At 38.0% G+C, this 144179-nt stretch overlaps 3 protein-coding genes and 1 pseudogene across 13 annotated transcripts in view; 3 read left to right on the top strand and 1 right to left on the bottom strand.

Annotated features, from left to right (window-relative positions):
- WDR47 (WD repeat domain 47) overlaps positions 1 to 58651 on the top strand; it is a 70880-nt gene extending 12229 nt beyond the window's left edge. For 2 of the 6 annotated variants that reach the window (XM_030324353.1, XM_032594351.1), the window contains exons 2-15: positions 6985 to 7151; positions 9356 to 9439; positions 14054 to 14159; positions 16850 to 17652; positions 22397 to 22523; positions 30625 to 30803; positions 34461 to 34721; positions 37416 to 37491; positions 39952 to 40109; positions 42409 to 42578; positions 43350 to 43520; positions 44429 to 44560; positions 53789 to 54007; positions 57298 to 58651. In XM_030324353.1, coding sequence (XP_030180213.1) covers positions 6994 to 7151; positions 9356 to 9439; positions 14054 to 14159; positions 16850 to 17652; positions 22397 to 22523; positions 30625 to 30803; positions 34461 to 34721; positions 37416 to 37491; positions 39952 to 40109; positions 42409 to 42578; positions 43350 to 43520; positions 44429 to 44560; positions 53789 to 54007; positions 57298 to 57440 — 2787 coding nt within the window. In that variant the 5' untranslated portion in view covers positions 6985 to 6993 and the 3' untranslated portion in view covers positions 57441 to 58651. The remainder of the gene's footprint in view (positions 1 to 6984; positions 7152 to 9355; positions 9440 to 14053; positions 14160 to 16849; positions 17653 to 22396; positions 22524 to 30624; positions 30804 to 34460; positions 34722 to 37415; positions 37492 to 39951; positions 40110 to 42408; positions 42579 to 43349; positions 43521 to 44428; positions 44561 to 53788; positions 54008 to 57297) is intronic. The other 4 variants (XM_032594353.1, XM_030324357.2, XM_030324358.1 and 1 more) reach the window with 4 other exon arrangements.
- A 1780-nt stretch (positions 58652 to 60431) lies between these two features.
- On the top strand, positions 60432 to 65683 carry LOC115519772 (annotated as a pseudogene).
- A 1-nt stretch (position 65684) lies between these two features.
- Positions 65685 to 93315, top strand: CLCC1 (chloride channel CLIC like 1). Of its 4 annotated transcripts, none has more exons than XM_030324361.2 (11): positions 65685 to 65762; positions 75490 to 75630; positions 76049 to 76150; positions 79180 to 79287; positions 81742 to 81963; positions 82442 to 82582; positions 84178 to 84271; positions 85761 to 85858; positions 86119 to 86265; positions 88526 to 88867; positions 90337 to 93315. In XM_030324361.2, exons 2-11 carry the CDS (start codon positions 75502 to 75504, stop codon positions 90592 to 90594), a joined length of 1641 nt encoding a protein of 546 aa, XP_030180221.1. In that variant the 5' UTR covers positions 65685 to 65762; positions 75490 to 75501; the 3' UTR covers positions 90595 to 93315. The 4 variants fall into 4 exon arrangements, with proteins under 4 accessions (XP_030180221.1, XP_030180222.1, XP_030180223.1 ...); XM_030324362.2 differs by lacking the exon at positions 65685 to 65762 and adding an exon at positions 65866 to 66115; XM_030324363.2 differs by lacking the exon at positions 65685 to 65762 and adding an exon at positions 65866 to 66120 and having other exon boundaries at positions 90337 to 91557.
- Positions 93101 to 141575, bottom strand: GPSM2 (G protein signaling modulator 2). Of its 3 annotated transcripts, none has more exons than XM_032594350.1 (16): positions 141322 to 141462; positions 129279 to 129583; positions 126881 to 126975; positions 120681 to 120902; positions 120173 to 120308; positions 119701 to 119843; positions 119037 to 119160; positions 118808 to 118923; positions 116116 to 116271; positions 114621 to 114729; positions 113305 to 113434; positions 110520 to 110590; positions 106102 to 106278; positions 103372 to 103531; positions 102296 to 102513; positions 93101 to 93948 (listed from the first exon to the last, which is right to left on the bottom strand). In XM_032594350.1, the coding sequence occupies exons 4-16, from the start codon at positions 120899 to 120901 to the stop codon at positions 93721 to 93723; spliced, it is 1989 nt and encodes a 662-aa protein (XP_032450241.1). In that variant the 5' UTR covers position 120902; positions 126881 to 126975; positions 129279 to 129583; positions 141322 to 141462; the 3' UTR covers positions 93101 to 93720. The 3 variants fall into 3 exon arrangements, 2 of the variants coding, with proteins under 2 accessions (XP_032450241.1, XP_032450240.1); XR_003970764.1 differs by lacking the exon at positions 126881 to 126975 and adding an exon at positions 94762 to 94950 and having other exon boundaries at positions 93862 to 93948; positions 141322 to 141575; XM_032594349.1 differs by lacking the exon at positions 126881 to 126975 and having other exon boundaries at positions 141322 to 141463.
- Positions 141576 to 144179: the final 2604 nt, after the last annotated feature.

Here is a 144179-nt window from a genome sequence, read left to right as displayed (position 1 = left end):
ATAAACATTAAAAACATTTTTTTATAGGTAAGAATTTCATGCTGTCAAAGTCTCTTTCAAAAAGTTTGTCCCAATTTACATTTTTAACACAATGTGTGAAAGGGCATTTACCCACACTCTTGCCAAAACTAGGTATTATCAGGTAGGCCAAAATTAGTAGGCCATAAATGGTGTCTTGTTTTAGTATCACTAGTGAGGTTGAACATCTTTTCATAAATTTTTGGTCTCTTTTGTAGTTCTGTGAAGTGTCTGTGTAGTCTTTGCTCATTGTTCAACTGGAATTTGGGGGGGTATTGATTTGAAGATGCTATCTATTTGTTCTCATTGGTAACCATTTAACCGTTTATGTGTGTTGTGTTTATTCCTGATTTGTCCTTTGTCTCTTGTTTATGACAACTTCTATTAAATGGAAGGTTTACAGTTTACATTTTTAGTACCAGATTTGACCATTTTTTCCTTTACATTTTCTGGGTTACAAGACTTAATTATACAGTCTGAGTCAAAACTAGTTTTGCTTATCTTGTAAATTTTTAGTTCTTTAGCAATTAAATATGTTTTTTAAATTTTTGTGAGTTTCAATATGGAAAGAACACACATACTTTAATCTCATAAAGAAAGATTGAAATAATATTTGAATCAGATCTGAGAAGAGGTCTTGTGTTATAAAAAATTTACAAATCATTCTGAAATATTACTTCTTTACATACCTAATGAATATATTATATTCATTTTATTACTAATACCTTTCATTTACTTGCAATTAGAATTTTTAAGTAATCTGCAATTGGAAATTCTTACTTACATTTCATATTATTATTTAAATTTTTTGAATAGGTAATATTTGTACATAGTACAAAATTCAAAAGGTATAAAAAGGTATGTAGTGGAAAGTCTTACCATTTCTATTCTTTAACTATCCAGTTTTCCTTTAAGACCCTTTAAGAACCATTTTTATCAATTTTTTGTGTCTTTTTTCCCCAGAGATATTTTATGCAGATACACAACATATAGTTTATGTTAATTGAATTCTTTTCTTTTTATAGCTATATTAAGCAACACCTGCTTAAAGATAATTTGGTCTTTAAGCCAAAATTATTCACAGTTCCAGAAAGTAAATTAGAATAATTGATGAATAGAAGAACAGCTGTCAACAATAAGAAGGGACACGTGCTGTATCCATGTTATAAACATTAGTTGATTAACAGACATGACAGAGCTTTGCAGTTAGAAGGGCTTTTGTTTGCTTGCTTATATGATTTAAAACAAATCTATTTTATTAAACTGACCTTATATGTTAGAGACCTCTAATTATCCAAGACTTTATATTTCCCCCTAAGAATATATGTATATCAATAACAAGAAGTATATTGAAATGTGACTTAAAGCATATTATAAAACTTAAAGGGAAATCCTAGAAATTGCCCAAACTAACCCTCTTATTCTATTTTTAATATATTTTTTATATTTTTAAAACAATTTTTAATGTTTTACTTTTGAGAGAGAGAGAGTGGGGGAGGGACACAGAGAGAAGAGGACAGAACATCCAAATTGGGCTCTACCCTGAAAGCAGCAAGCTCGATGCCAGGCTTGAACTCACCAACCACGAGAGCCAAAGTTGGCTCTCACCAACTTAAACTCACCAACCTGAGCCAAAGTTGGACACTCAACCGACAGAGCCATCCAGGCGCCCCTATTTTTTTTTTTAATTTTTTTTTTCAACGTTTTTATTTATTTTTGGGACAGAGAGAGACAGAGCATGAACGGGGGAGGGGCAGAGAGAGAGGGAGACACAGAATCGGAAACAGGCTCCAGGCTCTGAGCCATCAGCCCAGAGCCTGACGCGGGGCTCGAACTCATGGACCACGAGATGGTGACCTGGCTGAAGTCGGACGCTTAACCCACTGCGCCACCCAGGCGCCCCGAGGCACCCCTATTTTTAAAGATTATTTATTTTGAGAGAGAGAAGAGAGAGGCAGGGAGAGAGGGAGAGGGAGAGGCAGGGAGAGAGGAAGAGAGAGAACCGCAAGCAGGCTATGCACTGTTAGTGTGGAGCCTGATGAGCAGCTTGAACCCATGAGCTGCGAGATCATGACCTGAGCTGAAGCTGGATGCTTAACTGACTGAGCCACCCAGGTGCCCCTAACCCTCTTATTCTATGTACGAAGAATTGAGGCCCATAGAGGTTAAGTTTATAATTTACTTATAATTATACACATTTATATCACATTTATAATTCTGAAGGACCAGACATTTACAGTTAACTGACCTGGCAGCAACATAAGTTTTTAGAATGCTATTTTATTAAATTTATTGCTCTATTTTTTAAAGGAAAAGGTGCAGTAGTTTTATGTTACAGTTTGGTATTAAAAGGTGTTACAGTTTGGTATTAAAAGGGTTCATGTACTTCATTTTCTTATCTGCATTTTTGTCTGTAAACAGGAATCTTAAGGCAATGTAACTCATTGTTACATGCTCTGTAATACTTGGAAGATTAAAGAGGGTAGTTTTTATTGTGTGGGATGGAGTTGGAGATTAATGGAACTTTTCTTCAGCATTCTTTTCTTGACTATAAAATTTATAATGGCTGTACCTTGATTCCCTCAATCTTGTACTTGTGAGTCATTCTTAGTTTTGTGCATTTTTCTTCCTTCCTAATCTGTATTACAAGTGAGTAAAGAAACATTTCAAATGTTCCTCATTGCAAAGGAACATTTAAATCCTATCTATTTATATTTGATTAGAAAGTTACCACTGATATTTTTTTCATAAAACTTTTTCCATATCCATGTATAGAAATATACATAGAGGTCAATATATTTCTGTTGACATTCTTTTTTTTTCTTGTTAACATTTTATCTTTAATATTAGATTTCTAAAAATAATTTTATTTCTTGCCCCTTAATATAGTCTTCTAATCTTGTTTGACTAAGATAGGAATCAGTATGAGTATAGAGACAGCATCTGGAATTTAGTTTCTGTAGATATTAATTGTATCTAAGTACTAAAATATTAACTACCTTCCTGCTGGTGTCCAGATATACTTATTATTAAAGAAAACATTTCTTTATCTCACCTAGTCCAGGATTGGATATAAGTAAAAAGTTCTTTTTTTTTTTAAGCTTATTTATTTATTTTGAGAGACAGCGCACAAGAGAGGGGCAGAAAGAGAGAATCCAAAGCAGTCTATGCACCAGTAGCATGGAGCCAGATGTGGGGCTCAAACTCACAAACTGTGAGATCATGACCTGAGCCCAAACCAAGAGTTGGACACTTAACTGAGCCACCTAGACTCCCCAAGTAAAAACTTATTTTTTTTAAAAACATAGAGATGTTTTTGTGATTTTTTTTATAGGTAAGTGTGTCATTTATTATGGAAATACAGAAACATTCTGATTTTTTTTTCATTTTGTTTTCAGTTTTCAGCAGAATACACTTTATTGTTGGCTCTACATAAATCCTGCCTGGTGATTAATTGTTCACATGCACCATGAGCTGGCATATCTAACCTACAGTATTGTCAGAGCTGACTTTGGCTTAAATAGGTTAAAGGGCCAGAGTTCTGTCCTTTTGAATGATTTTTAGAATAGTTGCAAACAAAATCATCTACTCCGTACCTTTTAAGAGGCATTTCTTCATTGATTTTTGCACCTTAAGTTAATTCAAGTAAACTTTATTGTACACTTATGTATGTACATCTCATTTAAAAGATAATTTTAGTTGTTTCTTTTTTTTTTTTCAACGTTTATTTATTTTTGGGACAGAGAGAGACAGAGCATGAACGGGGGAGGGGCAGAGAGAGAGGGAGACACAGAATCGGAAGCAGGCTCCAGGCTCTGAGCCATCAGCCCAGAGCCTGACGCGGGGCTCGAACTCACGGAGCGCGAGATCGTGACCTGGCTGAAGTCGGACGCTTAACCGACTGCGCCACCCAGGCGCCCCAATTTTAGTTGTTTCTAAGCTAGTTAACTCTTACTGTTTTATATCTTCCCTGAGAAGGGAGGATGAAACATTTATTATTGAATTCTACTCTTCTGAATTAGAGAAAAATTCTGCTTGGTAGTGATTAATAGCTTAAGGAGATTAAGAATGTGAATTATGTTTTTATGTGTTATCTTTAAAAGTTATATTTATAATAATGTATTTAATTTCTAAATTATATAGCTGGGATTTGGGGAGCCTCTACAAACGTTTCAGTAACACAGAGTGGTTAGAAAAGAATAACGAAGATATAGTCATTAAGCGTGTGCCTATGTTATATATGCTATCTAGCAACAGTGAATCTTATAAGAATTAAAATTCTGGGTTGAGTGGTTAAAATAGTATACTTTTATGCTAGGAATTTCACAGTATAGAATTAAAGCTTGTCTTTTAAAAACCTGAAAAATTCTCCGTTAATTAGTATACATTTTTTGTATTTATTCAAAGTTTAAATGTAAAGTCAGTATAAAAATATGTATTTGTAAGAATTTATTTCTTCTCTTAGACTTTATTAATCAGAAATGATGGTGGCATTGAACTTGTAGTTATGATTTATTTTATTTCTTTAATGTTCATTTATTGATTTTGAGAGAGAGTGCGCGTGAGCACAATTTGGGGAGGAGCAGAGAGAGAGGGAGAGAGAAAATCCCAAGCAGGTTCCGCACTGTCAGCGCAGAGCCCCATGTGGGGCTCAATCTCACCAACTGAGAGATCATGACCTGAGCCAAAATCAAGAGTCAGGTGCTTAACTGACTGAGCTACCCAGGCACCCCATAACGTGAAATTCATAGTAACTCTAGAGTTCTCCCATATTGAGGCTGAATGTAAAATAAATTGAGGCCTATAAAATGTTCAATATCATTGGGTATATTCAACAACAATAGAAAATTGCATCTCAATTCTGTACCAAGTTGTATGGTTGGTACATAGTGATATAAGTGAAGTACCCACTAAAAAATTAAAAGATGGAGGGGGCAATTTTTTTCCTGATAATTAAATTAATAAAAGCCATTCTTTTGCTAGTAAAAATTATATGAAGACCTGGGGAATGCTAAAACCACTAACCCTTGTGCTCTAGGAGTAATCTTAGGCACCTCTGAAATGTAATTAAAATTTAGTGAGCAGAAATATCACTAATTTTACTGTATCCTTTTTTGGACAAAGTCTGTGAACAGGAGGATGGTCAGCGCAAAAGAGAGCAAAGAGAAACCCAAAGCACGCAGACTGGTCAGCTGCCCTTTTGAGACAGAGATTGGTGATCTGTTTGTTTCTTGAGGCAAGCATGTCCTTATTGTGGTGATGGATGTAGGAGATTAGCCTGATGTAGGAGATTAGCTTAATTTGATGTCATTAAATATTTGAGTCATATGATATCTTCCCATGTTCTGTCCCTTGTTTACCCTGCCACCTTCTCTACCTAAAAGAGAAAATCTACTCATCTGATATGAGCATTATAGTCTGCTGGACATTTACACTTCTCATTATAAAGAAAGAAATTGACAAGATAATAAACAAATTGGAAAAAAATTAACACGTTTGCATACACATGTGTGTTTGTTTCTGTGAACTTGGTTAAAGTTAGTTGGTCCTGTGAGCAAGATGTGCTTGCAATAGTCTGCTTCATTGATGATGCGTGATGATGTGTCTTTGCAGCTAGTCCCTTTAGCATGGTAGTCTTTTGTACTGCTGTTAGCCTTAACATTTGAAAATTCCAGCAGCTTAGGCCATTTAACTTGTGTGATCTCATCTGTGAAATGATCTTCAGAATTCCTCCTAGTTCTAAATCTTTATGAATTCATAACCTATGTGCTCAATTGTATCACTGCAAACTTTTAGATAAAAGTTAGAAGAGATTGTAGAGAATTGAAATATCTTTGTTCATGTTTAGGTTGATATGAGTTAAAGTTGTACTTTTTAATCAGCCTTGTTTTGTTTGACTCCAAAGTACAAGATATAATAGTTTGTGTTGCTATAGACTATAAGCTTCTTAAGGACAAGGCCAGTGTCTCCTAAGTAGAACAGTGCCTATCACAGAGAAAAAGCTGCTTATTGAATGAGTGTATGCCTACGGCAAGGTATTTAGGACATGGCTAAACATGGTTATTAATGACTTTTAAAATGTTCTTTTTTATGACAGATTTTAAAAATGTGTAAGAATAGATAGAATAATATTGTCTCAGTCCATTTGGGTTGCTGTAACAGAATACCATAGACAGGGTGGCTTATAAATAGCAGAAATTTATTGCTCACAGCTTTGGAAGCTGGAAATCTAAGATCAGAATGTTCACATGATCAGGTTCTGATGAGGACTCTCTTTCTGGTTGCAGACTACTGACTTCTCAATGTATTCTTACAAGGTAGAAGGGTTGAGCTGTCTTTCTGGGGCCTCTTGAAGGACACTAATCCCGTGAAGGACAGAGCCTTCAAGATCTAATCACCTCTCAAAGGCTCCACCTCCTAATTCTGTCAATATGAAGATTAGGATTTCAACAGATTAATTTTTTTTATATATATATGAAATTTATTGACAAATTGGTTTCCATACAACACCCAGTGCTCATCCCAAAAGGTGCCCTCCTCAATACCCATCACCCACCCTCCTCAACAGATTAATTTTGGGAGGACACAAATGTTCAGACCATAGCAAATATAAGTGAATCTCCCTCCATTTACCCATTACCCCACTTCAATAGTCATTATTCTTGTTTCATCTTTACCTCTTCCAATCCCCTCTTGTATTATTTTGAAACAAGTCACAGACTTTATATCATTTAATTTGTATTATTACAGTGTGTATCTCTCAAAGATAAGGACTTAAAAAAATTATAGCCATAACCTTTATTCCACCTTAAAGAATGACTGGTTTTGATAAATATTAAGTTAATTTCAAAATACCTATACTAAATATTTCCAAGAAACCTATTATGTATAGTTTCCAGACAGTTAATAACACTTAGAAATCAAATAATAGGACTAATTTTTGTTTTTGTTCTGTTTAATATTTAGGCTATCAACATGACGGCTGAAGAAACAGTGAATGTAAAAGAGGTTGAAATTATTAAACTAATTTTAGACTTCTTGAATTCAAAGAAACTTCACATTAGTATGTTAGCCCTCGAGAAGGAAAGTGGAGTCATAAACGGCTTATTTTCAGATGATATGCTTTTTCTGAGGTATGATTTTGTTAGTTTTATAAGGTTTGTAGCTCCTTCAAAGAAGTGTTAAGTATTAATGAAATAATATGTGTATTTCAGGTGGGATATTTATAATCGTGAAAAGGCCATATAATTTGTAAAAATAATGTTTGTTTTTATAATAGAACATTTACAAAGTCATGTTTTCTATAGAATCTTTTCAATAGTAAGATCAAGAAGTCCATTAAAAAAACTAGAGTCACAACTCCATTGTGGTTGTGGCATCATCATGAAAAATTCTTGATTTAAAAAATAAGAGACTCCAGAAGGATAAAAAAAAAATTCTGAAATACCATCTTTTTGGCCATAGAAATGAATATAGATATATTCATTATAGAAAATATAGAAAAGGAAAAGAGAAAAATACCCGTCACCCAGACACACTACATGCTGATGATTTTCTGTGCATATTAAAAAAAAAAAAAAAAAGCAATTCTGTTACATTCTATTAGAAGGATAACTTAGTATCCTTCTTTATCCATTAACATTATAAGGATTCTCTGTGTTACAAATTTATACTTAAAATTTTTTGATTTAATTGATTTCCTAATGGTTCCCCAATTTTAAACAAATTATTTCCAATTTATCTTAAATAAATGCTCTATTGAACATCTTTTATACATAGGACTTTTTCTGTATCTTGAATTATTTCCTTAGAACAAGATTCTTGGAATTGCAGAGCAAAAGAGAATTAACATATTTGCCAAATGGGAAGCTAAATATATCCTAACTTGAATTAGATGGAAAAAGAAAAACCCAGATTTCCAGACAGAAATGCACTCTCTGCTTATGTGATACTGAATATCCTTGACGAAGAGTACAGATTCTTGGACATGTGGCATTTTGTGACTTGGAAAGCTTTAAAAAATGAAGCATTCCTCAGTCACGAAAAAGGAACTTAAAAAAAAAAAACTTCAGTGTATTAAGAGTTTATTTAAACTCCTTGAACTTCCTTGTATTTGGTGTTATGAATGTCATTTAGCCCTGGGGAGCTTAGTCAATATTCTCAGGAACCAATACTGAGGCCGTTCCGGCCCTGTCTTTCAAGCATTGCTACTCCTGGAATTTAGCAGTGGCTCTCAAATATCCCCCCTCCAAGAACCAGCTGGGTTTCTGATGAAGTTTTACTGGTCTGAGGTAAAATGCAAAGAATTGTAGAATAGTTAAGTTTTTCATTAAACTAAATATATTCATCTTAAAGGACTAACCTTTGAAATTCTGCCCTTTCTTTTTAAATATTAAAATGCCTCTTTGTAAAATGATTATGATATATTATGATTGCTTCTTACTAATATTCCTTATTTGCAGGCTTAAAAGTTGGCAATCTTATTTAGATCCTCCTGCCCATCCCTTTTTAAATTATATTGTTCTAAAAATCCAGAAGTAGGGAAATTGCTATTATAAAAGAAGAACAGCAGTAAGAATGCCTTATAACTTTTGGAAATTCCCATAGACCACTAAAGTGGAATGAAACCTTATCTTATTCCTTGCCGTTTTTATTCTCAGAGTATACATTTTAGTGTTATATGCCTGAAAGATGTAGAAATCACAGTTGAGAGCAGGATTTCTCAACCTCAGCAATAGTAACATTTTGGGCCAGATAATTCTTTGTTCTTTGGGGCTGTGGGGGTTTTCCTGTGCATTGTAGGATGTTTAGCAACATCTCTGACCTATACTCAGTTGATGTCAGTAGCACCCCCAAATTGTGACAATCAAAATGTCTCCAAACATTGCCAGATGTCTTGGGGACAAAATCACCCCCAATTAAGAACCTCTGATTTGGTGAGTCTGAAATATAGCCATACATTGGCCCCTAAATAATACAGAAGAGCTTTAAAACTGTAAGATGAGTAGGAAAATGAAGGAACGTTTAGACTTAGCCCAGTGTTTTTATATAGGTGAAAAAAAACCCACATATATATTAGAATGAGAAGTGGATGCAGATTCACAAATTCTTCTCATATAGGATATGTTGTTACAAATAAGTTGTGAAAATTTTATTTTAGTATAGTGGTTGAGGATGTTAACCTCATTACAGACTTCAGACTGAAGTTTTAATGCTTCATTTATTCTGCTTATCATTTATTCTTATCATTTATTCTGCTTTTATTCATTCTTATTTATTCTGCTTTTAATTAGTATAACCCAAATTTGATAACATGCATGTGTTTTTCTTTATATAGGCAGCTAATCCTTGATGGTCAATGGGATGAAGTTCTTCAGTTTATACAGCCTCTAGAATGTATGGAAAAATTCGACAAGAAAAGGTAAGATTTCATCAAAATTTTTTATTGTCTTATCACTGGTATAGGCGTAGCAAAACAAAATAATAAACAAAAATTTAAAAACAAGACTGTTAGCTTTCCTAGAAAATAGTATACTCAATACCATTGAGTTGGAGCACTTCTAGAGGACAAGTTGTATGTACTTCAGTTGGTTGAAAATCTGATTTATAAACCTACCTTTTTTGACAGTGTATACAAAAAGTCACAAGGGCCGTATCTGAGACAGTTGTTTCTTCATAATTTATTTATTTTGAGAAAGAGAGCATGAGCTGGGGAGGGGCAGAGCGAGAGAGGGAGAGGAGACTCCCAAGTAGGCTCCCATATCATAATTGAGAGATCACAACCTGAGCTGATACAAGAGTCCCAACAGAGCTCAAGCAAGTGAGCCACCCATATGCCCCAATAATATGAAGATTTGAAAGATGTCATTCTATTGTCTCCTCGCCTCCATTATTTTCTGATGAACACTTAGCTGTGTTTGTGTCCGGATTCTCTTGTATGGTGGTGGTGGTTGTTGTTGTTTTTGTTTTCTTTTTTAGTTGCCTTCAAGATCTTTTTTTTTATTGAGGTGTATATATATGTGTGTGTGTGTGTATTTTTTTTATGTTCTTTTTTTTTTATTTTTGAGAGAGAGAGAGACAGTGCGTGAGTGGGGGGAGGGGCAGAGAGAGGAGACACAGGATCCAAAGCAGACTCCAGGCTCTGTGCTGATAGCACAAACTCATGAACTGTGAGATCATACCCTGAGCTGAAGTTGGCGCTTAACCAACAGAGCCACCCAGGTGCCCCTGTATATATATTTTTTTCAATGTTCATTTATTTTTGAGAGAGAGAGAGAGACAGAGCATGAGTGGGGGAGGGGCAGAGAGAGAGAGGGAGACACAGAATCTGAAGCAAGCTCCAGGCTCTGAGCTGTCAGCTGAGAGCCATATGTGGGGCTTGAATTCACAGACTGCAATATCATGACCTGAGCCAAATTCGGACACTTAACCGACTGAACCACCCAGGCGCCCCTATTGAGGTATATTTAACATATAAATAACATTATATTAGTTTCAGATGTACAATACAGGGATTGGATATTTGTATATATTGTAAAATTGTGATCACAGTAAGTCTAGTTAACGTTCATCCCCATACATAGTTATAAACACTTTTTTGTGATGACAGTTTTTGTTTTTTTAATTTTTTTTAAACATTTTTATTTTTGAGACAGAGAGAGACAGAGCATGAACGGGGGAGGGTCAGAGAAAGAGGGAGACAGAGGATCTGAAACAGGCTCCAGGCTCTGAGCTGTCAGCACAAAGCCCGACGCGGGGCTCAAACTCACGGACCACAAGATCATGACCTGAGCCGAAGTCGGACGCGTGACCGACTGAGCCACCCAGGTGCCCCTTGTGATGACAAATTTTAAGGTCTCTCTTAGCAATTTTCACATGTGCAAAACAGTATTATTAACTATATAATGTACACCATGCTGTACATTACATTTCCATGACTTACTTTATAACTGGAAATTTATATCTTGGGACCCACTTTACCCAATCTGCCTACCCTTCCAACTCCTGCCTCTGGCAACAAGATTTTATCATTTGCTTTTAGCAGTTTGATTATGATGTGCTTAAGTGTGGTTTCTTTGTATTTTTCCTGCTTCGGGTTTGCTGTACTTTTTGGATCTGTAAGTTTATATTTTTCATCAAATTTGGGAAGTTTTTGGCCATTACTTCTTCAAATATTTTTTTTAGCCCTTTTCTCTTCTCCTTCTGGGACTCTATGCAGTATTAGATAACTGATATTGTCCCACAGGACTGAGGTGCTATTCATTTTTTTAAAACTATTTTTGTGTGTGGATTGTGAGGGAGACACAGAATCTGAAGCAGGCTCCAGGCTCTGAGCTGTCAGCACAGAGCCCGACGCGGAGCTTGAACTCACAGACTTTGAGATCACCACCTGAGCCGAAGTTGGACACTCAACTAAGTGAGACACCCAGGCGCCCTTTTATTTTTTTAAACATATCTAGTCACTTTTAAAATATGGGGCACCTGGGTGGTTCAGTAGGTTGAGTGTCTGACTTCGGCTTAAGTCATGATCTCACAGTTCATGAATTCGAGCCTTGCATTGGGCTTTGTGCTGACAGCTCGGAGCCTGGAGCCTGCTTTGGATGCTGTGTCTCCCTCTTTCTCTGCCCTGTTCCCGCTCGCACTCTGTCTCTCTCTTAAAAATAATAAATAAACATTAAAAAAATTTTTTTAGTGTATTCTGCACATTGTGGATTCATTGCTGAGGCTCTGGATTCTGTTATCTGCCTTTGAAAAGTGTTGACTTTTGTTCATGAGGTAGTTAACTTGGTTACACTCCCACTTAGTGGATGCCAGCTGAGATCTTTGTCAGTTAATTAGCCTTCCATCTGTTGCTTTCCCTGGGCTCCTTGGAGTCTCCCTTGCATCTTCACAGTTTCAGGGACAGCCAAAGATTTTATCTGAGTTTGTACAGTAAATTTTGGTGTATTTTTCATTATGGCTTCCTTTGTGTTTGGATGTCCTCCTGCTTTTCAGCTACTCTTGCAGTACCAAACTTTTTGCTGACTTTTTAAGAAAGTGAAACTGTAGCTTTCTACTTGAGTTTTAGCTCACATTGTGTTGACTGGAGAGTGCCCCCAGCTGGAAGACCTTATACCCTTGAATCTCACTCCAAAGGTTTTTTATCCCCGCCCCCCCACCCCCCACCCCCGCAAACCTCCCCCCCACCCCCGTCGCCAAAGATTGACTTCCCTCTAGTTGTACCAGCTTTTTGTTGTTCTTCATTGCTTTCAAATAGTTACTTTTAAAATTTTATCTACGGTTTATCATTTTATCTGTAGAAAGGTTAGCCAGATAACAAGTGACTCTACCATCAATGGAAGTACAACCTTATATTGTTTTTTGATCATCTGTTCATACCACTGGTGCTATTTGATACCTGTTTGCTTTTGCACATTCTTCATTTATTGGAATAGTATTCCTTTCACCATCTCCTACCTTTATACAGCACACACCTGATCATCTTCTGAGAGTCAGCTCTTATAAAACTTGCCTTATACTTTCCACCCCTTCTGATAGAATTGTTTTCACATTCCTTTGAGACTTTGCTGAAACAGTGTACATATTTCATACAACTTATTAGATGACCCTCTTTTTGAAGGCAAGTATTTTGCTTTATTGGACATACATTTGCTACTGTAACAATGATTGAAAGAATGACTAAAGTTTCATTTTCTTTCAGTCCTTAAAAATAATTTTTCTTTAAGGTGCTTAAAGCATCCAGAATTTTTTATTCTTAGGCAAGTCAAGTAGACCTCTCCCTGAAAAATCTCTGTTAAAAAGCTTTAAAGTTTATGATTATTTTATGACTTCAGAAATGTTCATTTCTTCCTACTCTTTCAGCCTGATTTTTATTAGACTTTTCTCATGTTCGAAAAGAAAAAAGGACATATTTTGAATAAAATGCAAAATAATAAAACAAAACATAATAAAACAAGACATTTTGAATGTAAAGGATTTTGATTTCATATTAGATTATAATTTTCATCTTTCATAAAACTTGGCTTTTGGTTAGAATTAATATTGGAAATAGAAATCCTTCGAGTACTAAATTGTACTTACTGAAATTATTTTAATTGTTGCTCCAATGTGATAAGCTTTTAAGAATTTTAAGAATTTTGGGGCGCCTGGGTGACTCAGTTGTTTAAGCTTCAGCTTAGGTCATCTTGCAGTCTGTGGGTTCGAGTCCCACATTGGGCTCTGTGCTGACAGCTCAGAGCCTGGAGCCTGCTCCAGATTCTGTCTCCCTCTCTCTCTGCCTCTCCCCCACTCATGCTCTGTCTCCATCTCTCAAAAAAATGAACTAATGTTAAAACAAAATTTTAAAAAAATAGTAATTTAAGAATTTTAAGAATTTTTTAAAAGTTTATTTTTGAGAGAGAGAGAGCAGGGGAGGGGCAGAGGGAGAGAGAGAATCCCAAGCAGTCTCCGCACTCTCAGTGCGGAGCCTGACATAGAACTCAGACTCATGAACTGCGAGATCATGACCTAGGCCGAAATCAAGAGTCAGATGCTCCAAGTGCCCCAAATTTTAAGAATTTTTTGAAAGCAGGGCCATCTGGGTGGCTCAGTTCGTTATGCATCCAACTTCGGCTCAGGTCATGATTTGTTAGTTCAAGCCCCACCTTGAGTTCTCTGCTGTCAGCACAGACCCCACTTTGGATCCTCTGTCCTCCTCTCTCTCTGCCCCTCCCCAGCTTGCCTGTGTACATGTGTGTGTGTGTGTTTGTGTGTGTGTGTGTGTGTGTGTACACACACTTGCTCTCTCTCAAAAATAAACATTAAAAAAATAATTTTTTGAAAGCAAAGGTGGTTATAGTAACTTATAAGGGCATTTGATTTATGAGACATTGGAAAATTAATTTTTCTTAAAAATATTTTTTTAGAGGAATAATTAGCCCTTTAAGACAAACTTGGTCTGTTTTGCTCTAAGAACCTGAGTTTCATTTCTAATCTTTGACTTTGTCGTAACTCGGCTTTTTAGTCATTTTAATGTTTTGTATTTTATTTTTCACAGGTTTCGTTATATTATCCTGAAGCAGAAGTTTTTAGAAGCCTTGTGTGTTAATAATGCAATGTCAGCAGAAGATGAGCCCCAGCATGTAAGATTTTTATTCCTGAAGGTTTGCGCTATAGTCTTGTTTCAGTCATAAGTATTTTATTTACTAAAACAAAAGATTAGTATCATGAGTTTTCAAAGTTTTTATGAGCTGGGATGGAATAAGATCTACTCTTTTGCAGCTGGAGTACTTTCAATCTATAATGCTTTTGAACTTGTTCCAAGATTTAGACACAGACGATAAATGAATGGCTGGCTGGTTGGAGAGTGTGTGCTTTTCCTGTTTAAGGTGATTTAGATTACAGTAGATGTTTGACTTGAAGATTCTACATCATTGCTTCTTTTTTTATTCCAGAAGTGGATTATGTTTACTTCCTCGTTTTGTTTTTTCAGTATTTACATTGATCCAGAGGTGTTTTTTTTTTTCCCTCCAAGTTTTTATTTAAATTCCAGTTAGTTAACTTACAGTGTAATATTAGTTTCAGGTATAGAATCCAGTGATTAATCACTTACATACAATACCCCAATGATCAGTACAACAACAGAGGTGGTTTTTGATAAAATATGTTTGTCTTTATGACAATTCAAATTTAAAGATACTAAGGGTTTTTTTGATTAGAGAGTTATTTTATTTTATTTTTTTTATTTTTTTTAATTTTTTTTTTCAACGTTTATTTATTTTTGGGACAGAGAGAGACAGAGCATGAACGGGGGAGGGGCAGAGAGAGAGGGAGACACAGAATCTGAAACAGGCTCCAGGCTCTGAGCCATCAGCCCAGAGCCTGACGCGGGGCTCGAACTCACGGAGCGCGAGATCGTGACCTGGCTGAAGTCGGACGCTTAACCGACTGCGCCACCCAGGCGCCCCTAGAGAGTTATTTTTAAAGTTTTAATTATAGTATTGTTATATCCCAAACCAAGGAAACTTATTAAGTGCCAGTAAGTAAGTGTTCATTGAAATAAACTCAAAAGATATTACAATGAGAACTTTCATATATAGTAAGAGAAATGTTTGCCAGACAGTAATGGTTATTTTATTTATTAATTTTTGAAATTTATTAATGTTTATTTATTTTTGAGAGAGAGTGACAGAACATGAGTGGGGGCGGGGGGAGAGAGAGACACACACACAGAAATCTGAAACAGGCTCCACGCTCTGAGCTGTCAGCACAGAGCCTGATGCAGGGCTCAAACTCCAGCTGTTAGGTCATGACCTGAGCTGAAGTCGGATGCTTAACCCACTGAGTCACCCAGTCGCCCCACAGTGACGCTTAAATTTGAAAAGAACACTGTAAGTCAAAAGACTTAATTTTTACTTTGTCTTTGTCATTAACCAACTGAATTACTTTAGTTAAATCTGCTCCCTAACTTTTCCCATATGTAAGCTAAAGAAAGGTGAATTCCATAAACTCTGAGATTCCTTACATCATTAAAAGCTTATGATTTAAGATAATATTCAGTATACAAATTACTGTAATTTTTCTCTCAGCTAAGCTTTCTTTGTTCTGTCTTCATACTAGGTTTTTTGTTTTGTTTTGTTTTCTTCTGTCTTTGAGAGAGAGAGAGCATGAGTCAGGGAGGGACAAAGGATGGGGGCGGAGAGAGAATATTAAGCAGGCTCCACACCTGTCATGGAGCCCAACGTGGGACTCAATCTCATGACCATGAGATCATGACCTAAGCTAAAATCAAGAGTCAAACATTTAACTGACTGAGTCACCCAGGCACCCCACATACTATTTTTGTAGCAAATGAACTATAAACTGTAGAGCCCCCCCCCCCCCCAGTTTGCTTTCTTTCCCCACACAAATTTCTCCTACAGCAAGTTTAAGAATGACTTTTTTTGATTTTTGGGTAAGCTGGAGTGATAGCAAGCTTCATAAACCATTGAATATTGGCATGCTTCAGTTTTCATTTCTAGAGTGCTCAATTATTCTTGACCTTAAAAAAGTATACATTTGAGAATGATAGTCCAAAGCCTGAACTAGAACAATATTTTAAAAAAATGTTTACTTATTTATTTTGAGAGAGAAAGAGTGCTAGTGGAAGAGGGGCAGAGAGAGAGAGAGAGAGAGAGAGAGAGAGAGAGAGAATCTGCTGACAGCACGGAGCCTGACTCAGGGCTCCATCCCACGAACTGTGAGATCATGACCTGAGCTGAAACCAAGAGTATGTGCTTAACTGACTGAGCCACCCAGCACCCAGGCATCCCTAGAACACTATTTTTTTTATATCTTTTTTTTAATGTTTACTTATTTTTGAGAGAGAGAGAGGGAGCACAAGTGGGGGAAGGGCAGAGAGAGAGAAAGGGAGACACAGAATCTGAAGCAGGCTCCAGGCCTGGGGGACACAGGGTCAAACCCACAAACTGTGAGATCATTACCTGAGTTGAAGTCGGACGCTTAACCGACTGAGCCACCCAGGTGCCCCGAACACTATTCTTATAGTAAGAGTTTAATTTGCTAAGTAACCAAATTATTTCATATTTTTATTTTAATAGTGAAAAAACATTTTAGCTCCTGACTTTAGAGTTGTTACATAGCCTGAAAATTATATGAGTACTCTGTGACACTAGAGTTTATCCTTTTGCAATTAAAGTTTATGAAAGCTTCTAAAATATGTGATTAAATATTTTTAAAACATTTTATAAAATATTTTATAAAACATTTGATTAAATGTATTTGATTAAAATACTCTTGTTTTCATATCTCACAGCATCTTTCTTTGTAGTGATCACTTATATTTTTCTTACAGCTGGAATTTACCATGCAAGAAGCTGTGCAATGTTTGCATGCCCTAGAAGAGTACTGTCCTTCTAAAGATGATTACAGCAAGCTCTGTTTGCTTTTGACTTTGCCTCGTCTGACCAATCATGCTGAATTCAAGGACTGGAATCCAAGCACTGCACGAGTTCACTGTTTTGAAGAGGCTTGTGTCATGGTTGCAGAATTCATCCCTGCTGATAGGAAGCTAAGTGAGGCTGGGTTTAAAGCAAGTAACAATCGTTTATTTCAGCTTGTAATGAAGGGCCTACTTTATGAATGCTGTGTAGAATTTTGTCAAAGTAAAGCAACTGGAGAAGAAATTACAGAAAGTGAAGTACTTCTTGGCATTGACCTTTTATGTGGTAATGGTTGTGATGACTTGGATCTGAGTTTATTGTCATGGCTTCAGAATCTCCCATCTTCTGTCTTCTCTTGTGCTTTTGAACAGAAAATGCTTAATATTCATGTTGACAAACTTCTGAAACCTACAAAAGCTGCATACGCTGATCTTTTGACTCCTCTTATCAGCAAACTTTCTCCCTATCCATCGTCTCCAATGAGAAGGCCTCAATCAGCTGACGCCTATATGACCCGCTCTCTGAATCCTGCTTTAGATGGCCTCACTTGTGGCCTAACCAGTCATGATAAGAGAATCTCAGACCTTGGAAACAAAACGTCTCCAATGTCACACTCCTTTGCTAACTTTCATTATCCAGGGGTACAAAACCTCAGTAGAAGTCTCATGCTTGAGAATACAGAATGTCACAGTATTTATGAAGAATCCCCTGAACGGTAAGTATTTCCTCATAAAAATTAGAAATTATTCAGAGTGTGGGATTGTGTGTGTGTGTTTAATGTTCAAGTCCCTTTAGTTGAAAGTTAGTCCTTAAACTTTATAAAGCATTTCTAAAATAAATTTTGATAATTAAAATTATCAATGAGAATCTTTATTTTTATATCTTGTATTATTATTTTGCTTATTATTAAGGCAATGGATGTGCATTGAAGACATTTTGGAAAATACAGGAGAGTATAAATATGAGAATTAAAATCCCATGTAATCTCACACTTCGATGATGTCTTTTTTCTATGAATACATTTTTAAAGATTGGGAATGTACTATATATATTCACATAATTTGCTTTTTAAAATTTGATCTTGAATACTTTCTCGTATTTTTAAACATTTATTGGGATAAATGATTAATGATGTATGCAGTATTCCACTGTATGACTGTATCATAATTTTACCCAATTCCTCATCATAGGATAGCAGATTATTTACACTTTTTTCTCCTATATGAATAGTACTGAATAGTAAATAGTATTGAATGTGTGTGTGTAAAAATCTCTGATTATTTCCACTCTGATTATTTTTTCTAGTAACTCTTTTTTTTTTTTTTAAGTTTATTTATTTAGTTTGAGAGAGAGCAAATAGGAAGGGACAGAGAGAGAGGGAGAGAGAAAGAATCCCAAGCAGGCTCCACAGTGTTAGTGCAGAGCCCGATGCAGGGCTCAAACTCATGAACTATGAGATATGACCTGAGCCTGAGTCAGATGCTTAACCGACTGAGCCACCCAGGCATCCCTCTAGTAACTCTTAATATACATGAAGGAAATAAGGGTTAAAGCCAGCACTCAGTTTTTCTTTCAAACTTGGCATGAAATAATAATTTCCTGGTTAGCGGTTCTTTATTTCAAGAGTTAGAAAAGTTCTTCCCTCACTTTCTAGGAAAACCACTGGGACATATGGCTGGTTTCCTATACTCAGAGTTGATACTATGAAGTATGATACTATGAGTAGGGAAGAGGCAGAGAGAGAGGAAGAAAGAGAATCTAAAGCAGGCTCTACACTGTCAGCACACAGAGCCTGACACAGGACTCAAACTCATAAACCACGGGATCACGACCTAAGCTGAAATCAAGAGTTGGATGCTTAACTGACTGAGCTACCCAGGCACCCCAGGCATAGGGTGACTTAAGAGTCATCTTATTGCTCTACTTGAAAGATAGAGATGATATCTAGTAATGAAAATGGATGAGTATAACTTAATATCGAAGGATCCTATTATCTAAATCCCATAGGAATAGAGTCTTGAACATTGGTAGAGACTATCTTAAACTTTTCTTGGACTTTCCAATCTCTTTAAAGAAAATTTTCATTGTCTGGTATGTTGGGTTTCAATTCTAAGGGACTGTTGATATTCTTCTGAGGAGAACTGTTGATATTCTTCTGGGTACGTAAGATGATTGGAACTTCTTTGTCAGTATAATGTTTGGACTTGTTCACCAAAGGGATTGTCTTTCTTTTTTTCTTAATTTTTTTTTTTTTAATTTACATCCAAATTAGCATATAGTGCAACAATGATTTCAGGAGTAGATTCCTTAATGCCCCTTATGCATTTAGCCCATCCCCCTTCCCACATCCCCTCCAGTAACCCTCTGTTTGTTCTCCATATTTATGAGTCTCTTATGCTTTGTCCCCCTCCCTGTTTTTATATTATTTTTGTTTCCCTTCCCTTATGTTCATTTGTTTTGTCTCTTAAAGTCCTCATATGAGTAAAGTCATATGATACTTGTCTTTCTCTGACTAATTTCACTTAACATAATACCCTCTAGTTCCATCCACGTAGTTGCAAATGGCAAGATTTCATTCTATTTGATTGCTGAGTAATACTCCATTGTGTGTGTGTGTGTGTGTGTGTGTGTATATATATATATATACACACACACATCTTCTTTATCCATTCATCCATCGATGGACATTTGTGCTCTTTCCATACTTTGGCTATTGTTGATAGTGCTGCTATCAACATGGGGTTGCATGTGTCCCTTCGAAACAGCACAACTGTATCCCTTGGATAAATACCTAGTAGTGCAATTGCTGGGTCGTAGGGCAGTTCTATTTTTAGTTTTTTGAGGAACCTCCATACTGTTTCCCAGAGTGGCTGTACCAGTTTGTGTTCCCACAAAGGGATGGTCTTTCTAAAGAAAAGAGACACAAAAATCTAGCCAGTTCTGACTCTACATGTGCTGTTGCCTATGTATAGGAGTAGTAGAAATTGAGGAATGACTAAAGACAGAAAGAAGTGGAGTATAAGCTACTAGACCATTATAGAATAAGTAGAGAGGTAAAATGTGACATATTAAAATGTGAGTAATACATGTGTTACTAGCTGAGCAGTAGCATAACCAAGAAAATATCTGTCATGCCTGTGAAATTGGAAGACTTAAGAGGCAAAGCAGTGTGGAATAATGAATGGTCTTTGGAGTCAGACTTGGACTTGAGCAAGAGCTTTGCCATTTACTAGTTGTGTGACCTTGGGACCGTTATTACTTAGTCTCTCTGAGCCTAAGTGATCATCTGTATAAAATAGGGTGTTGACTTGCAAAGTGAGATAAAGTTCCTAGCAGAGTGGCAAGCATGTGCATGGTGCTTAGTAAATACAGATTTCTCACCTTCTGAGTGTCATACTCCTGGTAAAGACAATATGTCAAAAGGGCTGCTAATAGCATGCTATAGGTAAGCTACTGTGCTGTGGATAAAGTATAAAAATTTACTTTGAAAAAAGTTAACCTTGTTTTTAAAATTATCTTAGGTGTGGGGTACCTGGGTGGCTCAGTTAAGTGCCCAGCTCTTGATTTTGGGTCAGGTCATGATCTCACGATTTGTGAGTTTGAGCCCTGAATCCGGCTCTGTGCTTATTATAGTGTGGAGCCTGCTTGGGATATTCATTCTCTCTCTCTCTCTCCTTCTCTCTCTCTCTCTCTCTCTCATTCTCTCTCTCTTTCTCTCTCCCCCTCTGCCTCTTTCTCTCTCCCCCTCTGCTTCTTTCTCCCTGTCTGCCTCTCTCTCTCCCCCTCTGCCTCTCTCTGTCTCAAAATAAATAAACTTAAAAATATTTTAGGTGTAATTTAAAAATATTGGTAAGATTATTACACAATTATCTTGAAGATGCCACTTGAGGAAACCTCTTATTTGTGGTGATATACGTTTAAAGTCAGTATTTGTTTAAAAATATTTTGAGTGTCTACTCTGTGCTAGCGTCATGCTGCATTCTGGGAATACAGTGATGGAATTACTATGGTAAACAAGAAGATAAAACACAAAAGAAGGGTTTATAAGGGAGTGTGGGTTTTGTAAAGATAGTTTTTCACTCAAACATAAACAAACTCCAAACAAAAAAGGAAGAAAAATCCGTTGAAAAAAATATAAGCTTTGGCTATTCAGTGTAATGGTCTCAAATTAAATGGCAAACAAACAAACAAACAAACAAAAAAACCCAACCCAAAAACATCTCAGGAATGAATCAGCATTGGATTTGGAACCTGACAATCTAGATTGAAATCCTTTATTTACTGGCTATGCAATTTTAGGAAAATCACTTTATTCATCATCTGTGAAATGAGAGTTACAACCTATTTCACAAGTTACTGTGCAAGTTAAATGAGACAATACATATGGAAATGTATAGATTGCAAAATTAAATGTTACATTATGAAGGTCATTTTATTTTATATATAGTTAATAACTCTTATTAAATCTATCTTGTGGGCATAAAATTGGGCTTCTTATGGGCATTAGCAGGTTACAGCAGAGATTGGTCCTGAAAACTTCTCCAAGTCTTTCTCCTTCCTCTTCTGGGCGCATGTGTATATATGTATGTTGCGGTACTTATCAGTTAGAAAGCTTCTGACCAATGGTGCCTTTATGAAGATGACTAGTTAGCTCTGCTTCCTGACCTCTACAACTGTAATTTGTTATGTATCACATACTCTGCCTGGAGAGGCCATTATGAAGCCCTCTCATAATCAAATTCCTTCAAGGCAGAGGTCATTTTACTTTTGTATATGTTCCCATGGTGCCTTGTGCCAACAGGTTATCTGTGTAAGTGTCTGAGGTATTCATCATTTTTGGATGATGTTAGTTATTAAAAATTTTGAACAGAATAACTACGAAAAGTAGAAATTGCTAGTGTTTAGAAAAATATTAAGAACAACCTGACAGAGATGTTAAGCTCACTAACTAGTATACATTAAAAATATTGGAAACATGTATGTTTAGCTTTTATGTTAAGTGCAAATAAACCAAAGAAAGCCTTTTAATAAACAGTTCTTAAATTTTTGTTGAAACATATTGGAGGGGAAAAATTAATGTTTGGGTAACAGAATCACACATTAAGATTCATAAAGAGAATTTAGGCATTAGGTCATCCAGTTTATTATTCAGTTCAGTTTATAGATGAAGCTGAGCCACAGAGAATGTAAGTGATTTTCCAAAGACCACAAATCTTGTTTTAGACTGGACCCCCTACCCTCCTGGCTTAATAATCCAGTGCTCTTCCATTATAGGCATATTCTATTAAAAAAAAAAAAAACCTTATATATACACTTAAGAAAGGAAAATTAAAAAATCTATTTTTGAACATTTGGTAAACACTTAGACTAAATAGTCATTGTTTTAATTAAAATTTCTCTGAAATATCTTTTCCTTCACTCCCACCTCTTCCTTTTTGTTTTTTGCACTTTTCTGGAAGAAGTGATACACCTGTTGAGGCACAGCGGCCTATAAGCAGTGAAGTCCTGGGCCAGAGTTCAGTTTCAGAAAAAGAACCTGCAAATGGAGCACAGAATCCAGGACCAGCTAAGCAAGAAAAAAATGAGGTATTATTTAATACATCTAGTGTCTTTTAGAGTTGTTCTCTTTGTAAGAAATAATAGTGTTTGCTTGAGTAAATGTAAATGGAATTTTTTAATATTTGAGAGTAGGTGAGAGAATATCTAGACTTATTAAGTCATTTTCTCCCTTAAGGATATATGGTATCTTTAGTTGTCATGTATTTTGGAGAATTTTTAACAGGTGAATTTATTAACAATCTAAAATACCACAGTTTACATTAATCTTACATATTTCAAGACTCAAGTAATTGAACGCACATTAAATGTGGGTAGCTTGGTATGCTCTATATTTTACTAATTAGATGTAATGAACAAGAAATGACTTTTTTTTTTTTAATTTTTTTTTTTCAACGTTTATTTATTTTTGGGACAGAGAGAGACAGAGCATGAACGGGGGAGGGTCAGAGAGAGAGGGAGACACAGAATGGGAAACAGGCTCCAGGCTCTGAGCCATCAGCCCAGAGCCCGACGCGGGGCTCGAACTCACGGACCGCGAAATCGTGACCTGGCTGAAGTCGGACGCTTAACCAACTGCGCCACCCAGGCGCCCCAAGAAATGACATTTTAAAAAATTTTTTTATTTTTTATTTTTTTAAATTTATTTATTTATTTATTTTTTTCAATGTTTATTTATTTTTGAGACAGAGAGAGACAGAGCATGAACGGGGGAGGGGCAGAGAGAGAGGGAGACACAGAATCGGAAACAGGCTCCAGGCTCTGAGCCATCAGCCCAGAGCCTGACGCGGGGCTCGAACTCCCGGACCGCGAGATCGTGACCTGGCTGAAGTTGGATGCTTAACCGACGGCGCCACCTAGGCGCCCCGTTTTATTTTTTATTTTTGAGAGAAGGAGAGACATAGAGTGAGCAGGGGAGGAGCAGAGAGAGAGGGAGACACAGGATCTGAAGCAGCCTCCAGGCTTTGGGCTGTCAGCACAGACCTCTGAGCTGTCAGCACAGAGCCTGACGCGGGGCTCAAACTCATGAACTGTGAAATCATGACCTGAGCCAAAGTCGGATGCTTAACTGACTAAACCACCCAGGCACCTCAGAAATGACATTTGTAATAGAAAATACTTTTATCCAAGTCTTTCTTTTTTAATGTTTATTTATTTTTGAACGAGAGAGACAGAGTTTGAGCAGGGGAGGGGCAGAGAGAGAGGGAGACACAGAATCCGAAGCATGGTCTAGGCTCCGAGCTACCAGCACAGAGCCCAACGTGGGGCTCAACTCATGAACTGTGAGATGATGACCCGAGCTGAAGTCGGATGTTTAACCTACTGAGCCACCCAGGCGCCATTTTTATCCAAGTCTTTACAGTTCTAAATTATTTTTCTGTGGTGTTTTAGAAAGGAAATTGTATTATGAAGGAGATTATAAATTTTATCTTATATATTATGCCACTTAGAAGAAATGAAGAGGTAGTTTTAAAACGTTCAATAAATTTTTTTGTTTTCAACCGAATATTAAGAATGAAGCAGAAAAATTATTGTTAAAAATACATATAAGGGGCACCTGTGTGCCTCAGTGGTTAAGTGTCTAACTCTTGATTTTGGCTCAGGTCATGATCTTACAGTTGGTGGGTTTGGGCCCTGTGTTGGGGTCTGTGCTCACAGTGCAGAGCCTGCTTGGGATTCATTCTCTCTCTCTCTCTCTCTCTCTCTCTCTCTCTCTCTCTCTCTTTCTTTCTCTGCCCCTTTCCTGATTATGCTCTCTCTTTCAAAATAAATAAACTTAAAAATATAGGGGCGCCTGGGTGGCGCAGTCAGTTAAGCATCCAACTTCAGCTCAGGTCATGATCTCATGGTTTGTGAGTTCAAGCCCTGTGTTGGGCCCTGTGCTGATAGCTCGGAGCCTGGAACCTGCTTCAGATTCTGTGTCTCCCTCTCTCTGTCCCTCTCCCTCTCACACACTTTCTCTCAAAAATAAGTAAAGATTAAAAAAAAAAAATTTAAGGGGCGCCTGGGTGGCTCAGTCAGTTAAGTGTCTGACTTCGGCTCAGGTTGTGATCTCACGGTTCATGGGTTCCAGCCCCACATCAGGCTGTGTGCTGACAGCTCAGAGCCTAAAGTCTGCTTTGGATTCTGTGTCTTCCTCTCTCTCTGTCCCTCCCCCACTTGCACTCTGTTTCTCTCTCTCTCTCTCTCTCTCAAAAATAAACATAAAAGTTAAAAAAAATTTTTTTAATATATTTAAAAATATGTATGAATATGCACCAAACAGTAGAACCCCAAAATCTATGAAGCAAACATTGGCAGAGTTGAAGGGAGAAATGATAGTTGGAGACTTCAATGCCCTACCTACTATAATGGATAAAACATCTAAACAGAAGATCCATAAGGATACAAAGTACTTGAACAACACTATAAACCAACTAGACCTAACAGACATCTGTAGAATACTCCAACAATTTTGTTGCTTTGGAGGATGCACCTTTTAAAAAAAAATTTTTTTTTAATGTTTGTTTATTTTTGAGACAGAGACAGAATGTGAGTAGGTTAGGGACAGAGAGAGAGAGAGAGACAGAGAATCCAAAGCAGGCTCCAGGCTCCAAGCTTTCAGCACAGAGCCTGATGCAGGGCTTGAACCCACAAGCTGCGAGATCATGACTTGAGCTGAAGTCGGTCGCTCAACCAACTGAGCCACACAGGTGCCCCAGTGCATCTTTTTTTTTTTTTTTTACCCAGAGGTGCCTGTATCAGTCTTTTTAGAGGAAGTTGTTTTCTTAGGCCCTCAGGTCAGTGATAGTATTCCAAGTGTTTGTAACTTGTTTTGTGAATATGTGAATACTAACAATATCTGAATACAAATATGTAAATAAAGTGATACTAACAAAAAAAAGAACACTTCAACAATAGCAGAATACACATTTTTCAGGATAGACTATATATTAGGACCCAAAACAAATCTCAATAAATTTTAAAAAATTGAAATCACATGAAGTGTCTTCTCTGACCATAATGGGATGAAGCTAGAAATTAATAAGAGGGAAAATTGGAAAATTCACAAATGTGTAGAAATTAACACACTTTTAAATAACCAGTGGGTCAAAGAGGAAATCACAAGGGAAATTAGAAAATACCTAGAAACTAATAAAAATGAACAACATACCAAAGCATACAACATTCCAAATTGATGAGATACAGCAAAAGCAGTGCTCAGGGGAAATTTATGCCTGTAAATGCTTACATTAAAAAAGAAAAGGGGTGCCTGGATGGGTCAGTTGGTTAAGCATCCAACTCTTGATCTTGGCTCAGGTCATGATCTCACAGTCTATGAGATTGGGCCCTGATTTGGGCTCTGTGTTGACAGCATGGAGCCTTCTTGGGATTCTCTCTTTCCTCTCTCTCTGCCCCTCCCCTCTCAAAATAAATAAATTTTTTTTTTTTTAATGTTTTAATGTTTGTTTATTTTTGAGAGAGAGAGTACAAGTGAGGAAGGGGCAGAGAGAAAGGGAGACACAGAATCCAAAGCAGGCTCCAGGCTCTGAGCTGTCAACATAGAGCCCAATGTGAGCTCAAACTCATGGACTGTGAGATCATGACCCGAGCTGAAGTCAGACTGAGCCAACTTAACTGACTGAGCCACCCAGGTGCCCCATAAGTAAATAAAAATTTAAAAGAAGAAGAATAAAGTCCTCAAAGTAATAACCTAACTTTATGCCTTGAGGAACTAGAAAAAAGAAAAACAAATTTTAGCAGAAGGAAGTAATAAAGATTAGAGGGGAGATAAATAAAATAGAGAAAAGGAAAACAATAGAGAATCAATAAAATCAAAAGTTGATTCTTTGAAAAGATTAACAAAATTGACAAGCCCTTAGCTAGACTAACCAAAAAAAAAAAAAAAAAAGACACAAGTAAAATCGGAAATAAAACTGGGGACTTTCCTGTCAACCTTACAATAATAAAATGGATTATAAGAGAATACTATGACCACTGTAAGCCAGCAAGTTAGATAACCTAGTTGAAATGGACAAATTCCTAGAAATCACAAATTACCTAAGCTGACTCAAGAGGAAATAGAAAATCTCAACAAACTTACAATGAGTAGAGATTGAATCAGTAATCAAAAACCTTCCAACAAAGAAAAATCCAGAATCAGGTGGCTTTATGGATGAATTCTACCAAACATTTAAGGTAGGGTTAACATCAGTCCTTCTCAAAATCTTCTAAAAGTGTATAAGAAGAAGGAATACTTCCTAACTCATTCTGTGAGGCTAGCATTACCCTCATACCAAGGCCAGATGAAGACATTACAAGAAAAGAAAATTAAAGCCTGGGTGGCTCAGTCAGTTAAGGTCTGACTCTTTGATTTCAGCTCAGATCATGATCTCATGGTTCATGGATTTGAGCCTTGTGTCAGGCTCTGTGCTGATGGCTGCTTGGGATTCTCTCTCTCCTTCTGTCTCCTCTCCCACTCACACACTGTCTCTCTGTCTCAAAATAAACTTTTATGTGTATTATTTTTGAGAGAATGCAGAAGCCAGGGAGGAGCAGAGAGAGAGGGAGACACAGAATCCAAAGCAGGCTCCAGGCTCTGAGCTATTAGCCCAGAGCCTCACGCAGGGCTTGAACCCACAAACTGTGAGATCATGACCTGAGCTGACATCGGACACTTAACAAACTAAGCCACCCAGGTGCCCCTCATACTAAATAAACTTTAAAAAAAAGAAAGAAAAAGAAAACTACAGACCAATTTCTTTCATGAATAGAAACTAAAACCCTAACAAAATACTAGCAAACTAAATTCATCAGTATATTCAAAGGATTATGTACCCTGACCAAGTGAATTTATCCCAGAGTGCAAGGTTAGTTCAACATTAAATAAATCAATCAATGTAGTATGTCACATTAGTAGGATAATGGACAAAAAAACATCTGACCATGTCAATTGATGCAGAAAAGGCATTTGACAAAATCAGACACTCTTTCATGATAAAAGCTCTCAGAAAACTAACAATAAAATGGAATTTCCTTGGCATGGTAAAGTTCATTTATGAAAAACCCAAGCTAACCTCTTACTCATTGGGGAAAAACTAAAAGCTTTCCCCTAAGATCAGGAACAAAGACAAGGATGCCTATTTTTACCGCTGCTATTCAGCATTTCCTGGAAGTTGTAGCTAGAGAGATTAGACAAGGAAAAGAATCAAAAGCCGACCCAGATTGGAAAGAAAGAAGTAAAACTATCTCTATTTACAGATGACATGATCCTGTTTATAGAAAATCCCAAAGAATTCATAAGAAAGCTACTAGAGCTTACAAACGAGTTTAGCAAAGTTACAGAGTACAAGAGCAACAATAAGAGTTAGTTGTGGTTCTATACTACCAACACTGAACAATCTGAACAGGAAATTAAGAAAGCAGTTCCATTTACAATAGCATATAAAAGGATAAAATACCTGGGAATAAATTAAACCAAAGAGGTGAAAAACTTGTATGCTAAAATCTATAAAACATTGCTGAAAGGAATTTTAAAAGATCTAAATAAATAGATATCCTGTGTTCACACATAGGGAAACTTAATATTGTTGTCAGTACTCTCCAATATGATCTACAGATTTCATGTAATTCCTTTAAAAAAATTCTGCAACCTTTTTTGCAGCAGTGAAAAGCCAGTATTCAAGTTCATATGGAGTTGTAATGTGTCCTGAATAGCCAAAACAATCTTTAAAAAGAACAAAGTTGGAGGACTCACACACAGTTCATGATTGCAAAGCCACAAAGCTACGGTAGCTACAAAAGCTACAGTAATCAAAACTGTTTGGTACTTGCATAAGGACTGAAATATAGACCAATGGACTACATTGAGAGACTAGAAGTAATCCCATATATCTGTGGCTAATTGACTTTTGTCAAGGATGTCAGGTCCATTCAACGGGGAAAGAATAGTCTCTTTAACTGATAATGATGGATCAGCTGGATTTGTACATGGAAAAGAATGAAGTTGGATCTCCACCTCACATAATGTACAAAAATGAACAGATCAACAACTTAATTATAAGAGCTAAAAGTATAAAACTCTTAGAAGAAAACATAAGGGTAGATCTTTGTGATCTTGGATTTTGTAATGTATTCTTAGATATGATACTAAAAGCTTGAGCAACAAACGTAGAAATTGATAAATTGAGCTTCATCAAAATTAAAAGCTTTTGCGCATCAAAGGACATTATCAGAAAAGTGAAAAGACAGCCAGCAGACTGGGAAAAATATTTGCAAATTATATATCTAATAAGGGTTTAATATCTAGCATATATGAAGAACTACAACTCAACAACAAAAAGACAATTCAACTTATGAAAAAGGAGTTGAGGGGCATCTGGGTTGCTCAGTTGGTTCAGCATCTGACTCTTGATCTCAGTTTAGGTCTTGATCTCAGGGTTATGAGTTCAAGCCCCTCATTGGGCTCCATGCTGGGTGTGAAGCCTACTTAAAAAAAAAAAAGTTGAACAAACATTTCTCCAAAGAATATATTCAAATGGCCAATAAGCACATGAAAAGATGCTGAATACTACTAGTCATTAGGGAAATGCGAATCAAAACCCCAATGAAATATAGATTCACAACTACTAGGATGGCTGAACTCAAAGCAGTGGAAAATAAGTGTTGGTGGGGAGTGGAGAAATTTGAACCCTCATATGTCGTTGATTTGAATGTGTAATGGTGCAGTCACTATGGATTGGTGGTACCTTAAATATAGAATTAAATATAGAATATAAATATGTAAATAAAATATAGCTTAAATATAGCTAAATTTAGAATTACCGTATGACCCAGTAATTTCACTCAAAAACATTGAAAGCAAGGACTCAAACAGGTATCTGTACATCCATGTTCATAGAGGCATTATTCACAGTAGCCAAAAGGTAGATACAACCCAAGTGTCCACTCACAGATTAATGGATAAACAAAAGTGGTATATCCATCCAATGGAATATTATTCAGCCACACAAAGGAATGAAATTCTGACATATGCTACAACATGGATGAACTTTGAAAATATCATGCTAAGTGAAATGTCAGATACAAAAGGACAAATATTATATGATTCCACTTATATCAAATATCTAAAATTGACAAAATCATAGAGAAAATAGAATAGAGGTTACCAGGAGCTTGGGGGAGGGAGAGAAATGAGAAGTTACTGCCTCATGGTTACAGAGTTTCTCTTTAGGGTGATGAAGAATTTTGGAAATAGTGGTAATAATTGCACAATGTTGTGAGTATAGTTAATGCCACTGAATTGTACACATGAAAATGGTTAAGATGACAAGTTTTCTATTTTACCAACAATAAAAAATTTAAAAGGACACGTAATTTTTTCTCAGAGTTATTGCTATTAAGTTATGAAATGGAAGAGGATTGTTACTATTTCCTGGAAAAGGGAGACAGTTTTAGCTTAAGTTAGCTGTGTAAGACTCTTGGCTAAGCTTATTGTCACTGTTGGCCAATTTCAAAGATAATTGATTAGTTCCAGGGTAACCCTGGTTCACATGATCTTTGTAATATGACCAGACTCCACCTTGGCAGAGGAATCTTTCTTTGCCAATATTGGAATTTACTGAATATCCAAGTCCTGTAAAGTTTAAGTTTACCATTCATTTATTCTACTTTCTTGTGAAAGGTCATTTGAAACCTGAATTAAGGTACTGTTTTTGAAGGAAATTTTTAAAGTTTCTCTCTAGAGTAACCTATTAAACCATTTACCTGCTTAAATTAAGTGTGTTGGACAAGGTTAATACTGCGTTTATTAAATCCTAATGTCTTCTCTTAGTATTTTTTTCAAGTAATACAGATCTAACCCCCTTGTGACAACTATAATATATATTTTTCTTTTGCATTAGTCAAAGATCCAGGGTAACCATTCATTTTGGTCAGTCTTTTGCTATAGAATAAAGTAAATTAATTGATCTACTTGATTATAAAAACTCATGGATACTATGTTATTTTTCAAAGAGCAATATATTAAGTATTTTCTAATTGTTAAATATAGCTACTTGCACATTTCATCCAGCGTTTATAGAAGTTACTGTTGAGTAGGAACATATATTTAATCATAGTCTGTTAAAATATATTTTCTAATATTTTTAAGCTTCGAGATTCAACAGAACAATTTCAAGAATATTATAGGCAAAGATTACGCTATCAACAGCATTTAGAACAGAAGGAGCAACAGCGGCAGATATACCAACAAATGCTGCTCGAAGGAGGTGTGAATCAGGAGGATGGTCCCGATCAGCAGCAGAATCTTACGGAACAATTTCTTAATAGGTATGTCTTTCAGTCATTTTTTAAAATGTAAGGAATTATTTCAAAGAGACTACAAGCAGGCAATGACTGCTGCTTTCCATGTATAGTTTGTAATTTTAAAGTGTTTGAAGTAATACAGAGTTACAGAATATCTTCTTGTCACAGCATTCTGAGGGTCCATCTAATTTTGTTCTTCTTTCCTTTAAACCTTTTTTCACATCGAAGCAACAAGAGCAGAAGTGTGGTGGTTCAGCTGACAGCTGGAAGCAAATGGCTAGGTGGATCCAGCTCTGTCCCAGGGTAGTTCAGGTCCTAGGAGTCCTAGTTACTTAGCTTCGTTTTGCTTGTTTCCTCATCTGCACAGAACAGCCATGAAGATGAAATGAGTTAATCTATGCAAAGTACTTAGAACAGTATCTGGCATATAGTAAGCACTATGTTAAGTGTTCACTGTTGTTTTTATTGTTATTTTGGGTGCTTGAACTTCCAGGTTCTTTTGAATTCAGTATATTAAAATTATTATTGAATTCAATATATTAAAGTTATTCTTTCTTTCTTTCTTATAATTTCTGCCAAGGTAATATGACCTTACATTGCTTTTAATTATAGGAGGGGTGTGTGTGTGTGTGTGTGTGTGTGTGTGTGTGTGTGTGTGTGTGTGTTTGTATGTATATGGACAGGTAGATAGTAATGTGTCTTTTTAAAAATCAGTAAACTAGAATATATGTCTCTGAGCAAAGCTTGTTGGAAGATTAAATGAGTTAATATATAAAAAATTACTTAGAATAAATCCTGGTGCATATAAGAAGTGTACCATAAATGTTGGTTATTATTGTCATTATGATTAGGCAATTCAGTGGTGACTATCAGTTCTTTATTTGGTTCAATAATATTGGAAGTAATCTGCTTGAAATTCTGAGGGTTGGGCAAGTCAGTGAGCCTGAAATTGATTCTGTCTTCAAACCTTCAGGAATGTTTAGTGGTAGTCTAGAGTCTAAGTAGGCTTTTGAACATTGCATTTGAGGATCATTTTCTTATCTCCTCTGATAAGTCCGTGGTTTATTAGAATTATCCTAATTTGATGAACTGCCATTTCTGGTTCTTGGATGTCTTCTTCATATCCATAAAGGTCATGGTTGCAATTGGATTCTCTGACCATTTTATTTTGCAGTGAAAACAGATAGCTGGCATTAAATCAGAAGATAAAATGTCAAGGTTCTGTGATCCTAACAGTGGTAAAGGATGTACTTCCTCAGGAAAAAACTATTCAGGATGGTTTATCTTTCCTTTAAAGATCATTATAAATAGAATTCAAGTTCTTTCTTGTTATTTAGCTTTTGAAAATTAGTTTCGTATAAATTCTGTTTTTCTCCTGGCCCTCTCTTATCTATTGTTTTCTAACCCTTTAATATTTTATTCAATCCTTTTTTTCATATATCTGAGGCCGTACCAGGACTTTATTTACTTTTTGAAAAATTTTTAAATGTTTATTTACTTTTGAAAGAGAGACAGAGCATAAGCAGGGGAGGGGCAGAAAGAAAGGGAGACGCAGAATCCAAAGCAGGCTCCAGGCTTTGAGCTGTCAGCACAGAGCCCCAATGTGGGACTCAAGCTTATAAGCGGTAAGATCATGACCTGAGCTGAAGTCAGATGCTTAACCAACTGAGCCACTCAGGTGCCCCGCTGTACCGGAACTTTAAAATATCTAATACCATGGACAAATTGAATAGAGATAGAATCTATAAAATAAAATATCCTTTCCCTGAAATGTTAATGTTGTATTTCTTCAAGTCATTCTAGCAATAGAGCATAGTTTCCAGATTTAAATTTTGCATCTTTTTTCCAAGAGGCATAGACAGAGGGAAAGAAATGAGTCATGTTACATAATAGATCTTATTGAAGAAAATAAACTAAAGCATGATAGAATTTTTATTAACCATACTGTGTCACTACTTTATACTTCTTGATATTTTGTTTCTTCTAATACTAATAATCGGCACTGCTGATTTGGCACTTAGAGGCATATTCTGCCACATCCCCATCCTCACCACTTTAGAGAGTCAAAATGATGTTAGCATTTTACTCTTTATACTTAGCACTTTCCAAATTTACTTGACCTCAGATTCATTTTTTATGAGGAGCATTTCACAGGATTAGTGTTTCATAGAACACAATTTGGAAAATGCTGCCTAGTTAAAAATTTTAACATAAAAAATAATGGCTGGCAGTTCCTTTAATAATGTTGAGTTACTTTTTAAAAGTCTTTTCTGGGGCGCCTGGGTGGCTCAGTCGGTTAAGCGTCCGACTTCAGTTCAGGTCACGATCTCACAGTCCGTGAGTTCGAGCCCCGCGTCGGGCTCTGGGCTGATGGCTCAGAGCCTGGAGCCTGCTTCAGATTCTGTGTCTCCCTCTCTCTCTGCCCCTCCCCTGTTCATGCTCTGTCTCTCTCTGTCTCAAAAATAAATAAACGTTAAAAAAAAAATTAAAAAAAAAAGTCTTTTCTAAGCCCTAAACATACACACACACACACACACACACACACACACACACACACGCGCGCGCACCAGTGTTTAATGTAGGAAAACTTTCAAAATACAATAAACCACAGCACCTCTTGGAATTCATACCCCTTGTGACTCCTCTCTCATATTGAATCTAAGCTGTAAAAAGTGATGCTGGGCCAGTTCTGGGTCTCAGTCTTAAGAGAGCTTGTCAGCTTCCTCTTTGTGCTCTTTGGAGCCCTGAGTCCAACAAAAGTCAGTCTATCCTGATGTAGGGAGACTTGTGATGAGGGAAAGACCTTGAGGCTCACTTGCTTTGCTTTCTCTTTTATCCCTCTAGTACCTAGATCAGAGCCTGTCAGAGAGTATGTGTAGATTGAATATGTGAATAATAGGATGCCACTTGACTTCCGTCATGGCCTGCTCTAATCATACATTTCCTACTTGATGTGATATAACTACAGAGATGAAATGAAAATGATTTGTTTTGTTGGTGAGAAATTTTGGTAGTGGTGGTATTTTTGTTGACTATTTGGGGAAATTAAGTTTTAAGTGGAAAATTAAACCAGTTATACTGGAGAAGAAACAGATTTTTTTTCTTGCTGTTATGGTAAAAGGTGCTTTTAGGCATATATCCTTCTACGGTGGCATACTTTAGGAAAATTTGGATCTTCTTTTGGTATCTTGGTTATGTCTTAAGCCAATTTTTTTGTACTAAAAAATTACCATTTATATATTTCATATATATATTACATGTGCATGTATTTCCCTTCTCAAACTTCTAATAATCTATATGTTAAGAATGTGGGGCACCTGGGCGGCTCAGTTGGTTGAGTGTCTTGACTCTTGACAGTTCAGTTCAGGTCATGATCCTCAGGGTCGTGTGATCAAGCCCCATGTTGGGCTCTGTACTGAGCATGGAGCCTGTTTGAGATTCTCTGTCTCTTCCTATGCCCCTCTCCCCCACTCATGCTCTCTCTCTTTCTGAAAAAGAAAAAGAAAAAAAAGGAAAGAATGATTGGGGTGCCTGGCTGGCTCAGTCAGAAGAACATGTGACTCTTGATCTTGGGGTTGTAAGTTTGAGCTCCACATTGGGTGTGGACTTTACTTAATTAAAAAAAAAAGGAATGTGATTAAGTTTTTTTTTTTAATATAATTGCATTGTTTTATTTTATAGGTCCATTCAGAAGCTTGGTGAATTAAATATTGGAATGGATAGCCTTGGTAATGAGGTATCAGTGCTCAACCAGCAATGTAATGGGAGCAAAAGCAATGGATCTAATAATTCTTCTGTAACTAGTTTTGCTACACCTCCCCAAGACTCTAGTCAGAGATTAACACATGATGCTTCAAATATTCATACAAGCACCCCTCGTAATCCTGGATCAACAAATCACATACCTTTTCTTGAGGAGTCACCTTCTAGTGGAAACCAAATGTAAGTACTTTATAAAACCTGGAAATATTAACTTCCTGCTAATGAATGGAAACCTAAAAAGTTGAACTTCTCTTTGGAGCCTTACAAATAAAAGTTTTTGGAGCTCATGGGGCACCTGGTTGGCTCAGTCAGTTAAGTGTCTGACTCTTGGTTTCAGCTCAGGTCATGATCTCATGGTTGTCATCAACCATGTTGAACCCCTTGTTGGGCTTGACACTGATAGCACAGAACCTGCTTGGTAACCACACCCCCCCCACGCCCCCCCCCCCCACCCTCTGGCCTCCTCTCTCTCTCTCTCTCAACAGACAAATTTTTTAAAAGTTTTTAGAGCTCATTACCTACCGAATCTTTTTCTAATCCGTCTTTATGTTTTTCTACTAACTTCTAAATTTCTTAGTAGTCTTTTTTCTCCTGTTTTTATTTTTGCTTTCTCATCACTACCAAGAAAATTCTATCTTTTAATACATTATTTTACTCAAAGATCTTACAGTTTTATCTTCTCCCTGGTTTTCTTTTTTCTTGCCATTGGTACCTTTCAACAAATAATATTTAATTAACAGATGTTGAGAGCACAAGATGTTTCATAACATGTTGGGATGATTGCAGCAAGACACTCTTGGCTGTTCTGGCAGTTACAGCAATTGAAGGCATTTTGCATATTTATGCTTTCACTAATCAGGGAAGAGTTTTATCTTGCTGTCATTAGTAAACAAGTGTTAACTTATGCCATGGGAATAGTTAAGGAGCATTTCCTTCATCTATTCTTTTTTTTTTAATCCCTCCTGAATCCCCTTCACCTATTTATTTCACCAGTCCCCCTACCCACCTCCCCTCTGGTAATCATCAGTTTGTTCTTTATAATTAAGAGTCTGTTTCTTGGTTTGTCTTTTTTTTCTTTTGCCCCCCCCCCCCAATTTTTGCTCATTTGTTTTGTTCTTAAATTCCACATAGGAGTTTCTTCATCTATTCTCAACATTAAACACCTTTTTTTTCTTTTTTTTTTTCAACGTTTATTCATTTTTGGGACAGAGAGAGACAGAGCATGAACGGGGGAGGGGCAGAGAGAGAGGGAGACACAGAATCGGAAGCAGGCTCCAGGCTCTGAGCCATCAGCCCAGAGCCTGACGCGGGGCTCAAACTCACGGACCGCGAGATCGTGACCTGGCTGAAGTCGGACACTTAACCGACTGCGCCACCCAGGCGCCCCAACATTAAACACCTTTGAGAGTGGTTCATTTAAAAATGGATAACTTGCATTTGGCCTTTGGATGCTTATAGGAATTAGATTAGCTTTATAAATTTTGTATCAAGAGTTCTAGTTTTGTTATTATTTATTATTTATTAAATAAATATATATTTATTATTTAGTATTTAGTATTTATATATTATTTATTATATAAATATAGACTGTATAGTCTATATTCATTATTAAATATAAACATTTAAATTTATTATCTATTTTATTATTTATTATAAATAAAAATTATTTATTTATTTTTTTATTATTTTATTTTGAAAAATTCTAGTTTTATATATAAAAGCATAAGTTCATCTAATATTTGCTTCCTTATTAGTTTCAACAACTCTATTTTTGCACTCCCAAAACTAGAACTCAAAGTTTAAAATTGTTGTTTTTTTTTTTTTTTTAATTAAAGTAACCTACATACATGATTTAAAAAGACAAATAGCACGTGAAGGTAATCTTACCCATCTTTATGATTTCAATTTCTGGTAGGCTGCCGTTTTCAACCCAGTTAGCTGGGTTTTTTTGCTATATATTTCCACATTTCCAAATAACATAGTTCTGTTACTATTTTTATTATCCATTGACTTCCTGCTAATTAGATTTAGCTACCATACTCCTCACCCACAATACATTTACTTTGTCTACTCTTTCTTTCCAATATGTATCAATTTTTGTTTAAATCAGTATTCAATGTTGATGGTCACGTAATGTGATACCTGACTTGTGTGATATAATAAATATGATTATGTTTTCTTTTCATATAACTTCTTATTTTTCATGGAGACAGTAATTGCCTCATTTTTGGTGTGCCTTTGTGGGGCTAGAACTCATGAACCACAAGATCATGACCTGAGCTGAAGCTGATGCTTAACCAACTGAGCCACCCAGGCGCCCCTAGTCTCTGACTTTTATATAGTAGACTTTCTTAAACTATCTGGAAACCTTTGACTGTCTATAAAGAGTGCAGCATTAATGGAGAAAAAAAAAAAAAAGCCAATTGGAAGGCTATGGACGTAGATGGAACATGGCTAAAAGTAATTAAGGAGAAACATTGTTTTATTGTAGGACTTGAAACTGTCAGTTTCTGTAGTCTTTTCTCTTGGGCCAGAGAAAATTTTCCTAAAAACAATCTAAGTTCCTGTCTGGGGTAGCATTTAAGCATAGCATTCAGGATTCTAAAACTTAGCAGGAGAAAACTACTTGACATCTCACTATAAAATTTATGGATTTTGACTCAATCTCCTTTCCAGAATGACTTCTCACTTCTCCTTAAAATGGTGTTTGGTGTTATTGAGTCCAGAATCTCTTAATAAATGGCTTCAGAGCGTAACTTTGACTGGGGTCAGTGCAGGTCGTTTGCCAAAAAAAATTTGGAAATTGAAAGGATAAATTAATTCAGTTTGTTTTGATATTCAGAGTAAACTTTATTTGAATTTCTATTCATACAGCTCATCAGAACATTCGGTCATTAAACCACCTCTTGGAGATTCTTCAGGGAATCTATCAAGGTCAAGAGGGGAAGAGGTAATACTTTGGGGAAGGAGGTTTCATCATTATTTTTATATATACTTGCAAATTTTGCTAAGGAATTCTCAATTCATAGAACTATTTTTAGAAATAATCATTATTAATGCTGTTATTTGTCTCAAGGTAATTGAACATTCACTGGGCTAAGTGAAGAGGTTGCCTCAGAAAATACTTGCAAGTATTAATTTTAATGGTCCAGTAGCAATCTGGGCTCCTGAGTTGGGCCTGTGCACTATTCTCTGAACCTTGTGGTTAATTTCTTTAGATATTATTGGTTTTTCCTTTGGGCTTATCTTCAATGCAGCTATTTTTTTGCTTTGGAACCAGATATCCTTACCTAATTACTATATAACTTCATTCTATCTTATTTCTTAGTTCAAATTTTAACCCCATAAACACAGCCATTATTCCAGATGCTTATGGGCCAGATAACATAAATGAATAAAGTTGGCTATGGTTGTGATAAGCAGCACATAAGAATATTTTTCGCTTGCACAAAGAAATCTGCTTATCTAGTATTTCTAGTTCTTTTCATTTTCAAGAAATTGTAGGAATGTAGATTTTTATTTGAAATATATTTTAAAAATAGCAACAAGTTTTTTAAAAATTTAAACACTGCAGATGAGCACATAGAGTTAATTGGTGGCTCTGCTACATCTATTCTAAAGCAACCCTTTGTGATTATTATTCATGTGCTATAGGCCATTTAATCAGTCATTCTTCTCCCTTTTTCTCTTATCTACCAATGCTATTTGTTCGACGGTCACATTTCCTATATGTGGATCAATGGGAAATACAGCATTTCTAGTCAAATAAATTCACATGAGTAATTTAAAAAATTTTTTAAAAATGTTTATTCACTTTTGGGGCACCTGGGTAGCTCAGTCGGTTAAGGGTCCGACTTCGGCTCAGGTCATGATCTCACGGTTTGCGGGTTCGAGCCCCGTCTTGGGCTCTGTGCTGACAGCTCCGAGCCTGGAGCCTACTTTGGATTCTGTGTCTCCCTCTCTCTGCTCCTCTCCCACTTGCACTCTGTCTCTCTCTGTCTCTCAAAAATAAATGTTAAAAAAAAAAAACTTTAAATGTTTATTCACTTTTGAGAGAGAGAGGGAGGTAGAGAGAGAGAGAGAAAGAGAATATGAGCAGGGGAGGGGCAGAGAGAGAGGGAGACACAGAATCTGAAGCATGTTCTAGGCTCTGAGCTGTAAGCATATCTGAGTTAAAGTAAGATGCTTACGCGACTGAGCCACCCAGGCGCCCCTCAAATGAATAATTTAAGAAATGAATTCAGTTACATAAGGCAGACATAGTATGATCTATCAAGTTTTTCCCCTATTTCCCCATGAGGATGTATTACATGAAGACATAAAAGTTTGTGTAGGAAGAGGCACGATCTCTTCACTGACTGTGGGTCCTAGAGCTGTCAGGTTACAACCAGAGCGGAAGACATTTGCCTTTGTATGTGTACTTGACATCTGTACTTCCCAAAGACAGGATTTGGTGAGGTGTGTTGACCACACCTAGTCTAGAGGTCCCTGTTCCAGGTCCAGTCCATTGTAGTCAGGGTAGCAGGGTAGTTTCAAACTATACTAATAGCAGGAGTCACGAAAGCTTTTATATAGCCACCCAGGCTTCAACTTACCTTCCTCAGAAGAGGACAGAGTTTGACAGTTTAAAATAAAAATGAGGTTCAAATTAAATGTTCTGATTAAAATCCTTTTCACAATTTAAAATTTTTTTTTTTCAACGTTTATTTATTTTTGGGACAGAGACAGAGCATGAACGGGGGAGGGGCAGAGAGAGAGGGAGACACAGAATCGGAAACAGGCTCCAGGCTCTGAGCCATCAGCCCAGGGCCTGACGCGGGGCTCGAACCCATGGACCGCGAGATCGTGACCTGGCTGAAGTCGGACGCTTAACCGACTGCGCCACCCAGGCGCCCCCCTTTTCACAATTTTAAAAGAGTATTTTATAATTTCAATTTGAAATATTAAAGTATTCATTGCTAGAGATAGTGAAACTATCCCCCAACCCCCAAGTGGATTGAATAATAGTCTTTTATACTTCCTACTTTTAGAAGCACAAATGATATTCTGTTAACTTTGTGAGAATTATATATGTGGGCTATGTTTTTTCTTGATAGTTAAAGGTAACTATATGGGACTGCATAGTCTTATATTTTGTCATAGTAAGCAAAGAAAAACTTGAATGTCTATGTGCTCTCTGAATTTAGCAATGGGCAGCAAAAAATAGGAAAATTTGGCTTAATTTGAATTTGCCATTTAAAAGAATATGTGATTGTAGGTAGTGATTTATGTGTGATTTATTTATATGTGATTTATTTATCACATAAAGTGATAAATAATGCAGTTCAGATGAATTTAAAATGGACTAAAGAGGAATTCTTTTAAATTCACTTTTTTCATAGAATGACTTTCATATTTATTCGTTCCATAGGATGACAAATCAAAAAAACAATTTGTTTGTATTAACACCCTAGAAGACACACAAGCTGTTAGAGCAGTGGCTTTTCATCCAGGTGGTGGTTTATATGCTGTAGGTTCAAATTCAAAAACTCTGAGAGTATGTGCCTATCCAGAAGTAATCGATCCAAGGTAAGTAAGGATAGATGGTTTGTACTGTCAATCCCTAGTTTTTAATTTAGCTATATTAGTTCTTTTTTCAGAATTGCCATTCAGTAGTGTTTAATTTTTATTTCTCTTTATTAAACATTAAAATTTTTATTTTCAATGCTTAGGAAATACACATCAGAATTGTCAATTAATTTTATAAGTTTTTGTCATAAAATGTTTTTATTGGGCCATGAATTCAATGTGCAACTGAAAAGAAAATCTTTTGATCTGATCTATTTTCTAGATCAATATTAAGTACCTTCTAGGTATTGGCAATTTATCAGTCTTCTTTTTTGTTTTTAATTACGAAACTTTTCAAGCACACACAAAATTAGATGTCAGTACAGTGCAGTGCAGTAATTGTTGAGATTTTTCTCATATTTGCTTTATCCTTTTTGTTAAAATAGTTTAAGGTAAATCCTGGATGTGTCATTTCACCCTTTAGGATGAATCTCCAGTTCTTACAGACTTGATGTTATCATCATACCTAATGAAATTTTTAGTATCCTAGTGTTAGTCTGTGTTTTATTTTTTTTTAATTTATTTTATTTTTTATTTTTTAAAATTTACATCCAAATTAGTTAGCATATAGTGCAACAATGATTTCAGGAGTAGAGTCCTTAGTGCCCCTTACCTATTTAGCCCATCCCCCCTCCCACAACCCCTCCAGTAACCCTCAGTTTGTTCTCCATATTTATAAGTCTCTTCTGTTTTGTCCCCCTCCCTGTTTTTATATTATTTTTGTTTCTCTTCCCTTATGTTCATCTATTTTGTCTCATAAAGTCCTCATATGAGTGAAGTCATATGATTTTTGTTTTTCTTTGACTATTAGTCTGTGGTTTAAAATGCAGGTAAGATCTATTACTCCACTAAACCAATGTTTGACTCCCATTAAAGGCCAAACTTATGAGCATGACATTCAGGACCTTCCATAACCTTGCCTGCAACTCCTCACCTACCATGTCCATCCCACTCAATCTGCAGCTGGCACTTGCCATACTATATTTTATCTTCACTGGAGTGATTCTGCTGTCATCTTTTTCTGTAAAAATTCTCCCTGTCCTTTAAGGCCTTGTACTTTTGTACTGGACCAGAACACTTACACTTGCCTTACTGTTTGTGGGTAGTCATGACAACATCGACCCTTGCAAGATTTTTTTTTTTTTTTTTTTTTTTGAGAGAGAGCAGGAGAGTGTACATGCTCATGGGCTCACGGGGGAGGAGCAGAGGGAGAGGGAGAAAGAGAATCTCATGTAGGCTCCATGCCCAGAGCAGAGCAAGATTATGACCTGAGCCAAAATCAAGAGTCGGATGCTTAACCAACTGAGCCACCCAGGCACCCCAACCTTTATAAGGTTTTAAACTCTAGAAAGAACTCTAGCCTCCTTTCTTTTTGATTCATCCCTTGCATTCCCTCAGCCCCAGCCAATTGCTCATATTATATGTTTAATATAATATTAATATATGTTTTTTGAATTTGGAAGCTTTAGTAGCTCTTTTTTTTCATTCCTCTGTGTTTCTGAGTTAAAATCTATGAAAAATATGTGAAATAGAGATTTTTTTATATGTTTATTTTTGTGAGAGAGAGAGAGACAGGGCGCGAGTAGGGGAGGGGCATAGAGAAGGGGAGACAGAATACAAAGCAGGCTCCAGGCTCTAGGCTCTGAGCTGTCAGGACAGAGCTAGACGTGGGGCTCAAACTCGAACTGTGAGGTCATGACGTGAGTTGAAGTCGGACACTTAACTGAGCCACCCAGATGCCCCAAGTGAAATGAAGAATTTTGAAAAAATAATCTTGTTCCTTATGTGGTCTGAAATAGAGTTAGGTTAGTCTAATAATAGTTTATAATTTTACTTTTCAATTTTAAACATACTTTAAATTCAGAGTGCCTGGGTGGCTCAGTCGGTTGAGTGTCTGACTTCAGCTTAGGTCATGATCTCGCGGTTTGAGTTCGAGCCCCGCATCGGGCTCTGTGCTGACAGCTCAGAGCCTGGAGCCTGCTTCGGATTCTGTGTCTCCCTCTTTCTCTGTCCCTCTCATGTTCATGCTCTGTCTCTCTCTGCCTCTCAATAATAAATAAAACGTTAAAAAATAAATAAATAAATAAATAAATAAATACACTTTAAATTCATTTCTTTTGCTTTGAGATTTTGAAGATTGTTATTGACATGTTGTCTGATACACTTTTTTGCTCCCTCCCTCAAGACAATCATAACATAGAATTTCATTAACTTTGGCAAGCAAAAAATTGAAATGTCTTTCTGTAATGTTTCTGTTTAGTGCACATGACATCCCTAAGCAGCCAGTGGTACGTTTTAAAAGGAATAAACATCATAAAGGATCCATTTACTGTGTGGCCTGGAGTCCTTGTGGACAGTTATTAGCAACAGGATCAAATGACAAATATGTTAAAGTGCTGCCCTTCAATGCAGAGACTTGTAATGCAACAGGTAGGTCCCAAGTATGTAAGCAGTAGTGTTCTTAATGTTTCTTAATGTATTCTTAATGTTTTCCTTATGTTCTTTGATATATCTCTGTTTTATTTTCAATAAAATCTAAGAATATAGCCTTTAGAGTTTTCTTGTAATTGCTTAGTTGCATTCATAAGGCATTATTCTTTTTTAGTAAGTTCTTAATCAGTGTTGTCTAATTCCTAGAAAATTATTGTTATTCAGAAAGATAACTTTTGGGGTGCCTGGGTGGCTTAGTCGGTTAAGCTTCCAATTCTTGATTTTGACTTGTGTCATGATCTCATGGTTTGTGGGTTCGAGCCTCACATCAGGCTCTGTGCTGACAGTGAGGAAACTGGGATTCTCTGTCTCCCTCTTTCCCTGCCCCTCCCCCACAGACGCACGCTCACTTTCTCTCAAAAATAGACATTTAAAAAAAAAAAAGGAAAGATAACTTTTAAATCACTACCAGCAGTGCATTAATGAATATGTTCCAGAGAGTACCTGTCTTCTCTTTCTTTTTCTTTGGCATAAAAGAGAGGATAACTCTCTAGCTGTTTTAAGGATGATGATAACTGAATCAGTATTTTGATTTCTTGGTTTTTTGCTCTTTAAGTAAAATGAAATTGATAATAGTATTATCCCTACGTGAAAATATAAACCACTCCTCTCTACCATTATTCTTGCTTAGTTTTGAGACAGTTTAGCAATACCAAATTATCACAGTAAGTTGAGCAGCATCTTTTTTTTTAATTCTTATTGTTGTTTCAGGACCGGATCTGGAATTTAGTATGCATGATGGGACAATTAGAGACTTGGCATTTATGGAAGGCCCAGAAAGTGGTGGAGCTATTTTAATAAGTGCTGGAGCAGGGGATTGTAACATTTATACAACTGATTGTCAAAGAGGACAGGGCCTGCATGCTCTGAGTGGACATACCGGTATGTGATAGTTTCAGATGCTCCTTTTCTTTTTGTTCAACCTGTGCTTTTTCCCTCTCTGCATTTTCATTAATGGGGTATATTTTATCAAAAGTGACTTCTTCTGGGGCGCCTGGGTGGCGCAGTCGGTTAAGCGTCCGACTTCAACCAGGTCACGATCTCGCGGTCCGTGAGTTCGAGCCCCGCGTCGGGCTCTGGGCTGATGGCTCAGAGCCTGGAGCCTGTTTCTGATTCTGTGTCTCCCTCTCTCTCTGCCCCTCCCCCGTTCATGCTCTGTCTCTCTCTGTCCCAAAAATAAATAAACGTTGAAAAAAAAAAAAAAAGTGACTTCTTCAAGACGAAATTTTTATTTTAAAAGTTTTAATTGGGAACTTTAGATAACAACACAGTAACAATAGGTAACATTTCCTTGTGCGCTAAACCCCTTGCTTATACACATAATTTAATCCTTACAATAATCTTATATGGCAGGAAGTTGTATCTTCATCTTATATATGAAATAAACAAAATTTGAAAAGGCAAAATGACTTGACCAATATCTTGCAGCTGAATATGGCAGAATTGAGATAAGACCTCAGGTCTGCCTCTTGCAAAGCCAGTGTTCTAACACCATGATCCTGTGCTTTGCCATAATTTGCCATAATTTCAAATGATAATATTTTTTCAGTACTAATTATGGTATCCTGAAATGGTCAGTAACAAGATTGTTTAGTATGATTTTGATGTGCAGTTTACTGAATTTTAGTGTTTTGAACATTGCCAGTATATTTGATATATATGGAAAGTCTCTACTACCCAGTGTATTTGATTAACCAGACCATCACATGTCTAATAATGAGTACCTAGCTTTGAATGTGTTTAAGAAAAGTACTGTTCACCATAATAACTGAGTATATGATCTTTTATAGGGCATATTTTAGCACTTTATACCTGGAGTGGCTGGATGATTGCATCTGGTTCCCAAGATAAGACTGTTAGGTTTTGGGATCTTCGAGTACCAAGCTGCGTTCGTGTTGTTGGCACAACATTCCATGGAACTGGTAGGTTTTTCAGGAATTTAAATGAATTTATATGACAAAGAAACTTTGTAAAATGCGCTTGTCTACTTCCTCTCCCCTGCAACACATCTGTTAAAAAAAATAGGAATAAATAGTAAAACAAATAGTTGGTATTTTACAGATTACCTTAAATTCTCTCAAAATACTTTCATCTTACTTTCTTTGTAAAAATAACATTCAGCTTAGGAAACTGAGGCCCAGAGACATTAAGTGTCATGCGCCAATTATTCTGTCAGCAGGGCTCTTTTAGAACTCAGACCTTTAAAAAACATGTTTTAAAATATGGCAGAAATTGAAATTGAACAAGATCATTTTCTTCTCACTCCCATTCCTTGGTATCTTTCCCTAAGGAACCAATTTCTTATTTATTCTTCTATAAATATTCTTTAAGTGTATAACCAAGAAATTTGTATATATCATAACCTCCTGTCTTCTTTAAACATATGTCTAAAGAATGCACACAGAAATGGTAGCATATAATACATGACTTACTTTTTGAACTTAACAGTATACCTTGGATCGTTCCATGTAAACTGAGGGTATTGCTCTTTGTGTTATGTCACCTTTTTAATTTTTTTTAATGTTTATTTATTTTTGAGAGAGAGAGAGAAAGAGACAGGGTGTGAGCTGGGGAGGGGCAGAGGGAGAGGGAGACACAGAATCCAAAGCAGGCTCCAGACTCTGAGCTGTCAGCACAGAGCCTGACACAGGGCTTGAACCCACGAATGGTGAGATCCTGATCTGGGCCGAGGTTGGATGCTTAACCAACTGAGCCACCCAGGCACCCCATGTTATATCACCTTTTAAGAGAAGCACAATATCCTGCAATTGTTTTTATTTTAGAGTCCCTTTTCTGCTTTGTAGTTTTTATGGCACTGTTCAAAATGAAAAGGACTACTTTTCATTCTTAATTTTTGGTGGTGTTTTTATTTTGTTATTTTAGTGCTTTATCAATTCTCTTGGCTTTCATGGAACTTTTTTTTCCCCAGGAATATTTTACTTACTGTTTTAATAAACCTTCATTTATGACTAGAGGTGGCATAAAATTACCAACCAGCTATCAATAAACAGCTCACTAGGGATTGGCATTGACGCAGCGAATATTGCTAGGTGTTTCACTTGAGGTTCACTCAGTGCTTTAGGTTTTTGGTTTTTGTTTTTTTAAGGTTTTATTTTAATTCCAGGTAATTAACATGCAGTGTTACATTAGTTTCAGGTGTATATTATGGTGATTCAACTATACTGTACATCACCTGGTACTCATCAAAAAGGCATTCCTTAATATCTCCATCATCTATTTAACCCATCCTCCCAACCACCTCCCCTCTGGTAACCATCAGTTCTCCATAGTTAAGAGTGTGTTTCTTAGTTTGTCTCTTTTTGTCCCCCTATGTTCATCCGTTTTGTTTCTTAAATTCCACATATCAGTGAAATCTTACAGTGTATTTCACTTAGCATTATAGCCTCTAGCTCCATCCATGTTATTGCAGATGTCAAATTTTCATTTTTTTTTAATGTTTATTTTTGAGAGAGAGACAGAAAGACAGAACTTGAGCAGGGGAGGGACAGAGAGAGAGGGAGACAGAATCTGAAGCAGGCTCCAGGCTCTGAGCTGTCAGCACAGAACCCGACGCAGGGCTCAAACCTACAAACTGCGATATCATGACCTGAGCTGAAGTTGGGTGCTTAACCGACTGAGCCGCCTTGGTGCCCCAAAGTTTCATTGTTTTTTATGGCTAAGTATTATTTCATTGTGTATATATATACTGCATCTTCTTTATCCATTCGTCAGTTGATGGACACTAGGGCTGCTTCCATAATTTGGTTATTGTAAATAATGCTGCTGTAAACATAGGGGTGCATGTGTCCCTTTGTATTAGTATTTTTGTATTCTTTGAGTAAATACCCAGTAGTGCGATTGCTGGATCATAGGGTAGTTTTATGTCTAACTTTCTGAGGAACCTCCATACTGTTTTCCAGAGTGGCTATATCAGTTTGAATTCCTACTAACAGTACACAAGACTTCCTTTCTTCTTCACATCCTTACCAACACCTGTTGCTTCTTGTGTTTTTTATTTTAGCCATTCTGACAGGTGTGAGTTGATATCTCATTGTAGTTTTGATTTATATTTTCCTGATGGTAAGTGATGATGAACATCTTTTCGTGTGTTTGTTGCCATCTGTAGGACTTATTTGGAGAAATGTGTATTCATATTTCTGCCCATTTTTAATTGGATTTTTTTTTTTGGTGTTGTGTGGTGTAAGTTCTTTATATATTTTGGTTACTAACCCTTTATCAGATATGTCATTTGCAGATATCTTCCTCCATTCTGTAGGTTGCCTTTTACTTTTGATGATTATGTCCTTCAGTATGCAGATGCTTTTTATTTTGATGAAGTCCCAATAGTTTGTTTTTGCTTTTGTTTCTTTTACCTTACTTAGTAGACATGTCTAGAAAAAAGTTGCTTTGGCCAGTGTCAAAGAAGTTACTGCCTGTGTTCTCTTCTAGGATTTTTTAAAAAATGTTTGTTTGTTTTTGAGAGACAGCATGAACAGGGGAGGGGCAGAGAGAGTGGAAGACAGAGGATTTGAAGCAGGCTCTGTGCTGAGAGTGGAGAGCCAGATGTGGGGCTCGAACTCATGAACTGTGAGATCATGACCTGAGCTGAAGTTGGACACTTAACCGACTGAGCCACCCAGGCGCCCCTCTCTTCTATGATTTTTATGGTTTCAGGTCTCACATTTCGTGCTTTAATGCATTTTGAATTGCTTTTTGTATATGGTGTAAGAAACTGGTCCAGATTCTTTCTTTTGTGTTTTGCTATTTAGTTTTCCCAACACCATTTGTTGAAAAGACTGTCTTTTTCCCATTGGATATTCTTTCCTGCTTTGTTGAAGATTAATTGACCATAGAGTTGTGAATTCATTTCTGGGTTTTCTGTTCTGTTCTGTAGATTTTTGTGCCAGTACTGTAGTTTTGATAACCAATGCTTGGTAATAAAACCTGAAGTCTGGAATTGTGTTGCCTCCAGTTTTGCTTTTCTTTTCCAAGATTGCTTTGGCTATTCAGGGTCTTTTGTGGTTCCATACAAATTTTGGAATTGTTTATTTTAGTTCTGTGAAAAATGCTGTTGGTATTTTGATGGGGATTGCATTAAATGTGTATATTGCTTTGGGTAGTATAGACATTTTTAACAATATTTATTCTTCCAGTCCATGAGCATGGAATATCTTTCCATTTCTTTGTGTCATCTTCAATTTCTTTCATCAGTGTTCCACAGTTTTCAGAGTACAGGTCTTTTACCTCTTTGTTAGGTTTATTCCTAGGTATCTTATTATTTTGGGTGCATTTGTTAAGATTTTTTTTTTAAACTTCTCTTTCTGTTGCTTTATTATTTGTGTACAGAAATGCAACAGATTTCTGTACATTGATTTTTGTATCCTGTGAGTTTACTAAATTTGTTTATTAGGTTCTAGCAGGATTTTGGTGGAGTCTTTCAGATTTTTTTTATATATAGTATCATGTTATCTGCAAGTAGTGAAAGTTTTACTTCTTCTTTACCAGTTTGGATGCCTTTTATTTCTCTTTTGCTGTTTGATTGCTGTGGGTCGGACTTCCAGCATTATGTTGAATAAAAATTGTAAGAGTAGACACCCTTGTCTTGTTCCTGACCGTAGGGTAAAAGATCTCAGTTTTTTTCCCATTAAGGATGATGCTATCTATAGATTTAAAAAAATTTTTTTTTTAGTGTTAATTCATTTTTGAGAGACAGAGACAGCATGAGCGGGGGAGGGGCAGGAAGAGAGGGAGACACAGAATCCAAAGCAGGCTCCAGACTCTGAGCCTTCAGCACAGAGCCCAATGCGGGGCTCGAACCCACAAACCATGAGATCATGACCAGAGCTGAAATTGGACACTTAGCCAACTGAGCCACCCAGATGCCCCAATTACTAATTTAATATCTTTGCTGGTTATCAGTCTGTTTAAATTTTCTATTTCTTCCTATTTCAGTTTTGACAATTTATATGTTTCTAGGAATTTATCCACTTCTTCCAGGTTGCCAATTTTGTGGTATATAATTTTTCATAATATTCTCTTATAATTACTTGTATTTCTGTGGTGTTGATTATTATTTCTCCTCTCTCATTTGTGATTTTATTTATTTAGGTCCTTTGTCTTTTTTTTCTTCATAATTCTGGCTAAAGGTTTATCAATTTTATTGATTTTTTTCCCCCAAAGAACCAGTTCCTAGTTTCATTGATTTGTTCTATTGTTTTTTTAGTTTTTACATGGACTTTTTCTATACTTTGATTCCAACCAGATATGATTTGTTCTAGCAAGCTTGATTCTGGAATACACACACATGTGTATTTTTATATATGAATATGTGATCATTGATTTGTTAAACTTTAGTTTGCACTGTCACCAAAGTTAATGTGTAACATGGTTTAAAGAACCAAACAGTTCAATAAGGTTTGAATAAGAAAAATATCAGTACCCTGAGAATTGTCCCCTGGCCTTCAGCCATTGCCTCGCTTCCCATTTCTCCAAGGAAACCTTTTCTTTCATGTTTATTTATTTTTGAAAGAGAGAGAGAGTGCGCACGTGTGCATGTGTCACATGCACAAGTAGGGGAGAGGCAGAGGGAGAGAGAATCCCAAGCAGTCTCTGCACTGTCAACGCAGAGCCCGACATGGGGCTCCATCTCATGAACCTCGTGAGATCATGACCTGAGCCAAAATCAAAAGTCGGATGCTTATCTGAGTGAGCCACCTAGGATTCCCTCCAAGGCAACCATTTTAAACTTTTGTAGTAGTTGTATTTTCATAGTTTCCATATTTCTAAATAACAAACCCATAATCATAGATTTTTAGGATTGTTTATTCCCTTAACACCATAAAAGATGAAGGTTTAACTTTTCATGTCCCTTTCTGATTCCTGTTGTTCCTCATCCACTCACATACTTTCTGTCTCCTATCTTTTCAATATAGCTGTACCATTTTTGGTTAGATCAGTATTCATTCTTTACATTGTTTTAACCACTCTGAGCACTTACTGTGCTATCCATATCTTTTTTTTCCTTTTCTTTCATATCTTTTGTTTTTCTTGGTGTTAATAATTGTATTTTTTGTTTTTCTTTGCTTAGTTTCTATACATTTATCTCACTGACTTATCTCCAAACTCTCCCCTAGTTGTCTAAATTATTCCACCCCCTTTTCTCTCCTTTTCAGAGACTTCAACATTTTGGTCATCTCCTCTCTCTTGCAACATTATCTCCTCTACTGGATCTGCCCTTCTTTCTTGTCTACCATAGACCTACAAAAATGTTATAGAATTGGCAATGCCCCAAAGTTCCTCTGTTGACCTCCTTATCCCCCTCCCAATTTTTTGCTCTTTCTACCCAGATGTCTCAGAAGTCTTGCTTACATATACTGTTTCCATTACCTCACCCTTAGTCTTCCACCTATTCCAGTCTGTCTCTTGCTTCCTCCACTCCAGCAAGAGCTACATTTTTCAAGGTCACCAACAATTTCATTTTGTCACATCACCTTTTTTTTTTTTTAAGTTTATTTTTGAGAGAGAGAAAGAGAGAGAGAATGAACCAGCAGGGGAGGTAGAGAGAGAGGGAGACAAAGGATCCAAAGCAGGCTCTGTGCTGAGAGCAGAGAGCCCAATATGGAGCTCGAACTCAAGAGCCATGAGATCGTGACCTGAGCCACAGTCTGACGCTTAACCGACTGACCCACCCAGATACCCCTGTCGCATCACCTTTAAATCCTTATTTTACTTGGTTCTCGGTGACTTGCAGCAGTTAACCTCTTTCTCTTTTCTTTTGGGCTTTTTATTCTCCTTTTACATTTCTGTATAACTGTTCCTTTGTGATTCTTTCTTATCTGCTTAGTCTCTAAATTTGACATTCCCTAGGACTAGGACTTTTGTCTCCTTCCTTTCTCTACTTGACTACATCTGTTCCCCCAGCTTTAAGTGTAACTCATATGTTGACAGACCTAAAATTTTTGTCTCTAGCCCAAACTTTTTCTGCATGGCTGGCTCATATTTCTAACCTCCTTTTGGATATCTTCTAGGATATGTCAAACTTAACATGTCTTAAACCAAACTATTGAATCAATGACCTCTCTCCTTAAACAAAACTGCCCCACACCTCCTCACCTAAGTGGTACTACCACCCATTGTCCATGCCAGAAGGCGTCTCCCCAGATCCCTCTTTCTCTCCTTCCCTCCAGTAATCAATCCATAAACAAATTGTTGTTTTAGCCTCCAAAATTTATCTTAAATCCATCTACTGCTTTCCATTTTTATTGGCACCACTCTAGGATAAACCACCACCATCTCTCAACTTAACCACTGCAAGAGCTTCCTTAGTCTGCACTTATACTTTTGCCACCTCCAGCCCACGGTCCACACAACAGCCAGAGCACATCAGACTCTGCTTACAGCACTTCAGTGCTTTCTGATTGCTCCTAGGTTAATGTGCAGACTCTTTACCATGCCCCCAAGACCCTGCTTGATCTGGCATTGTGTATTCCTCTAGTCTTAACTCAGATCACTTGTTTTTCCTTTCATTTCCTGGAATGTACCAAACTTCTCACCTCTAGTGAGTTCACATGCTGTTTCCTTCACCTGAAATGTTCTTCCATTTGTCTTCTCTTGGTTAGGTCCTTCTAATCTTTACGTCTTAGCTTCAGTAGCACCTTGCCAGAGAGGCCTTCTTTGCACTAATTGGGACCTCACCATTATTTTCTATCACTGAACTCCATTTATTGACTTCATAGCTCTTATCACTATTTAAAATTATATATTTGTGGGGCGCTAGGGTTGCTCAGTCGGTTAAGTGTCCGACTTCAGCTTAGCTCATAACCTTGTGGTCCGTGAGTTTAAGCCCTGTGTCGGGCTCTGTGTTGACAGCTCAGAGCCTGGAACCTAACAGACTTTCCTGGATTTCTGTTGGCATCATCAACTTTGCATGTATAAAACTAAAGTCATTATATTTCCCCTGCAAATCAGTTCTTCTTCTCATTTTTTCCCTTTTTTTGGATAACAGTTCTCTTATTTCCTCATGCAACTAGATTTGAAATCTAGGACTCATTTTTTTTTTCTCCTTTTTTTGCCCCATTGAGGACAAGACTGTTGATTCTTCATTCAATTTTTTTTTTTGGTAAAATGTGTCCGTCTTCATTTAGGCTCTTATTCTCTTATTATTCTATTAGTTGTCTTGTCTTCTAGAGGTTACCCTTTTAGACTTCAAAGTCTATTTGAATTTGAAACACATTTTCACATAGATTAATCTTTTCAAAGTACTGGTTAGACTATGTAATTCTCTTGCTGGGAAATTTGCAGTTATGTTTCACTGTGTATAAGAACAAGTTCAAACTCTGCAGTTTGACACTGCAGATGCCTAAAAGTCTGGCCCTAACCTGCCTTTTTTTTTTTTTTCATGTTTGTTTATTTTGAGAGAGAGAGACATAGCATAGAGCACAGCAGGAGAGGGGCACAGAGATAGGGAGAGAGAAAATCCCAAGCAGGCTCCACACTGTTAGTGCAGATCCAGATGTGGGGGTTGATCTCATGAATCGTGAGATCATGACCTGAGCTGAAATCAAGAGCCGGACACTTAACGGAGCCATGAAGGCACCCCTTGACCCTAATCTGCCTTTTATGGCTCAGCTACAAACTACCTTTTATGTTGACTTGCAACATAAACATTGCAACATAAACATTATAAACATTGACTTGCAACATAAACATAAACCAAGTGACTCCAGCAAACTAAGCCACCTGTCCTTAAACATTTTTATACTTTTCCTCTAAATGTTATTTCGTGTAATTCTGTTTCATGTAATAGCCCTCATCTTTTCTCTATCAAAATCTTAGGCAAAGATTATTTTTACATATGTGTATAATAAATACAGTTTCTCTCTTATTTATACTATTTACTGTTCTTTAAAGTCTAACTTATGTCCCTTTTTTCTGTGAAGTATTCCCAAGCCACTTCAGCCTAGAGCAGCCTTATTTTCATTATTGCCCCCTGCGAGGAGAAAAACTAAATTAAATTTTTTCCCAACAAGAGAAATTAAATACTAAGGAGTAAGATTTTGTTGGGTGGGGTTAAGCTTCGGGGGGTGGGGGTGCTAACAAACTTTTTTTTAATGTTTAAGAGTTTTTCTATCCCCTGGGAACCATTTTGCACTCCCTTGGGGGCATTATTACCCCCATTGAAAATGCCTAATCTGGATTTAGGGATGCAACCTGTGAACTCAGCACTTATTTTCATCCAGTTCCTGCTGGCAGTTATTCTTATGTTGCTTAGACACATTTCCTCTACTGTGTCCTAAAACATATTTTGTTACTTAATTTCTTATTCCCTTAACTAGACTCTGAGCTGGTTACGGGAGTATTTCTGGACACTTACCCAGCAGTGATAGCACTGCCTTAGGAATAGTGGCTCATCTATTGTACTATTGTGTTATAGGTAATGGTGTCCCAGGGGGTTCTCCCAGATGATAAAAAAAAACAAAACAACAGACTTTCTTGTTTCTCATAGAATCTTGCTTACACTTTGTCTCCAAAAAGGATGAAAGTGTTTATTGGTTGAATGTTTTTTTTTTAATGTTTATTTTTGAGAGAGAGAATGAGAGTGTATGCATGCATGGGGGGGTTGTGCAGAGAGAGAGAGGGAGACAGATGATCTGAAGTGGGCTCCTTGCTGTTAGCACAGAGCCCTATGCAGGGCTCAAACTCATGAATAGCAAGGTCATGACCTCAAATGAAGTCAGACACTAAACTGACTGAGCCATCCAGGTGTCCATGGTTGAATGTTGATTTGGATTTTTCCTTAACAGTATTGACGAGCAACATTAAATTAAAAAAAAAATTTTTTTAAATGTTTATTTATTTTTGAGAGAGACAGAGACAGAATGAGAGTGGGTTAGGGGAAGAGAGAGAGGGAGACACAGAATCAGAAGCAGACTCCAGGCTCTGAGCTGTCAGCACAGAGCCCGACGCAGGGCTCAAACTCAAAAGCCGTGAGATCATGACCTGAGCCAAAGTCGGACACTCAGCTGACTGAGCCACCCAGGTGCCCCAGCTACATTAAAATTTTAATATATGGTTCCATGAACACAATTAGCTGTTGTAGTTTAGCTGTATTGGTTTTTCCATGTGAAACTTTTATTCTGTCTTCTATACAGGCAGTGCAGTGGCATCTGTAGCTGTAGATCCCAGTGGACGTCTCTTGGCCACAGGACAAGAAGATTCTAGCTGCATGTTGTATGACATAAGAGGAGGAAGAATGGTACAAAGTTATCATCCTCATTCCAGCGATGTTCGCTCTGTTCGATTCTCTCCTGGAGCTCACTACTTGCTAACAGGATCCTATGATATGAAAATAAAGGTGACAGACCTGCAAGGTGAGAGAGATTGACTTTTTCCTTTTTTTGTGGTCTCTCCTATTTGGGATTTTTTTTTAATCCACATATTTTTTTTTAATTTTTCTTTTTAAATTCCAGTATAATTAGCATATGGTGTTATATTACTTTTGGGTGTAAAATATAGCCATTCAACGATTCCATACATCACCCGGTGCTCATTGAGATAATTATACTTGTAATCCCTTTCCCCTTCCTTTATTTCATCCATCCCCCATGCACCTCCCCTCTGGTAACTATCAGTTCTCTTTAGTTAAGACTCTGGTTTTTTTGTTCCTTGTTTTCTTTGTTTTGTTTCTTAAATTCCACATATGAGTGAAATCATATGGTATATGTCTTTCCCTGAATGATTTATTTCACTTAGTATTATACCCTCCATCCATGTTGTTGGCAAATGCCAAGACTTCATTGTTTTTTATGGCTGAGTAATATTCCTCTGTGTGTGTGTGTGTGTGTGTGTGTGTGTGTGTGTTCCATATCTGTTCATCTATTGTGGATATTTGGGTTGCTTCCATATCTTGGCTATTGTAAATAATACTACAATAAATACAAGGGTGCATATATCTTTTGAATTAGGGTTTTTGTGTTCTTTGGGTAGATACCCAGTAATGCAATTACTGGATCATATGATAACTCTAGTTTTAATTTTTTGAGGAACCTTTGTACTGTTTTCCATTGTGGCTATACTAGTTTACATTCCCACTTTTGGGTGCACAAGAATTCCTTTTTTCTCTACATCCTCACCAAAACCTGTGTTGTGTTGTTGATTTAGCCATTCTGACAGGTGTGAGTTGATAACTCATTTGTAATTTTGACTTGTATTTCCCTGATGATGAGTGATGTTGAGCATCTTTTCATGTGTCTGTTGGCCATCTGTCTGTCTTTGGAGAAATGTCTGTTCATGTCTTCTGCCCATTTTTAATTAGATTATTTGGGTTTTTTTTTTTTTTATGTGTGTGTGTGTTTGTGTAAGTTCTTTATTATGTTTTAGTTACTAAGCCTTTATCAGATATGTCATTTGCAAGTATCTTCTCCCACTCCATAGGTTCTCTTTCTGTTTTGTTGATTGTTTCCTTTGCTGGGCAGAAGCTTGTTACTTTGCTGTAGCCCCAGGAGTTCATTTTTGCTTTCATTTCCTTTGCCTCAGGAGACATACCTAGAAAAATGTTGCTACTGTTGATGTCAGAGAAATTACTGCCTGTGCTCTCTTCCAGGATTTTTATGGCTATTTGGGATGTTGTTGTTAATCCGCTGTAATCGACTATATAATATTTTCAAATTTTAGTTTTATAGTATTCAGTGGTCAAATTACTGGTACTGTATTGATGTGACTTATAGAAAATTATTAAACAGATCAAGTGAATAGTCTTATTAAGTAGTTCGTAAAATACTGAAAAGAATCAGCACTTATTACAATGAATCATTTTGAGTTCAACGATGGTAGATGTTAAAATACACATTTATGTACTCCACTTTGCTTCTACTTTAAAGTTTATTTATTTTGAGAGAGAAAGAGAGCTCAAGCATGGGAAGGGCATAGAGAGAGAGAATCCCAAGCAAGCTCTGCACTGTCAGTGCAAGCCCAACACAGGGCTTGAACGCATGAACCATGAGATCATGACCTGAATCGATACCAAGAGTCGGCTGCTTAACCGAGTGAGCCACCCAGGCACCCCTGCTTCTGCTTTAAAAAATGTATAATATGTGTAATTATATCTTCAGCATCTAGTTTTATTTTTAATCACTTAGTAAGCAATCATTTATTTTGTATCAACTAGAGACAGAAGAGAGATGAATAAGACAGGGAACTTCCTCCTTGATGGAGCTTACATTTTAAATATATTTTTTTAATATTTATTTATTTTTGAGAGAGACAGAGTGGGAGCAGAGGAGGGGCAATAGAGAGGGAGACACAGAATCTGAAGCAGGCTCCAGGCTCTGAGCTGTCAGCACAGAGCCCAACGTGGGGCTTGACCGACGAACCATGAGATCATGACCTGAGGCAAAGTCAGACACTTAACCGACTGAGCCACCCAGGCACCCCTGGAGCTTACATTTTAGAGGTCAATAAAAAGTAAACCAGATAATGATGTAATTTCAAGTATTGGTAAGTGCAGTTAAAAAATTAGCAAGGTGGGAGAGAATGGGTGGATAGGGAAGGCTATTTTAGGTAGGCTCAGGTAGATCTCTCTAGGGAAATGCCATTTGTGCAAAGACTTGTGTGATGAGAAGGCACAGCCAGGGCAGGACCCCAGGAGGAGATCGTAGCTTCTGGAGAGGTGCTGAGGCAGGAGTGAATTCAACATGTTCACGAGGCTACAAGAAGCCAGTGTGGCTGGGACTTAGAGAACTAAGGGAGTGAGGGACACAAGAATAAATCTGAGGCAGGGTTTTATAGGCATGTTTAAAAAGCATAATGGGAATCCTTTGGAATATTTAAAACAGGGAGTGATCTGATTTGATATCTATTGATATTGTTCAAAAGGTAATTTTGAGTTCTGTAGGGAGAATGGATTATAAGTATAAATATCAGGAGATTATCTGAACAGTTCAGTTGAGGGATTGATAGTAGCTTGGGCTAGGGTGGTAGAGGTGGAGGGTGGTGCAAAGTGACTGAATTTGGGATATATTTTAATTTGGATTAAATTTGAGGAGTTAGCGGAATGCTGATTCCTAGGTTTTCGGCATGAGCAACTAGGTGGTGCTGTTAATTGAGATAAGGAAGATAGGAGGAACAGGTTTGGGCAAGAAAATCAAGTGTTCAGTTTGAACAAATGAAGATGACTATGAGGCAGTCAAGTGAGATGTCGAATAGCTATTTGCATTCTAGTCTGGAGCTCAGGTGAGAAGTCAAGGTTGGAGGCGAAATGTGTGAGTCATAAGTATACAAATGGCCATGGTATCATGGTACTAGATGAAATTTCGTAGGAAGTGGATATAAAGTAAACAGGAAATTTGAAGGCTGATTCCTGGGAAAGGAACAACAGCAAACCAGCAAAGGAAACCAAGATGTAGTGGCACCAAAGTCAGAGAGAAGTTGAGAGATAGTTTCAAGGAGAGAGTGGCAGCTGTGTCCAATGTTGCTGTGTATATTTTACCCAATCCTACTAACAGATATTCAATAATTTATCCCTGTTTAAACCTTTAAACGTATTAAATTGATGTAGTTTAGGACTTTGTATACTATAATATCTTCAAGTAACAGGAAGTGTGTGAAATCTATACATATACTTATTTTGTATTGTAAATCAGTATCTCTCTTTTTAATTTAGGAGATCTCACTAAGCAGCTTCCTATCATGGTGGTAGGGGAGCACAAGGACAAAGTGATTCAGTGCAGATGGCACACCCAGGATCTGTCCTTCCTGTCGTCCTCTGCAGACAGAACTGTAACCCTCTGGACTTACAACGGATAGAGTAACCCAGTGTCAATCTATGCAGTGAAAGCACAGAGACTTAAGACTACTGAGTTGTGAAAATAACAAATCTGAAGAACATAGACTGACTGGGAAAGCGGCTTAGCACGAGGAGGCCCCTTATTACCATGTATCCCTTTGATAGGAACTGTTGGGTGGTGTTATTCTGCAGTGCTTTCAGTCTTCCACGTGAGCTCGTGCTGCTGTGATCTGCTATATGTAGTCTTGTTGCCAAAGTCTGCGGAAGAGCTCTTATGTTGTCAGTGTGCACTCCGAGGTGGACGATGTGTTTACGGTTTAGTATTAAATGCATTCCTTGGTCTTTGCCTAAATAACAGTTTTCTATACACATTGAAATTGAGCTATACTTTAAGCATATTATTACATGTAACGCAACCAAGCTCTACACGAATTAAACATAGGTGTTCAGAAATTACTTTTCTCACAAGCCCATGATACTGTATCACTTGTCAGCTAGAGGTCAGAATTTTTTATGTCTCTCAAAAGTTACATGGTTATTTTCACTAAGGATCATTATGGAGTTGAAAGATGGATGGAAAACTGCTTCTTAGTTCATTATGTGGTATTGGCCTTTTCTTTCTTAAACCCAGGGATATGATTACTATTTTGTCACACTATTTTGTTTCAGGCTTAAAAGGTAAATATGTTTGCTTCAGAAACTTGTTAATTTCAGTTTTTTGAATGCAACAGGATACCTCCCTTCTAAACTGTACTGTAGAAGCAGAGCAGCAGCGCTATGTGATGCAACACTTGATGATACAGTAAACTGACTGGCTAGCATTTTTCCTCTTAAAAGTAAAAAAATTGCCATAGACTATAGCATGGTTTGAAATGCTATGTCTGCATGATAATTTAAAATGGAAAAATTTAAACTTTGCACTCCAAAAGCTTATTTGGATTTGTTTCTTGCACTGTTTTGTGTAATGCAGAATAATGATTTTATTTCTATGGCATTGTAGATCCTAACATTTATGTATCTTTATTTTCATATTGTACAGTAATTTTACTTTAAATTATTAAATAGGCTATTTTATTTATTTCAAATGCAGTTGAGTTGGTTCTAATTATTGAACTGTCTGTGCACTGTATGTAGCAAGCATTTTTAATCTATTGTATACAAGTGGAAAGGATATTATTAGAAGTGTAACTGTGCTATTATTTCAATAAAGACCTCTTGACATCTAAAAGAATTCCTCTTCCTCAGTGTCTGTGACTTTCAATTTAGAGTGTTATTTTTTCCAGTTTACTTGGAAGTGTTGTGGCCAGTGGGTGAACCCCACAATCAATTTCTTAAGTTTCTTCCTATAGTTCTACTAACTTACTTTTTAGTTTATTTTTATTTTTTAACTTGAGAGAGAAAGAGAACATGAGCAGGGGAGAGGAGAAGGGAGGGGGAGAGAGAGAGAGAAAAAAAAAAGAATTGTAAGCAGGCTCCACGCTCGGTGTGGGAGCCTGATGTGGGGCTCGATCCCACAGCCATGAGATCATCACCTGGGCCAAAATCAGGAGATGGATGCTTAATCCACTGAGCCTCCCAGGTGCCCCTACTAACTTACTTTTTAACCCCTGGCAACTGCCTAACTTTTGTGTATCTCCTATTTCTTTTATCCACAGTCTAGGGAACTATCCATCCTGGATATATTGTGAAAGTTGATTAATAAAAGCCCAGGAAAATACATAAATTGCAAGTTAGACTACAAATATGTTGAACTGAGTGCTTTGGAAAGAAATGAAATCTAATTAGTTGTGTATATTCAGAGGGTACACTGTTTTCCTACCTTTGCAGAAGGGAATTCTGTTAAAATTTGCCACATCTCCTCTTCAGTTTACTTCCATGCTTAATTTTACACATTCTACACATTACAGCAGGTCATTAGTGTTAAGTTTAAAACTAGGAAAAAAAGGCATTTTCCTGATACAGACCAGTTCAACTTCATGGTAAAAAAGTGTTCATAAAATTATTCCATCACTATCAAGGAGAGAACTTTAAGATCCTCCTATATATGGGATATAGAATTCATTTTGCAGTGCATTAGATAATAAGCACTAGAAATTACTTTAATAAACATCTTATTATATATTTCCTTTTTCCCATGTCTCCACACTGTCTTCTCCATGGCATGGAGGCGAATAGATTCTTAGAGGTTCATGTAAACAAGAAAATAAGAGAATTGAGGTATCTACATTCTCTGAACCCTTCTCAGTGGGGTTGGGGAAGGACAGTGAGGAAGGGAGGGGGTGCAGAAATGTTTAACCCCTTCCTACAGAAGTATCAGAAGTCTGATTCAAATCTTATTTTTTTAAAAAATATTTTGAAAGGGAGAGAGAGTGAGCAGGGGAGGGGCAGAGAGAGAGTGAGAGAGAATCCCAAGCAGGCGCTGCACTGACTGTGCAGGACTGGATCTCAAGAACTGTGAGATCATGACCTGAGCTGAAATCAAGAATTGGACCCTTAACTGACCGAGCCACTCAGGTACCAAAGGACAGAATCAGCAGGGAGAAAATGCAACCTACAAAATGGGAGAAAAGATCTGCAAATCATATATCTGATAAAGGATTAATATCCAGAATATATAAGAACTATAGCTTAAAAACAACCAAAACAATCAACCAGATTAAAAAATGGGCAAAGGGGGGCATCTGAGTGTCTCAGTCAGTTAAGCATCCGACTTTGACTCAGGTCATAATCTCGCATTGTGTGTGTTCGGGCCCCACATCAGGCTCTGTGCTGACAGCTCAGAGCCTGGAGCCCGCTGCAGGTTCTGTTCTCCCTCTCTCTCTGCCCCTCCCCTGCTCGCACTCTGTCTCTCTCTCAAAAATAAACATTAAAAAGCATAAATTTAAAAAATGGGCAAAGTATTTGACTAGGCATTTCTCCAAAGAATGTAGACAAATGATCAATAAGCACATGAAAACATGCTTAACACTACTATTCATTAGGGAAGTGAAAATGAAAACCACAATGAGATACCACCTCACACCCATTAGGATAGCCATTATCAAAAACAAGATTATATGTGTTGGCAAGGATGTGGAGAAATTGGAACTCTTGCATAAAATAGTGTAGCCCCTATAGCAAGGGAAAGGCCACTACCCTGACTCTATTTAATTCCCAGGCTCTTAGACTTAAATCATGCCCAAGTTGACACAATGAGGAAGAAAGCTAAAAGCCAAAGTGAAAAGATTATCAAAAAAAAAAAAAAACAAAAAACAAAAAAAACCTTTCACTTTCAGTTCAAGCTAATTATACTTCCCAGTCTGCCACCATCACCAGAAAGAGTGGTTATTGCTTCAATAGATAACACTCAGCAGAAGCTGGCTAAGATCATACTGGAACTTCAAATTTCCCAGTATCAAAGATACAGTAGAATAGAGTGTGGTCTATGTACAACTGGTGTAGGAACTGCAATGGCCCAGAGTTTAGAAGTATCCCATCTTTCCATTCTGTATCTGCCACTAAGAACTTCCTGGTCTAAAACAATGGTTTTGCATTTTGGAAAGTGAATTGTGCAAACTCCAGGAAGCACTGAAGGACCATCTTGGAAAATTTGACCTGTCCGAGCTCTGGTCAAATGTGTCACATAAGTGGTAAATTTACAAATGTGCCTGCCTGTGTCCTAACCATCCCTGGAGAATCCTGAGCTGCACTTCCTCCCATGCTGCCACAGCCGGCCATCCATCTTCCTCCTCATCCAATTCTGTCTCCACTCCCTCCACCTCCTCCTCTGCCTGTACCTCCACCACCTATAGCACCTTTGCTGCTCAGAAATTCGTTTTTTTTAAGTTTATTTTTATTTATTTTGAGAGAGAGAGAGAGAGAGCAAGCAGGGGAGGGGCAGAAAGAGAGGGAGAGAGAATCCCAAGCAGGCTCCGCGCTGTCAGCACAGAGCCTGAATCAGAGCTCAAACCCATGAACAAGGAGATCATGACCTGAGTCAAAACCAAGAGTTGGATGCTCAACTGATTGAGCCAGCCAGGTGCCCCTCAGAAATTCTGACTGTATTAAAACACTTCAGCCTGGACCATTAAAAAAAAGATGGATTCCTGCAGCTAACAATTAAAGATCTACTTACTGAAATTAAAGAAGACACAGGTTTTTTTTTTTTTAATTTTTTAATGTTTATTCATCAGAGAGAGAGAGAGAGAGAGAGAGAGAGAATGAGTGGGGGAGGGGCAGAGAGAAAGGGAGACACAGAATCCAAAGTAGGCTCCAGGCCCTGTGCTGTCAGCACAGAGCCCAATGCGGGGCTAGAACTCATGACCTGTGAGATCATGACCCTAGCAGAAGTCAGATGCTTAACCAACTGAGCCACTCAGGCACCCCAAGACGACACAGTTTTGATGGAGATGTTTGTACCAGCACCAAAGGCATGGAATCCACTAGTTACTGTCTCTGACCTGCAGGGTGTTATCCTGAAACCCAACTCCAAAGTGTAACCAACTCAACTGACAAATGTCTTACTTATTCCTGGTAAAAGCCAGAAAAATCTGTGGAAACTACTTAGGAAAGTCGCTGTAGAGAGGAGCCCAGGTGGAACCTCACTTACCAATAAAAAAAATATGGAAACAGGAGCTAGGTTGACTCTAGTCATGACCTGGGACTGAAGGAGAAAGTGGAGTGAAGACAGTGGAGTTACCTTAGAAGCCCAACTCAAATTCTGCCACTTTCTATAAGCAGCTTTGTTGAACAAAACTGATGCCAACTCTGCCTGACTGCATGTGATGGTCCAAAAAAATACACAGATAAAATCAGCCAACCTTTTTTTAATGTAGTAGAGTATGTATAAATAACTATACTAGTCTATAATTCTATCTGAAGGATTAAAGTATGTTTGGAGCCCATACATACTGTAGTATAAAGTGGGTATTTGGATATTTTTTGTATGAACAATAAGAGAACAGATTCGAGAAAATGCAATCCCCAAAGTGATGTTTATCCTGCAATTACCCAAATTAGGTTGGAAACATTGTTCACATTTAACTAGATAACTAATTTGTACTTAATAGGTACAGTTATGACATTAAGAAATGTCCATTCATCTTGAATATTCTTGGGTAATTAAAAATAAAAGTATTTCAGCCTATAAAGCTAATGCATTCATTAAGTGCTGAAACTTGATCAGTAAAAAAGACCCTCTAGATTTGTTTTCTGTTCTCTATAAGCAGTTAAGAGGTAAGACCATCCCCCATCCAAACCCAATTATTTTCCAAAAGGATTTGAAGCAAAACGTCCAATGTCACCTTAAAAGTCAGATTGTATCATTCCTAGCATCATAAGTAGGTAGTTCTATCTGGCTCACTGAAGTCTGAAATTTTCCTTACTTTGATATCTGCTGTCCACATTCATGCGGCTATATATAAGTTTCACGAGGACCTCAGCATGAACTTTGCTTGTATTTCCCACAATTCCCCGAAGGATTCTCTGAAGTCCATAACATATTCACTGTGCGACCTAATTCCCTGTCCTCAACAGCCTGTCAATTCAATAACAGTAACAATGCACACCTCACTGGATTTTTGTTCTTTCCTGCCAGTCCAGAGTTGCCACACTCAGTAATTATAAATACACGACACTCAATCAAATTTGTATTTCAGATAAACAACAAAAAACTTTTTTCTTTCTTTCTTTTTTTTTTTTTAGAGAGAGAGAGAGAGGGAGCATGCGAAGCAGAGGAGGAGGGGAGAGGCAGAGGGAGAGAGAGAGAATCTCAAGCATGCTCCACAATCAGCTTGGAGTCTGACACAGGGCTTCAACTCACAAATCATGAGATCATGACCTGAGCTGAAGTCAGATGCTCAACCCAGTGAGCCACCCAGGTACCTCACAACAAATAACTTTTAAGTATAAGTATGTTCCACTAAACAATAGATGATTTCTTTTAGTATAAGCATGTCCCAAATTTTGCATGGGACATAGTTATACTAAAAAAAATATTCATTTTTCATCTGAAATTCAAATTTAACTGGGCATTCTATATTTTATTAGGCAACCCTATCAGTAAGTCCCCTACAAAGTTGCCAAGTATTTCTGGGAGCCCCCCGTTTGTCAGATATATCTGTTTAGCAGTGGACACTACTATAGCTTCAGCCAGGATCCCCATCACTAGTGTGTTAAGTATCATGGAGGAAGGGGAACTCTCATCAGGGGTGAACGTGACTGAAGGCACAGGATTAGCTTTGATGGTGATAACCTCCCCTTGCAGTTCCAAGAATAAAGATAGCAGTGCCTCGTGGATAGGAAACAAGGGGTTTTAGATCTTCACTGAAATTCTAGCCTGACAGGAAGCAGCTATATATATGGTATCCTTGAAATATCCCCCGGTTAGCATAGGCTAAAAAAGGTATTTTAGTAATTTCCCAGAAATGCCTAGATTTCCACAGATAAATACTGCTTTGAGATGCCAAATACAGTGAGTGTTGTGGAAAGTCACCAGCCTGGAAAGCAGGCCTGGGGACAATGTTTCGTTCTTAGGAGACCCACATTTATGAATGAAAATTAAACAGATGATGCAGTTATGAAACATACATGATTCTAGTTTTTTTCAAAAAACCTGCTAACTACATTGTATTATGTGAGAATACAGGGAATAATCACTGAGAATAAGACATTTGAGTATTTGTAACAATATTTTACGGGGGCACTTATAATGTTTATAATAAAATAAACCAGTATGTACTGTCTCTAAATGATGATTTGATCATTCTTGTGGAATAATGGTTCATAAAAGATGCTATAAAATAAAAAAAAATGCTGCAGAAATCCTATAAACAAATACTTGTAAGGCTGCCATTTGCCATTGTACCAGTATTAAAATGTGTTCTGCCTTGCATCTTTTACTAATTTTGATAGCAGGTTTTATATTATTTCCACTTGAGAATCCTTTAAATGCTATGGCTTCATTAAACTGTTGCTAATCATATTAAAATGGTTCATGCACTGTAGAAAACAGCATGGTGGGTTTCAAAAAATTAAAAATGGAAGTACTATGTGACCCAGCCATCCCACTTCTGGATATATGCCCAAAAACATTGAAAGCAGAGTTTGAAGAGATATCTGCATGCCCATGTTCAGAGCAGCAACCTAGGAGTTTATGAACAGATAAATGGATAAACAAACTGGTAAACAATGCCTTGAAATATTATTCAGCCTTTAAAAAAGATGGAATTTTTGACATGTTACAACATGGATGAAACATGAGGACATTATGCTAAGTGAAATAAGCCAGTAACAAAAAGACAAATACTGTATAAGTCTACTTAAGTACCTAGTGTGGTCAAATTCGTAAAGATACAAAGTAGAATGGTGGTTGCCAGGGGCCAGGGAAAGGGGGTGGGGAAATGATGAGTTGTTTAAAGGGTAGAGTTTTCATTTTGCAGAATGAAGGAGTTATGGAGGATGGATGGTGGTGACTGTTGCACAACAATATGAATATACTTAATGACCCTGAACTGTATACTTAAAAACGGCTAAAATTAGGGAGCCTGGGTGGCTCAGTCGGCTAAGCTTCCCACTCTTGATTTCAGCTCAGGTCATGATCTGAGGGTTGGTGGGTTGGAGCCCCCTCTACCAGCAGAGTCCCCTTGGGATTCTCTCTCTACTCCTTCCCCGCTTGCATACGTGCTCTCCCTCCCTCTCTCTCTCTCAAAATAAGTAAACATTCAAAAATATTAAAAAATGTTAAGATCGTAAACTTTACGTGAGGTATATTTTAATCTTAAAAAATTGTAATAAGCAACATGCACACTTAAGTGTACCACATTACACATTTAAAAAGCATTCAAATTTGTTGCCAGTAACTCTTGTGTACTTCTCATTTCTTCCTAGTTTGTAAAACTCATCATTTCGTCTTTGGAGAGTTTCCTGAAACTGCCAGGGCAGCAGTTAAAGACAAAAACAAACAAAATTTACAATTTCCAATTACACCATAGTGGGCATGTCCTCCTCCACGCCCATACATAGGACTATCCTCGTCTTTCACTATACCTTACTTAAACAATTATTGTAGATGTTGCACATTCGGACTTAAAAATACATCAATACTAAGAGAACACGCTTCCCATTCGCATACATTTGGCTTCACTTGCAGAGAGTTCAGCTAGCTGATCAAAGTAAAAAACCCTGGCCTAAACCTAGCCGACAGAGCCAGGCCCCGCCCCCTCGGCGGGCCAATCAGCCGCGCGCCCGGGAAGGACGCACAGCTGCCAGCCGAGTAAGTCGATGAGGCGGTGCCAGAAACCAGGCGCCCGCAGAAGCGTTCGGCGGCTCCGCTAGGCGGCTCGCCATCTTTTCCAGCAGGCCGGGTAGGTGCCCTTCTTCCCGAGACGCAGGCTGGTGACCCGGCCTTGAGTCGGCGCGGTCGGGTGTGTGTGCAGGGGGCGGATTACGGCTTCGGCCCCGGCGGGTTGGGCGGGTGCTGCCCGGGGCAGGGGACCGCGCTCTCCCGGGCTGCTGTGCCTGGATCGGCGAGGACTGGACGCCTTATCTTCCGGAGCAGCGCGGGCTGCTGGGGAGTTACACGGTTCAAAGAGCGGCCTAGGGAAAGGGGCAGCAACTGCAAAGCCAGAGTCGAGCGAACGCTGAATTTCCTGGGCTTCAGTTATCTCTGAAAACTTTACGCAGCGTTTGATCGAACACCGCCAGCGGAATAGCTCGGGTTTGGTTGTAGTTAATTTTTTAAAACTTCAAATCTGATTTGAATATAAGGATTAGAGATACATATTTATGAGTGGGTGGTGAAAAACAATTCATATTTTCTCCATGGCAGTGGTTATGAAGGTGTGGTCCCCAGATTAGTGTCATCATCGCCATCTGGCAGGTTGTTAGAGACGCAGATTCTCAAGTTTGAGAGCCATGACTCCAGCAAGCCAGACATAGGCACACGAACTAAATTGCGAACTCCTGACTTTTGTGCCATGCAACTTCTTGGTTAATACAGAATTTGACTCAAGTTAGTCTTGTCTTTCTCATACATGTGTAATTCATTGAAATCAGATACTTTTCTTTGCTGATTTCCACTCAGTAGCTGTAACTTTCCTTGGAGATCTCAGTCTTTCTTGGTAGCTCTCCACTCAAGTTATTTGTTATCCCAAACTGTAAAATGAAGATGACAGTACTACTTCCAAGAGTTTTTGTGAGGACTGAATGAATGAATGTATGTAACAGTGTTTGGCATGTAGTAAGAGGACTATATATAATATTTATTATATATGTTTTATTATATTATTATATATTTATATATATTATATATACTTGTTATATATATTTATTATATATATAATAATTTTGATATTAGTGTCAAAGCCTGAAGCAGATGAGAAAGGTGATTTAAAGTAAGCTTATTAGTCACTGTCAAGTAGTAGAATCACAGGTGCCCCTCATTAAACTAAACCAACACAGGATGGTTACTTTTCCTTAACACTTTGCTCTCAGAGTGTGGTCTGTGAGCCAATGTCTCTGCCATCACTAGGAGCTCTTAGAAATGCACAATCTCAGGCCCATGTCAGATGTATTCAATCAGAAGCTGTTTTTAACAAGATCCCCAGCAGGTTTAGATGCAGCTTTGTTTGGAGGAAGTGTGAGATCAGCTATAAGATTGCTCAAGGAGTTACAGCCTTCAGTCAGTGACCACCGGGATTTGGCAGGAGGACTTGAGTTTGCAGCTGGTTCCACTCTTCTACCTCAGCTCCTGGTCTTGCATAATTTTTCATTTCTAATTCCTAGTCCTGGATAAAGCTCTGGATCTGCTGATCATTATTGGAGAAAGTAGCATAATTGCTAATAGCATGACTTTGTAGGGGTCATAGTCAAAACTCAGCTGCTCAAAAGGTTGTGGTTTTTTTTTTTAAGAAGTGGCTTTTTTTTTTAATGTTTATTTATTTATTTATTTTTTAAAAAAAAATTTTTTTTTCAACGTTTATTTATTTTTTTTTGGGACAGAGAGAGACAGAGCATGAACGGGGGAGGGGCAGAGAGAGAGGGAGACACAGAATCGGAAACAGGCTCCAGGCTCTGAGCCATCAGCCCAGAGCCTGACGCGGGGCTCGAACTCGGACCGCGAGATCGTGACCTGGCTGAAGTCGGACGCTTAACGGACTGCACCACCCAGGCGCCCCAATGTTTATTTATTTTTGAGAGAGAGAGCGTGCACAGGGGAGGGACAGAGAGAGAGGGAGATAGAGGATTCAAAGAAGGCTCTGCGCTGAGAACAGAGAGCCGAACGTGGGGCTTGAACTCACAACCTTAGCTGAAGTTGGGTGCTTAACCGATTGAGCCACCCAGGTGCCCCTGCTTGAAAGGTGTTTGATTCATCTCCCTTTACATAATGCTCCCTATAGAGCTGTTTTCCCAAATCTCCATTCCTGCATCCCAGCTTCCTCACCCAGTGACATTCCTGGCTTCCTAGTGGATCATTTCACCATCTTCTTGATACATGTAATAATGTGAACTCTGTCAGCTTCTCTTCTTTTTGCTTTAGAACCTTTATTTCCATTCCTCCTTATTCATTTCTGTTTATGAAGGAGGGTAGAATCTTGTTGCCTATGAAAAGCCTTTTCTGTAGACTTGATTTTATACACTGCCATCTTCTCAGAGCTTCTGCTCCATTCAGAGATGCCCTTTGTCACCTACCTAGTTCTTCACTGCTTAGAATTAGGTTTCTCCCTATTAGTCTGTGAAAGTCATTTCGCAGATGACCAACGAATTAAGCAATCCTGTGTGTTTTTTCCCCCAGACTTAATTTTTCTCAGCTTCTTTGAAGTATTTATTAACAGTTGACTAATGCCTCTTTCAAATTAAGCTCCTCTCAGTTTCTACACATTGCATTTTTTTAGCTTGTCTTCTACCGTGCTTATTAGTCTTAAGTGTTTTCTTTTGTGTTTGGGCCTTCTCAAGGCTTTATTCCTTAGTTTAACTCCTCCTGCCCCCCCCCCCCCCCCAATAAAGTATACAGTCATCCAGTATTTCTAACAGTCTCTAGAGCGTGACAGGGATCCTAGGATACCTTTCCCACTGTTATTTTACTTCGTATTTGGGTTTTACATTTTTTTTACATTTACATTGGGGGGGGGGGGGGGGTGGGGATGAGAGCGAGCAAGCAAGCGGCGGAGGGACAGAGAGGTAGTGAGCAAGAGAGAGAATCCCAAGCAGGCCGCTGTACTGTCAGCACAGAGCCTGAGGTCAGGCTTGATCCCACGAACCATGAGATCATGCATAACCTGAGCTGAAATCAAGAGTTGGACACTTAATTGACTGAGCCACTCAGGCTCCCCAGTTTTACATTTGGAAACATAAAAAGTTGTGGGGTAAAAAGAGTTGTGGGTGTTTTGTTTTTATTAGTGGTTTACTTAATTAGTATATTTGAGGGGCGCCTGGGTGGCTCAGTCGGTTGAGCGTCCGACTTCAGCTCAGGTCACGATCTCATGGTCGGTGGGTTCGAGCTCCGCCTCGGGCTCTGGGCTGATGGCTCAGAGCCTGGAGCCTGCTTCCGATTCTGTGTCTCCTTCTCTGTCTGCCCCTCCCCCATTCATGCTCTGTCTCTCTCTGTCTCAAAAATAAATAAAAACGTTAAAAAAAAATTAGTATATTTGACCAGTTCCTTTGCTCATCATTGTTTCTTTTATTCACACCTTTTCTCATTGAGGTTAAACTTCTTTAACATATGAAGAGTCTGTGGGTTGGAATCTTTCTTAGTCTTTTTATGTCTGAAGAAATCTGTGTCAGTTTGCTATACCACATACCACCAAATTCCACAGATTGGTGGCTTAAACGACAGAAGTTTATGTTCTGACAATTCTGGACACTAGAAATCCGAGATCAGGTTGTCGGCACAGTTGGTTTCTTCTGAGGCCTCTCTAGGCCTGTGGATGGCTGCCTTTTTCCTGTGTCCTCCTATCTTCTCTCTGACCTGTGTCCAGATTTCTTCTTCTTATAAGGACACCAGTCATATTGGATTAGGGCTGATGCTAATGACCTCTTTATGACTTAATTACCTCTTTAGAGACACTATCTCCAAATACAGTCATATTCTGTGAAACTGGGGTTTAGGATTTCATCGTATGAATTTTAGAGGTATACAGTTCAGACCATAACGGTATCTCATTCTTTCCCATTTTAGAAAAGGCTTTTGTAAAATCTGAAATACATATACAGAAAAATGTCAAATATTAATGTTCTTATCAAATTTTTAAAAAGCATACACCTATGTGACTACTATCTAGATTAAGAACTAGAACACTTGTTGGGGCACCTGGGTGGCTCATTTGTTGAGTGACTTCAGCTGAGGTCATGATCTCTTGGTTCATGGTATTGAGCCCCGATTCGGGTTCTGTGCTGACAGGCAGAGCCTGGAGTCTGCTTTGGATTCTGTGTCTCCTTCTCTCTCTGCCCCTCCCCAACTCATGCTCTGTCTCTCCCCATCTCTCAATGAATAAATGTTAAAAAAAAAAAAAAAAGAACTAGAACACTGTCAATATCCCAGAAACCTTCCAGAGGTTTTCCCTTGTCTCCTTGATCTCAGAGGGAAAGATTTCAGTATTTATCAAGTGTAGTGTTTGCCTGTAGCACTCTATCTGGCAGTTTTCTTTTATTCGTGGTTTGCTAAGTGTTTTAATCAGGAATAAGTTTATCCTGTTTCATTTTTGATTTGGGGGAGGGGCTTCTCTTTTTCTTCATTAATCTTACTATAGGTATATCAAACTTTTTTAGTCATTTCAAAGAACTAACTTTTGGCTTTATTTTCTCAATTACGAGTTTCCTAAATTTTTTACTCATGTTTATTTTTTAATTTTTTTTTAAGTTTATTTGAGAGAGAGAGAGAGAGCACACACGAGCGAGCAGGAGTTGGGTGAAGGGAGAGAGAGAATCCCAAGCAGTCTCTGCACTGTTGGTGCAGAACCAGATGCAGGGCATGGCTGATTAAGTCATTGGCCATGTGATTGAAATCAGTCTCCACTTTCCTTCCCTCCCCTGAGGTTGGATGGATGAAAGTTCCAACCCTCTAATCCTGTGCTTGGTCTTTCTGATGACCATCCTCCACCTTGAAGCTACCTTGGGCCCAACCTAGTCACCTCATTAGCACCTCATCACAGACACTGCCATCACTCAGGAAATCTCTACAGCATTTGGAGGAACTGTGGTCAAAGACCAGATATCCTTTATTATGTGGCAGGGACCCTCTGCACATAATAAAGTGGTTCTGTCTCTCTGCAGCTTTCTCTGCCTTGGTCCCCCCAGATATTCAGCTCTGTTTCCTCTGTTTTCTGGGCTCTGCCTGAGTTCCCCCTCCCCGTGCTCATGGCCTGGAAACTGTTAAGACAGTAAGCTGGGGCAATGGAAGGACTGTCTGTGTTTGTTTCCCATTTTTCTTTCTTTTTTTTTTAATTAAAAAATTTTTAAATGTTTTATTTATTTTTGAGAGAGAGTGGGGTGGGGTGGGGGACAGAGAGAGGGAGACACAGAATCCAAAGTAGGCTCCAGGCTCTGAGCTGTCAGCACAGAGCCCAACACGGGGCTCAAACTCATAAACTCTGAGAACGTGACCTGAGCCAAAGTTGGACGCTTAACTGACTGAGCCACCCAGTCGCCCATTTCCCATTTTTCAAAGACAATTAGCCTTGCTCACCTAGTATCCAATGTCTTGAAAATTGTTGTCTCATAGATTTTGTGCAGAGGTTTTGGTTTTTCAGGCAGGAGAGTACATTTGTCCCCTGCTACTTCATCTTGGCCAGAAGTAGGAGTCTAGAGAGTGCTTTGGAGTACAGTGTACTGTGCACCTTGACCTTCCTGCTCTTTGAATGCTTCAAATTTTCTCCCCACTCTGATCTTTACGCTTGCTATGCCCATTCTCTAGATGTTCTTTTCCCAAGTCTTCTAAGGTTACCTTCTTACCATTTTTCTGCTTAAATGTCGTTGTGGTTATCTACTGCTGTGTAACAAACCACCTCAAAGTTTAGAGGCATTTAAACATTTTATTCTTATGATTCTGTAGGCTTATGGGGCTTGACTGGACTCATCTGTGTAGCTCTTTTATTCCACATGATGTTGGTTGGGTCACAGGTCCAATACTGTGGGATTGGACTGGAACTACCAAGACGGCTCATTCACATGGCTGGCCATTGATGTTGGTTGCCAGCTGGGAGCTTAGCGTGTCCCAACACATGGCCTCTCCATGTGGCTAGGTCTTCTCACAGTATGGCAGCTGAGGTCCAAGAGCAGGTGTTCCAAAGTGATAAAGTAGAAGCAGCTGGGTGTCATATAGGCCAGGCCAGGCCCAGCCCGGCCCAGAACCAGCACAGCATCACTTCTGCCACAATATTTTGGCTAAATATTGCGAACCTGTGTAAAACATTTGTGCATAAGAGACTTCATTTTGTGACTGAAACTTCATCCTGTTTTTATTTATTTATTTTCTTCATTGTTTAGAGAGAATGCAAGGGGTGGGGGGGAGAGGGACTGGGGTGGAGAGAGAATCTTAAGCAGGGTCCGTCTGGGGCTCAAGTCTGGGATCATGACCTGAGCTGAACTCAAAGAGTCAGATGCTCAACCAACTGAGAGCCACCCTGGTGCCCCATTCATTCTGTTTTTGAAACAGGAATTGCATTCCACCATTGAACTGGGCAAGGGCATATGACTGAGCACCTGACTGCTGTATCTGTATTTTTAACAAAAATTGGTCACTCTGCAAAAGGGACTTTGCTAGCAACTAATACAATATACCTAGAAAGCCAATGAATTATAAATTGTAATAGTATCTCCCAGTTACAATACTTGGGAAACAACTGATGTAAGGTATTTTGTTTCCTCCTTTTTCTTATAAAAACCCCTTTTTCGGGGTGCCTGGGTGGCTCAGTTGGGTGGGCTTCTGACTTCGGCTCAGGTCATGATCTCACGGTTTGTGAGTTTGAGCCCCGCGTCGGGCTCTGTGCTGACAGCTCAGAGCCTGGAGCCTGTTTCGGATTCTGTGTCTCCCTCTCTCTCTGACCCTCCCCCGTTCATGCTCTGTCTCTCTCTGTCTCAAAAATAAATAAACGTAAAAAAAAAAAAATAAAAAAAAACCCCTTTTTCCCTGCAGTGGGGCCACAATTTGGGCTTCTCCCCAAATTATAGTTCTAAGCCCAAAATAAATGCTTTTGTATCAGTTCTTCCTCTCTTCTTGGTTGACAGTGGTCACAAGGTTAGCCCAGATTTGGGAGGAGGGAAAATAAACTCCATCTCTCGCTGGGGACTTGACAGCATTTGTGGCCATCTTTAATCTCCTCAGACACCTTCCCTAAAATACTCAACATTTCCTAACTCATCCATACCATTGACCCCCTTTATTTTTTTCACAGCACATATCACTACCTGAAATGATATTTATTTTTTGGTCAAGTTACTGTCCCATCCTGTCCCCCATCCCCGTGTGCTCCTCCCTCCATGTAGCTTCTTAACAAATCGTGGCCAGTCTAGTGTCTTGGTATCCCTGTCACATAAGACAGTGCCCAGTATCCAGTAGGTATTTAGTAAATGCTGTACAAACGAATGCCTGACTTTCCCCCAAAACCATGTACTCATTCTCAATTTCTTTTTGAGGTTAATAATACCATGTTTTTATAGTTGGTCAGCCTTGAAATCTTGGTCATGCCTGCCATCTTTCTTCTCTTTTGTGCGTTCAGTAGCTGAGGCCTGTATGTATAGCCAATCTTCAGAATGTGATTCAGCATCCTTTTGCTACTTCAGCCTCCTTGGAGGACTCTCAGAATCCAGCTTTTCCCCCTCATTCTGTACACTTAGTGCTACCTTCATCTTCCCCAAATGTAGCTCCCATGCCTTTGAGAACTATTAGCCGAGAAGTCTGGCCATAACCTTTCACATCAGCATTGTCACTACAGCATTGCCATCCCGCCATCTTCCTGTCTGTCTCCCACCATGTCCATCCTCTGATGGTTTCGAAGGTTCACTTTGCTCCTCTGCCTCCCTTACCTTGCACACTTCCCGGTCTATTTCCCACACCCCATTCCTCCATGAAATCGTGCCCGTGTCTTCCAGTCAGAGACTGGCCTCTGAAGCCTCTAAACCTCTAAAACCTTGTGAAACCCTGTATGGCTTTGACCATTTGCAGCTTAACACTTACTGGGTATCTCATGCACCAGCCACTGGGCTAGGCCTTGGGCTTGGAGAGGTGGAGGGGACAAGATGGAGAGCCATCAGGAAGGTGAATTCCGATACCTTCCCCTGGAAAAGTTCACTTTATAGCACAGTGGTTTTCTATCCTGGCTGCGTATTGAAACCACCTGAGGCGCTTTAAAATTCCAGTGCCTGGGTCCCACATTTAAGAGATTCTGATTTAATTGGCCTGAGATGTGGCCAGAAGATTGGGATTTTTAGAAGCTTGTCAGGTGATTCTTAACACACAGCCAAGATGGGCAGCCACTGTGCCAGTGGAAGAGATTGGCCAATAAGTGGCTAATTTTGTTGTGTGTTGTGCTGGAAGAATAAAGAGAGCACTCGGAGAGCACAAAGAAGTGTTTAATTTAGCCTGGAGCTACTTTATTTCTACAGGTAGACTATAAACCCAGGGCTTTCTCATCTTAGAATTCTCTTATTTGATTTTTATTCATAGTAGGTATAAGATAAGGTGTCCAACAGAACTTTCTGCAGTGATGGAATTGTTCTATGTCTGTACTGGCAGGCACAGGCCCCGTGTGGTGTGTGAACACTTGAAATGCTGCTAGCATGATTGAGTAACTGAATTTGTAATTAATGTAATTTAAATTTAAATAGCCACATGTGCTTGGTTGTTTATGTATTGGACAGTGTTGAATGGAGGAGGTATTAAGTATTGAAATGATTTGGGGCACCTGGGTGGCTCAGTCGGTTGAGCATCCAACTCTTGATTTTGGCTCAGGTCCTGATCTCAAGGTTTGTGGGTTTGAGTCCCACATTGGGCTCCGTGCTGTTGCTGTGGAGCCTGCTTGGGATTCTCTCTCTCTCTCTCTCTCTCTCTCTCTCTCTCTCTCTCTCTCTCTCTGCCCCTCCCACACCCTCCCTCTCTCAAAATAAATAAATAAACTTAAAAAAAAAATGATTTGACAGTGTTTCTGCCGAGGCTTAGCTGAAGCAGGTTACTTTCTCTGAAAGGTTTGGGAGTTCAGTCACCTGATTTGAATCTTAATTTTATACCTTTCTAATTTTCCATGTGTTAAAAAAATTGGGGGGAGAGGGTTTGGTTAAATACCTGTTTATTTTAAAGCAGTTTTACTGTGCTCGCTTCGGCAGCACATATACTAAAGCAGTTTTACTGATAAATGATTCACATACTGTATATAATTCACCGATTTAAAGAGCACGACTCAGCGGTTTTTAATGTATTTACAGATAATTGCAACCATTACCACAGTGAGTTTTCGATCATTTTTCATCACCTTAGAAAGAAGCCCTGTATCCTTTAACTACCAACCCTCTGTTATATCCTCAGCCCTGAGGACCTACTAATCTACTTTCTGTCTCTCTAGATTTTCCTGTTCTGGCCATTTCACGTAAATGGAATCATATTATGGACCTGGGTGACTGACTTCTTTCACATAGCATAGTGTTTTCAAGATTCATCCATATTGTAGCACTTGTCAGTATTTGATTCCTTCCATGGCCTAATAAGATTCCTTTGTATGGCTAGATGGCATTTTAGTTATCCATCAGTTGATAGACATTTGAATTGTTTCTGCTTTTTGGCTACTGTGAATAATGTGGCTATAAACATTTGTGTATCAGTTTTTGTGTGGATAGGTATTTTCATTCCTTAGATATAAACCCGGGAATCGGATTCTTCTGAGTCTTATGAAAAATTCTTACTTTCTTTTTGTCTTGGCAAAAATATGTGTGTATATGTTTATATGTGAATACCGTTTTACTGAGTATTTTTATTTCAGTTATTATTCAGAAAGAAAGCATTATGTTAGCACTAGAAGGAAGTAGATAGCCTTTATTACAAAACTATGTCTTCTAAAAATAATTCTATTTCATTATATCTATTAAATTTTTTTTTTTTTTTAGCCTTCATGCAGGATGCTGTATTCTCTGCTCCTTTGTGAATGTCTGTGGCTTATAAGTGGTTATGCTTCTGATGATGACTGGATTGATCCCACAGACATGCTTAACTATGATGCTGCTTCAGGAACAATGAGAAAATCTCAGGTATTAAAAGAAAAAGAAAAGCGTGTGTGTATGTAAGACCTTCCCAGGTCTATACTGGAAATAGTCCACTTCGATTGCTGTTTTTCACAGAGCTGTGAGAATTGTGTATCAGTGACTAGTAGCCGTGCAGATTATCTCCCTGACCTGCTTAATCTAAAATGATTTCAATCCCACCTGGTTATTTTTGTTTTGAATTGGAACGTAAAGCCCGTTGAGTAGCAACTAATTTGATTTTAGCTCTTAGTATAGAAATTTGAGACTCTTTCTTTTTTGATGGTTCAATACAATTGAAGAATATAACAGAGTCATAAAATGAAGTCAAATTTTAGTCTTAACTATAGGTTTTACAACTTAACTATAGGTTTTAGTCTTAACTATAGGTTTTATAAAGGAAATAAAAATCTCTGTTTTGCTTTAGGTGAAATATGATGTATCAGAGAAAAAAGATGTCAGTCCTGACTTGTCATGTGCTGATGAATTGTCGGAATGTTATAGCAAACTTGATTCTTTAACTCATAAGGTTAGAATTTTTTTTAATTCATGAATTTTATATTCATAGTATTTTTAATTGCTGTTTCCTATATTTGCTAACATTATATATGCTTCTGTGTACTATACAATTGATATATAATTTTTTTTTAGTTACTCTGAACTTTTTTAAAAATAGTGCTTTTATTTTCCTGTAATAACATTTATTTCACCATGTTGTAATTATTTCTTTATGAGATGGACATTTCTTTTTTTTTTAAATATATGAAATTTATTGTCAAATTGGTTTCCATACAACACCCAGTGCTCATCCCAAAAGATGCCCTCTTCAATACCCATCACCCACCCTTCCCTCCCTCCCACCCATCAGCCCTCAGAGATGAACATTTCTTGGGATCAAGAATGTTTTATTTACTTTTTTAAGATTTTATTTTATTATTTTTAATGTTTTATTTATTTTTGAGAGACAGAGTGCGAGTGGGGGAGGGGCAGAGAGCAAGGGAGACACAGAATCCGAAGCAGGCTCCAGGCTCCGAGCTGTCAGCACAGAGCCCGATGCGTGGCTCAAACCCACGAACCGTGAGATCATGACCTGAGCTGAAGTTGGACGCTTAACCAACTGAGCTACCCAGGTGCCCCTATTATTATTTTTTTATTTTTAAGTAATTTCTACACCCAATATGGGGCTTGAACTTACAACCCCGAGATCGAGTCCCATGCTCTACTGACTGAGCCAGCCAGGCACCCCTGTTTTAGTCATTTTTGATTCTCTGTCACCTGTCACAGTGCTTGGTCATAGACTCATGACAAATGTAGCCCACGAAGAAATGGGCCTATGATCATCTGATGAGCATAAGAATTACTCTTGCAAATATAAGGGATTATTATAATTTAGTGTGTGGTAGCTATTCCTTCATTTATTCAGTCCTTTTATTTGTGAGACTGAAGTAGAGATGATGAGAAAGGAAATAAGTCACTATTATTAAGGGTTTGAATGTGTGTTGTGGGGTGGGAACCAACCTCTTGGCTGTGGAGACCATGAGCTGGTGGCCCCATGGAGAGGCCTTGGAAGGAGAGGGGGTGACAGGGGCCCAGCAGTGCTCAATGCTCCAACCAAGGCAGTGACAAGGGTTGAAGAGGGAAATGTGGGACTTCTTCAAGGTGGAATAGGCAAATTTGGGTAGCTGAGGGAGAAGGGAAAGGGAGTGAAGGACAGAGGTTTCCAGCTTGAGACACTGGGAGAGCTTGTGAATGGAGACACAGAGATCTCGATTATGGATCTGTAAGCACTGCTGTGGTGCTAACCGGCTGTGAATGCTGTCTCACCCAATGCCAGTAAAGTAATGCTTGGATAAGATTTGCCTCAGTTTAGTTGTGTTTTGTAGTATCATTGAGTTTGCTTGGCTGCACACTAGGAAATGCAGAAATGCCTTTTTACAGAAATTTTTTATTCCATTCTTTGCAACATGGGCTCAAAATTGTAAAAATATGATTGGCAAAATGGAGTCTTGAGTTCTTATTTTTTTAATTTTTATTTATTTATTTTTTTTAATGTTTATTTATTTTTGACAGAGAGAGAGGCAGAGCATGAGCAGGGGAGGGGCAGAGAGGGAAACACAGAATCCGAAGCAGGCTCCAGGCTCTGAGCTGTCAGCACAGAGCCCGACGTGGGGCTCGAACTCACAGACCGCAAGATCATGACCTGAGCCGAAGTCGGATGCACAACCGACTGAGCCACCCAGGTGCCCCTTGAGTTCTTATTTTAAAAAACATTGTCTTTGGGGCGCTTGGGTGGCTCAGTCAGTTAAGTGGCCATCTTTGGCTCAGGTCATGATCTCACAGTTTGTGACGTCAAACCCCACATCGGGCTCTGTATTCACTGTACAACGCTTGCTTCAGATCCTCTGTCTCCCTCTTTCTGGCCCTCTCTCTCTCTCTCTCTGTCTCTCAAAAATAAACGTTAAAAAAAATTAAAACATTCCCTTTTGGACGCCTGGATGGCTCAGTCGGTTAAGTGTCTGACTCTTGGTTTCGGCTCAGGTCATGATCTCAGTCTGTGGGGTGGAGCCCCAAGTCAGGCTCTGTGCTGACAGCGTGGAGCCTGCTTGGGATTCTCTCTTTCCCTCTGCCTCTCTCCCACTCATGCACATGCTCTTTCTCCCTGTCTCAAAATAAAACAAAAACAAACAAAAAAACCCACACATTCTCTTAAAGAGAAATTTAAAAGGTTTTTAAACCTTGCCAGCAAGCAGAGGAAGCTGCCACATGACTTCTCAGGTGTCTTTCTATCCTAAGTCTGAGTGTAACGCTCGGTTATTCTGTTTATCATCTGAAGCCCGTTTCCATGCTAACTCAACTCATGGTCCACACTCAATTAGAAAATAAAAGTTGCTTATCACAGGTTCTAATGTCTGTAAGATAGGTACTACCCTCACCTAGCAACTTGACCACTGTGGTGTCAGTAGAGCTAGGTTCAGAGGAAATCTGAATGATGAATTACGTGCTGAGGGGTTGCCATGTATAGGACACTCTGGAGAAGCCATGTTCCTGCGCTTCTGAAGCAGCCCATACATAGAGTTGGGGATGATCGATCATTTACAGGAAAAATTGATAAAAGGCCAAAAGTAATATGCACATTCAAGAAACTCCTTGCTGGGCCCTTCATTTCAGCTTCTGGCTTCCTCTTGTGTGTTTCTCTTTCTATCTCTCTGTTTCTTATTCTCTTCCTTTCTTCTTTTGTTCCTTTGTTCATTGAATCGTTACTTTGGAATTGGGAAGAGGCAGATGGTCCTAGATGTTCTATTCATCCACATCTCTGCCTCCTTGCTTCATGATTTTTAGCTTTAAAATTGCCAGAGCCAAGGGCTGAACGCGTGTTCCTCATTTGTTGCCTTCCTGCCCTTTGCAAAGAGAACCCACGGAAAGTAGGAAGTTCTACATTTTCATATAGTTGATAATCACAAGCTCCTACCTTGATCTTGATGGGATCTCTAGGCTAGAAACTTGACCCTTACATTAAACTTTGATGCTACTAATGTTGAATTTATTCTGTGATTACAGATCAGTGAGTGTGAAAAGAAAAAGAGGGAAGACTATGAAAGTCAAAGCAATCCTGTTTTTAGGAGATACTTAAATAAAATTTTAATTGAAGCCAGGAAGCTCGGACTTGTGAGTATTGATGTGATATTCATCAGTGTGGTGGATCTTTTCATTATTTATTAATTTCACATGGGAGGAGGTGCTTTAAATTTGCTATTTGAACTTTACTAAATGGTTGGAAATGACTTGGCAAGGAAATTCTATGCTGGCCCTTATTTTCTACCACTTACACACTTTCTCATTCTTGTGATGTAAGATCATTCTGTGTTGAGAAAGACAACAATGTTTTTTAAGTAGTTTCCCCCCATCGCGGAAGCTTTTTACTATGTCAAGTACTACTTTGTAGAATTGCATATCATGTGCATATTGTTCATAATTAATGTTAGGATTCCAGTTTTTAGAGTCATTGTTTTCACTCTGGAGATTCAAAACATCAAGAAAAGTAAATTTTTTTTTTTAATGTTTTTCTTTCATTCAAGAGAGACAGAGAGTGAGCATGGGAGGGGCAGAGAGAGGGGGAGACACAGAATCCGAAGCAGGCTCCAGGCTCTGAGCTGTCAGCACAGAGTCCAACACGGGGCTTGAACTCATGGACTGCAAGATCATGACCTGAACTGAAGTCGGACACTTAACCGACTGAGCCACCCAGGTCCCCCTAAACATCAAGAAAAGTTTTAAGGGGAAAGGAATGTTAGATGAATATTTAATCATCCCACCTTATTTTGGAAGTGAAAAGGCAGATGTTCTCATACACGCACCATTTAATTCAAGTCTTACAAGTGTGTGGGGTGAGGACACAGATGAAGGCAGAAAATACCTACGATGGAAATATTTAATGTAGTGTTTTTTAAAAATAGTAATCGATGACTGCTTTTTTAGCTCAGTGACGACTTGTGATACTACATGACACTTTGTTTTCTTCTGATTTTATATTTGCTTTTTATATAAATATCTGTATTCTTAGAAAAAAAGAATATTCTATTTGTGTTAACTGGTTAATGAAAGTAAAATGTTTGTAATGATTTTGCTAACCTGAATACATGCTAATAAAAATAGTTATAAATAAGTATGTTCAGGGGCGCCTGGGTGGCTCAGTCGGTTGAGCAGCCGACTTCTGCTCAGATCATAATCTCATGGTTTGTGAGTTCAAGCCCCGTGTCGGGCTCTGTGCTGACAGCTCAGAGCCTGGAGCCTGCTTCGGATTCTGTGTCTCCCTCTCTCTCTGCCCCTTCCCCACTCATGCTCTGTCTCTCTCTGTCTCAGAAATAAATAAACATTAAAAAAAAAATTAAAAAAAATATGCGTGTTCATAGAAACTCCAGTTGGGCTGTTTTTCGAGATTCTTTTTCTCTTTTGTATTACTGCATATTTTAGGACTTTTGAAAATTCAGTCAGATTGAAAGTCATAAATGAATCCTAAAGTAAACAGCTCATGTTCGTTATTTGTGGATTCCATATTTGCGAATTTGTATACACACTCAACTTCTTTTGTGACCCCAGAGTTAATCCTTGCACAGCTTTTGTGTTGCTCAGACATGCACAGAGCAGCACAGCATTTGAATTGTCTGGTGCACCCATTCCCAGCTGAGGCTGCACAATGCTGTGTTTTGCCTTGTTTCAGTTCTCAGACTATAAACAATTACATTTTCATGCTTTATTTAGTGCCACATATTTCACACTTACGCTGATGTTGTTATTTGGCTGTTTAAAACAATGCCCAAGATTAGGGGCACCTGGGTAGCTCAGTTAAGTGTCCAGTTCTTGATGTTGCTTCAGGTCATGATCTCATGGGGTTGTGGGATCGAACCCCGTATCAGGCTCCATGCTGAGCGTGTAGCCTGCTTTAATTTTGTTTTTTTTTAATGTTTATTTATTTTTGACAGACAGAGCATGAGCGGGGGAGGGGCAGAGAGAGAGGGAGGCACAGAATCCGAAGCAGGCTCCAGGCTCTGAGCTGTCAGCACAGAGCCTGACGGGCTCGAACTCACAGACTGCGAGATCACATGTAGCCTGCTTTAGATTTCTCCCTCTCTCCCTCTGCCCGTCTCCCCTACTCATGCACTCTCAAAAAAAATTCCCAAGAAAAATCCTGTCCAGTGCCTCCGAGCACATGAAGGCTGGGATGTGCCTTACGGAGAAAAATATGCATGTGAGATAAGCTTCATTTGGGCATGAGTTACAGTGCTGTTGGCTGTGAGTGAAGTGTTAATCAACAACATTAAATGAGGTATCTTTAAGTAGAAACACACATTAAAGGGCTATGCATTGACAGGCTGATGAAAATGTGTTTGGAACCTGACCGTGTATTTCCTGTAGGATCCATGGTTCAGTATTTGTTGACTAGCGTCCGAGGTGACTTTATAGAACAAAATCTCTGGTTTGTATGTGAGAAAAATAGGTGGATAGTATTATCCTTATTTTATACATGTGAAATAAGAATCACATACATATTTAGTTCCAGACTGGCTGTTGTCTTAAAATGTTTCTCTCTTCTATTGTTTGTTTTTGGCAAATTTAATTCAGCCTGAAGAAAACAAAGGTGATATGCATTATGATGCTGAGATTATCCTAAGAAGACAAACCTTGTTAGAAATACAGAAGTTTCTCAGTGGAGAGGATTGGAAGCCAGGAGCCTTGGATGATGCACTAAGTGATATTTTAATTAATTTTAAGCTTCATGATTTTGAAACATGGAAGTGGCGATTTGAAGACTCTTTTGGAGTGGATCCGTATAATGTGTTGATGGTAAGATGGGATGAGGGGGATGTAAGTAACAGCTCAGCTTTAAAAATCCCTTAAAATCGGGGCGCCTGGGTGGCGCAGTCGGTTAAGCGTCCGGCTTCAGCCAGGTCACGATCTCGCGGTCCGTGAGTTCGAGCCCCGCGTCGGGCTCTGGGCTGATGGCTCGGAGCCTGGAGCCTGTTTCCGGTTCTGTGTCTCCGTCTCTTTCTGCCCCTCCCCCGTTCATGCTCTGTCTCTCTCTGTCCCAAAAATAAATAAACGTTGAAAAAAAAATTTTTTTTAAAAATCCCTTAAAATCTCCACCACGATTGTTAGGAGCCTGTATGGAGACCCTCCTGCTGTACTGAGTAGCGTGTGGCAGAAGAGTACACACGATTCGGCCTAGGAGTCCGGTTCTTTGGTCTCTGTTGATAGTTCCCATTTTCTGGTGGGGAGGATGGTGTGGCAGTAACTTTGCTTTCCCCTTCTTCCTGTTTTTGAGGTGCTTCTGTGTCTGCTCTGCATCGTGGCACTGGTGGCTACCGAGCTGTGGACCTATGTGCATTGGTACACCCAGCTGAGACGGGTTTTATTCATCAGTTTTCTCGTCAGTTTGGGATGGAATTGGATGTATTTATATAAGGTATTAAATACGCGGGAGGCTTTAAAACGTTCAGATGTCATTTCCTAATAGAAGAAGAAGACCGTGCATCAAGAGCTGATACATAACCTTCCTGAGGGCTGGAGGCAGTGGTTGGAGATGAGGCGGGGGAGGAAACTGGCAGCTGCTCACCTGCACCTGGTGTTTTGGGTCCTTGACCAGCTGGTGTGGTCCTCGTCCTCACAGCCCAGTTCCTGACGGTGGCAGCTGGGCAGCTAAATCAGAATAAAGCTAGGTAGATAGATTGTTCAAAATTTTATGTAGATAATTTAGGGTATGTCCTTTTATTCTTTGCCAGAAAAGATATCAAAAGATTATTTTTTAAAAGTTCGGTTATTTTCTGAATATGAAAGCGATATGTTGACACACCATCAACAAAAATAAAACATAAAAAAAAATTTTTTTAAATAAATTTAAGTTCTTTCAAAATTGGGATCATACTGAATACAGAAAGTCAAATGAAGCACTATTCTTCTTGCCAAAATAGCATAACCAATGAAGGGCAATTTCAGATCGTTTTCGCAGGGTGAGTCAGGTAGCAAAGTGTTTTCGATGCATTTATCTGATTTAAGTCACTGTGATACATCCTTAACTTTTTGCTCTAAGTTCTGCAGCTTCTAGAACTAATTCTTCACAGATTAAAGGAAGAAAGTTTGGTTGAATATTGTTATCTTGGTGATTCCCCCCAGGGCTTTTATATATAAAAGATATAGTATCTTTATATGGACCATTTGTGCTGAAAATCATCCAGAGTAAAACACTTCATTGTGAATTGTAAAAAGAAAATGAGAAGTAGTTATTTAATGTATATATTTTGGGACGTGCTGTGAATTATATTTGAACTGATATTAAAAAAAATTTTTAATATTTATTTTTGAGACAGAGAGAGAGGTGGGGGAGGGGCACAGAGAGAGGGAGACACGGAATTGGAAGCAGGCTCCAGGCTCTGAGCTGTCAGCAGAGCCCGACATGGGGTTCGAACTCACGAACCGTGAGATCATGACCTGAGCTGAAGTTGGACGCTTAACCGACTGAGCCACTCAGGTGCCCCTTGAACTAATTTGTTAAAACAATCTTTTTAGTGCAAAGGTTTTCCTTTCTCATCAAAAGTATGTACAAAGAAGGCAACTATAATTCTTTATCCTCACTTGTTGTATTAAAACTGTGCTTTGAGGGCACCTGGGTGACTCAGTCCATCTTCAGCTCAGGTCACGATCTCACAGTTCGGGGGTTCGAGCCCCACTTTCAGCTCTGTGCTGACAGCTCAGAGCCTGGAGCCCGCTTCAGATTCTGTGTCTCCCTGTCTGTCTGCCCCTCACCTGCTCATGCTCTGTCTTTCTCTGTCTCTCTCAAAAATAAATGTTAAAAAAAAAATTTAATTAAAAAGAAAAAGAGACTGTGCTTTGCCATGAACTGAAAAGAGCTACTATTTTAAAATAATACGGTTTTTTTTTTGTATCGAAAAAAATGTGTACAGTCTGGGGTCTGGTACAGAGACTCTTTGAAGTAAGGTTTTGGATATGTAGACATAACCTCCTGTTAGTGGCCGCTCACAGCTCCCTCTTGGTGTTGGTCAGCTAGCCTTCGCACAGCATCAGGCCGAGGTTGCCAAGATGGAGCCGTTAAACAACGTGTGTGCTGAGAAGATGGACTGGATTGGAAGTCTCTGGGGTAAGGTGTTGGTTCACTGGGCCTTATTTTGAGTAGAATTTCCAAGAAGGAGAGAACATATTAGTAATTACAGAGAAATGATAAAATGCCGGAAAGACGCTTCCCATGACCAAATGAATCTTCAGTATCAGAAGAACATGCCAGAAGCGTCGGGTTTCAGACCGTGACACCTGTGCTCATGTAACATCACAGGGAAGGAATAGGAACTGTCTTTGCTGGCTCCAGTGTCACCTGTCTTCTCCATTGGACCATGATGGAGCCTGTGCTCATGTCGTTCATCTAGTCCTTAGGAAGAGGGTTCGGCATGTTTATTAAAGAAGTGAATCGTGTTTATATAAATTAATATCCAGCTTAGACTTAATCTCCTGATAATGACTTATGAAACCTTATATTGTAACTTTACTATACATTTTTTAAATAAGAGGAAAATTATTTGACTTTTTTTTAATCTCACAGACTTTATAAATATTCTCACTAATGTGACTGTCTTTACTTCTGTATATCTAGCAATAGGAATGGTTTAGTGTTCAAAGGCACTTTATAAATGCACGTGTGTAATAGCTGACCCAGAATAGACTCTCGGCAGATTATACAAAACAGGGTGTCCAAATTAGCGTTTCTTCAAAAGTTATGGGAACTAAACCAATCCAGCCTTGCTTCCTGGCTGCAGGAGACAAGTGAATATATCCTCTAGCCCAGGCTAGTATGCAATGTACTGTGTACATACATTTAGAAAAATTGGGAGAACTAACGTTCTTTATTTTGTAAAGTAAGAATTGGTTTCTTTTTTTTAATGTTTGTTTATTTTGAGGGAGAGAGAGAGAGCAAACAAGTGGAGAAGGGGCAGAGAGAGGCAGAGAGAGAGAATCCCAAGCAGGCTGTGCACTAGCAGCTTGGAGCCTGCTTGAGATTCTCTCTCTCTACCTCTCCAGAACCTGCTTGGGATTCTCTCTCTCTTTCTCTCTCTGTCTCTCTCTCTCTCTGCCCCACTCCCACTTATGCTATCTCTTTCAAAATAAATAAAACTTGAAATTTTATTGAGATAATTCTAGATGCACACGTAGTTGTAAGAAGTAAAACAGATCCTGTGCCCCCTTTCCCCATTATCCCCAGTGGAACCATCTTCCACAACTATAGCAACACAGCATCACAGCCAGGATATTAACTTCCACATAATCCAGCGATCTCTGATTTCCCGTTTTCCTTGGATTCATTTGTATGTATAAAGAACAGTTTTTAATGTTTACTGTTTAGAAATTTTCATAAAGTATGTTTTATCTGCATAAGACTTGTATAATTTGAGGGGATTTTTAAACATTTTGGGCATAAGGTGAAAACTTTTTAAATCAGTGTTATAGGGAGTCTATTTGTACAGCAGTTAAAATTGGTTGGCGGCAGGGACAGGGACAAAACCAAAATGTCTTCTTTGGGAATGAAATGCAACTTTTTTTTTTTAATGACTCAGTGTTTTGTCTGTTTCTCTAAATAGAAGTGTTTAGAAGTTCATGGACCTATAAGGATGACCCATGCCAAAAATACTATGAGCTCTTGTTAGTCAACCCTATTTGGTTGGTCCCACCAACAAAGGTATAGAACACATTTTGTCAAAATTACTTATACAAAGTAAAAAAATCCCTTGTATTTATTAAAAGTTAGTGTTTTTACCGTCATTTTGCTAATAATAAACCTTTGCTCTAGAAAAAATACTTCCGTTACAAATGATTTTCACATTAAACGCATTTCAGTTTATGAACATAATTTCATCCCAGTGCACAGCGAATTTTGGCTTGTTCTGTGCACTCAACCATTTGAGGGAAAAATTAAGTTGCTATTATGTCTTGTTTTAGGCACTGGCAGTTACGTTCACCAACTTTGTCACGGAGCCATTGAAACACATTGGAAAAGGAGCTGGTGAATTTATTAAAGCGCTCATGAAGGAGATGCCAGTATTACTTCACATTCCCGTGCTGATAATTATGGCACTGGCTGTCCTGGTTAGTACACGGCACTGTTGACTGTTAACAGGACTTGCAGGAAAAAGGCAGTTCTAAAATTGCAGACTTTTTTTGCTGTGGTAAATCAGGCTAAATCATGCTTAATGGTATGAAAAGATGATTTTAAAGTGATGCGGATTTATTTATACTTACGTGTGTATTCTTACGTGTATAAGCAAGGAGATGATTCTCAAGTTTGATTGTGGGTGTCATGGCAGGGACTTCGAGTAATAACACCCTTTTAAATTTGTTCTTTAACTTGTTGAAGTAATACAGATGAAATCAGTTGTTTTGTCCTCTTTGAGAAAGGGGGCCTTGTTTCAGTCTGAGTTTTTGCAGCCCTGAGAAGGGAAGGGCATTGGCTTAAGCGCAGAATCAGGCAGGGATGTAGAAGAAGGTGTTGTACTGGGAAACAGTTTGGGGATCCAGGAACAGACATTGATTATGTAGAAACATTATTCGTCATTCATCCACGGCCTCTTCAGCTTTATTGTTGATTTTCAGCCCTTACCCTAATGAAGTAGTTGTCACATAAAACAAAATACAAAGAACCCAGATGTGCCATGGGAAAAGCCAAGTTTGTATCTGTAAAGAAATTAAGCTATTTAAAATGTACAACTTTAAATAATTTGCAGCATTGACTTTCTATGTTGGGTGTGAATATACACAACACGTGAGCAATTATCAGACGATTAGTACCTTCCAATTTTAATTATTAAATTAAAAAGGATTATCTTCCCTAAGGGTACAAAATTTACTATGCTTTATTCATTTTGAAATTGTTCCTGTTTTGTTTTTGTTTTTTGGGCTTGTGATTTTAGGAGTCAGGTTTAGGGGGATGATTTTGTTAGGTGACATTAATTGTGTAGTAGTGCAGATTTCCCTTGACTTACGGGGTTACATCCCGATAAACCCATTGTAAGTTGAAAATACCATACGTCAAAAGTGCATTTACGATACCTAGCCTACAGGACGTCATAGCTTAGCCTAGCCTGCCTTAAATGTGATCAGAATGCTTATGTTAGCCTGCAGTTGGGCAAAATCATCTAACACAAAGCCCATTTTATAGTAAAGTGTCAAATATCTTGCATAGTTTATTGAATATTGTACTGAAAGTGAGAAACAGAATGGCTGTGCGGGTAAGGAGTGATTGAGGTGAAGGGGTTGTTCATCCTTGTGACCGCGCGGCTGACCGGGGGAGCTGCCCTGCCCGGCATCACCAGAGAGGAGCATACCTGAAATCGTTAGTCCAGGAAAAGATCCAAATTCTAAATTTGAAGTACAGTTTCTGCAGAATGTGTATCACTTTCTCACCATTGTGAAGTCTAACAGTTGTAAGTTGAACCATTGTAAGGGGTGGACTCCCTATAATCTAGTGTCTGACAAAAGCCCATCATCTCTTGATTCATCTGCCTGCGGAAAGGACTTTTACTGCTTCTGTCTTCAAATAGTTTCTCTAGCTCAGTGATTTTCAAATTTCTTATTCTCAGGACCTTTTTGTACTCTTAAGAACCAAAGCCCACAAAACAAACAAAAACGGAGGACCACGAAGAGCTCCTATTTATGGTGGTTTTGTTCATTGATAGTTTACCATATTAGGAATTAAAACTAAGAAAAATTTAAAATTCACGTCTACACGAGCACACTGTCCATGAGCTGTCAGAGTGAGGAAGTCATTCCAGCCCCAGAAGATTCCACACTCAGAAGGGAAGAGTGAGAAAGACTAAGGTCTTTGAAGTAGAAAAAAGTTTGACCTCACAGAATCCCTGAAACTGTCTCAGGGATTCCCCTCGGGGTCCCTGGGCCACACATTGAGAAATGCTGCCTAGGTTTTCTCATGAAATGGGACTCAAAGCCTGTTGGAAACTTACCCTACCTGAGAATGTTTCCATAATGATGTGCAATTCTGACTTTTAGCAATTACCTTATATGGTGGGTGTGAAAATAGACAACTGATGAGCAGTTATCAGTTAGTACCTTCCAATTTAAGTTTCTAGACTTTAGCCAAACTTCCCTTGGGACAATTCATTCAGAATGTGTTCAGCTGATTGAAATGTCTACTTAAATGTGATTTCTCACATTTTATTGGCTATTCTGGCCCAGTATTAATCTAAAGAAGAGATCTCTAATGAAACAATAGTGAAATGAATACGTCTCCAAATGCCACAAGTCAAGTTAGGTAATTTTGTTAGCATCCTGAATAATTTCATTGTGAGTCAGCCATTAAATACTCAGGACTATGTATTTCTTTTCCTTCTAGAGTTTCTGCTATGGTGCTGGAAAATCAGTTAATATGCTGAGACAAATAAGTGGTCCCGAGAGAGAACCACCCCGGGCACTTGAGCCAGGTGACAGAGGACGGCAGAAGGAAGTTGATTATAGACCCCATGGTGGAGCAGGTGATACAGATTTCTATTATAGAGGCCCGATCGGCCCCGTTGAGCAAGGCCCTTATGACAAAACATATGAGGGTAGAAGAGATGTTTTGAGACAGACAGATGTTGACTTGAGACTTAAGACTGGCAACAAGAGCCCCGAAGTGCTCCGGGCATGTGATTTACCAGACGCAGAGGCGAGAGAGCATCCCAAGGCGGTACCCAGTGTAAGTCAGCAACTGTTCATTTTGCCGTCCTGTCATGCTAGGCCTGAGTGCTTCCTACAGAGCTTCTGGTTAAGCGTTTTTTCCTCTCTTAACTTTCACAGTTAATTATATCGTTATTGATATAATTGTTTACTCTCTCCTCTTTTCTAGTCAAAAGTTTGGCCTTCTCAGAAGAAATAAAGCTAGATTTGATTTTTATGTAAAGTACTATTTAACAAGTTAGAACAGGTGGTAGTTCATAGGAAATTTCATTAGGAAACCGAGCGAGCATGACTAAAATTTCTACCCGTAAAGAGCTCAGAGAGAAGTCCCCACTGAAGGCCTGGAGCCCTGGGGAGCCCGCAGGAGAGCCCTAAAGGCTCAGCTGGGCGGAAGAGTGGGCGGGGAGGGGCCACACCACACTTTCCCAAGTCTTTGGTATCATTGGCTGGCTAGAGTCTACTTTCTACCTGCCAAATGTTGAGGTGTTTTCTCTACATTATGGGCCATTTGAAGAGACATTGCCATTTGTGTTTGTGAGAGGAATTTATAGTGTCATTTGCAAAGTTCAAGTTGCAACTGTAAACCTTTGAGAAATAGCTGTGAGTGCAGAATCTAGGAAATTATAGAATCCCTTCCATGGAGTTTCTTATAAGAAGAATAAACATACCTGCGTACATCTAGAAAATTTTCAGATGTGCCTTTCAGCTTTAATAGGAAATGGTAAGATACCGTTCATCCCAAGCCTCAAGTGACTTCCCATCTCACTTAAAGGGAAAGCTAGTTATCATGGTAGCCCAGGGCTCCCTTGATCTGCCCACAGCCCGGCTCCGTTGGCACATGGATCTCTTCTCCTCCTGCTCTCCTGCTGTGCTTACTCTCCTTCAGCCACAGGAGCCTCCTCACTATTCCGTGAACTTACAACCTTTGTACTTGCTGTTCCCTGTCTAGAATGCCATTCCTGTATATTCACATGGTTCATTTCTTCAGGCCTTTACTCCTGTATCACCTGATGTAAACCCAGTGTGTAGTTTGTTAATTTGTTGCTTCTGTATCACCTGATGTAAACCCAGTGTGTAGTTTGTTAATTTGTTGTTTCTTTCCCCCAAGCTAATTGGAAGTTCCAGTGAGGGCGCGGGTTTTGTCGGTTTTGTTCCTGCTGTATCCCCAGCACATAGAACTTAATACAGACTTAATAAATAATTCAAATGAATTACTCTCACCAGGCAAGAGGAGTTAGCAGTACTGTTTACCAGTCCTCTTGTCCCTTCCTAAACCTGGGTCACTAGACCACCTGCCATATCCTCCGTGCCCCTGCCCCATTCCTCCGTGTATAGTTCTGTGAGGCTTAATAACATCTGTATCCTTACAGTACAGCACTGGAGCTGAGATTTGAAAGAGTTCCAAGTTTGATACAACAGATTTGCATAGGAACTTGTTAAACATGTTTGATTGCATTAATTAAACAATTAAAATGTAATTCTCTACAGCATAAATTTCCTGTTTTGGATGCAAAGCCCAAAGAGATTGGAATCCCAGGAGAAAGCACACTGCCAGAAAGCAGCACTGAAAGCAGCCAGTCCACTAAGCCTGTCGCTGGTGCAGAGACATCAGAGAAGGCGGAAGGTACATCTGCGGAGGAAAAGGGCCAGCTCAGGACCGAGGCCAGAGGCAGCCCAGAGGAAGGCGGTGGTGCATCCAGCCCCGCCAGCTGTGGAAAGGACCCGGATGCTGGCCCATGTGGCTAGAGGAACACAGACTCGGACCACAGCTCCAAGGTCGTCTTTGGGTTTTGTAAAGTATACTCTTCACAACCGTGCACTCTTCTCTACACATATTCTGACATTTACTATACAGGTGCCAACTTCTACATTAATATTTTTATTGACCATCAGGACGAATGAATACACATGTATTTCTGTTTAGTTTTTAATCTTTTGTCAGTTTAATTTCATTTTCATATTGAAACCTCCCAAAAAGTTTTAACGTGTTAATTATGGAACGGGATCTCATCGATGAACACATGGCAAGTATCACTGATTTCAAATAAAGAGGTCAGTTTGATTCAGGGGACAGTGAAAAAGTTGATGGTTCACAGGCTTAGATAGGAACCAACTAGCCAATGTGCGTGGTGCCTAGCGGAGAAGCCCGAGGACACCTACCTTAGTTAATAATTTGTTGTGCATTGGATTTGATATGTTTCTGCAAGTGGGAGTACCCAAAAATAGTTTTTAAGGAGAGTCCACTGTGGTCAAGTTTACTCTCGTCATGCACTTCGGTGTCTTCATGCAGCCATGGAGTGTGTGTCCGTTTGTCTCTGTGTAGGCTGCCTTAGCTCATCATGGCTTTGTCATTCCCTATCCCATCTCCATCTCTCAACTCTCCCAGCGATGACTGGGCCCGCTTCCTGGTCACCTATCTTACTTTACCCTCAGCTAAGAACTGAAGATTGCCAGGAGAATTTAGTTATTAGCACATCTTAAGTCGGTAATCTGGGTTTTACATAGTCCGTAGACTTGGAGAATAGCTCTATTTCAATATGTACTTTACACATTGGTCAAGTACATTATCTTTGCTAAACAGCATAATCTCTCTACATCCCTGGTCAAATACTAAAAAATGCCACTGTCAAGATTTTTAAAAACTTACCTCAGCAAGAGGGTGTCAAATTTAACGTTAATATTATTTTCTAGTTTAATCTTGCAAACATCTTTAGTATTTCATCAAAAAGGTAGTATTCCCCCCCCCAATACAACAGAAGTTTGTATAAAAATTTGTAACATAGTAGGTATGTAATATATGAACTAATGCAAAGGATGCCTGCAGTTTGGGGATTTTTGAACATCAATACATATAAAGGCCTCTCTTGTGGCACCTGGGTGGCTCAGTTGGTTAAGCATCTGACTTCATCTCAGGTCATGATCTCACAGTTTGTGAGTTCAAGCCCTGCACGGGCTCTGTGCTGACAGCTCAGAGCCTGGAGCCTGCTTCAGATTCTGTGTTTCCCTCGCGCACTCTCTCTCTCTCTGCCCCTCCCCTGCTCATTCTCTCTCTCCCCCCCCTCTGAAAAATAAACATTGAAAAAAAAGCCTCTTTGAGGGCCAGACCTGTTTATGCTAGTTGGTAAATATGCACCTAGGGTGGTTAGGTGTCCTTTGAGCTGTGATTAGACTCTAAAGAGTATCGAATGCCTCAGGTGACAGACTGTAACAATGAGAGTGGAGTTAATGCTGTTTGAACTCCTTTTTATCAATCTAAAAACGAGTCTGTAAAAAATTAAAATATCGTCTTTGTATTCTTTCATTACAGATAACTGTTGGGGGATGCAGTCCACTTTGACAGCTAGCAAAGCAACATACATTCAACTGCTGTCGAATGACAGCAAATAGGGAAGACTAAAGCAAACTGAACAGATCAAGGGCAGTCTAGAACTTGGAGTAATAGGCTTGTTTATTGTCCAGCTCATATTTATCAAAATCAAGAATTGTAGCAACAGGCTTTTAGGAGAATCAGTAGGGTATACAGCTTTTTAAAAGCAGTTTTTAAATGGAATAATGAATGTTTACAGGCTCTTAACTACAGTATACACAAAATACTTATTTTACATAATTGTGGTTTGGTATGCTGTCTTTGCTCATTGAATATGCTTAAAAGAAAAAACCCATGAAACTTACATACAGGTTTTAAAAGGACGCTATCTAGGACATTATATCCTATATATAATATATACATCATAAAGTGATCCAGGTGTTAACAGAGTACTTTTGACAAAATTTGTCTGATCTTAGAACCAAGAATACTTTTTTTTTCCTGAGCCTTTAATGTGATTCCAGATCGAGTAACTTTCTTCTGTTTTATTTTTGTGAATATTGGCCATTTGGAGAAGTGATTCTCACTGCCCATCAAGTCACCTGAAAGACTTTGAGAAAGGACAGAGGCCCAGAGCCCCAGATACCATCCCAGCTGTGCAGAATCAAAAGCAACCAGAGGTGGTGAATGAGTTCTGGGTGTGGGCATTTGCATTTTACAGTTCAGACTTAGCCTGTCCCATCCTTGCTGTCTTCTTTTGCTAAATCTACTTCCTGTCATGTTGTATTGTGTACCCTTGTAAACTGCCTTCAGTTCCTGAGATGAAGGGAGGCTTAATGACGACTGAGGGCTTAACCTACATCTTTCATACTTAAATTTTGTGAGTTTTCATGTGTTCTCTATTTTCATGGCCTAGGTTCTTGATACAACCACAGGAGTTTGGGGTTTGTTTTTTGATATTAGGTCTTAAACAGTATTTTGCAACAGAAGATATAATTTTAAGCCACACACACTTTAAAATTCAAGGGTCCAGAACATGCTAAAAGTTTATTTCTTAGAGTTGTTTTTATAATGGGTTTGAACTAATAACATACTGAAAATAGGATTTTTAGCAGAAAAAAGATCTAGATTCTTTTAATAAAGACTACATAACTTTTTTACACATTGGTCAAGTATGTTATTGTTTACTAAACAGCCTAATTTCTTACTATATCCACGGTTCAGTATTTTAAAAATGCCATCAAGAGTTAAAAAAAATTATCACTTTACAAACACTACGTAAAAGAATCTAAAAAGTTGCCAAAGAACACAATCCCAAGCATTATTCAAAAAAGTTGATGAAGCACCTTGTATAAGACACCTCCACCCTGAAACAAGTGAGTGTCCAGAGAAATGTGAATTAATGCTATACTATTAAAGGTTAAATATTTACATCATTCTAAAAACATTTTAAGCTGTATTACAGTGCTATAATTTCTCCTTTTAAGGAAAAAAAGAGTTTCCCTGCAGTGTTCTGAAAGGAAATAAGGTCGTTTAAAAAAAATATATCCGTAATAACTAGTGGTTTATTTTTTTCCTGTATTTTTAAATTCCAACAAAGCATTACTTTGCAAAATGTCTTTCAGCCCAAATTCAGCATCTCTGTTTTGATCTCTTTGTAAAAGAACTCTCTGTTCATCCATTCTTTTCGCCTGAGAACGTAGAATCAGGCTAAAAAAGTCCTCGTCTGGTACTGTTGGTCCCTTTGTGGTGGCAGGTGGTGGAGCACATCTTTGATCATCTAATCTGGACCCCTGAAAATTTATGAGAGAGATTGAAACACAAATATTGTAGGGAAGGAGAACACCAGGTTACATTATGTTGTCATCACAAGAAAAACATTTTTTTTTTGCCTTGTCTCAGAAATTTAATCTTTAGACCTGAAACCTAATAAAACCTTTTCAAAGACTTACATAATCAGAACATAACAAGTATTATGTAGAAGTATAGCCATAAGCTCAATACTTTGGTAAGATTACTTAAGATACAAGGTCAAATCTTATGTAATCGGCATTGACAACTTACCAATCCTTAGAAATACAATGTTATATATAAAACCCCTGCAGCACTACTGTGTCAGGTCAGGGGTCAGCAAACCATAACCTGCTGCCTGTTTTGTGCATAAAGTTTCCTTTCCGTTTCACAATACTCATGTGTCTACTAATTACGAATTAAGTGTGGCTGGCAGAGTCCAGCAGTTGTAAGGGCCTGAAAAGCCTAAAATATTTTCTATGTAGCCCTGTACAGAAAGTTTGCCTCGCCCTATCTTAAACATTTAAATCTGTTAAAGAAACAAGCCAGATTTTTTTCCTTGAAGTTCTAACTTCTGATTCTTCTTTTAGAAGTACATTACAAATGTTACCCATCAAATAAAAAATATAAGCATTTAAATGTGTATAGTATAGTATTTGGTATTGTAGCTCCAGAGTGGGACTGTGACAGCTGACATTTGAGTGCCTACTATGTTGCTGGGCACCGTGCATTTATATGCCTTAACCTTTCGCCCCACAGCCAGCCCTGTGACTCTCAGTGGCCGCCTTGTCAGCAGCCCCCCACCACCCACACACCTGGCTCCTGCTTCTTCATTTCTCTTGTCTTTAAGTTGGGGTGATTTCATTGTCCTCCAATTCATCCAACACTTCGGTACTTCACACCTTAGACCTCCTCTCCTCTGGTCTCCAGTCTTCACCTCTGCCTTATCCATTAAGCTCCCATCGTCATAGGCCAGACTTGGTCATTCTCAATAACTGCACTGTCTTGAAAATCAGGATTTCAAACATCTCATGTTGACTGCCACCTCCAATTTTCCAGATCAGGCTAGAGAGTACTCCCCCAGGAATTTTTTGTTAAATTGTGGTAAAACAGAATGTTTACCACTTCAACCATTTTTAAGTGTACTGTTCAATATTAAAGCACATTCATACCACTGTGCAGTCATCAGCATTATCCATCTCCAGAACATTTTCATTCTGCAAAACCAAAACAGTAGCTCCCATCCTCCCCTCTCCAGCCCCTGGTAACCACCATTCTTTGTCTCTGTGAATCTACTTTGCCTCATGTGAGTGGAACTGTATTTGTCCTTTTGTGACTGCCTACTTCTCAGCATAATGTCTTGAGCCATGTTGTAACCTGTGTCAGAATTTCCCTCATTTTTAAGGATGAAAAATACTCCATTGTACATGCACACCGCATTTTATTTATCCATCTGCCAATGGGCACTTGGTTGCTTCTACCTTTTGGCTATTGTCAATAATGCTGGCTGCCTGAAGGTAGGTGTACAAATATCTGCTCATATCCATGCTTTCAACTGTTTTGGGTATATACCCAGAAATGAGATTGATGGATCATATGGTAGTTCTGTTTTTTAATAATTTGAGGAATCACCAAACCATTTTTCATAGCAGCTCCTCCATTTTGTATTCCCACCTGCAGTGCACGACAGTTCCAATTTCTCCACATCCTTGCCAACTTTAATTTTTTTAATGTTTATTGTTTAGAGAAAGACCAAGCATGAGTGGGGGAGAGGCAGAGAGAGAGAGGGAAACATAGAATCTGAAGCAGGCTCCAGGCTCCAAGCTGTCAGCACAGAGCCCTACCTGGGGCTTGAACTTGTGAACTGTGAGATAATGACCTGAGCCGAAGTGAGATGCTTAACTGATTGAGTCACCCAGGCACCCATTTTTTTGTTTTTTGTTTTAATGGTAGCTTCCCAATGGGTTCATGAGATGGTATCTCATTATGATTTTGATTTGCATTTCTCTAATTTGTGATGTTGAGCATCTCTTCCTGTGTTTATTAGCCATTTGTAGATCTTCTTTTGAGAAATATCTATTTGGATTCTCTGCCCGTTTTTGGAATAGGGTTTTTGTTTCTTTTTTTGTGGTTAAGTTTTAGAGTTCTCTATATTCTGAATTAATCCTTTTATTGATTATATGTTTTGCAAGTATCTTCTGTGGGTTGCCTTTTTACTTTGTTGATAGTGTCATTTGATGTACAAAAGTTTTAAACTTTGATCAAGTCTAGTTTGTCTATTCTTTTGTTGCCTGTGCCTCATAACTAAGGTCTCATAACTAAGAAATCACTGCCAAATCCAAAATCTTGAAGCTTTCCTCTTATGTTTTCTAAGTTTAAAGTCTTAGCTCTTACATTTAGGTCTCTGATCCATTCTCAGTTTTTACATATGGTGTTAGGTAAGGGCCCAGCTTCATTATTTTGCATGTGGATAGTTTTCCCAGCAGCATTTGTTGGTGAGACTCCTTTCCCCATTTAATAGTCTTGGCACACTTGTGGAAAATCATCTGAAGACACATTCAAGGATTTATTTCTGGGCTCTCTTTTCCATTGGTCTATATGTCTGTCATCATGTCAGTACCATACTGTTTGATTACTGTAGCTTTGCAGTAGAATTTGAAATCAGGAAGTGGGAGTCCTCCAACTTTGTTCTGCTTGCTCAAGATTCAGTTATTTGGGTTCCCCTAAGATTCTATAGGAATTTCAAGATGGAATTTTCTGTTCTGTAAAATACCTTATTTACATTTTGATAAGGAATGCATTATGTGAATCCATAGATTACACTCTGGGTAGTACTGGCATTTTAACAATATTCCCATTTATGTAGTGTAATTTCTTTCAGAAACATTTTATAATTTTCATTGTTCAAGTCTTTCACTTCCATGGTTAAGTTCATTCCTGCTGATGCTGTTTTAGGAAGGTTTTCTTAGTTTCCTTTTTGGTCTGTTCACTGTTAGTGTATGGAAACACAACTGATTTTGGGATATTAACTTTGTACCCTGTTATTTTGAATTTGTTTTCTTAGTTTTTTTTTAACGTTTATTTTTGAGAGAGGGAGCGAGCGCGTGAGTGGGGGAGGGACAGAGAAGGAGGGAGACACAGAATCGGAAGCAGGCTCCGAGCGCTCAGCTCAGAGCCCGACGCAGGGCTCAAACTCACAGACTGTGAGATCATGACCTCAGCTGAAGTCGGACGCTCAACCGACTGAGCCACCCAGGCGCCTCATGTTTCTTAGTTCTAACAGGGTTTTTTAGTTTGTTTGGTGAAATCTTTAGGATTTTCTGCACATAAGACTCCTTTCTGAACAGAGATAATTTTACTTCTTTCCTATCTGGATGCTTTTTCTCTTTTTCTTGCCTGATTGCTCTGCTCGAACTTACAGTACCATTTGAATAGAAGTGGTAAAAAATGAGCATCTTTGTCTTATTCCTGCTTTTAGAGTAAAGCTTTTGTCATTTACCATTGAGTATGATGGTAGTTATAGGTTTTTCATAAGTGACTTTATTGCGTTGTGGTAGTTTCTTACTATCCCTAGTTAGTTGAGTGTTTTTATCATGAAAATGTGTTGAATTTTGTCAAATGCTTTTTCTGCATCAGGTTTGATGATCAGGTGTTTTTTTCCCCCCCTCTTTCATTCTATTAATGTAGTGTATATATTACATTGATTATTCCCCTATGTTGAACCATCCTTGCATTCCAGGAACAAATTCCACCTAGGCATGGTGTATAATCTTTTAAATATGCCATTTGATTCTGTTTGCTAGTATTCTATTGATGATTTTTGTATCTATATTCAAAAAGGATATTGGACACACAGTTTTCTTGTAGTGCCTTGTCTGGCTTTGTTATCAGGGCAATATTGGCCTCACATAATGACTTAGGAATAGAAAGTATTCCCTTTTTTTCAGTTTGGTAGAATTCACCAGCGAAGCTAGCAGGTCCAGGGCTTTTCTTTGTTGGGAGGTTTTGATTACTGATACAGTATCCTTATAGATTATGAGTCTGTTTTCTATTCATGATTAAGTCTTGGCTGATTTTGTTTCTGGTTATTTGTCCATTTCATCTAGGTTATCCAACTTATAAGCATTCACAGTATTATCTAAAAATTCTTTTTATTTCTGTAATTAGAAGTGATGTCCCTACTTTTGTTTGTAATTTTAGTAATTTGAGCCTTTGTCAGTTGTGTTAAACCTTTTAACTAACCTGCTTTTGGATTTGATTTTTTTTTTTTTTCTGTTCTTCATTTCCTTCTTTCTGCTAGTTTTAGGTTTAGTTTGTTCTTTTTCTAACCCCTTAAGCTATAAAAAACTAGGTTGTTGATTTGAGATATTCCTCTTTTAACATAAGCATTTGCAGCTCTAAATATCCCCCCGAGTACTGCCTTCCCTGCATCCCAAGGTTTTAGGATATTGTATTTTCATTTTTATCAGTCTCAGGGTATTTTCCCTTGTGTTTTCCTCTCTATCCACTGGTTAATTTCCACAAATTTGGGAATTCTCTAAAGTTTTATTTATGTAGAGAGAGACAGTGTGACCCAGGGGAGGGGGAGAGAGAAAATCCCAAACAGACTCCTCACCTTCAGTGCAGAGCCCAGAATGGGGCTTGCACCCACAAGATCATGACCTGAAATGAAACCGTGAGTTGGATGCCCAACCAACTGAGCCATCCAGGTGCCCCTCCTTATTACTTACTATTTTAACTCCATCCTGTTGCGGAGATGTGGAGAAGATACTTTGTATGGTATCTAATCTTTTAAAATTGTTGAGACTTGCAGCACCTGGGTGGCTCAGTTGGTTAAGCATAGGACTTTGGCTCAGGTCATGGTCTTGCAGTTTGTGAGTTCCAGCCCCATGTCTGGCTCTGTGCTGACAACTCAGAGCCTACTTCAGATTCTGTGTCTCCCTTGCTCTCTGCCCCTCTGCCACTCATGCTCTGTGTCTCAAAAATAAAACTGTTGAGAATTTGTGGCCTAACATGGTCAATCCTGGAGAATGTCCCATATGCGTTTGAGAAGAATGTGTATTCTGTGAGAACTAGCTGATTTATTGTGTTGTTCATCATCTGTCTGGTTGTCCTACCTATCACTGGGGTGGAGAGTCTTGAAATCGCCAGCTATTTTTATAGAAATGTCAATTTCTCCCTTCAGTTCTGTCAATTTTTTCTTTTCTTTATGTTGATGGCCTGTTACTAGGATTTCAGTATTTTTTTTTTAATGTTTATTTGAGAGGGAGGGAGACACAGAATCCAAAACAGGCTCTGAGCTATCAGTACAGAGCCTGACACAGGGCTTGAACTCACAAACCATGAGATCATGACCTGAGCCGAAGTGTGATGCTTAACTGACTCAGCTGCCCCAGGTCTTCGCTATTAAAGCCACCAGGATTACTGACAGTTGTCACTTCCATACCCTTCATTTTCCTACCTCCTTTCTTAGATGCAGCCTAGGTTCCAAAGTCCATTATTAAAATCATTTCCTGGCATGTGCTTCTCTCCTCCTCCATCCTAGTCTATCAAATTACTGACCCTGATTAAATCTCTATCCTTGGGGTGCCTGGATGGCTTGGTCGGTTAAGCGTCCGACTTCGGTTCAGGTCATGATCTCACGGTCCGTGAGTTCGAGCCCCGCGTCGGGCTCTGTGCTGACAGCTCAGAGCCTGGAGCCTGTTTCAGATTCTCTGTCTCCCTCTCTCTCTGCCCCTCCCCTGTTCATGCTCTGTCTCTGTCTCAAAAATAAATAAACGTTAAAAAAAAAAAATTAAAAAAAAAAATCTCTATCCTTAAGTAGCTGGTTATGCCTTGAGAAAATACATCACTGTACTTACTTCAGTGACTGTGAACTTCGAAGGAGTCCTCAGCGTAGTTCAATAATCCTATTACTTTTTGCTGGTCAACATACTTTCAGTTTCTCAAAGTAACTATGTTCTATTCTCTTCAAAATTACAATGCTCCAACCCCAATCTCTGTTAACGGCCCTACTTCTTACTTTGCTAAGAAAAGAAAAACCAGAGAATTCCTACCTGCACCTACCTCCAAATTTGTACACACATAATCTGCTGCATCACTGGTTCCTCCCTCTACTTGATCATTTACATCAGCAGACATGAGGTATTAACTCCCAAAATAAGAAAAAAACCAACCTCTATATACTTCATCTTTAACTCTTTGAAAATCCCTTGAAAGTTTTGTTTACTGTCTCCCCTTTAACACTTTCCATTTTCTCAACCCCCTCAATCCTTTGTCCCCATCACAGTATCTTTCAGAATGACTAATAATCTCCACATTGCCAAAGCTAGTAGATCAGTCATCATCTTACTCGGCTTCTCAGCAGTGTCTGACACAGTTGAACATTCCTTAAAACATTTTCTTCGATTTGCTTCTACCACTCTCCAGGCTGACTGCTGCTTTGCTGGCTCATCTTCCTCTATTCAGGTAGGTTTTGGAATGCTCAGGGCTTAGTCCTCCTGTTTCAGTATCTATTCTTTAGGTAGTATCTTCCTGGGACTTTAATACCAGCTATATGCTGATGACTCCCAAAGTCATTTCTCTCTGGGGCTATAGGTTTTTTGGGGGAAGGAGGGGAGAGTGAGTATACATGAGCCTGGGAGGGGCAGAGACTGCGCCGAGTGTGAAGGGGGCTTGATCTCATGACCGCAAGCATCACAACCTGAGCCCCCCAGGGGCTCCAGATTTTTATATCCAGTTGTCTACTCAACATCTCCACTTAAATACCTATTTATGTAACTCAAATTTACATACCGAAAGTAGAACTCCTGCTTTTTCTTCCCAAACCTGTTTCTCCTCTCAACTTCTCTATTTTAGTAAACCGCACCATCCACTGACAACAGTTATTCAAAGCAAAAAAGGCAGGAGCCCTTCTTGATTGTTTCTTATACCATCTGATTTATTAACAGGTCTTGCCAATCAACCATAACTTCAAAATATATCCCTGTTCTGACTGCTTATCATCACTACTACCACCACACTAGTCAAAGTCATATCTTTTGCCTGAATTACCACATTGGTTTTCTAGCTGGTTCTCCTACTAACAGCCTTTGCCACTCCACATGCTTTCAGCAGTAGACAGGATGATCTTTCAGACCCTCCAGTGTCTTCCTATCACATCTGGAACACAAGACCTCATCATGGCCTATAAGATCATAAGATCTAGGCTGGTTACTTCTCTATCCTTATCCCCTACCACTCTCCCTTACCCTTTATTTACTCCATGCCAGTCACACTGGCCACCTTGCCATTCCTTGAACCTGCTAAGCTTTTATATCCAAGAAGGGACTTGTCTCTGCATAGAATGCTATTTCACTAAATATTCACATGGCTATTTCACCTTATTCAGATCTCTGTTCATCTGTCAATCCAAGAACATCTTCCCTAACCACCACCACCCCTGGTTACCCCACCCTTTTATCTGGCTCTAATTTTCTTTATAGCAAGTATCAGTACCTGTCATATAGTATCTATCTCTACACGCGCAGAGACTTACTTACTGTCTCTCCCATTAACACATAGGATCCTTTAAAAGCAAGTACATGGCAGGGCACGTGGGTGGCTCAGTTGGTTAAGCATCCGACTCAGGTCATGATCTTACAGTTTTGGGAGTTTGAGCCCCATGTTAAGGCTCTATGCTGACACTGTGGAGCCTGCTTCAGGTTCTCCCTCTTTCTCAAAAATAATAACTAAAAAACTTTAAAAGCAAGTACGATATCTCCATAGTAAGTGCTCAGTTTTTTTGCTGAATAAATGAGAGGTTGGTAGTACGTATCATCCTCTCCTCTTTTTATGAATGAAAAAACAGACACAGAACTAGGGTCAGGCAGTGGAAATGTCTCTTTAGTGAAAATAAGGATTATTTTTCTCATGGTCGTGTTCAAGCCATCTGAGGTATTCCTTAACCATTGTGGCAAATAATTATTAAAATAAAAAATGAAAGCTATCTCATTTCTCCTAAAGCTCTCAACAGCATAAAGGGCCCCAGCTAGACTCTCCCCATATTAATCACTGGTTGCTCCCGATACTAACATTCAGGAAAGCGGGGCTCTTTTCTAGGTCTCCTCCCAATGCCCTTCAGTCTCCTCTCCACCACAGGTCAGAGAGAGGCATCAGCAACACCTTACCTTACCACCCAAAATACAAAATAAGAAGCTATCACAGGGATCTATAGTGTCTGAAGGATCCCTAAATGATAAGTGTGTCCCTAATACAAAATGAGCCTTTCCCAAATTATAATCAAAATACTGCCAAAGCTCTCAACAGCATTTGAGCTACACACAGACCAACAAAAATATGCATACATACTTGACATTTTACAAGGATGTCAAAGAAGTCTTCATCAGGCTCTTTGTTGTCATTAGTCATCAAGTGGCCAAGTACGGACTTATTGTTGTTTTGTGTCAGACGAAGCCCTGGCAAATTAGTGAAACTGGCCCTTTGGTCATCGAGACGACGGCTCTGTGAGCTGGCAAGAAGGTCTAAAAACTCATCTGTGTTGGGGGACACCACGGAAACAGACGGTGCTATGAACAGGGGAAAAAAGTCCCAAACATTATGAAAATATTTAAGCATATTTTTAATATACATCTAGTTCTTTCTGCCTTTTTCAGTCCCAACATCCACTGCCTCCTGCTTTAGCTCTGAGAGGCTGGGGCCTGACCAGATGGGCAGGGAGGGAAGAATAAATCCCAGAATACTTCAGGTGATTCACTTGGAGGTTATTCAGATTTGACTATCTTTCCTTTTATCCACCACCTGCTCAAAATGTAACTTTACAAGATCTTGGGCTAGATTTCAGAAGGTAAATAATCTCTTTTACATAATTTCTCACGTGAGGATGAATGAGACTGTTTTTATTCTCTGCCCTGCATGGGAACCACTTAGCTAACTTAAACTATTGCTGCTAAGTCCTGGTCTACAGAGGAAATCTTCTGGTAGCTGAAAGAGAAAATCTTAGGTAATCCATTTTAGACCTTTCTAAGGCTCAGGCAGGCCTTAGCTTCAGCCTGAGTTAGAGGTTCCTCTTCAGTCTGTCTTGGCTTTTCTTTTTAATCCAGACAGAAAGCATTTGTCTTTTACATAGAATTATAACTAAATTTTTTCCTATTTTTAAAGTTAGATTTTTTTTTTCCTCCAGTCCCAAAGAATCTAGGGAGGAAATATGATATAGTTAGTAGAAAGTACCTGGACTAAAATACAGATAAACCTAGGGAAACCGAAACAAAACCTTGTTTCAAACTGAAGAAATACCAGCATTTCAGATACACCTGGATTCAGGCTCATTTACTGTACCTGCTCTGATGAGAACTAAACTCTCAGAAAGAAATCACAAGAATATCAAAGGGAACTACTAAAATTGGGGGAGAAGCACAGATCATCACCTTTCATCATCACTCGAGATGGAGTGGAAGAAGCCGCAGCTGAAGCAGTCCCGCAGCTCTGTTCTTGTAAGCAGCACCTCTGATCATCCATCCGATTGCTCTGAAATCGGCTTACCAGGTCAAAGAACCCTTCGTCTCCAATAATACCTGCACCGATTTTCTGAAATATTGAGAGAAAATCTGAATATTCCAGCATTATCATGAGATCAATGGAACAATATCATGATATATATGCAAAAGGGTTAAGATTAAAAATTGACACTTTCGGGGTGCGTGGGTGGCTCAGTTGATTAAGTGTCCAACTTTGGCTCAGGTCATCCTCTCGTGGTTTCAGTTCGAGTCCTGTATGCAGCTGTCTGCTGTCAGTGAAGAGCCCGCTTTGGGACCTCTGTTCCCCCACCACCCCCCAAAATAAATAAACTTTAAAGAAAAACTTACATTTTCATTATAAAGAATTCAAGATGGCAACCCTGGTAATCAAGTTATTTTAATCCAATTAACAAAAAGCATTTCTAGTTATTTTAGTTTTTAATCTCTGTATTTCCAAGGCTAAAGAATAAAGAAATGTACCTCAACTCTGGGGAACTGCTCCAGATATTGAATGAATTATGTAAAATATTAGTGATCCCAGGCTCAAAGTTTGGTTCTAAGATTCTACAACAGAATTTAAAAGTAAACTAAGAACTAAAAACTAAGAAAGCACACTGATTTCCAAGATCCTTTATTATATTTTCAGATTTGAAGATCTTGAAAAAAATGTGAACTTCAAATAAATGAGTATTTGAGGCAGAGGGGAACTGGTCATACTTTATTTGGAAGGCTTCAAAGCTTAATATGACAGATGCAATGTTTAATAGAAGTTTCATTCTTCACAATGATGTAAATATTATAGTAGAGATACATATATATATATATGTATATATATATATGTATATGTATATATATATGTATATATATATATATGTAATGTCCTAGGCCTCAGGAAAAAGGCAGAACTAATTCTTCAGGGAAATAGGGGAAACTGGTATTTGAGTTGGCTCCTGAAGAATGAATAACCATTAGCAGGGCAGATACGTTTCATACTGATTAATGTGCAATTCCAAAGGTCTGTAGTATTCAGGGGATTAAGAACTGAAGGGTTGGGGAGGTGAAGAAGGAAGAAGCTGCCAAAACAAGGGCCTCTGTGTGATACACAAGTTATACTGTGTGAAATAAGAGAAGCACTGGTAACAATTTTAAACAGAACTGGCACCTCCAAAAGGTTGCAGAAATTACGTAGGGAAAGAGATCAGGTTCAGGTGCCTATTCCAAAAATCTGGCTAAGAGATGCAGTAGTGCCCTAAGAACTAAGACACAGTAGCAGAGGTTTATTTTCAAAAGGTGGGGGTGGGGACAGATCTAAGGGATGTAGGGATTGATTGGATATGGTTAGGAGGAAGGAGTCTAGAATGACACCTAACTTGGGTGACCGAGTACATAGCATACATAAAGGAAACAGGAGGGTTTGAGAGAGTACAGTCTTCAACATGCAATCTGAGGTTTGGGATTAAATATATACATACGCTATAGTAAGATGTATTAATCACTAACAAGACTTTCCTAGGTGCAAAAAAGGCTCAAATTCAAACTTCTAAACATTAAAACACAGGAAGGGTCCAGAAGTGGACGTTTTTCAGTTGAGCTAAGTGGGCTTCGTTAAAACCTGAAATCTTGAACAAAGGGTATGGCTTTGAGATCTGCTCTAGGTCTATAAAAATATTCCTGAGCCATTTTTATATACGCATAAAGTTTCCTTTTGTTAGTCATACACATAAAAAACTGGTAAAAATCAATACAAAAGACACTACCAGGGTACAGATATGATGGGATGCTGACAAGAGGACCAAGAGAAATTGGTCAAAAAAATAAAAGACGAGCAGTTTTTCCAAAAGCTCTCACTGAGGTGTGCCTAGGTGGCTCAGTCGGTTGAGTGTCCAACTTCAGTTCAGGTCATGATCTCATGGTCTGTGAGTTCGAGCCCTGCACCGGGCTCTGTGCTAACAGCTCAGAGCCTGGAGCCTGCTTTGGATTTTGTGTTTTCCTCTCTCTCTGCCCCTCCCCTGCTTGCACTCTGTTGCTCAAAAATGAATAAACAAAGAATTTAAAAAACTCTCATTGGAAAATGGACTTGATAATTGGAAGTATCATCTTTGTAATTTATTTTGGTTCTTTTATCAGAGTGTAGGGTAGCTAGATTAGAGATATTCCTGATATTTTCTTATTTCTAAATATTTTAAGTTATATTTAATAAGCTGATTCCTGTGATCATTTTTCATCAAAGCAGTTTTTAACTTATAATTTCAACATAAATAGAAGTTGATGCTAGCAGATACTATTTTAAATCAGCATTTTAAAATCCTTGAACCTATGAATTTAATTTGTTCTAACTTCTACAATGAAAGGAGTTTTACTAGGAGACACTGTAGTAAACTAAAAGGTAGTATTTTTGTAATTAGTGACAAATAATTACTGTCCAGAGCAGTGAAGCAACATATCCATGAATGGAGTAATTACAGTTTCTAGCTTTGAAGAAGACAGAAAAGATAGGGAAATATGGAAGACTTCTTTGAATAAAAAAAGATATTTTATATTAAGTGTCTAATATAATTTATCAAATATTCAGTATGAATACAAGAAAACTAAAATGTAGGTACTCAAAGCAGAATACTCAAAAACTTATTTCATACATACCCTCTCAGAATTTGGAATTCGATTATCAATGGAATTACTGGCATCTTGGAGAACTTTAGTGGAGGAATTAGTTTTGCATTTTTTCCCCTTCAATCTGTTGACAAAGAGCAGCTTTGCAGAAGGTTTGGCAATAAGAGGTTTTTGTTTAGCAAGAATTTCACTGTTCCAGTTCTGTACCTACAAAATTATAAACAGATATGGAAAACAGGGCATGAAAAAACCAAAGCTATTTCTGGTTTTCTATCATATTAACCTGCCATTGCCACTCCTCTAGTGTGGGGTGCAGCTAGATCTCTTAATAAATTCCTTTTTGCCAGTATATCTATTTTCAACAGCTTGTACCAAATGCATACTGTGAATTTTTCATCACCAAAACATTAAAATGGTGACTTTTAGGAACTTAAGAGTAAGAAAACAGGGGCACCTGGGTGGCTCAGTCAGTTAAGCATCTGACTCTTGATTCTCACTCAGGTCATGATCTCAGAGTTTGTGGGATCAAGCCCCCATTGGGCTCTAAGCTGATAGTACGGAGCCTGCTTAGGATTCTCTCTCTCTGCCCTTTCCCTGCTTGTGCCCTCTCTCTCCCTCTCAAAATAATTTTTTAAGAAAGTAAGGAGTGCCTGGGTGGCTCACTCGGTTGAGCATCTGACTTCAGCTCAGGTCATGATCTCACAGTTCATGGGTTGGAGCCCCACATCGGGCTCTGTGCTGTTAGCTCAGAGCCTAGAGCCTGGAGCCTGTTTTGGATTCTGTGTCTCCCTCTCCCTCTGCTCCTTCCCACTCACACTCTGTCTCTCTCTCCTTCAAAACTAAATAAGAAAAAAAAAAAAAAAAAAAATTAAAAAAAAAAAGAAAGTTTGCCAAAATCCCATAAAAATATGAAAGGTCAAAGAGCAAATTTTATTCTGGATGTGAGTTAATTAACCTGTTACAACTGGAAATTCTGGATATATGTGGAATTTTTAACGGTATAAATTAACATCTAAGCCATACAGCAGTAATTTTTTTTTGTCATTTTTTGTTTTCACTAACTACTAAATTCTCAACAGGGAAAACATCAGTCATTTATATAGGCCTAGACCTGGTTTAAATATACTTAACCTCTAAACAACAGACTCAATATAACAAATATTTACTGGGGGTTGTGAGAGGGGGGATGGGTTAAATGGGTAAGGGGCGTTAAGGAATCCACTCCTGAAATCATTGTTGCACTATATGCTAACTTGGATGTAAATTAAAAATAAAGTTACTAAAAAAAACCCCAAACCCTAAAATAGTAAGAATGACTAAAAACCATAAAAAACAAAAAAACAAATATATACTGAGTGGAAAGGAAAAACACAGTATGTATAGTAGCTACATGACATTTGCAGCTTTAACATTCGGTCTTAAGTGTTTGTAGTCCAAAGGTCTATAAAGTTACATCACATGAGACACAAATTAGGATAAGTCTTGCCCTGAGGCTATTGTACCTGAGTGAGAGATAGCTAGTGAGTGAACAAGCCAGCTATCTGGGTAAATTCTGGGTAACAAATGAAGTTTGTTTTATTTTTTTTCCCTCTGTTCCTTTTCTCATACAGGTGATAAGGAGAAACTATTTGTTGGGGTGGACTACAGGGTCTATTGACTGGAGAAAAGTAAACAAGCCCAATTATTAGAACATAAAACTCAGGGTGCCTGGGTGGCTCAGTCGGTTAAGCACCTGACTCTCAATTTGGGCTCAGGGCATGATCTCATGGTTTGTGATTTGAGCCCCATATTAGGCTATGTGCTGACAGCCTGGAGCCTGCCTGGGATTCCCTCTCCCTCCCCCTCCCTCACTCATGCTCGCTCTCTCTCTTAGAAATAAATAATAAACTTAAAAAAAAAAAAACATAAAACTCTACCTAAATCCCAAGTGGAAATGTGAAAAAAAAATTTTTTTTAATCTTTATTTTTTAGAGAGAGACAGCGTGTGAGCAGGGGAGGAGCAGAGAGAGAGGGAGACACAGAATGCTAAGCAGGCTTCAGGCCCTGAGCTGTCAGCAAAGAGCCTGATGCGGGGCTCAAACTTGTGAACCTCAAGATCACGACCTGAGCCGAAGTTGGACGCTCAACCGACTAAGCCACCCAGGTGCCCCAGAAATGTGAAAAATTTTTAATGTTTCCTATATACTTATTTGGACTTCTCAACAAAAACACTGAAGAATACAGACTGGAACAATGTCTTCAAAATTATGTAGGAAAATTATTTCCAATTAGTAATTCCATAGTAAGAATTATCAGTCAAATGTGAGAGTAGCAAAAAGGCATTTTCAGACATCCAGGGTCTCAAGAGTTCCCTTCAACTGTGTTCTTTCCTAAGAAATATCTTTAACACAGAATCTCCTTTTTTCTTTACATATGCTTCTTAGCTTGGTTGAGAATAATGAAATAATGAATCGCAACTTTATTATGAGGGAAAGAAAACACAGAACTAATTCCAAACATATTTTAGAGACAAAACTTTGCCATTATTTGGCTCTTGGAAAATTAAAGGGTTGAATCTAGTCAGCTTCTTAATGAAATCTATTGTTAGTACCACTTCAGAGCTAGGCACAAGGCAGCAAATTAATTTTGCTAATTAGTATGTTCCTACAAGAAATAGGAAAAGAGACCTAAATTGACTTAAAAGGTGTTTGTTTTTTTTCTCTTAATAATTTGCAGGGGTTGGGGCGCCTGGGTGGCGCAGTTGGTTAAGCGTCCGACTTCAGCTCAGGTCACGATCTCGCGGTCCGTGAGTTCGAGCCCCGCGTCAGGCTCTGGGCTGATGGCTCAGAGCCTGGAGCCTGCTTCCAATTCTGTGTCTCCTTCTTTCTCTGCCCCTCCCCCCTTCATGCTCTGTCTCTGTCTCAAAAATAAATAAACGTTAAAAAAAAAAAATAAATAATTTGCAGGGGTGCCTGGGTGGCTCAGTCGGTTAAGTGGCCAACTTTGGCTCAGGTCATAATCTCAAGTTCATGATTTCAAACCCCAAGCTAGAATCTGTGCTGATAGCTCAGAGATTCTGTATCCCCCTCTTTCTCTGCACTTCCCCTGCTTGTGCTCTGTCTCCCTCTCTCTCTCAAAAATAAACAAACATTAAATAAATAAATTGCAGATTAGCCTAATTAATTAATTAATTGCAGATTAGTCAGATTTGCAAACTGACAAGATAAGATGTAGACAGATATCTGGGGAAATCACAAAGTCCTTCAGGAGTTAACTAGGATTTCTGAAAAACTTTATATATATCTGGCTGATTTGAACTTATGAAAACTTTTCCCACAAAAAATGTCAATATTAAAAAATCATATGCCTATTATAATAGGGCAGAAAAATGTTTAATAACATGGAAATAATAACTACACATTATAAAATATCTATAAAATATTAATATTCACATGAAAATGCAAGATGAATAAATACCAAAATATTACTTGTAGTTACCACAGAGGGTGGGATTACTGATAATTTTAATTTCCTTGTTGAAATTTTCTGAAGTTATTGTAATGAACCTATTTTATAAAAAGTATTTTAAAAAATATACCATAAAAGAACAACAGCCTGCTTTAACAATGTAAAAATTAAAGGTGGAAGAAAGGACCTAGATTTCTTTTCTTCACTAATCTTCTCCCTGGGTGGGGGGATGGGTGAAATAGGTGATGGAGATTAAAGAGTACACTTAGCATGATGAGCACTGAGTAATGCACAGAAGTGTTGAATCACTATACTGCACACCTGGAACTCCCATACACTGTATGTTAACTACACTGGAATTAAAAAACTTAATAGAAAATTATAAAAGAAAAAAATAACTTTTCTAATTATAAAGTCCCTTCTCTGTTACTGAAAACAAAAGCCTAAGGAAGATGCATCTTGAATAAACAGTTGTTAGTGAAGAAAATGCTTTTAAGAAATGCAGCCAGAAAAACTAGCTTGATCATACATATCACTTATCTTACTAATAATGTTGTTGTTACTTAGTTGGGGGAAAAAAAAGCTTCCTAACCCTTTAATTTTCCCATTTAAAAAAAGTAATTAAAAAAAGTAATACATGTACATGTTAAAATGTTCAAACAGTTCAAATTAAAACTGTGTACAAAGTATCTCTTCTGAGACATCCACTCCTTTTCCCAGAAGCAATTGTTATTTTTATTAGCAGGTTTCTTAGAGATTCTTCCTGAAATGTTTTAAGCATCTACAAAGGATATAGATGCATAATGCTTCTCTTAAACAGATGGCAGCATATTAGGCACATTCTTTTTAGACTGTACTTTTTAAAAATTCTTTTTAAAGGAAAATTTTAAAGTGATACCCATACAACACAAGGTTTATTTAAACTATTCATGTAAGTTAAAAGTTACTTAAATATTTGATTATAACAGTTCAAGAAATTTAAAAACCTAAAGGCTGCCAACCTTTTCTGGTGTTAACTTCATAAGTTCCATGTTTTCCATACTGTGTCGGCGTCCAAACTTCGGGCGTGCACCTTTGTAAAAAAAAAAAAAAAAAAAATTCAAATACATGGGGAAGTCCTTAAGACTACAAATTCAGCATGACTAGGTCATTCAATTTTAAAGTCTGTTACACAAGCCCATATGGAAGGAGGAAACATACAAACATGTATTTTTTTAAGAATAATAATTTTCCATACCAACTACATAAAAATAGAATATACACTCCCTCTAAAATGCTTTGATGTAGGGAAGTTACATTTTGGTTGGAAACTAACTTTGGTTACTGACATTACCCCTTAATTTAGAAAAGGCATTTTATAATAACTGGTTTTATACTATCCACAGAAACTCTTAAAAGAAAATGAGAAGGACAAATCCCGTATGATCTTATAGTGGAATCTAAAAAGAAAAAAAACAACCCGAACTAGGAAAAAAAGAGATCAAACTTGTGATTTACCAGAGGCAGAGGATTACGGAGGGGGAAAGGAAGAAGGTGGTCAAAAGGTACAAACCTCGGGTTATAAGGTAAATAAGTACTAGGGATAGAACGTACATCATGATGACTACAGTCAACATTGCTGTATGACACTTAGGAAAGTTGCTAGGAGGGTTTATCCTAAGAATGTTCATCATAAGAAGAATATTTTTTTCCCTTTTGCTATCTGTATGAGAAGATGGATGTTAACTGAACCTACTGTGGTGATCATTTCACTAGGTATAAATCAGGTCATCATACTGTACACCTTTAATTTACAATAACGTATGTCAAATATTTCTCAAACTGGAAAAAACACAAATTTAAAAAAACCACTAAAATGATTATAGTAGGGGAAAAAACAAACTGTAGGGTAGTTTAAGTAAGTAAAAACCAGTCGGTTAAATGTCCGACTTTGGCTCATCATCTCATAGTTCATGGGTTCGAGCCCTGCAGAGGGCTCTGTTTTCAGCATGGAGCCCGCTCCAGATCCTCTATCCCCCGCCTCTCTATGGCCCTCTCCAGCTCATGTTCTATCTCTCAAAAATAAATAAACATTAAAAAAAATAATAAGGGGCTCCTGGGTGGCTCAGTCGGTTGGGCATCCAACTTCAGGTCAGGTCATGATCTCACGGTTCGTGAGTTCAAGCCTCGTGTCAGGCTCTGTGCTGACAGCTCAGAGCCTGGAGCCTTCTTTGGACTCTGTGTCTCCCTCTCTCTCTCTCTCTACCCCTCCCCCACTCACATTCTCTCAAAAATAAACAAACAATAAAAAAAATTTTTTTAATTAAGTAAAAATCCAAGGAAAAGGCTTTAGGCCTTCAATTTCAAGGTAAGAATCACAGTAACACCTCTAGTTCTATATTGTTACTCATATTCATTTTAAGATCACATTAGATGAGAGATTTAATGCTGACCAGGAAACATGTTTTTTAATTTTTTTTTTCAACGTTTATTTATTTTTGGGACAGAGAGAGACAGAGCATGAATGGGGGAGGGGCAGAGAGAGAGGGAGACACAGAATCGGAAACAGGCTCCAGGCTCCGAGCCATCAGCCCAGAGCCTGATGCGGGGCTCGAACTCACGGACCGCGAGATCGTGACCTAGCTGAAGTCGGACGCTTAACCGACTGCGCCACCCAGGTGCCCCCCCGGAAACATGTTAAATAAACATAAACATGGTCCTCAAAAGTTTTTTCAATAAAGTTAGCATTGAATATAGAGAAATATATTTTCATATCCATTTTCACATTTTCACATCCATTCAATATTTTAAAGATTAAGCAATATTTTAAAGGCATAAGGAATATATGATACCTAATATGCAGCTTAACAAATAAACCACTATCAACATATTAACTCCTCTGTGACTCTCTGAAAATGTGCCTCCTCCTCCCTATAATTTTTTATATTTTCATATATTTCATATGTTTCATCTATATATTTACATATATATAGATCTCCAAGCAATTTAGTTTATTTTATAATAAATGCTCTCATACTGTATATATCATCTAACTTGCTTCCTTTGAGAAACTTTATGTTTGTGAGATTCAGCCAAGTTCATATGTGTAGTTTAATTTTGACTGCCATTTTAGGACTAGGAAATTCTTTATCCATTCTACTGGGGACAGAGATTTAGAGTGCTTCTTATTTTTTGTTATCTATTACAGAAATTCTTGAAAATGTCTCTTTCTCTTAGTGACACGAGCAAGTGTTTCTTCCAGTTTGGATATCAGTGGTATGTAACTGGCAGTGGAAATGCCACATCATATGCTCAGTACATCCTCAACTTTACCAGAATGTTGCCACATTGTTCTTGAGAGTAAACACATCTCTATCACCGTCAACACTGAATGAGAGCTTCCATTACCCACATTTCAATACTGGTATTTTCAGACCTTTTAATTTTCATCTAAGAGATAACCTTAGAAATGAAACAAGAGCTAAACAAAAATCAAATATGTAAAAACATTTGAATCAAAAAGAATAACTAAACAATAAAATATTTTAATTTTGTCATCAAACATTTATAAATTTGAGTGACCCTATAGAAAATAATCATACCTTTACCATTCCTAAGTTCAAGATAACAACCATAAAATACCATATTCTATAGTGATACATCAACAGGACTATGGTAAAGCAAAAAGGTATTATAAAAATTTGAGCTTCCTAAGTTATATATTCTCTCTGGAGATGGTTAACATGCGATGAGTAATTTAAATGTAATTGAGGATAAAGAAATTGGGTTTGAAGACCTGTTACTTACCATGCAAATTGTTATCAATTTCAATATGTTCAGACATTATTGAATTATTTGTGCTGTAGCTCAGACCAAGAACCATTTGAAGATCTGAGAGATTCAGTCGTGCTGTTAGTTCACCACTTCTATCCCCAACCTACAACCAACAAGCATTTATATTTTAGAGTAGTATTTAAAGACAATGGTGAAGATTAGCTGAAAATGTTATGAACCTAAAACTGGAAGAAAATAGAAATGAAAACAGATCTATTAGAATTAAGAGACTGAATGAAATGGGTTTTTCCAATAATAGTTGCTTTAAAGAAAAGAAAAGCTTCTAAAATATGGCAATAGGAAAGCTGATTACATTCTACCAATACTTCCATTCTCTAAATACTAATTGCTCTTAATCTCTACAATCATATTTAATAATAACGCAGGTTATTCTGTGACACATTAAGTTGTCAACACATGAATAAAATTTCCTTAGAATATTGTTTCCATACCATAGTATCTATTAAGCCAGCAATAGATATTACACTAGGCACTTTTACATACACTATCTCTAATTCTTATAATGATTTGCAAGGTAGATGTTATTCTTCCCATTTTACAGATGAGAAATGAGGTTCAGAAAAGATTTCCAAGCTCAAATAGCCAGAAAGCAGAACTGGAACAGGAACAGATAACAATCTTTTTTTTTTTTTTAATTTACTTTTTTTAATGTTTATTTATTTTTGACAGAGAGAGAGAGAGAGAGAGAGACAGAAAGACAGACACAGAGCATGAGCGGGGGAGGGGGCAGAGAGTGAGGGAGACACAGAATCCAAAGCAGGCTCCAGGCTCCGAGCTGTTAGCACAGAGCCCGACGTGGGGCTCGAAACTCACAGACAATGAGATAATGACCTAAGCCGAAGTCGGACGCTCACCGACTGAGCCACCCAGGTGCCCCAGGAACAGATACAATCTGGATTATAAATCCTTGATTATAACAACCATGTTAAAAAAAAAAAAAAAAAAAAAAAGACAACAACTACAACAACAAAAAAAACCCCGTTTTTTCTTTCCATACCATGCTACTTTTCCATGTAGAGACAGGAGGCATATTTTAGTAATCTTTCCATTCCCCTATGCCTGGTCTTACCTTCCTATCTTCCTACATCAAAGCCAATGCAAACAGACCTCTGATCTGTACCTCAAAATGCTTTGTGCAGTTTTTATGCCAAGGGAATAACATAGATTTATTACTAGGTTATACAGGAGAAATCCAGAGAAATAATAGGCCTTCCCCCCTGCTAATTTGTGAATCACACAGCACAGACAGCCGTTTTTTAGTTACATACCTCTCTTGAAATTTCCAAGTGCTTTTCAGCAAAATGCATTGCTTGATCATGATTCCCTAGAGCTGTGTATGCATTTCCTAAGCTCCAACATGCTCTTCCTTCACCAATTCTACAAAACAATTCAAAGCTAAGATATAGTTATATGAAAGGAGAGCTGTGTGTAGAATAAAAGCAATCTAGCAGTAATTAATGGTATAAACAATGTTTTGGATTTTTTTTTTTAAAATATATGAAATTTATTGTCAAATTGGTTTCCATACAACACCCAGTGCTCATCCCAAAAGATGCCCTCTTTATTTTTTTTTTTTTTATTTTTTATTTTTTATTTTTTTTAATTTTTTTTTTCAACGTTTATTTATTTTTGGGACAGAGAGAGACAGAGCATGAACGGGGGAGGGGCAGAGAGAGAGGGAGACACAGAATCGGAAACAGGCTCCAGGCTCTGAGCCATCAGCCCAGAGCCTGACGCGGGGCTCGAACTCCCGGACCGCGAGATCGTGACCTGGCTGAAGTCGGACGCTTAACCGACTGCGCCACCCAGGCGCCCCAAGATGCCCTCTTTAATACCCATCACCCACCCCCCATCAGCCTTCAGTTTGTTCTCAGTTTTTAAGACTCTCTTATGCTTTGGCTCTCTCCCACTCTTGGATTTGGTCTTTCATATAAAGAACATACTATCACATCACTGGAGACATATTAGAATACCCAGATAACACCAAACTCAGAGTCAAGCAAAAAATGGGAAACATCCTTTTCAAACATACAATTTATTATAAAATAATAAAATCTAATAGGTCTTCTAGTTAAACTGCCCATTTTCTTTCCATGACAGCCCTACCAGGTAATCATTCAGTCCAGGTTTGAACACCACTGGGGAGAGAGAATGTACTACCTCTTGAAGTAACATATTTCATTTTGAACAATTACAGAAAAGCAGTTCTTCATACTGAAGTAAAAATCTCTTTCTAAAGCAAACATCACAGACTAAATGCCTGCACAGATTCTGTTTTATCATACAGTTTTTTATTTAAAAAAAATAGCCACCAATATTTAAAAATCAGAAGATTTCAAATAAAACTCAGGACTTCCAGCTTCTCTTGAAAACAGAGGAGTACCTGGACATTACAGACCCTTGGTCCTGCCTGGCATCAGTTAGCTGGAGCTGAGTAACAGCTGTCCCCTTACGCTGGGCCTAATCTCTAAGATCACCACAATTCCCACACTGTTCTAGTCAGGAGGACCTTTGCAGGCAACCGCGTTTGTGACCTACTTATTGGTCTTGGTTCAAGGCTATATGGACCATCGCAAACTCCTATGACATGCTAGCCCTTCAAGCAGTAACGTACAGAGAAGGTAACTAAAACAGAAGAAATTCCTTTAAAAAGAATTAAAAAGAAAACAAAGGAAACAAACTTAAAAACAAAGGAAAAATTCTAAGGATTCAATAATGCATCTACATTTTACTATAATTATAGCAGGGAGCTATATAACTTACCTATCATTTAGCTCTTGAGCAATTGCTAAGTGCTTCAGATGATAATCGATAGCCTTTTCATAGTCTTGAAGCAAAGTGTATGTATTTCCGAGACTATAGCAAGACTGTGCTTCTACAGCTCTGTCTTTAAGCTGTCGAGCCAATAGCAGTGTCTTTCTAAAAAAAGAAATTAATGCTTACATAATGATCATTTTTATTTTTGGCTATAATAATCATAAAATAAAACACTCATTTTTCTTCCTGCCTCTAAAGTAAATTTATTTTAGAGTTTAATATCTCATACTTTCTCCATTACTTTCAGACAAAATGAAGTTGTTTTGGAAACACAAAAACCAAATCTAGACTCTCAGAATAAATTTGAGAGCCCTATTAAATATTCTTCAGAGAAAAGGAATACTGACACAAGACCAAGTGTCTCTAAAAAAACTATCCAAGTTGTAGTGGCAATAGCTTAAAAGTAAGAAAATTTTGTCAACATAACCTCTCTTTTCAATTATACTGTTGTCTTTGCATTTTGTCAAAATTCAAAACATAGTACTCAAAATTCTAATGTGTAGAATGTGTACAATCAGTAGTCACTGATTCATGAAAAATATTAAATACCACATTTAAACATTAACCAGATTCTACCTAACACACATTGAACCAATGAGAACCTAGTGTCCCAGTTAAGAGTGTGGACCCTAAAGTTAGAATGGGTTCAAATCCCAACTTAGGCAATTATTAGCTCTGTCACAGGGCAAGTCACTCAAACTCTGTTTCCTCGTCTGTAAAATGGGGAAAATACCTCACAGGGTTTTGTGAGGATGAAACAAATTAGTATATATGAAGTGCTTAGAATGGCATCTTGCTCACAGGAGATGGTAACAAATGTAAATACTGTTTTGATTATTATTATCAGCACTTAAGCCTACAGATGCTTTAGATCCAGTAACTTAAATGACTCCTACAGTTTCTGCCTAATAGTACAAATATTTCATGTGATTTATAATTACACAAAAAATAGGTATATGATAGATAATATAGTTTTAAGCAAACAAGCCTGAAATTTTATATTTAATGGTGATACCTTCAAAGCTGTCACCTTGGGAGACCATACACTTATTCTAACACTGCCTCCTCTCAAACATTTTTGCAAGACTTCTGGAATTGCTTTGAGGTCCTGGAGTATTTTTCTGGCACACCATTATTCTTTGCCGATATAATTTGCAAATATTCAGAAGTCCTTCTGGAACAAATTCAATTGCTAAAGTAGGTTTACCAAACTGCTACTACTACTGCTTTCTATCCTGAAGGATAGCGATTTAAAACATTAAGATAGCCTTCTTGTGCAGTCCTGAGAGTTCTGAGTTTTAGCCTGCTTATGGAGAGGGCAGCAGGAAGAAGTTTCATTACTTCATACTCCTGTTCTTTACTCAAACAGCCACCATCCACTTTATTGCAGAACTTTTAAGTATTTAATACAAGTAGATCATCTATTAATTAAGACATTTCCATGTCTTTTGGCTTTAAAATATAAGAAACTTTTATATTTAAAATCAAAATATAGGGGTGCCTGGCTGGCTCAGTCAGAACAGCATCCAACTCTCAGGGTCAGGAGTTTGAGCCCCACGTTGGGTGTAGAGCTTACTTAAATAAATCTTAAAAAAATAAATCAAAATAAAATCAAAATCAAAATCAAACTACGTATTCCTTATATAGTAATGTATTTTATTTAGGAGGATATCTTATATCTAACTAATCAACGAACAAATATTAACCATTAGTCAATGTTTAAAGTAGGGTGGGATGACATTCTAGTTTTTAAGATGGACCTAAAGCAATTTTACCTTTTGTTTTTAGATGACAAACTATCCCAAACCCTCTCACACTGGATTCTTTAACAATAAAATACAACTCAATCATTGTATCTTTGGTTCAAACTGGCTTCTGCCTAAGGTCTATATGGGCCTTCAATCCCCACTAATTAGAGAAAACTCCAAACTAGAAAGCACAGACCAGACAATCTCAAACAGTCTACACTTTCCTATTATCTATGTGTCAAGTCTATTGAAAGACCAGAAAGACCCTTCCCAGAAGAAGCTAGGTTTGCCAACTCCTCAGGCAAGTGAATGGGGGCCTCAGTTTATGGTGAGGATCAAAGATGGGCAGGAGAGGGTGGGTGAAATGTTCAACATGAGGGTACAACGGTGGGGAAAAGAATTAAGTGATCACTGATGAAAACTAGGGCATATTTTTGTTACCAGACTTTCTTGTGGCTTTTTGCAAACACATAACTGGGTGAAAAAAAGCATATAAATATACATACCCCACACACTAAACAGGTTTAAAAGACTTTAAAAGTTTAGAATTTCATTTAAAAACAGTTTTAAAGATAAAAACTAACAAAAATATAAAGGAGTCATACTGCTATGATTAAATCGAAGGTACAATATTTATTTAGGACTATGTGCCACGTCCTATGCAAAGTAGATGCTTAATATATTCTTTCATTCAATCCTCACAACAATCCCAAAAGCATCGTCCGTTGCTTTTGGGCATCATCCGTTACAGATGGAAGAAATTGAGGCTTAGAAGCATAAGTTCCTGCTGCTAGTATGTGCAAAAAGCAAGTTTTAAACCCAAAGTCTATGATTTTACAGGACTGCATAACTATTCATTTTACATTTATCTATAGAAATATTAGACTAACTTGTAGTATTCAGAGGCAGTTTCAAATTCACCAAGAAATATATATGCATTTCCAAGGTTGCTATATGCTCTTCTTTCAGCTGCTTTATCTCCAAATTCTTTTGCAATAAGGAGACGCTGAAACAGAAAATTCTAGTTAGATATAGCTATAACAAAACTAAAGAATAATCTAATCACTATTCAGAACACTGATGGGGAAAATGATCTGGCCTCAAAGCCTTGCACTATACCTGTTCATGGGCTATAACCGCATCCCTGAAGTTGCCAAGGAGGTAATGTGTGTTTCCAAGATTTCCAAAGGCACGTCCTTGGGCTGCTCGGTCACCCAAAGCAGTCACTAGTGATAGGTTTTCCCTAAATGATAACAAAAGTTGTGAAAAAATACGTTTGAGAAAAAAATGTATTGATTTAATTTACAAATCAAATTCTTATCAAAAAAATTTCTAAGCTTACAGTCATAGTGTAAATTTTAGAGGTATATGTATGATGGAGGATGATTATGGGAAATAAATGGGAACACTTTACTGAACCATTCAGGCAGGTTTCTGTCCAGAGTCAAGGACAGAGTCAATCTTGGAACCGTTACAGCTAAGAAGTTCTATGAAATTCTACTGATAAAACTAAATTTACTCCAAATAGTTTAGACTAACGATTGATATTTCTTGTTTTTGCCACTAAGTGGCACCGGTTAACAATTTAAAGGAAAGCTTTCCTGGGGAGGGGATTACTCTATTCCAACACTGTAACATTTTAGCAGCGATTTGATGGTGTATTTTTACTTGCTAGTCCAGAAGTCTAAAACCTTTCCCAAACTTAAAAACGTATTACTGGATAAAGAATGTAGAGCAGGTCCAAGCCTTAGGTGGGCCACAGGACTGCATCAGTGCTACTTACTCATAATAATCCACAGCTGCCTGCAGAGCATTTCTCACGTCTTCTGGAAATTCTCCCATATCTTGAGGACCAGGGCAGGCAAAGCTTTTCCCTTTGGCATGATACACATTTCCAAGATTGTAAAGTGCTCTTGCTTCTCCCACCTAGATGAAGATATCAACAGAGTTTACATTTTGAAATCAGAAGCCAGGTATTATAATGCTTATCACATATATTTATTTATAATTATCCTTGATAGTCAAGAGAAAGAAATGTTTATGATGGCCATCCATACAACCAAATAAATGATTACTTATGAAAGAATGTCTACTATTTTTTCTCCACTATTTTAAATTTTTTACTTCTATTTTTCTATGAATATTTTCTTCATTGGTATTAACTTTTAGATAAACTACAGAATAATTAAGTAAAATTAAAACACAAAGCAATTTCAAATAAAACATTTGGCCCACTATGTAATATTCCTTATTACCTTGTCATTAAGCTCTCTGGAAATATCTAGGTGTCGCTGACAACAAACTACAGCTTCATCAAAATTCCCAAGAACTTTTAAGGTGTTTCCCAGATTACCGCTAGCTTTGGCTTCCCCCAGCTGATCTCCAATAGTCCTGGAGGGGGGGGAAAGCAAATGGTGTTAAAAATAAAGCAAGCAGCCAGAGTATAGTTTTCCCTAGAGGACAACTGACATGCTTTAGGTAAGAAGGACCTGTTATTAGCCCTGAAACCTACTTTAAATAAAAATGTAAAACTTATGTTTCTGTATTTAAATGTAATTAATTTTCATTCATTTAATTAAACTCTAGTGTCATTTCACTACTATTAAATCATTTAATTACACTGTGATCAGCCTAAAGTTTTAAAATGCAGTGCTACTGAATCAGAACTCACTAAAATGTATTAAGTTCATTTTTTTTAATTGAATAAACATTTTTTAAGAAACATTCAAGGAGAAAGAGTATTAAAAAGCTTAAATTAATTACCTTGCTAGAGTTAAATCATGATGGTGGTATTCTAATGCTTTGGCATAATCATGCAAATAGAAATAAGCATTGCCCAGCTGGCTGTAAATAGCACTAAGTGTTTTTAGGTCTTCAGTTCCAACTTGAACTGCAGCTTCAAAGAAGGACACACCAGCACGGCAGTCTCCTGACTTACACAGACGTTCCCCTTCCAAGGCCAGTTCTAGGCAAGAAGCTTCCATTCTATAAAATTACATAGGACAGACATTTACAACATTATATTATAACTGCACCACAGTTATTTTTAACTTCAGGTAATACAATTTTAATGTTGGCTATGTCTACTCTTGCTTAGAAGAGCTGCCTCTATAATTAAAGTACATATACATTATTGATAAAACAGTAAACTATTATTTATAGCATGAGCTAATTTGCCTAATCAAATGTCTCTGAGCCCCAGATGTCTTTTATATAGGATAGCTAAATACCTCTATATGGAGCCCATTTTAATTGGCCCACCCAGAGCAACCCACTTCACCAATGAGAGAACCTAAAGTAGTGTTTCCTAAAGTATTCTGAGTTGTGGCAGACTTATGGACTTCCTCAGAGTGTGGGAGAAAACAGGTACCTGGGGAAGGTGATGTCCTATAATTAATACTCTTCTCTATCTAGGTATCTAAGTGATCTACTCAGCCATACATCAAGCCCTCCTACCATCCCTATCTCTTTCTCTGTCTCAAACACTCACACACACTCCTTTCTGTCCTTACCACCACATGGTATCTCTACCTCAGAAAAAAAAGGAGCAAAGTATTTTGATCTATAAGGCATACTTCTATAAGAGAACTAAGTGACAAGAAACTTTGTTAGAAAGCAGTAATTTAAATATTTTCAGAAATTCTAATTCTCAAAGTCTGTCACTGGATTTTTAAAAGCTAGAAGAATTAAGTTATTTTAAATCTACATTGGAGAAAAAGCAATGATACTTTAGGTTCTAATCCTAGATTTTAGAAGATGACTTTTACCAAAGTTGCCACTGTGTTTCTTTAACATTTTTATGATTTCTGCCATGTTTATATTTTACATAATCATCCACTTAAGTGTGTTTCTACAATTCGGCAAATTTCTTTGAAATTGGCACATGTAATTTTTAAAAATCTGGCTTCAAAGCAGTATCCATGGAACTGTGAGGAGTTTGGTGTGATACTTATTTTCTAATGCACATTAAAACAAATATGTAAGTATTAAAATAAAAAAGTAAAATTACCTTATGTAACACCAGTGGTAGGGACACATATCACCCTTTGGGAAACTCTGATTAAGCTCATCAAGCATTCTAAATTTTGTTGAGCAGCATGAAATTACTCCTTACTGGAATTAGCTTTGAACAACTCTAACAGAGCAGTGATTCCTGATCCTGGCTGCACCACAGCAGAGCTCATATGGAGTGCTTTTTAAAGCTCTCCATGCTGGGTCCCACTCTCTAGGTATGAGGTCTGGCTCATAGTATTTTTTAAACACCCCCAAGTAATTCCAACATATAAGCCAGAGTTGAGAATCATTGCTTTAACAAGAAATAGAAATTAAACCACAACTCGCCCTAAAGTCATTCAAATAGGATTATACTTTTGTATTTCTAGTAGCAGGCCAATCAATTAACATGTTTCTTCAGATACTGTCTTTTAGCCTATAAAACTTCAAGGTTCCTTAAAGCCATAAATTAAAATGGGATTGCAAAAGTGGAAAATAAATCTGATAAAGAGAAAAGTCTGGACTAAGATTAACAGATCCAATTGCAAAGGTTCAAAGCAGACTTTTGGTTATGTAGCAGATTTATGTAGTTATCTATGATAGGTAAATTTCAAGTTTTACATCCAGGTATCCTTTTTTTATAATTCAAGTAATTAAGTAAAAGGATACAGTGTGATCACAATTACACTAGTGATTTCACCCCCACTTAATGGATTTAGGCAAAATAATGCACGTGAACCTCTACTTAACATTTTGCTTCAACATTAGACCAATTATATACAAAGATGAAAGATCTAAAGCACACAGAAAAATTAATCAGTTAAACCAGAAAACTTAGAATTTTTGCTATATTTACTTACTTATAAATTTTTTTAAATGTTCATTTATTTTTGAGGGAGAGAGAGACAGCACAAGCAGGAGAGGGGCAGAGAGAGAGAGGGAGACACAGAATTCGAAGCAGGCTCCTGGCTCTGAGCTGTCAGCACAGAGCCTGACACGGTGCTCAAACTCCGAAACTGCAAGATCATGACCTGAGCCAAAGTTGGACACTTAACTGACTGAGCCACCTAGGCACCCCTGCTATATTTATATTTCATGTCATTTCAAATTAATAAAACCAATTTTCATCTTTCACAAGTAAAAACTGCCCTTTAAAACTGTATTTTTGAGGGGCACCTGGGTGGCTCAGTGGGTTGAGTATCCAACTTCAGCTCAGGTCATGATCTCGCTGTCTGTGAGTTCAAGCCCCGCATCAGGCTCTGTGCTGACAGCTCAGAGCCTGGACCCTGTTTCAGATTCTGTGTCTCCCTCTCTCTCTCTGCCCCTCCCCCACTCATGCTCCGTCTCTGTCTCTGTCAAAATTAAATATTTAAAAAAACTGTATTTTTGAAAATTAGGGACTTCATAAAGAAAAAGATTATTTTTGAGATTTTATGAGGTTATTGCTGTATTTTGTGTATGAAGAGAAATGAGGCAGTACAAAGACTACTATGTAAAAAATGTGATTTTCTTAAAGGATTCTTTTGCTAGACTGGCTACCTAAACTAGGTGTCTTTATTTGTCTGAATACTGAAACCACTGAACTTTCAAGAATTACCATAGGAAAAAAAATTGGAAAAGATATTTTTATGTATAAAATACTTTTTCTATTAAAAATTTTTAACTTAAGCATGATTCTAATTATGTAAGAAAATTATATATTGAGCAATTTCACTGGTAGGAATTGATCTTAAAGTTTTATGTACACAAATTCAAGAATATATATGTGAAAGGACATTCACAGCAGCAAAAACACACACACACACATACACAACTTAAATGTCCATCAACAGAGTATTAAGGAAAATTACACGCCACTGTACAATTGAATACTAATAATGGCACATGATTTCACTGAAGGAGAAGTAGAGAAATAGTTACATACAGCAGCACCATCAGTTCAAGATGATTAGCTAGCTGGCTGGCCAGGAAATTAGGGACAAGGCAGAACTGGCTATTCATAGATAAGACATGTAAAAATTGGAAGTTTACAACATGTTTGCCTATATCCATATAAACCAGAGAAGTGTCTTCTTCAAATAAACATTTTCACAAATATTTGACTTTCTGGTTTGAAACTTACACAACGTTTTACCGGAACCATCAATCCAAATTATGTATGTAACAAAATTTAGCTGCAGACTGAATTTATAGCTACAAATTTTTAAAAAGACATTTTAGATAATTTCATTAGAAATAGTGACAGCAAACTGGAACCCTGGTGGCTGCTCAGCTGTCTCTGAAGTCCATGAAGTAAGAATGTCCTATAAGAGAAACTACCTTGGAAAAGTTATTTCAGTAACTTTCCCAAAATCATTCCCAAATAAAGTCCCCATCTCTCTAGTAATGATTAATTCTGAGATATATTGTAGCTCTGGTATGTTTTATTAGAAAAGAAGTCAACATTTTGGCAAAATCTCCAACACCTAAAATCAAATATATCTAATTGCATAATAGTCAAGGCAGGTTGGCTTATAAATTTTTTAGAAGATCATTAAATAGTAAGAGAGAAAGTAATTTCATATCCTCTCTGTCTCTATGAGAGAATAGAATTACTTCATTTGTTTACCAGCTGGGTTGGAAACAAAGAACACACTCAGAGTAGAAGACAAACTGGGAAAATACCTCCATTAAAATACATCCCACATACAAAGTTTCTTTTATTCTTCCTAATGGCCTAACTAGTTGTAGAATCAAAGAAAGCACATTCCTAATAACTACAAATAAGCACAGTACTACTATACTTAACTGAAATGTTTTCATTTTGCAAAAATGTTGTAATTATAGTTATAATTCCTCATTTTTTGCACAAACCCATGTCATTTCAATTTAATTTTTATATTTTTAATTATTATTACTATTCACTTTTCTTCCACGCTAGATTTTTCCTTTACCTTCTTAATTTTAGTTTCTTGTGTTCATAGTATATCAATGAAAGCAAGAGAGGATTAAAACCTCAATGCTACATCATTTAAAAAGATTTCATACAGATTATGTTCAAATTTGACCCTCCCCTCAAAAGGTTTACATACTATCTAAGAATAAACAATGGGATTGAGGTCTCAGGCTTCAATACAAGAGTGTTCTGCATCTTCTCCACTGTGCTGTCTTCTATAGCTGTCAAATCTCTTTACAGACCTTAGTTCCACCTTCCATGTGTTCTAATTGGGCATGGATCTTTTCCATTACCAATCCTACCTCCCACAATTTTCATCCATTCTGTTTACCACATATATCTATTCTAGTTTACTTGCAAAAGGGAAAGTAGTATAAATTTACCTTGATTTAGATTTAAGTTTTGATTGGTAACTTAGTTTTAAAAGTGATTTTACTGTATATTATATTAAGTTAAATTCTCAAAATAACCTTCTTGAGAATTACTGTAGAGGTATTACTACAGAAGAGGAAATTGATGCTCAGACAGGTTGAGTGACCTATTAAGATCATAGGACTGCAAAGCTGAGAAATGAAATCCTGTCTTTGTCTCTAAATCCAATGCTCTTTCCACTATTCAACATTACCTCAAACTCAATATTCCTCAAATACTCTTCAGGAAAGAATATTAACCACTAGATTTACCTAGCAAAATTAAAGAATTCAACACCAAAACTGTATTCCTTTACAAATTGTGTGCAATAGTCTAATTTTTACAATATGAAAGTTACTGAAGTAGGAACAAAGACATTTTTCAAAGAAATACAAGAGAAACTAGTTTACTAATGAACCTGATACATCCATCTTTCAACATCAACAATTACCAATATATAATATTACCAGTGTGTTTCATCTCTATTTCCATCCTCACTCTCTAACCCTAGATTCTTTTAAAGTAAATTCCAGAAAGCATATGATTTCATTTGTAAATATTTTAGTATGTATCTCTAAAAGAGTCATTTTCAAAAAAATTAATACTATCATGCCTAAGAAAACTAATTATAATTACTTTAAAAACAATCATATATTGTTAAAACATTTTTTTTGTTTATTTTTTAGAAACAGCATGAGTGGGCGAGGGGCAGAGGGCGATAGAGGCACAGAATTTGAAGCAGGCTCTAGGCTCTGAGCTGTCAGCACAGAGCCCGACGTGGGGCTTGAACTCATAAACTGTGAGATCATGACCTGAACCGAAGTTGGCCACTTAACCGACTGAGCCACCCAGACACCCCCATCATATATATACTGTTTTAAAGCTTAGAAACTAACTTCATTTTACTATCAGTCTCCATTTCTCTCTACCTTCATAAATAGGTCACAAAATATTTCATAAAGTATTCTAATATCTCTCAGGAGGTTCCTTAGTGTCTAAAGAATTATTCTATTTCAAAATTATAAACTCACTGTGTCACAGAATGTTCTCCAAGGATGGATGAAGACTTCCAAAATGAAAGAACAAGAAGGATAAAACAATATATGCTACCTGTTTACCAGAGCAGAGTAATAACTTATACCAGGCCATGAGTCCTAACATAAAGGATAAAAAGTATTACCTGCAATTATACAATAATCCAATATACAGAATATATATCAATATACAGAACGCTGATCCTAAAGCACTGAAGAAGCTAAAGCTTTGTTTGGCATATTGGGATTTGGTTTTTTGTTTGTTTGTTTCTGTTTTTGTTTAAGCCTAATCTCATGACCTTGAGATTAAGACCTGAGCTGAGATCAAGTTGGATGTTTAACTGGCTGAGCCACCCAAGTCCCCCATGGCATATTCTTACTAAAAATAGTTACAGTGTTTAAAGTTTCGTTTGGTGAAGTCCTATACCAATACACAACTATGTCTGACCTATGCTATATCATAGAAAAAGGACAAATCTAACTTTCCCATAGGTAGATGTATAATCCACTCCTCCTTACCTGCTGCTCTTACACAGTATTAAGAAGTATACCACTCTTGAAAATGTTTAGCAAGACGAAATCTTACTTACTAGGTTCAACTGATAGTTATGTCCAATGAAGTTCAATATACATTCCATCACACGTGCACTATGAGTCAGATAACATGCTTAGCATCATGGCTGCCCTAAGGAAGTTAATGGTCAAAGGGAGGGGTCAAAGAGGACACAAACTTATAAACAGATCAAATGAATTTTAATATAGTTGATGCAAAGAAAGAGATATGCAAAGCATGTTATGGGAGCAAACGGAGGGCACATAGCCAAACTATGGCATTTGGAAGTGGTTTCCAAGAGTAGATAATTCAAGTCATAGAGTGCATCATGAGCAAAGGCACAGAGACACGGAACAGCAAGACATGTATAGGAAACCAGAGCTCAAAGTGCAAGGCTAGGACTGGAAGAAAGTAAGAACAAAGGAATACACAGAAGCTAGAAAAAGGAAGATATTGTATACTATGTTAAGCTTGGCTCTGCCCTACAGGTGATTAGGAGGCACCAGTGATTAAGCAGAATTTGCACAGTTAGCTCTGTTTTTAGAGTGAGCCCCCTAGTGGCAAATTAAAAAGATGGCTTCTAAGAGGTGAGAATGGAGAATGGAGTGAGTCTAGAGGAAGATGAAGGGGGCCTAAACCACAACAGTGATAGGGAGGATACAGATGGGGTAGATAATTCCGAGCAACATTTAGGAGATAAAACTGACATGACTTCACAATGGATACAGAGAGTGAGAAGTGGAAAAAAGCATGTAAGATAACTCCCAAACTTCTGGAACCATGCCCAAAAGGGTAGAGTTATATTAAAAGCTCATTTTAATTATGTTGAATGTCCCCCATTTCTTTATTCAAAACTTTTTTATTTTTATAAAATTTTTTAATGTTTATTTTTGAGAGAGAGAGAGAGAGTGTGCGACCGCGCGCACGCGTGCGCAGGGGAGGGGCAGAGAGAGAGGGAGAGACACAGAACTCAAAGTGGGCTCCAGGCTCTGTGTTGTCAGCACAGAGCCCAACATGGGGCTTGAACTCACGAACTGTGAGATCATGATCTGAGCTGAAGTCGGACACTTAACCAACTGAGCCACCCAACTGCCCCTAAAACTTTTTTATTTTTAATAGAAATACCCTCATATTACAGACTATACAGACTTCCTTGGCACCATGCCCTAACACAAATCTGCTCCAAAGTACATCTATTTCTTTTTTTTTTTTTTTTTTTAATTTTTTTTTTTTCAGCGTTTATTTATTTTTGGGACAGAGAGAGACAGAGCATGAACGGGGGAGGAGCAGAGAGAGAGGGAGACACAGAATCAGAAACAGGCTCCAGGCTCTGAGCCATCAGCCCAGAGCCTGACGCGGGGCTCGAACTCCCGGACCGCGAGATCGTGACCTGGCTGAAGTCGGACGCCTAACCGACTGCGCCACCCAGGCGCCCCATTACATCTATTTCTTAAATGTGTGTTAAGATATCTAGGATTTGGCAACCAACACCTTCAACTTATTAGATATGCTGAATAATCCTCACTGCTACAAGTTTTATTTACTATTAGCTTATGACATTTATGTTAAAGAATCTATTAGTATTCTAATCACCTTACTAATGGTTACATGCCTTTCATTCTAATATTTATGTTTATGTTCATTATATAGTTTAGTGCAATGACCAGAACTTCTAGAATAAAAGTTAAATAATGATGGGGGCACATGGGTGGCTCAGTCAGTTAAGCATCTGCCTTCAGCTCAGGTCACGATCTCACAGTTCATGAGTTTGAGCCCCACATTGGGCTCTCTGCTGACACTGCAGAGCCTGCTTCAGATCCTCTGTCCACCCCCACATCTCTGCCCCTCCCCTGCTCATACTTTGTGCTCTCTTTCTCTCCCTCTCAAAAATAAATAAACAGAAATTTTAAAATAAAAAAGATATCATTGCTTTGCTCCTAAATGTATCCGAAATGTCACTAATATTTTATCATTAAATATTAACCTATTAGTTTATCACGTTAAGAAAGTACCCATCCATTCCGTTACTGACTTTTTAAAAAGTTCACTTATAAAAAAGATCACCAACAAAAACTGAAACATAAAAATTAGGTCATTCACATATGGTCCTATTACAAATCCAGCTTTTACCTCAAACATTTAGAAACAGATTTTATTTTTATACCTGTATTATAAGTTACAAAATATAAAGTAACTACTCATAAATTCTTCCAAAAGATGTTAATAAACGATAATATATAATTGATCTCTACCACTATTTTCCTATAGAAAGGATATAAAATCTTACCACAACAAAAAGAAAATATAGTTTATAGGAGATACTAACTACAGCTAGTATATTTTGAATATATTCAAATTTAAATTTGAAATGATCAGAGTGAAATACATGTTTAATAAGGATTAAAAGTCACCCACTAAGAAAGTAGTGGTCTTACCTGTAACGAACATGAAAAGAATGGTCTTCCCTCATGCTTATCAAATTTTCCTCCATCGAGTCATATTATAAGCTGAGTAAAATATGAAATTATTTTATTTTCAGCCAATCCAGTTCTTTACAATGTAGAATTGTTGCAGAACATTGTCCAGTTAGTATATTAATGAGTTGGTGTTAATACATCCTAAGCTCCTGCTTCTTCTTTATTAATAATGAAAGGAGGTCAATGTCAGACAGCTTAAAGGTTCAAAATGTGTCCCAAATCCTTGCATCTTTGGCCCTTTCAGCAGCACTTCAGCAACATTTCTGCAAAAGGAATACAAGATGCTTTGCTTGAAGTCCTATTTTCAAACAATAACCTAAAGTAATTCCAAGCCGTACATAATCACACAGACTGCTGTCATGTCAATCATGGGAGAAAAACAGCAGAGGGCTTAACTGTCATCACACAGCTTCTAAATAAGGATGTGAATGAATAGATGAGATTCATCTGAGGCCTGTACTTTAATTTTTTAAATCGTCCTAAAATACGATAATTTTATGTATTATTCTCTATTTATACACAAATTTTTTTTTTTAATTTTTTTTTTCAACGTTTATTTATTTTTGGGAGAGAGAGAGAGACAGAGCATGAACGGGGGAGGGGCAGAGAGAGAGGGAGACACAGAATCAGAAACAGGCTCCAGGCTCTGAGCCATCAGCCCAGAGCCCGACGCAGGGCTCGAACTCACGGACCGCGAGATCGTGACCTGGCTGAGGTCGGACGCTTAACCGACTGCGCCACCCAGGCGCCCCTATTTATACACAAATTTAGGAGAATGTGTTAGAGTATCTAAAAACAAAATTATGATACTTCAAGCTTTTAAAAATTGCTATTGTAACAAGTTAAATGAAAAATTGGTAATTATTCGAACAAGTCAAATCCAAACTTTAAATTTATGTCTTCACTATATTTGTGCTGATCATTAGATTATATTTGTATTCCTTTGTTCTCAGAGCATATTCTATTTTTACTTTTTAAGGTCTTTAAAATGTTTTTATTACTATTAAGTACAAAAGAAATTTAGAAAATATGTGTATAGTAGAATAACATAACATTTATATAACACCACCCAATTTAAGAAAAACAACATTATCACTGCCTTTGAAGTCTCCTGGGTGCCTCAATCTAACCCATCACATCTTCCTTTCCCCTCTAGGGTGATCTCTAAACTGAATTTTGTTCATTATTCCTTTCTTGTCTTTATAACTTTTGTACGATGCTTATATAGGCCTAAAAATCCTATCATTTAGTTTTATGTGGTTTTACTTAACATTATGTTTCTGAGATTCATCTTGTTGCACATAACTACAGTTTGCATATTTTTACTGCTGTGGACCAAATATATTTTTATTCTGCTACTGATGGGCATTTGGATTGTAATTTTTGGATTTTTTGCTACTACTAAAGTACTGTTATGAACATTGGTAGTAATAATAATAACTCAATGTACTGGTTAAAAACTACAGCAGATAAGCTAAAGAGAGAATGAGTGAACTAGAAGGATATCTGAAGAAATTATCCTGACATTCACAAATAGATTAAATAGACAAAAAAACACTGAAGAGCAGTTCAGAGAACAGGAAGACAAAATGAGAGGCTCTGACAGAGGTCTAATTATAGTACTAGATGGAAAAAACAAAGAAAAGTAAAGGCAAAATCTTCAGTGATAAAGAGAATTTTTCAGAATTGAAGACAGATTTGAATTAGCAGATTGATAAAGCACACTAAGTCCTAAACAGGATAAATAAAAATGAATCCCATACCCAGATCTATCACAGAGAAACTACAGAACATCAGATATAAACTATAACTTCTAAGGTAACAACTGACAGAAGCAAAGAAGATATATGTATGTGTATATATAAATAGATGTAATTTATAAACACACACACACACACACAAACACAATTATTAAGTCCTGGAATCTCAATGTTATAAACAACACTATAGGTAAATTAGTCTAACATTTTACTACCTCATTCCCGGAAAAGTCTTAAGGCAGCTAATCCTAATTTTGAATAGTCCTTTTAGAAAGTTGTTCCTTACTTTGAATAATCTTTCCATTTCTACCTATTTTTTCCCTTCTCCATCCAAAAAGCCTAATTCCTTTTGCACATCATCCTTTTAAATATTTCAACTAGGGATGCCTGGGTGGCTCTGTCGGTTATGAGTCTGACCCCTGCATTGGGCTCTGTGCTGAAGAGTGCAGAGCCTGCTTGGGATTCTCGCTCTCCCTCTCTCTCTGTCCCTCCCCCATTCAGGCTGTCTCTGTCTCTCTCAAAAATAAACTTTTAAAAATAAATGAATAAATATTTCAACTATAACATAAACTAGACTCTAAATCACACATACCCACTGCTTTGTTAATCAAGTACAGTTTGAGAGAGGTTAGTAGGAAACAGAGCAGTAAGGATTCCTGAGGAGGAAAAAGGTAGAAGGTGGAAAGGACTAGCTTTGGGAATACTGACAAGCTTCCCAGAGGAAATGATGTTTTCATATTAATAACCAGTTTGACACATAAAAAACACAAAATATTATTCCTCTTATCCTTCCCTTGGCCAGCAAAAGAAAGTGTCTTAAGAAATGATGAAAAGACAGGGTAGCAGCTATTAATCCAACAAACCTCTTTTTCTTTTGTTCAGAATTCCATTGTGCCTCCTTAATAATAAAACTCTATTAACACTATTAGTGTAGATATTAACAGCAATAGCTTCAATGTACATCTAGATTACACAACAGCTAAACTGTCAACCAAAAGGTCTTCCCCTATCCACATTGTGGTTTAGGCTATTTAGGCTGTTATTTATAAAATGGGGCAGAAGGTGAAGTACTAGAATAAATTAAATTTTGAATTAAGTTATAACTTAATTGGAATGTTATTTTATCCAGATTATGAAATTCCAAATTTTAGCAATCATTAAAACTATATTAACTTCATACTTATTAAAATGGATCCATGTAGTCAAATTAACAAATGTAAATAAATGGAATTGTGAAATACCTTATTTAAGACTGCATAGAGAAACATTTTAAAAATAATTAAAACAAGCAAGAAGATAGAATGTTATTCACCATTTCTGTATGGACAATTTATAACATGTTTTCACTATTCCCAAAAGAAATGTATACCCAAAGAAGTCACTCTTTCATTTAAAATCTCCATAATAAAGTAGCATTTCTTATCTTATAATTATTCACTGAACAAGTAATTCTTGATTCAATGATTAATTCTGCAAGAACTCTCTGATTTAGTAACAATGTGTTCATTTACGCTCCACATTACAAAGTTAACCCACTTCATATTTAACACACAGTTTATATATTACCAGTGTGACAGTAATAAAATCTGTAATAAATATTAAATTATGTTCATTAGGATAAGAAAATTTAATGACAGGACCAGGAAAGGGAATGGAAATTATAGGTTTGAAAGAATATTAAGAAGTCATCAAATTTAACCTCCAATCTCCATTAAGACTTATAACTAATACTTTACAAGGAACATATATGTGCTTAGTAGTATCTCCCAGGTTTTAAAAAACAATGCTCCTAAAACCTCACTGCTAGCAAAAACCCTCAGCATCTTTTGGTCTGACCACACAGAAATAAAGGGAAAGATATATATTTTTTTCTATATGCTAGAAATTGACAAAAGCATATTGAAAGATAAGCTAGTATATAATTCTGATTGCCTCAATTTTTTTTAAATTTTTAAAAAAATATTTATTTATTTTTGAGAGGGCAAGAGAGAGGGAGAGCATGAGCAGGGGAGGGGCAGAGAGAGGGAAACACAGAACAAGAAGCAGGCTCCAGGCTCCGAGATGTCAGCACAGAGCCCGACGCGGGGCTCGAACTCAGGGACTGCGAGATCATGACCTGAGCCGAAGCCGGATGCTCAACCAACTGAGGCACCCAGGCGCCCCAGCCTCACTTTTAATTACCTGATTAGGAAGTCAAAATAGGCAGACTCCCATTACACAGCTACGTGGACTTCTAGGCACTGTCCAAGGTATGTAATCAGAGTAAACAATAAATCCTATCCTTACTTTACTCCATCAACAGTAAAATATTTGCAAACTAAGCGATGCGGAAACATAGTACACAGTTACATGTATTATCATTTGTCCTTTCTTTCAATTTATTCAAACTATCCAACTTAAATGCCGATAACCTCTGGTCTGATTCTTTAAGTATCTCTATAAACTGGTAACACTCATCAGACAATAAATATAACTTACTTTTTTTGCCTCCAGGTTAGATAATCTAAATTCTTTAAACTTTTTATCCTAATAATTCCCTGTAAGGAGCAACAGTCAAATTCTCCAAATCCCTTTCAATTGTAATGTTTCAAGTCAGATACAGTAGCCCTTTAACAATTTGGGCAGGGATAAATATGGACAAAGAATCAAGAACACACTTCAAATGAAGTTCTTTTATAGTAGACTTAAGGGTACAGGTTATAACAAATACACATCACAGTAATAATGGGGGTAATAAAAAAAGAATGCCAAAATAAAGTCCAATAGAGAGAAAAGTTCAGAGCTTGGTTTTAGTGTGGCAGGTGCTGAGGGAACAAAATAAAAGCAAGAAAAATTATTTTGACATGAGAATACATGACTGACATGGGAAATTAGTGCCTAAAGCAAGGGAAGTCAAACCCTAGAATGGCTGGGTACTTGATTAGGTAATCTAGCTAGGAATACCTAAAGAAAAATGGAAAACAATGGCCACTGATTAGATACGAGAAGTAAAGGTCAAGCAGTAACAAAGAGCACGCCAATATTTCCAATTTTCAAGGTAGATGGAACAGTAGCATTGCACAGTGAATGACAAATCGGATTGCAAGAGGGATACTTCCAAGGTGAGAAAATGGAATCTTAGACTTTGAGGAGGGAAAAGTGTAATACTTCTTTTAAACTTGTACTTGGTAAAGTCCTATATTCACAAATAATAGCTGGAAAAAATAAAGATATCAAACGAGATAATTTGAAATCATATAAAATTTGATAAATGGGAAAGAATCTTAAGGGTAAAAAAGAACTGAGTGACCGACATTACTGAATTTTTGCACAATTTACATTAAAAACTGTTAAAGTACCAATGAGATCTAAATGTTAATCCTGCAATAAGTCAGCGGCAAAATTAAAGAGAAAGTGCAATGAAATAAAAATTAATGCAATGCATAAAAGTTCTGATTCTTTTTTCAACATACTCAATCTCTAAACCAATACTATAACCAAATTTTTACATAATACTCTGAACTAAAGTTAACTCAAAATTATACCTGTGTGTGTATCCATATATAATCTATGTATAGTGTTGAACATGGTTTTAGTATCAACTGATAATTGTCATATATAGCAAATGTAAATTACTTTACAAGATCCCAAGTTAATAAAATAAATAATCACAGTGCTTAGTTAAGCAAATCATTCTATTCTCTATCATTCTGGAGAAATGCAAATTTACCACAGATTATGCTGTAAAACTGTATGAATAAAATTTTCCTTAAGCAAATACATAATCCCAAATACATACTCCAATTAAGGCTAAGTCTTAATTTATTGTAAATTTTTAAATCTGCAACAATCAATGTTAGTCTGTGAGACAGTAGGCCAAGTTAGTTTAGAAAACAAGCATAGCTAACAGTGTAACTGCTATGTAACAGTGTAACTTTCTAATGAGCTGTTTGTGACTATCAATCAGCTAAATAAACAGAATAAAATTCAAAGAACAGATTAATGGTTCTAGATTCCAAATAAATCTTAAAAAGGTATACTACCAGTCAGAAGGCTTTCCAAGTGTATTTGAAATTAATCCTCAAGGTCATTATGAAAGATAGCAAATCTATGCAAACTAAAGGCACTATTTCAAACTTTTTTATTTATTTATTTTTAAGTTTATTGGTTTATTTTGAGAGAGAGAGAGAGAGAGACAGACAGAGAGACAGAGACAGCACGCATGCACAAGCAGGGAAGGGACAGACAGGGGGAGAGAGAGAATCCCAAGCAGGCTCTATGCTGTCAGCACAGAGCCAGATGTGGGGCTCAAACTCACCAACAGCGAGATCATGACCTGAGCCGAAACCAAGAGTCAGATGCTTAACCGACTGAGCCACCCAGGCAACATTCTCATTTTTATTCTTGGCAGGTTAAAAAAATATATTATGATCCAGGGGCTTCTGGGTGGCTCAGCCAGTTAAGCATCTGATTCTGGATTTCGGCTCAGGTCATGATCTCACAGTTTGTGAGTTCAAGCCCCATATCGGGCTCTTTGCTGACCGTGCAGAACCTGCTTGGGATTCTTGCTCTGTGCCTCTCCCGCAGTCATGCTCACACACTCAAAAAAAAAAAAAAAAAAAAAAATCTGGATATACGCGTGTGTGTGTATATACATATATCCAGAGCTATGGCCTTTAGAAATGTCAAAACAACAAATGCAACCATTTCAGAGTACTATAACCTAAACAATTTTAATGATATACAGTAAGAATTCCTTTTCATGTTTTCAATGTTTACAACTAAAAGCTCACGACTCTAAACAACTAAACTAGGGGCGCCTGGGTGGCGCAGTCGGTTAAGCGTCCGACTTCAGCCAGGTCACGATCTCGCGGTCCGTGAGTTCGAGCCCCGCGTCAGGCTCTGGGCTGATGGCTCAGAGCCTGGAGCCTGTTTCTGATTCTGTGTCTCCCTCTCTCTCTGCCCCTCCCCCGTTCATGCTCTGTCTCTCTCTGTCCCAAAAATAAATAAAAAACGTTGAAAAAAAAATTTAAACAACTAAACTACGCATAATCTTCCTTTTTTGATGGGGAAAATTTATACTTAAAGACTCCAATGAATTATTCCTGGATAACCAAATACAAATATATATGAAATTTCAAATTAGATAAATACTAAAAGAAAATGTAATGTAGAAGAAGAAAAAGATTTGAATATTTCAAACCTTCATCTTAGCATTGTTGTTAAACAGCGAGAAAGGACCAAGTATGCATCTACTTGTATGAGAAATGCTGAATGTTTGTAGGTCAACAGCAGTTTCCAAAAGTCTCCACACAAAGCACTATGGATATAATAATTATTGCATGAGCAAACTCAGTGTCTTTGGTTTGGCAGGCCATGATAAATCAGGAAGAATACTGAAGATTTTTCTGGGGGGTGATAAACTAGAAAGGGGCTCCATTTTTATACTATACATGGAGTCAATCTGAATTATGCCAATCACTACACCAATCATTAAAACTGCTGTTTTGTAATTACAATCCTCAGTGATTACAATAATTCAAGAGGATGAAATAGTTGTTTAAAAATTTCAAGGACCAAAGACAGATTACTTTTATGTAACATCCCTAATCTTGGTTTCCTTTTTTCCCTGCAAAGCAGTTACTGAATCACAAAGTACTGCTCCAACAAGACTTTATATTTAAAAATATAGGTAAAGGAATAGGTATGTTCGTTAGATAAAATTAGTATTTTTCTCCCTATTACTCGGTTTTCTCATCAAACTAAAGCCCAGAGTTTACAAATAATGTTAATTTTCTCTCCTACAAAACAATGTTAAATATAGTCCTTTTAATCTATTAGAAAATTAACAATCTTCTGAGTTTCAATGAGACACATAGGAAAAATGATTTATAGTTAACTGCTATAAACACATAAAAATGGGATTCATAGAAGTATTACAATACCAAAGTTACAAAAGACATTGTAAGGACTGAGGAAAAAAAACACATTCTAAATTTTCATCATTCCCAATTATATATTCAGTGCTTTCCAAATGACTACTCAGTTTAAAAGACCAAGAGATCACAAGAATATGTCTGCAATCCAAAAACACTGACAATTTACACTAAGCCCAATTTCTACCAAAAGAAAACAAAACCCTTAAGTGTATATATATTAGTTCTTGCCCTTTCTGATCTGTAATCTTTTTGTTAATGAATAAATGAATGAATGAAGTAAGTTTATTTAGGTGTTTTTCTTTTTTAGGGCCTATATACATTTTGGACAACCATGATGCACTTAATTGGAGCTCAAAGAAACAAATTAAAAATACAGCTTTTGAAGACACTGCTGTGCCCCCCCCCCAAAAAAAGAAAGAGACAGAAAGAGAGAGAGACAGAAGAGATAGAACGAGGAGAACACAACTCACAGAAAAACTTGTTACCAAGTTACCAGAGAATATTGACTTATAGCTATTTAGTACTATCTGTGTTGGTGAGTCATCAGCTTAAATCAATACATATATGAAAAACTCAGTAGTGAACAGAAGTGGTCCTTTGTATTAGGCATTGTTCTAGAGTTAAGTGACAACAAACTAGTTCTCTGAACAGAAGGACTTTAAAGAGGCATAACTGGTTTCAAATAAATTTTTAAGTAGAAATAAATCCCAAACGCACAATGGTTAAAAATGTCTATAAGGGTCCCTAGACAGTTTGAATTTAGAATTCTTTATAGGAAAATATAACTTTATCTTCTTCCAAATGTTATCACTATCCTGTGAAAAAATATGATTATTCATGGGATGAGCACTGGATGTTATATATGTGATGAATCACTAAATTCTATTCCTGAAATCATTATTACACTGTATGTTAGTTAACTTGGATTTCAATTAAAATAAATAAAAATGATAATTTTTTTTTAAATGTGCTTAGTCAATTTAGTAATGCTATGAGATATGGTAAGAATGATTCTAATTTTTTTTTCTAGGTTTATCTATTTTGAGAGAGACAGAGAATGGGGGGAAGAGAGAGAGAGAAGGAGACTGAATTCCAAGCAGGCTCCGCCCTGTTAGCGCAGAGCCCAACACAGGGCTCAACCTCACTGAACTGTGAGATCATGACCTGAGTGGAACCAAGAGTCCTACGCGTAACCGACTGAACCACCTGGGTGCTCCTGGAATGATTCTAAATAAAAAGGACCAGGGAAAGCTTTTTGGAAGCAAGGAATCCACACTGCACCTTAAAGGATGGGTGGACCCTCGTTAGGCAAATGGAGGAAAGGCATTCCAGTCACAGGGAAATGACTCAAGCAAAAGCAAGGAGGTAGGAATGCACAGAATGTGTGCCCAGGACAAGCACACTGGATTAGGAGTAGGAAAAGACAAGTCTAAGAAGGTACTAAAGCGTACCTCATGATCTCACAGTTTCCTGAGTTCAAGCCCTGCATCAGGCTCTGTGCTGACAGCTCAGAGTCTGGCACCTGCTTCAGACTTTGTGTGTGTGTGTGTGTCTGTCTCTCTCTCTCTGCCCCCCCCACTCTCAAAAATAAACAAACATTAAAGTATTAGGGGCTGTGAATATATATGTGGCCTTGTATTTAACCCTGTAATTTTTTCAACAAAGGAATAACAAAGTTGGGTCTGTGTTAGTAAGATAAACTGGCAGCAATGCATACGGTAGAACATGGAGAAAGAAGATAGATACTTCAAAAAATTCTAGAAGCGGGGCACCTGGATGGCTCAGTCGGTTGAACATCCAACTTCAGCTCAGGTCATGATCTCATGGTTCCTGAGTTCAAACCCTGCTTCAGGCCCACAGCTGTCAGCTCAGAGCCTGCTTCAGATCCTCTGATCTCTCTCTCTCTGCCCCTCCCCCACCCACACCCTCTCTCTCAGAAATGAATAAATATTTAAAAAAAAAAAAATTCCAGGAGTACCTGGGTGGCTCAGTCAGTTTAGCATCCAACTCTTGGTTTCAGCTCAGGTCAAGATGCCACAGTGAGTTCGAGCACCTCATGGGGCTCTCTGTGCTGACAGCAGGGAGGCTGCTTGGGACTCTCTCCCCTTCTCTCTTTGCCCCTCCCCTGATTGCTCTTTCTCTCAAAATAAAATAAATAAACTTTAAAGAAAAGTTTTGGAATAATTCCAGAAGCAACTACTGAATAGGAAATTTTCTCTTGTCATCTCACAACAAACACCAAGCAAATTGCTTTGCACATAATTGATGGTCAACAAACTTTTGATTTCTTGCCTGTGAAGAAGAACTATGAAGTGGCAAAGAATCCACAATAGTGAGAAAACTGGGCCTTAACACATATCTGCTCCACAGTAAAGAGTAAATTCATATTCATGTAAATACCTCAGAAAAGTTTTACTCAATTTTTTACTGTCTTTATAAAATACATGATTAAAGGATATTGAAAGTGTTATATGATTTAAAAGGTCCTAAAAGGAAGACAGTTGTCCTAAAAGGAGGACTGAAATATTTCTGCATGGTTACCAACACACAACACCTAAAGGCATCTTAAAAGTGAATTATGTCCCTACAAATGGAATCCAGAGAAGATCTGGAGGAGATTTAAACAATCGCACAGAAGCAACACAGCGAGGGCTCTGGGATCAGGCCACAGTTTGAATCCTAGCACAGTGACTTATCAGTTATGTGATATTGAGCTAGTTAAACTCTCAGAGTTGGTTTGGGCATAATGACACTTAACCAACATGTGTTGTGATGATGAGAGATAGGATTTATAAAGTACCTAACCCAGTGCCTGGCTCTGGTACTTAACAAAAGTATAAAGTATAGTAGCAATAATGATAGATGTCATTTTTTTAAATGTCTACTATTAGACTAATCTAAATCCGCATCAGGTTTTTCAATTCCAGAAAATTACAAAATTTTACTGTTTGGGTGAATCTCAGACATATTCTATGCTTAAGTACAAGGCCATTTACAAAATCACTATAGGCTATCTTCGTTGTAATTAGCCTAGCACCAAGTCTGGAATTTATATTAAAATATAATATTTGTAACACTTCATGCCTGACTTAATAACATTAGAAAATACAGCTAAACTGCTGATCTAGCCAAAGCAGATTTGGGGGGAAATGATTCTACAGCAATATCGTACAACTTTTTACTTTGTATCTGCTCCACTGCTTATATTATAAATAACAGCCTAAAGAAAGAGCTTGCCTGAATGAATCCACGGTAAGGTGTAAAGCAGAGGAGGTCCGAGACTGCCCTCGTCCCGAGCCCTCACTCTTCTCACACCCGCCCGGGTCAACCAACAGCGATCGTCCTTTGTTTAGAAGGAGGCAGCAGAAAAACCAACTAAAGCTGTTTCTCCAACAGGGACAACCCTAGCAAAAGTGGTTTTTATCTGAGGTAATCACAGCGGTGGTTATCAGACCGGAAATCTTCGCGCACCCTCCTAAAGTGGCAGCCTGAAAATTCAGCTGGGTTGGTACATTAACCCCCCACACACACCACGAGAGCTTCCAACACAAGCCGGCAGAAAGGAAAGCCAAGAACCTACTCCGCTTAACTCTGTGGCAGGCTTAAATTATGCATGAAGGCAAATAAAATTGCCACCCTTACTCGTTTTCTTGAGCAGAGTTCAAATGCTACTAGTTAACACGATCTAACTAGTTACCATTTAAACAAGGAAAGTATAGATTTTCCACTTTTTACTCTTCGTAGGTTTTTTATAGATTTTCGGTAAGGGCTTTCTTCTCAACATTCTCTGCTTGCGAAAACTTTCCGCAGCAACTACCAACTTCTACGGTAATTCGACAAGTCTGTGCCCAGAATTCGCGAACTGAAAACGAAGGAGACGCAGGTGTCCGACAAACACTGCCGGCTTCAGTCGGCAAGCGCAAGACTACAAGTGAATGCTGTCTGCCTCGGGTTAATTCCACAGGCGTTCGGGGTTTTAAGCCACTGTTTGTTACACTCAGAATGCGTGAGGAGTCGCTGTACCCTATCATCCTTTTTATTTTAAAAAGGGAACAAAGCTCTTAAACTTGAAAAAACTTAAAAAATCTCTCAACAAGAAAGCACCTCGCACATCAGCCAGCTACTCCCCATCCCGTTTCTGGTTTCTTCACTCGGGTCTCTGGCAGCGCCTGTCCCCGCCTGTCCCCGCCGACCACCTCGAACAAAGCGGACGGCCCCGGGACCCCGGACCCTGAACCCACCGCCTACCCCACCGTGCCGCACACACTCGACCCTCCCCGTCAGTTCCCTCCGCGAGGCGCCCTCAGACGCCTCAGAACTCACCTCCCGCGGGCCGGCGAGTCCCGGGAGCGCGGCGGACGCCACTGAGCTGCGGCAGCGGCGGCCTGGGGCGAAGGAGGGGTGGCTGTGGCCCCTCCCCCAGGCGAGTCCGCGCGCCGCGGGCGCCTCACCAGGCAGGGGCACCGCGGCAGGCAGGCGCGCGGCCCCCGCCCCAGCTCGCTGCGGGTCACGTGAGCCAGAGCTCATGTGGCTCTCCTCGCCCCCCTCGCCTCCTTCCCCTGTCCAGGGGTCCCGCAACACCGCCCGGCCTCCGCCGCTCCCTCCTCTGCGCCTGCGCCCCAGCTCGTCTCTCCCATTCAAACCGACAACGCCCCGCGTCTTTCGGACCCGCCAATGGCCGGCGTGGGGGAGGAGGGGCGGGGCGGGCGACGGCGTTTTTGCCTCTGGGGTCCCGGACGGGCGTGCGGGAGGGGAACTTGGGCTGAGGGAGACTTTGGGGGGCTTGGCCCCCTGCCGCTCCGGGGCCTATCCTCAACCGTCAAGTTGAAACTGCACTATTATTTCTTCTTCAGACGCTGAAGGGTGGAGCGATAAATATCTCCCAGCAAAATGTTCAGAGAGGGTGGGCGCCGAGAACTAATGCGATCTGCGCTTAAAGCTCCGACGGCCTGGAGAATGAGTTTCCCAAGGGGCATATGCGGGATATTTAAGAAAAAAGAGGGCTCTGTGACAGGAACAGAGGGACCCGTGTCAAAGTCGAACAAGGCAGCCTCAGTTCTTGCGGGCCTGTCACAATTCTGGCGTTTCCATCTGTTAGGAAAGCAAACTTGTGTTGACTGCAGAGTTGCCGGTTCCCAGGAAAACTGGGTGGCAGTCTACTCAGTTTCAGGCCAATGCATTCCAAACACACTGGGAAGAGTAGTTTTATTTCCGTGCACCTCCTCTCCACGTCAAGTTTAACCAAAAAACTGGTCTCAGTTTTTCACAAAAATAGCAAGTCTCTCTGGGCTGAAGAATCAGATGAATTTAATTAGATTATTTCTCAACTATTTCTCCACCAAAATGAAATTTACATGTTTCTGCAGGCTTAAAGAGGTGTTAGAGAAATCCCCACTTTCAGTATCTCTCTGAATGATGGCCATAACCAGTGATCCAAGCAGCATTTCTCTTGCTGGGAATGTATTGCTGCAAATTGGTTAAAATAACAGCCTTGGCATCAGACTAGACCTGGATTTGAGTTCCATCTCTGCCAATTATAGGCTGATTGACCTTAAACGAGTTCCTTATCCTTCTTTAGCGTTAGTTTCCTCAGCTGTAAAACAAGGGAAAGAAATCCTATCGTGATATAAGGGTGGTTGTGATGCTTCAGTGAGGCAAGTTTTGTTAAGGAGTTAACATAGTGTCTGACTGCTTAATATATGGTACTTATTATCGACAACTACCTTTAATATCAGGTACTTATAAATAACAACTGAATTAGATGGCTGTAACATTTCAGAGGTAGGTATTATAATACCATCTTACTCATAAATTCTTTTTTGGGTGTTGATAGGAAAACCACAAAGGAAGTGCCTTATGTCAAATTCAACATGTCCAAAAATAAATCATTATTTCCCGCCTGCAGATCTTCTCTTACACATAAGACTTTCTATCACTGGTATTAGTTATCTCCATCTTACTCAAGTTAAATTAGTTTTTAAATTATCTTTTAAAAGGCATAATTCAGATTATGTCACTCTCCTATTTGAAACTTTTAGTTTTCATTTAGATTACATTCATTTCAATTTCTCATTTGATTTAAAATAAAATCTAAATTCTCTATCAGGGCCCACAAAGCTCTCAGTCATCTTGCCCTACTCACCTCTCTCCTCTCCTGTATGTCTCTCTCCTAGCTTACTTCCCTCCAAATACACAGGTCATTCCTCCATCCCTAGAATACACTTGATCTTAGCCAAAAGGCCGAGAAGCGATTCTCCATCCCTAGAATAGACCAAGCCTCAGGGTTCTCTCAGGGCCTTCTCCCTGGCAGTTGCCCCTGCCAAGATTTTTCCCCTCCGGCCCTTTAAATGGCTGGCTACTTTTCAGCCCTCAGCTTTCAGCTTATTCATTACAGTATTTAGCAAGTATTTATTAAGTTTCTGCTATGTGTCAGGAACTGTTCTAGGTGCTGGGAATATAGTAATGAGCAAGACCAAGCACAGCCCCTGCTTTCATGGAGCTCAATAAAAATAATGAGAAAAATATCAGGTTGTGACAGGTACCAAGCAGAGAATTCAAAATAGGGTGATGTGAGAATGAGTGACTGAAAGACTGCATTGAGGGTCAAGGTAGAAAGAAAGTCCACTTTGGGAAGATGGTATTCAAATCAAGACTTTAATTATAAGGAGCCTTGAAATACTCAAGGATAAAAAATACTTTAATTTCAAGTAAAGCTCAGGAAAGAGAATATTAGGGAGAGGGAACAGCTAATGCAAAGCCCTGTGAGGGCAAGCTTTGTCTGGGAAACTGGAAAAAGACCACTATGGCTTAAATGAAGGTGAGGTAGAGAAGAACATACAAAGTGAAGTCACACCAGATCATGTAGACCTCTGTAAGCCAGGATAATGAGTTTGGGTTTTATTTTCCAAATGTTATAATAGCCAGAGGACGATTTTAAACTTGAGAACAACTTCATTTGTTTATATTTTTAAAGGAGTACTTTGAAACAAAACCAGAATCTCAGACATTCTGTAAGATAGCCCAGACTCTTCATAAACATCATTGTCATGAAAAACAAACCAATCAAAAAAAGGTACATGAATCTTTATGGAGTCCTAAGTCAGAGAGGGAGGGAGAGAAAGAAAAAGAGAGGGAGAGAGATACACATTTTATTTTATTTTTCAGTAAACATTGAATCCGGA

The sequence above is a fragment of the Lynx canadensis genome, chromosome C1 (genome assembly GCF_007474595.2).
Source record: "Lynx canadensis isolate LIC74 chromosome C1, mLynCan4.pri.v2, whole genome shotgun sequence".
Lineage (NCBI taxonomy): Eukaryota > Metazoa > Chordata > Mammalia > Carnivora > Felidae > Lynx > Lynx canadensis.
This window is presented reverse-complemented; position numbering and strand designations above follow the sequence as displayed.

Coding starts and splice junctions, on each gene's coding strand:
- CLCC1 (XM_030324360.2), top strand. CDS start 74,803: ATGTATTTACAGATAATTGCAACCATTACCACA. Junction 84,272..85,760: donor CTGGATTGGAAGTCTCTGGG/GTAAGGTGTTGG, acceptor TTCTCTAAATAG/AAGTGTTTAGAAGTTCATGG. Junction 88,868..90,336: donor ATCCCAAGGCGGTACCCAGT/GTAAGTCAGCAA, acceptor AATTCTCTACAG/CATAAATTTCCTGTTTTGGA.
- GPSM2 (XM_032594349.1), bottom strand. CDS start 129,334: ATGGAGGAAAATTTGATAAGCATGAGGGAAGACCATTCTTTTCATGTT. Junction 119,844..120,172: donor CCAGAGAGCTTAATGACAAG/GTAATAAGGAAT, acceptor ATCTTCATCTAG/GTGGGAGAAGCAAGAGCACT. Junction 103,532..106,101: donor GAATTCCAAATTCTGAGAGG/GTATGTATGAAA, acceptor TCAATATTTCAG/AAAATCGGTGCAGGTATTAT.